Source organism: Salmo salar, chromosome ssa15 (genome assembly GCF_905237065.1).
Source record: "Salmo salar chromosome ssa15, Ssal_v3.1, whole genome shotgun sequence".
NCBI lineage: Eukaryota > Metazoa > Chordata > Actinopteri > Salmoniformes > Salmonidae > Salmo > Salmo salar.
The window spans coordinates 85,408,836-85,553,014 of NC_059456.1; the positions used below are offsets into that span (position 1 = coordinate 85,408,836).

Genomic DNA, 144,179 nt, shown 5'->3' on the forward strand with positions numbered 1-144,179 from the left:
GCCCATTCCTCCTGACAGAGCTGGTGTAACTGAGTCAGGTTTGTAGGCTTCCTAGCGCGCACACGCTTTTTCAGTTCTGCCCACAGATTTTCCATGGGATTGAGGTCAGGGCTTTGTGATGGCCACTCCAATACCTTGACTTTTTTTTGTACTTAAGCCATTTTGCCACAACTTTGGAAGCATGCTTGGGGTCATTGTCCATTTGGAAGACCCATTTGCGACCAAGCGTTAACTTTCTGACTGATGTCTTGAGATGTTGCTTTAATATATCCACATAATTGTCCTTCCTCATGGTGCCATCTATTTTGTGACGTGCACCAGTCCCTCCTGCAGCAAAGCACCCCCACAACATGATGCTGCCACCCCCGTGCTTCACGGTTGGGATGGTGTTCTTCGGCTTGCAAGCCTCCCCCTTTTTCATCCAAACATAATGACATTATGGCCAAACAGTTCTATTTTTGTTTCATCAGACCAGAGAACATTTCACCAAAAAGTACGATCTTTGTCCCCATGTGCAGTTGCAAACCGTAGTCTGGATTTTTTATGGCGGTTTTGGAGCAGTGGCTTCTTCCTTACTGAGCGGTCTTTCAGGTTATGTCGATATAGGACTTGTTTTACAATGGATATAGATACTTTTGTACGAGTTTCCTCCAGCATCTTCACAAGGTCCTTTGCTGTTCTGGGATTGATTTGCACTTTTCGCACCAAAGTAAATTCATCTCTAGGAGACAGAACGCATCTACTTCCTGAGCGGTATGAAGGCTGAGTGGTCCCATGGTGTTTATACTTGCATACTACTGTTTAGACAGATGAACTTGGTACCTTCAGGCATTTGGAAATTGCTCCCAAGGATGAACCAGAGGTCTACAATTTCTTTATCTTTTTAGGTATTGGCTGATTTTCGATTTTCCCATGATGTCAAGCAAAGATGCATTGAGTTTGAAGGTAGGCCTTGAAATACATCCACAGGTACACCTCCAATTGACTCAAATGTCAATTAGCCTATCAGCTGCTTCTAAAGCCATGACATTTTCTGGAATTTTCCAAGCTGTTTAAAAGGCACAGTCAACTTAGTGTATGTAAACCTCTGACCCATTGGAATTATAAGTGAAATAATCTGTCTGTAAACAATTTTTGGAAAAATTGTGTGTCATGCACAAAGTAGATGTCCTAACCGACTTGCCAAAACTATAGTTTGTTAACAAGAAATGTGTGGAGTGGTTGAAAAACTAGTTTTAATGACGCCAACCTAAGTGTATGTAAACTTCCGACTTTACATTACCAGTCAAAAGTTGACACCTCATTCCAGGGTTTCTTTATTTTCTGCATTGTAGAATAATAGTAAAGACATCAAAACTATGAAATAACATATGGAATCATGTAATTACCAAAAATGTATTAAATAAAAATATATTTTGAGATTCTTCAAAGTAGCCACCCTTTGCCTTGACGACAGCAGCTAGATGTGGTTGGAATAAACAGTGGTTTCTGTTTTCTTACTACAAATGTGGCTATATCCTTATTACAGTTTAAGCTACAAAAAATTCTAACCCCATCACTGAAAGATAAGACTGAGGAACACGTTCTTGTCTTCTGTTTCTCTCTACAGTGTCCACAAGGACTCACTAGAACAGAGTGGACAAGAACAGGCACTAAATCAGACAAGGGGAAAATTAATTTTAATATATAAAAAAGTATATATTCTATAGCTAGAATCGTCTATATCCATATGGAAACAGTGTGGCAAAGGCAGAAAAGACAGAATAAGGTGTACACTATGCTAAGGTAAGTTTCAGATGCTAAAGTAAAGCTTGCAGGTGGGCACAATGTTCACGTAACCTCTTGGGAGAGTAAATGGGAACACCGAAAGCTATCTGTCCACCGATGGGCAGATCTCGATGCTACTGTTGGTGACCCGAATTCCATACCAGCCGGCCCAGTACAGAGTGTCCTTTCCTCCATGAATGAATCGGATGTACCGCACACCTGGTCCATAATTCTTGAACACATGAGTCATCTGAAACATGGAAGAGGATCATTGAAGAGACCACATTTTCATGTTCAATTGTAATTAGTATGCTTTGTTTAATTGGGAACAATCTGTTTTGTATATACAGTTGAAGTCAGAAGTTTACATACACCTTAGCCAAATACATTTAAACTCCGTTTTTCACAATTCCTGACATTTAATCCTAGTAGAAATTCCCTGCCTTAGGTCAATTAGGGATCACCACTTTATTTTAAGAATGTGAAATGTCAGAATAATAGTAGAGAGAATGATTTATTTCAGCTTTTATTTCTTTCATCATATTCCCAGTGGGTCAGAAGTTTACATACACTCAGTATTTGGTAGCACTGCCTTTAAATTGTTTAACTTGGGTCAAACGTTTTGGGTAGCCTTCCACAAGCTTCCCACAATAAGTTGGGTGAATTTTGGCCCAATCCTCCTGATAGAGCTGGTGTAACTGAGTCAGGTTTGTAGGCCTCCTTGCTCACACATGCTTTTTCAGTTCTGCCCACAAATCTTCTATGGGATTGAGGTCAGGGCTTTGTGATGACCACTCCAATACCTTGACATTGTTGTCCTTAAGCCATTTTGCCACAACTTTGGAAGTATGCTTGGGGTCATTGTCCATTTGGAAGACCCATTTGCGACCAAGCTTTAACATCCTGACTGATGACTTGAGATGTTGCTTCAATATATCCACATCATTTTCCATCCTCATGATGCCATCTATTTTGTGAAGTTCACCAGTCCCTCCTGCAGCGAAGCACCCAAACAACATGATGCTGCCACACCGTGCTTCACGGTTGGGATGTTGTTATTCGGCTTGCAAGCCTCCCCTTTTTCCCTCCAAACATAAAGATGGTCATTTTGGCCAAACAGTTCTATTTTTGTTTCATCAGACCTGAGGACAATTTTCTCCAAAAAGTACAATCTTTGTCCCCATGTGCACTTGCAAACCGTAGTCTGTCTTTATGGCGGTTTTGGAGCAGTGGCTCCTTCCTTGCTGAGCGGCCTTTCAGTTTATGTCGATATAGGACTTGTTTTACTGTGAATATAGATACTTTTGTACCCGTTTCCTCCAGCATCTTCACAAGGTCCTTTGCTGTTATTCTGGGATTGATTTGCACTTTTCGCACCAATGTACATTCATCTCTAGGAGACAGAACGTGTCTCTTTCCTGAGCGGTACATGACGGCTGCGTGGTCCCATGGTGTTTATACCTGCATACTATTGTTTGTACAGATGAACGTGGTACCTTCAGGTGTTTGGAAATTGCTCCAAGGATGAACCAGACTTGTGGAGGTCTCCATTTTTTTTTCTGATGTCTTGGCTGATTTCTTTTGATTTTCCCATGATGTCAAGCAAAGAGGCACTGAGTTTGAAGGTAGGCCTTGAAATACATCCACAGGTACACCTCCAATTGACTCAAATGATGTCAATAGCCTATCAGACATTTTCTGGAATTTTCCAAGCTGTTTAAAACGCACAGTCAACTTAGTGTATGTAAACTTCTGACCCACTGGAATTGTGATACAGTGAATTATAAGTGAAATAATCTGTCTGTAAATAATTGTTGGAAAAATGACTTGTCATGCACAAAGTAGATGTCCTAACAGACTAGCCAAAACTATAGTTTGTTAACAAGACATTTGTGGAGTGGTTGAAAAATTAGTTTTAATGACTCCAACCTAAGTGTATGTAAACTTCCGACTTCAACTGTACATTGCCAGTCAGTGTACAGTGCTTTTTGGAAAGTATTCAGACCCCTTGACTTTTTCCACATTTTGTTATGTTACAGCCTTATTCTAAAATGGATGAAATAGTATTTTTCCCTTCATCAATCACCACACAATACCCCAAAATGACAAAGCAAAAAACGTTTTTTTTTTTTTTTTAGAAATGTTTAGAAATGTATTTATTAAAAAAAACTTAAATATCACTTAAGTATTCTGACTCTTTACTCAGTACTGTGTTAAAACTCCTTTGGCAGCAATTACAGCCTCGAGTGTTCTTGAGTATGACGCTACAAGCATGGCACACCAGTATTTGGGGAGTTTCTCCCATTCTTCTCTGCAGATCCTCTCAAGCTCTGTCAGGTTGGATGGGGAGAGTTGCAGCACAACTATTTTCAAGTCTCTCCAGAGATGTTAGATCGGGTTAAGTCCGAGCTCTGGCTGGGCCACTCAAGGACATTCAGACTTGTCCCGAAACCACTCCTGCGTTGTCTTGGCTGTGTGATTAGCTTCGTTGTCCTGTTGGAAGCTAAACCTTCGCCCCAGTCTGAGGTCCTGAGCGCTCTGGAGCAGGTTTTCATCAAGGATCTCTCTGTACTTTGCTTCGTTCATCTTTCCCTCAATCCTGACTAGTCTCCCAGTCCCTGCTGCTGAAAAATATCCCCACAGCATGCTGCTGCCACCACCTTGCGTGACCGTAGGGATGGTGACAGGTCTCCTCTTGGCATTCAGGCCAATTCTTGGTTTCATCAGACAGGTGCCTTTTGGCAAACTCCAAGCAGGCTGTCATGTGCCTTTGACTGAGGACTCGCTTCCGTCTGGCCACTCTACTATAATGGCCTTATTGGTGGAGTGCTGCGGAGATGGGAGAACCTTCCAGAAGGACAACCATCTCTACAGAGGATCTCTGGAGCTCTGTTAGAGTGACCATTGGGTTCTTGGTCTCCTCCCTGACCAAGGCCCTTCTCCCCCGATTGCTCAGTTTGGCCGGGCGGCCAGCTCTAGGAAAAGTCTTGGTGGTTCCAAACTTCTTCCATTTAAGTATGATTGAGGCAACTGTGTTCTTGGGGACCTTCAATGCTCTAGACATTTTTTTAGTACCTTTCCCCAGATCTGTGCCTCGACACAAACCTGTCGTCTCGGAGCTCTACGGACAATTCCTTCAACCTCATGGCTTGGTTTTGCTCTGACATGCAGTCAACTGTGGGACCTTATATAGACAGGTGCTTGCATATCCAAATCATGTCCAATCAATTGAATTTACCACAGGTGGACTCCAATAAAGTTGAAGAAACATCAAGGATGATCAATGGAAACATGATCCATCTGTGCTCAATTTCGAATCTCATAGCAAAGGGTCTGAATACTTATATAAACAAGGTATTTGTTTATTTTTTATAAAATGTGCCAAAAAAATTCAAAAAACCTGTTTTCGCTTTGTCATAATGGGGTATTGTTTGTAGATTGCTAAGGAAAATGTTTTGTTTAATCCATTTTATATCAAGGCTGTAACGTAACAGGAAGTACCCATCCTAAGGACTATTCAAGACTGGTCTGACCAATTGGAATCCACGCTTCAAGATTGTTTTGATCACGTGGACTGGGATATGTTCCAGGCAGCCTCCGAGAATAATATTGACGAATACACTGAGAAGGTGACTGAGTTTATCAGGAAGAGTATAGGAGATGTTGTACCCATTGACTTACCCTAACCAGAAACCGTGAATAGATGGCAGCATTCGCACAAAACTGAAAGCACGAACCACCTCATTTAACCACAAGGTTACTGGGAATATGGCAGAATACAAACAGTCGTCATTCCCTCCGCAAGGCAATCAAACAGGCAAAACGTCAATATAGAGACAAAGTGGAGTCGCAATTCAATGGCTCAGATAAGAGACGTACGTGGCAGGGTCTACAGACAATCACAGACTACAAAAGGAAAGCCAATCACGTTGCGGACACCAACGTCTTGCTTCCTGACAAGATAAACCTGTTCCTTGCCCGCTTTGAGGATAACACAGTGTCACTGACCCGGTCCGCTACCAAGGACTGTGGGCTCTCCTTCTCCGTGGCAGACGTGAGTAAGACATTTAAACGTCTTAACCCTCGCACGGCTGCCGGCTCAGACGGCATCCCTAGCCGCGTCCTCAGAGCTTGCGCAGACCAGCTGGCTGGTGTGTTTACAGACATATTAAATCTCTCCGTATCCCAGTCTGCCGTCTCCATATGCTTCAAGATGGCCACCATTGTTCCTGTACCCAAGAATGCAAAGGTAACTGAAGTAAATGACTAAATGGCCCCATAGCACTCACTTCTGTCATTATGAAATGCTTTGAGAGACTAGTCAAGGACCATATGACCTTCACCTTACCAGTCACCCTAGACCCACTTCAATTTGCTTACCGCCCTAATAGGTCCACAGACGATGCAATCGCCATCACACTGCACAATCCCATCTGGACAAGAGGAATACCTATGTTTGAATGCTGTTCATTGACTAAAGCTCAGCATTCAACACCATTGTACCCTCCACACTCATCATTAAGCTCGAGGCACTGGGTGTGAACCCTGCCCTGTGCAACTGGGTCCAAGAAAACATGACGGGCCACCCCCAGTTGGTGAAAGTAAGAAACAACACCTCCACTTCGCTGATCCTCAACACTGGGAACCCACAAGGGTGCGTGCTCAGCCCCCTTCTGTACTCTGTTCACCCATGACTGCGTAGCCAAGCACGCCTCCAACTCAATCAACAAATTTGCAGACAACAACAGTAATAGGCTTGATTACCAACAACGGCGAGACAGCCTACAGGGAGGAGGTGAGGACTTTGGGAGTGTGGAGCCAGGAAAATAATCTCTCACTCAACGTCAACAAAACAAAGGAGATGATCGTGGACTTCAGGAAACAGCAGAGGGAGCACCCCCCTATCCACAGACGGGACAGCAGTGGAGAAGAAGGAAAGCTTCAAGTTCCTCGGCGTACATATCACTGACAAACTGAAATGGTCCATCCACACAGTGTGGTGAAGAAGGCGCAACAGCACCTCTTCAACCTCAGGAGGCTGAAGAAATTTGGCTTGTCACCTAAAACCCTCAAACTTTTACAGATGCACAATTGAGAGCATCCTGTTGGGCTGTATCACCGCCTGGTATGGCACAACGTATCACCGGGGGCAAACTACCTGCCCTCCAGGACACATACAGCACCCGATGTCACAGGAAGGCCAAAAAGATCATCAAGGACAACAACCACCCGAGCCACTGCCTGTTCACCCCACTATCATCCAGAAGGCGAGGTCAGTACAGGTGCATCAAAGCTGGGGCCGAGAGACTGAAAAACAGCTTCTATCTCAATGCCATCAGACTGTTAAATAGCCATCACTAGCACAGAGAGGCTGCTGCCTATATACACAGACTTGAAACCATTGGCCATGTTAATAAATGGAATACTAGTCACTTTAATAATGTTTACATATCTTGCACTCATCTCATATGTATATACTGTATTCTATACTATTCTACTGCATCTTATTCTATGCGGTTCTGACATTGCTCGTCCATAGATTTATATATTCTTAATTCCCTTCCTTAGATTTGTGTGTATTAGGTATAGGTTGTGAAATTGTTAGATATTACTTAGATATTGCTGCACTGTCGGAACTTGACGCACAAGATTGAGCTACACCCGCAATAACATCTGCTAAACACCTGTATGTGACCAATACAATTTTATTTGATAACAAAATGTGGAAAAAGTCAAGAGGTCTGAATACCTTCCGAAGGCACTGTATATACAGTACCAGTCAAAAGTTGGGACACACCTACTCATTCAAGGGTTTTTCTTATTTTTTTTTACCATTTTCTACATCGTAGAATAATAGTAAAGACATCAAAACTATGAAATAACACATATGGAATCACGTAGTAACCCCAAAAAATCTATATTTTATATTCTTCAAAGTAGCCACCTTTTGCCTTGATGGCAGCTTTGCAGACTCTTGGCATTCTCTCAACCAACATCACCTGGAATGCTTTTCCAACAGTCTTGAAGGAGTTCCCACACATGCTGAGCACTTGTTGGCTGCTTTTCCTTCACCTCTGCAGTCCAACTCATCCCAAACCATCTCAATAGGTTGAGGTCAGGTGATTGTGGAGGCCAGGTCATCTGATGCAGCACTCCATCACTCTCTCTCTTGGTCAAATAGCCCTTACACAGCTTGGAGGTGTGTTGGGTCAGTGTCCTGTTGAAAAACAAATGATAGTCCCACTAAGTGCAAACCAGATTAGATGGCGAAATGCTGCATAATTCTGTGGTAGCCATGCTGGTGAAGCGTGCCTTGAATTCTAAATAAATCACATACCGTGTCACCAGCAAAGCACCCCCACACCACCTCCTCCATGCTTCACGGTGGGAACTACACATGCAGAGATCATCCGTTCAACTACTCTGCATCTCACAAAGACAAGGCGGTTGGAACCAAAAATCTCAAATTTGGACTCATCAGACCAAAGGACAGATTTCAACCGGTCTAATGTCCATTGCTTGTGTTTCCTGGCCCAAGCAAGTCTCTTCTTCTTATTGGTGTCCTTTAGTAGTGGTTTCTTTGCAGCAACTTGACCATGAAGGACTGAACTCTGTAAAGCATTTATTTGGGCTGCAATCTGAGGTGCAGTTATCTCTACCGAACTTATCTTCTGCAGCAGCGGTAACTCTGGGTCTTCCCTTCCTGTCCGGGTCCTCATGACAGCCAGTTTCATCATAGCGCTTGATGGTTTTTGCGACTGCACTTGAAGAAACTTTCAAAGTTCTTGAAATGTTTCCCATGTCTTAAAGTAATGACGGACTGTCGTTTCTCTTTGCTTATTTGAGCTGTTCTTGGCATAATATGGACTTGGTCTTTTACCAAATAGGGCTATCAACTGATTGGCTCAAACGCATTAAGGAAAGAAATTCCACAAAATTAACTTTTGACAAAGCACACCTGTTAATTGAAACACATTCCAGGTGACTACCTCATGAAGCTGGTTGAGAGAATGCCAAGAGTGTGCAAAGCTGTCATCAAGGCAAAGGGGTCGCTACTGTGAAGAATCTCAAATATAAAAAGTAATGATTCCATATGTGTTATTTCAGAGTTTTGATGTCTTTGATGTATTAAATAGTAAAAATAAAAGAAAAACCCTGGAATGGGTAAGTGTCCAAACTTTTGACTGATACTAATATATAGTTCTTTCTTGGGTTTACAACCTCACATGCACGCCTTTTTACCCTGTTTCTATCTGCACTGTTCGGCTTTTAATATTTTTGTGTGTGCAAAAAAACCCCCAAAAAACATCTTGCAATGCAATCACTAAAAATGTCTAATGCACACAAAATCTTAGTAAAACAAGACAAGGAGAAACCACATTGTTGATTGTGTACTCAGCTATTTACAGACACATGTATATGGAGAATTATCTTAAAGTCTGACAGTTTTACCTGATTCCATTTATGATCATCCCAGTTCTGAAAGATGACAGTTCCTGGACTAAACTTCTTAATTGGCTGCTTCTTATGATTTAGCAACTCAACACAGATCTTATATTTAGCGCCACATTCCCTCCGTGGAGCATACCTGATATGGACACACAAACATACAAGTTGTACAGTAGTCTATTCCTCTGACAAGTATAGAGTAGCAGACACTGAATGACAAAATCCTAATATTCCTCTCACCAGTCGGATATGATGATGTCGGGTTGAAAGTCATCCATGAAAGAAGGCCTGTAACCCTCTTTCTCCAAGTCAATCAGCTGAGACTTCCTGCAGGTCCTGAGATGAACCAAAGACAAGAGGACACACACAGCAAACACATTTACAATTGTTGATAGTAAGCAGCCATCTAAGTGTCCATATAGGCTAGACCAGGGATGGGCAACTGGTGGCCCACAGGCCGCAAGTAGGCCCGCAGGTCAATTTCCAAAGACCAAAAAATATATATAAATCAGTCGGGATCTCGATGTACTCCCAAGTGGTGCAGCGGTCTAAGGCACTGCATCTCAGTGCTAGAGGCGTCATTACAGATCCTGGTGTGTTGTGTGTTAATAACATTCAGACAACGTTACCCAGCAGGCTATGCAGGGGGGGGGGGGGGCAGGTTGTTGAAGAATGCCTTGCATAGCTAAACAAGGAGTTTTCTAGCTGAAGTATATGTTCATTAAAAGTACTTAAACCTATGACCCGGTTTATCATTATACAAGGAACAAACATAACATGGTGTCAGATTGGTAGTCGCTATGAAGACACAGAGAAAAGGAGTAACGCTGCAAATTTCCACAACGAAAATTGAACATTTTACCACAAGTCAAGTGACGTGAGTAGTCGAAGATGCTAGCTTGCAAGAGCAACTAGCCGCAGCAGTGAGAGCGAGATTGACAGCAGAGAGAGCGAGAGTGACAGCAGAGAGAGCGAGAGTGACAGCAGAGAGAGCGAGAGTGACAGCAGAGAGAGCGAGAGTGACAGCAGAGAGAGCGAGGCTGCATTGGAATCTGTTGACGAGCAAGTTGATGAGCAACATACTGAAGTAAGAGAAATGGACACTGTTCCTGTTCTCCGTCATGGATAGGCTTAGTCCTCCTACTCTTATGCAGTTAACAGGCAATCTAGCTGACGATTGGAAACGTTTCAAGCAGAGATTCAATATCTACCTAGCAGCCAGTGGAGCAGGGGGAGATGACAAATTGAAAGCTTCCATTTTTCTGCATGTTATTGGAAAGGATGTATTGGACATTTACAACAGCTTTTCGGCAAGACAAGGCAAACATGACATTGACTGTGCTAATGGCTGAATTTGATGAGTACTTTGTATCAAGCCAGAACGTCACGTTTGAGATATACGTTTTTCTCTCATGAACAGAAACAGGGAGTCAGTTTTGACCAGTATTTGGCTGAACTGAACACACTGAGAAAAACGTGTCAATTTGAAAATCTGAAAGACTCACTAGTGAAAGACAGGATAGTCTGTGGCAAACTTGATAATGGACTCAAGGAGAGATTGCTGCGTGAGCAAGATTTAACTTTGGATAAAGCAGTGAATGTGTCTAGCAGCTGAAACCACCAGAGCACAAGCTAAAGAGCTGTGCAGGGATGAGACGTCAGTGTATGCAATAAAAAGAGAGGAGCACCACACACAACGCCTTACAAAACAAAAACAAGCAAAAGAAAAAAACACTACATGTGGAAAATGTGAATTTATCCACAAGCCCCAAAAAATTGCCCTGCATTTGGCAAATCATGTAACAACTGTGGAAAAAAACGATAATTTCTCAAAATGCTGCAAAGCTGAGGCTACAAACAAAAAGGTTCACACAGTCAAGGAGGAGATTGAAGAATTATTTGTTGATTCTGTGGAAATATGCAATGCAGTAAAAGCTGAATAGATTGTGCCATTAACTGTGAATGAAACTATAATACCATTCAAGCTTGATACTGGAGCACAGGTAAACCTGTTGTCGCTGGATGACTACAAAACACTGAAGGTGAAGAGCAAAATACACCCGGTGAAAATTAAGGTTACTGGTTATACTGGGGAGAACGTACCAGTCAAAGGAAGCTGCATAGTAACTCTACAGCACGAAGGAAAACAGTTCAGAGCACAGCTGCTGATTGTGGAAAAGAGTGTACAGCCTATTCTAGGAATCAATGCATGTGAAAAGCTCCATTTGTTGAAAAGAGTATGGCGTGACATCACAGACTGAAAATGACCAAGAATCACTACTGGCTGAGTATGAGGATGTGTTTGAGGGTCTTGGATGTTTACCAGGAAAACACAAAATATGTACTGATGACAAAATTACTCCAGTTGTGCATGCATGCAGAAAAGTTCCATTTGCACTGAGGAAAAAGCTCAAGGAGGAACTCGGAGGCATGGAAAAGATGGTCATCAAAAATGGATGAACCTACAGACTGGGTAAGCTCACTGGTTATTGTGGTGAAAAAGAACGGCAATCTCAGGATATGTCTAGACCCGAGAGACCTCAACAAAGCAATCAAGAGAGCATTTCAAGTTGCCAACCAGAGAAGAGATAATGTCGCAGTTTGCTGGAGCAAAGTGGTTCAGTAAGCTTGATGCCTCATCAGGATTCTGGCAAATGAAGCTAGACGATGCAAGCTCAAGGGCAGGTACAGATTTCTTCGTCTACCATATGGGATTCTCTCAGTGCCAGAGGTCTACCACAAGACAATCCACATGATCTCGAGCACATTCCAGGAGTGGAGACCATGACGGATGACATCATCGTCTGGGGGTCCACAAAAGAAGAACACGACGAGAGAGTGAGACAAGTGCTGGACCTGACACAGAAAGTCAACCTAAAACTAAACAAGGAAAAATGCGAGTTTGGTGTGAAAACATTTACCTTTGTGGGAGACGTACTTTCAGAGGATGGAGTCAAACCAGACCCAAGGAAAACACCAGCCATCAACAACATGGAGCGCCCGAAGATCAAGGACGACGTGAGATGCTTCATGGGCATGATCACCTACCTTGCAAAGTAAATTTACCCAGCAGGCTATGCAGGGGGGGGGGCAGGTGGTTGAAGAATGCCTTGCATAGCTAAACAAGGAGTTTTCTAGCTGAAGTATATGTTCATTAAAAGTACTTAAACCTATGACCCGGTTTATCATTATACAGGTGACAAACATAACACCTGGGCTGTATCACAACTGGCCGTGATTGGGAGTCCCATAGGGCGGCGCACAATTGGCCCAGCGTCGTCCGGGTTAGGGTTTGGCCATCAATGTAAATAAGAATTTGTTCTTAACTGACTTGCCTAGTTAAATAAAGGTTAAATAAAATTTAAATAGTAGAATACACAAGGTGCAATCTCAAAATTAGGTTGTGCATCAGCAGTTTCTCTCTTATGTCAGTCACTGACAGTCACTCGATTAGCCTACGTCAGCAAAATCTTTTAAGGTTGGTAAATTAATCCAGCGGCCAGCTATCTAAACTTGTCTTAATCATGGTCGTATTACCGACCTGGGCCCCCATTGATTTTGTTCGTCACCATCATTCATATTAAATACCGCAAACATTTCTCTCCACCCTATGGCACAAGTTGTAGAATTGCAGGAAATACGCTGTAGAACTGCATTTTTCTCTCCACCCCATTGCAAAATGCCTTCTTGATTTAAAACCACTACAATTTCTCTATGCCCCATGCCAAAATGTGTAGAATTGCAGGAAATTAAATCTAAAACTTTTTCTCTCCACTGTCAAGAGGAGGGCCGCTAATATGTTTTGCTCGCAAGCTGGGGGTCTGGAGGCCCACGAGCCACTGTGGACTCCCATGATGAGTTCAGATTTTTTTGTGGCTCCCACCCCCATCAAAGTTGCCCATCCCTGGGCTAGACAGCAAGGTCATTGTCAATTGCACTGTATCCATCTTGCATTATAGGTATTATTACCATTCAAATGTATTTGAAGAGCTGGAAAATAAATAAACACCAATGTGGATGTGAAACAAAGTGGGACCAAGTGATATTCTCTCACTGAAAAACTAATACGTTATAGTAGTATACTCACGAGTAAGAAGTCGCAAAGTATTTTTGGACCGTGTTGTCAGGATGCGGCACTTCTGCCACTGGCTCTATTTTCCATTTATCCCCTCCATTCTCCATAATTTCCCAGCCCTTGAATTTATCTGGAGAAAAATAGTAAGGGAAGGATTTGAAATGTGGGTTCTGGGGTTAACAACAGGACCCACCATACACCAACAGAGAATTTAGACATTGTGGTTTCGACTCTTACCATCTGCTCTGGGGTTCTTGAGAAGATTACGTCTCTTCTTACACAAGAAGTAAAACAAACGCCAGTCTTTAGGCAATTTAGTGGCATCACATGTCTGGTATCCTTCTCTTCGGCACCTCTCTCTCCAAAGAGAATCACTGTCCACCACTTCTTTCCACTCACGACACACAAGTCGACAGACACACACCACCTGCAGTGGAGGGACATTTAGGAGCATCTCCTCCAGGACATCAAGAGGGAGCACAGGTAGCATGTCTGTGAACTGAACAAGAGAATGGATGTTTTCATTAACATGGGAGACATTATGTACTATGGACTATGGACTAATTAAACAAAATTATAGCTCTTTGGCAATACAGATCAGTGTTGTATTTACTTACGACCAAATTAAGCGTTCAATGAAAATAACTCTCCCTAGAATAAAAGATGGGGGAGGTTTGATAATTCTGTGAGGTTGCTTTGCTGCCTCTGGTACTGGAGGCCTTGAATGTGCACAAGGCATCATGAAATCAGAAGATTACCAGCTGTTTGAGTCCAATGTTCAACACAGTCCAAAACTGGGTCTCCATTAAAGGTTGTAGATCTTCCAGCAGGAGAACGACCCCAAACACATATCAAAAAGCAACCAGGAATGGTTAACAAGAGATGCTGGACTGTTCTGGAGTGGCCAGCGACGAGTCCAGATCTGAATCACATCCAAAACCTATAGCGAGAGCTGAAAAAAAGCAGTTGGTGTAGGGCACCCCTCAAACATTGAAGAATTAGAGCAGTTTGCTGCTGAAAAATTGGCAAAATTGTCAGTAGCGGGTGCAGCAAGCTCATTGATGACTACAACAAACGTTTGTTTTACTCTTTCAATGAGCTTATAATATAAACTCCAAAGTGAAAGGTACTGTTTATTAATAATAATCAGACAATCTCTTGTTCGTATCCTGATAAGAGCTTGGCAGCACTAAATTGTTATAGGTTAGGATGTCTCTGGGCCTCCTCTGCCAGGCTGAACCCCTGTCCTCTTTGGGGTCTCCCTGAAGACAGGTTGGCACTTCTTCACAGTGAAGTTTCTATCAGTCTGACCCTGTTCCTCACTATTATCGGATACTAGCTGTGTGCTGCTCTGTCTGCTCTCGTCATCCATAAGTGGCCTGTTGATGAATACTGGATAAGAATCCTCATCTGAGCTCTCAGACTCAGCGCTCTCAGCATTTCCCTTCTCCACAGACCTCTACGTTGGGGCGGTTCCCTTCTCCACAGACCTCTACGCTGGGGCGGTTCCCTTCTCCACAGACCTCTACGCTGGGGCGGTTCCCTTCTCCACAGACTACTCGGTGCTTGAAGTGGTTCCTCAAATGGTAGAGAATTATCTGACAAGAGCATATTGAATCGCAAAACCCAGACCCTGTCTGTACCCTCTCGGGTTTGACCTCCTAGACAGGGCGGTCACCTTTCCTAGTTACTACCATGTGTATTTGGTCCTCCCAGTGTGATCTTAGCTTTCCCAGTGTGATCTTAGCTTTCCCGGTGCCCAACGTTCTGACATGTTCCTCACCAGTACATGATCCCCTGAGAACAGAACCAAACAAATTTTCTTTCGATCGTAGTAGGCTTTTAACTTTGCTGTTGATTTCTCCATGTTTCTTATGGCGATATCATAGTCTTCCGCCATCAATTGCTGCAACTTCTTAGCATGATTTCTCCTGTTCCTTTATCTGTAACCCAAAGAAAAGGTCAAAAAGGTAGCAGTGGAGCCCTTCCAAATAGCAGGAAATGTGGTGAGAATCCAGTAGGTTCACTTGTGGTACAATTATATGCATGAATGACCTTGTTTAGATAATCACCCCAGTTGACCTTTTTCTCGTCATCTAGTATGTGCAACATTGACAATAGTGTAGAGGTTCTGGAAGGCTCTGAAGAACTGATTTTCAAACTCTCTTCCCTGATCGTGATGGTTAATGAAAAAGCCAAAAACTTTAGGACAAAGTCCTCGAAAAGCTTTTTTGCTGCAGTTTTCCCTGACTTATTTCTGGTGGGGCAGGCTTGTGCATATTTTGTAAAGTTATCTAAAATAACTAAAATGTACTCGTAGCACCCTCTGCTCTTCTCCAAATGCACAGTCAATTGAAATCATCTGGAAAGGAGCTGTAGCCCGTACATGTTGCATTGAGGCCCTACTTATTACACTGGGTTTATTTTGTTTGATACACACTTTAGTGATAAATTGTTCAATGCCATGTTGCATGCGTGGCCAATAAAAGCTTCTCGTGTTAAGTTCAACACTCTTTCTGTTCCTAGATGGGCCATTTCAGTGCGTACTTGTCATTTAGTGTTCTGTACTGACTTGGTACCACAACTTGTGTCCTTTTTGATGTTTCCCTTTGTAATAATCCCTCTGGTGAGACATGGAGCCTGTTACACTCTTGCAGTAACTAACTTAGCATGACTTTTGTTGACATTGTTGGTTTTGGCTTAGTCCTTTGCCTTTTCAGTTCCAAGATACTCCATACAGCTGCATCCTTTAATTGAGCCTGCGTGAGATCGTGTGGAGACAGTCGGTCTGTAACTGTTCCCACCCACCTAAACAGCTCCTCTTGCACTGATGGCCTTAGTGTGACTGTGGATATCCAAGTTACACAGTCATTCTGTTGTGTCTGAACATTATTGAGTGTTGCTTTAACCATCTCAGGTGAGTGTTTCTCGGTGCATTCTTCCATGTAATGTTCAGCATGCAAAGAAGAACGTAACAGAAAGTCTGCGTCAGTGTTTACATTTTCAGGACGATACTTCAGTGTGAGATTAAAGTCAGATAGCGCCTCCACCCAGCAATGACCGGTGGCATTCAGTCTCGCTGTAGTTAGTACATATGTCAAAGGGTTATCATCACTGTATACTGTCACAGATGGAGCGTAAAAGAGGTCATCTCGGAACTGCTTAGTCACTGCCCATTTGAGGGACAAGAATTCCAGTTTCCCCGGGTGAAGGTGATAGTTTCTCTCTGCTTGTGTCAGGGTGCGGGAGCCATATGCAATGACTCTCAGTTGTGGGTTTTAGCTTGCTTGAGCCTACTAACTGAGGAGTGTTAATTCACCTGTTTCCATACATGTTTCATTTTAAAACATGCATCTTACAAAGGAGTCGTTTAATCTAACTGCTTAACTATTTATCTGTACATGGAAATTGTTTTTTTTAAAACTCATTTTTCTTCTAATCTATACAGGAAAATGCCACGGGCACTATCTGATGTGTGGACACATTTCACGGCAGCTAATGTAGAAGGAAAAGCTGTGTACATTTGCAAATACTGTGCCAAATCATATGTGAAGAATTCAATAAAGATGCAGAATCATCTGGCCAAGTGCATAAAGGTCCCTCAGTGCTCACAAAAAGCAACCTCTGACAAAAGTCTCTCTACTTCTATTCGAGTTGAAAATGATGAATCAGACACCTTATTGATAGCAACAGCTCAGGGTCCTCCTGGAATCATACGTTTTTTTTTTACTCAATGGAGGAACGTAGTCGGAGAAATGCTGATGAATGTCTTGCTTGAGCTGTGTATGCAACTGGTTCACCTCTGATGCTCACAGGCAATGTGTATTGGAAGAGATTTCTGAATGTTCTTCGCCCAGCATACACCCATTGAACCAGACATGCTTTATCTACTAATTTGCTGGATGCAGAGTTCAACAGAGTTCAAGTGAAGGTCAAGCAAATCATAGAGAAAGCAGACTATTGCAATCATCTCTGATGGGTGGTTGAATGTTCGTGGGCAAGGAATAATTAAGTACATAATCTCCACCCCTCAACCAGTATTCTACAAGAGCACAGACAGAAGGGACAACAGACACACCAGTCACTACATTGCAGATGTGCTGAAGGCAGTCATCAATGACCTTGGACCACAGAAGGTATTTGCACTGGTGACAGAAAATGCTGTGAACATGAAGCCTGCTTGGTCTAAAGTGGAGGAGTCCTACCCTCACATAACACCCATTGTCTGTTCTGCTCATGAATTGAATCTGCTCCTCAAGGACATTGTGGCACTGAAAACAATGGATACACTACAAGAGAGCCAAGGAAATGGTTAGGTATGTGAAGGGTCATCAAGTTATAGCAGTGATCTACCTCACCAAGCAAAGTGAGGGGAATAAGAGCACCACATTGAAGCTACCCGGAAAAACACGGAGTGGTGTCATCATGTTTGACAGTCTCCTGGAGGGGAAGGAGTCTCTCCAAGAAATGGCCATATCACAGTCTGCTGATATGAACAGCCCCATCAAGAGGATCCTCCTGGATGATGTATTTTGGGAGAGAGTGGTAAGCAGCCTGAAACTCCTGAAACCTATAGCAGTAGCCATTGCACAGATTGAGGGAGACAATGCCATCCTGTCTGATGTTCAGACTGCTTGCAGATACAGTGGGGTGAAAAAGTACTTGATCCCCTGCTGATTTTCTACGTTTGCCCACTTACAAAGAAATGATCAGTCTATAATTTTAATAGTTGGTTTATATGAACAGTGAGAGACAGAATAACAAAAAAATCCAGAAAAACGCATGTCAAAAATGTTATAAAATGATTTCCATTTTAATGAGGGAAATAAGTATTTGACCCCTCTGCAAAACATGACTTAGTACTTGGTGGCAAAACCCTTGTTGGCAATCAGAGGTCAGACGTTTCTTGTAGTTGGCCACCAGGTTTGCACACATCTCAAGAGGGATTTTGTCCCACTCCTCTTTGCAGATCTTCTCCAAGTCATTAAGGTTTTGAGGCTGACGTTTGGCAACTCGAATCTTCAGCTCCCTCCACAGATTTTCTATGGGATTAAGGTCTGGAGACTGGCTAGGCCACTCCAGGACCATAATGTGCTTCTTCTTGAGCTACTCCTTTATTGCCTTGGCCGTGTGTTTTGGGTCATTGTCATGCTGGAATACTCATCCACGACCCATTTTCAACGCCCTGGCTGAGGGCTGTCCTATGAGTGTCATCTGATGAAGATCATCAAAGGTTAGTGCTGCATTTAGCTGTGGTTATTTCTGGCTGGGTACTCTCCTGACATAATCTAAAGTTTTGCTTTTGCTGTAAAGCCTTTTTGAAATCGGACAACGTGGTTAGATAAAGGAGAGTCTTATCTTTCAAATGGTGTAAAATAGTCATATGTTTGAGAAATTGAAATTATAGCATTTTTAAAGGTTTTTCGTATTTCGCGCCAGGCGCTACCATTGGATATTGGTGAGGCGTTCCGCTAGTAACCAGATTAAATCGGGTACGTTTTTTATCCGGACGTGAAAATACTGCCCCCATCCCTAACCTGTTTGGGATAGGGGGCAGTATTTTCACAGCCGGATAAAAAACGTACCCAATTTAATCTGGTTATTACTCCTGCCCAGAAACTAGAATATGCATATAATTAGTAGATTTGGATATAAAACACCCTAAAGTTTCTAAAACTGTTTGAATGGTGTCTGAGTATAACAGAACTCATATGGCAGGCCAAAACCTGAGAAGATTCTATATGGGAAGTGCCCTGTCTGACCATTTCTTGGCCTTCTGTCGCCTCTTTATCGAAAATACAGGATCTCTGCTGTAACGTGACATTTTCTAAGGCTTTCATTGGCTCTCAGAAGGCGCCAGAACGTGGAATGATAACTCTGCAGTCTCTGGGCGAAAAACAGTAGGGGTTTTGGAGAGTGGTACTTCTGAGAACAATGGCACTGGCGCGCGCGTGCATGTGACGACTCCATTTTCTTCTTTCAGTGTTTGAACGGATACAACGTCTCCCGGTTGGAATATTATTGCTATTTTACGAGAAAAATCGCATAAAAATTGATTTTAAACAGCGTTTGACATGCTTCGAAGTACGGTAATGGAATATTTTGACATTTTTTGTCACGAAACGTGCCGGCGCGTCACCCTTCGGATAGTGATTTGAACGCACAAACAAAACGGAGCTATTTGGATATAACTATGGATTATTTGGAACCAAAACAACATTGGGTGTTGAAGTAGAAGTCCTGGGAGTGCATTCTGACGAAGAACAGCAAAGGTAATCCAATTTTTCTTATAGTAAATCTGAGTTTGGTGAGTGCCAAACTTGGTGGGTGTCAAAATAGCTAGCCGTGATGGCCAGGCTATATACTCAGAATATTGCAAAATGTGCTTTCACCGAAAAGCTATTTTAAAATCGGACACCGCGATTGCATAAAAGAGTTCTGTATCTATAATTCTTAAAATAATTATGTTTTTTGTCAACGTTTATCGTGAGTAATTTAGTAAATTCACCGGAAGTTTTCGGTGGGTATGCTAGTTCTGAACAAAACATGCTAATGTAAAAAGCTGTTTTTTGATATAAATATGAACTTGATTGAACAAAACATGCATGTATTGTATAACATAATGTCCTAGGAGTGTCATCTGATGAAGATCAAAAGGTTAGTGCTGCATTTAGCTGTGGTTTTGGTTTTTGTGACATATATGCTAGCTTGAAAAATGGGTGTGTGATTATTTCTGGCTGGGTACTCTCCTGACATAATCTAATGTTTTGCTTTCGTTGTAAAGCCTTTTTGAAATCGGACAATGTGGTTAGATAAAGGAGAGTCTTGTCTTTAAAATGGTGTAAAATAGTCATATGTTTGAAAAATTGAAGTTTTTGCATTTTTGAGGTATTTGTAATTCGCGCCACTCTATACCATTGGATATTGGTGAGGCGTTCCGCTAGCGGAACATCTGTCCCTAACAGGTTAACATGCAAATCAATTTATAACATTTTTGACATGCGTTTTTCTGGATATTTTTGTTGTTATTCTGTCTCTCACTGTTCAAATAAACCTACCATTAAAATTATAGACTGATCCTTTCTTTATCAGTGGGCAAACGTACAAAATCAGCAGGGGATCAAATAGTTTTTTCCCCCACTGTAGATGTAAGAGCAGAAATCCGTACAGCCATGCCCACTTCACTGTTGCTCCAAGCAGAGGAAACTGCAGTTCTGAAATACATCAAAAAGCGTAACGACTCTGCCTGAAGCCCATACACGCCGCAGCGCAGATGTTGGACCCCAAGTATGCTGGCAAGAGCATCCTGTCTGATGCAGAGATCAACAAGGCCTATGGTGTCATCACTACCGTGTCTCGCCACTTTGGCCTGGATGAGGGAAAGGTTCTTGGCAGTCTGGCAAAGTACACTTCCAAGTGGAAGGATTTATTCATTTGCAATTATGTGTAGTTATGATAAGATAAAATGTGTATGTTTCGGTCTCCATATGATATGGTAAATATATCCAATGCAAAAAACATCTACATTTAAATGGTATTAATATTAATGTGCATATATTCCCACTGAAAGTTTCCACCTCTGAATATTCCACAAAATGTGCAACCCTAGTATTGCTCATGATTTCTGCCAGTGGTGTAATTTGTGTGTGTGGCAAATTCAATCTTCTCCATTCCTCACTTATGATGTATACCTGAGCCCGTGTCTCATAGTGCTTGTCTTCTCCATTCCTCACTTATGATGGTTACCTGAGCCCGTGTCTCATAGTGCTCGTCTTCTCCATTCCTCACTTATGATGGATACCTGAGCCCGTGTCTCATAGTGCTCGTCTTCTCCATTCCTCACTTATGATGGTTACCTGAGCCCGTGTCTCATAGTGCTTGTCTTCTCCATTCCTCACTTATGATGGTTACCTGAGCCCGTGTCTCATAGTGCTTGTCTTCTCCATTCCTCACTTATGATGGTTACCTGAGCCCGTGTCTCATAGTGCTTGCGTATTTACACCCTGCAAATAACACCACACTTGACATTGTTTTCCAATGAGCTGTGCTACATTACAATGTTCTGGGGTAGCTGGAGTAGTTGGTCCCCACTCTCTCTGTGTCATGGGACAAGGTGAGTTGTGGTCTTTCATTTTGCGAGCAGTCTAAAATGTAGGTTGGTGCTGATTCTAATGATCCTGTTGGAACAATAGGCAGCTTTATGAACACAACTTAAACTCTGAGGTTCTCTCTCCCTTTACACTGCAGTCGCTGCAACACTGGATGGATCTAGACGTATCTAAGGTCACACACCGTTCCATGATTGTGACCCTCAGGCGTTTCCCGATGGCTGTGCGTTGCCCCCGATCCTACATCCTACTGCCCAATGGCTATCACTGCCACATTTGTAGCAATGCTGGCAAGTCTGATGACCAGTCTGTTGACCAGTCTCATAACAACTTTTGAATTTTCTTCTCTCTCTGTTGGTTGTACTTGGTTTTCTGTTGGAGCAATTCCTAACTGTCACCCTGGCCTTGCACTGACTGTACGAATGATGCTACATGTCAGTTCTTTGATCGCGTGCATCAATTTTACTCATGAGGGGGATTGTATTTATTTTGTTTTCGGAATGTGGTCTGTGGGGGCTCTGCCTATCCCCATTATCCTCACTCTGTACTGCGTTCACTCATGTGGGTATGAATTCACGTCAAATTCCGGCCTTTTTTATGTTTTCGCTTTCATTGCCCTGAGCAATTTGCATTTTCTCAAGCAACAGTTCATCACTGGTGTTAATATTCTGGAGATGCACTCTCATCTCTGTCCTGACGTTATTGTTTGTTAATCCAGAAACAATGGTCTGCAGGCATTGGCTCTTGACTAACTCACCCATATTTCATTCCTGATTGGGCACGATCTGAGGCTGATAACACTGTCTCAGGTCAAAGACTAGGAAGTCCAAGGCAGACTCTCCCGGCTCTTTTTGTTGCCTTAGTGAACTTGTGATACAGTTCAGTGGCGTCCTTCTCTGCATAATGTGTCCTCAAGATTTGCCTTAGTGTGTAGAATGTCATGTCTGTTTTTCCCTCCAGATAACACCTCAGCCCTGGGCTCACAGCTCTGATTACTGCTTCTATGATTTCTAATTCAGTGTATCCTTTTCTCAGTACATTTTCAATCTGATGTTCTAGGCTTCTGAAGCTGAGCTTACCTTTCTGATTCTGATCTATCTGTCCATGGATTTTAAAAGTCTTTATGACTGGGGATATTAACTCCACTCTCTCTCTCTGTGTGGTGTGTGCCTTTCAGTAGCTGGGCTCACCTTTCTGCTGGACTGAGGAGCCCCTACCTCCTCTTTTCGTCCTGCCGCAGCTCCTGTCTCTCCGCTGGGTTCGCTGTCCAATTGCGTCGTTGGCGCCGACTGGCTAGGACTTGTAGGCAGACGTTTTGCAGCATCCTCCAAGTCCGTTATTACTTTTATTTCGTCTTTCAGTTGTAACAGACAAAACATTCCCTCGTCCTCTGATTCCATTAAATCCTCCTTCTCACAGAAATCTTGAATCAGTTTGCGCCGCAATGCGCGACGGCTCTTTCCTTTCACTTCAGAGTCATCTACACCTCCTATTCCACAACGTACACACAGGTGCCGTAAATTGTCCTCAGTTAAAGTCCATAAACTCTGTTCGATTTCATCCAACAACGTTTCCCTTTCTAGATTCATATTTTCCTACTCACGTGGAAACAACGACAATGCAGGCAATGGCAAGATAGCTAGAAATCCGTTCCGTGGTTAGCCCGCTAACGTTAGCTAGTTAGTTACTCTCAAACGTCTCTCACTCGTTGTCCGTTCAAGGAATATGGGCCGGTGCTCAAATGTAAATAACTCCCAGCTGTGCCTCCAAATGTGTTACCCTTTCTATGAGCTTGTACTATGAACTCCAACGCGAAAGGTACTATTTACTTGCATTTTAATCACGTCAGCACGACTTAACATAAGTTTACAGCGTTTATGTTAGTTTTCCTTCCTTGCCCCTGTCCTTCTTCGATGAGGTTTAACGGCGGTTGGCATCCAATAAATGTTGCATTACCGCCACCTACTAGACTGGAGTATAACTCCCTTATGCTTTGATGAAATAAATACAAATACCCTACCATTTACAATACACTCACACAAAAAACTACATAAAAACACACACCACCCTACTACACTATTTAAATCTATTTAGTCCTACTTCAGGCCAACAGCATGAAAGGTTGGGACACCACCCCTTCACACACCCTGTACATTTTCTGATGTCAACCCAGCTAGCACAGTGGATCTGGGCCAATTCCATCTGAGTCTGGGCACTCGAGAGTCAGACTCGGCCGACGTCATGTGGCCCGAGTCTGGGCCGCCTTAGGCAGTATTACTTATGGCTAGGATGCGGGGATTGAGCTCGGGCCGATTCCGGTGTGAGTTATCTGGCCCAAATGTATTACTTTGGGCTCGGGACAATTCCGGTGAGAGTTATCTGGCCCAAATGTATTACTTTGGGCTCGGGACAATTCTGGTGAGAGTTATCTGGCCCAAATGTATTACTTGGGTCTCAGGCCGATTGGGGCTACTCTCTGGCAGATGATTACACGGGCTGCTTTATATAACATTTCATTATTTATTTATTGTTCCATATTTTCTCATTGTTTCTGTGATCAAAAAATACAATTAACATTTAAATTAAATTCCAGCTTAAGTAGTATTTTAGTATTTTATACTTTGTGCAAGGCAATTGATAAGCATTAAAAACTTTGTGGATGGAGCCTCCCGAGTGGTGCAGCGGTCTAAGACACTGCATCGCAGTGAAAACTGCCGAGTTAGGGGAGGGTTTGGCCGGCCGGGATGTCCTTATCTCATCGCACTGTAGCGACTCCTGTGGCGGGCCAGGCGCATGCACGCTAACAGGGTCCCCAGGTGTACAGTCCGACATATTTTTTTAGGGGGTGGATGGGTATAATTTGTATGCATAAAATGTATAATAGTAATATTTAAAATGACTAAATCAGGTAATTTTGTATACATTTATTTACATTTGCATCGGGCCGCTTCTGGGGGGATTCTGGTAAGATGCCGGCAAAGTCGGCTGAATTCCGGTAGACGGAAACGGCCCGATGTACTTGGGCCGATTCTGGGCAGTCATTCATTTTGATTCCAGGCCGAGTCCGACACTGAGCCGATTCAATCAGTTCTGGGCCGATTCTTCATTGCTAGCTGGGAAGTCTCGCACACCCAAATACCTCTCTGCAGATGCCACCACAACTTACATTTTCTGTGACTTACGTTCCATCCCTGCAGTACAGTTAATAACCATTGCTATAAATGCTAAAAATCCAATCTTACTGAAACATATATCACTTGTTGGTTTATCCCTCTGTACTGGTACAGATCTACTCCTCACACCACTCCTCTCAGGATCCCTCCCCCTTGACCCATCTTCCTCTACTTTCTTCACTGCCTCAGCATATGACAACTTCTGCACATCTCTAACCGTGGAAACCTCAACCTGCCTCTCTCGCACCGGACATTTCTGATCCCCAGCCCATGGGCACCCCTACAATTAACACATACCAATTTTGTCCCCAATGCTACACATTTCTTTGCTTCATGCCCTTCTGCACACTTCTCACACATAGGAACCTTCACACTTCTGCCACATTCCCATAAGCTTGACACCTGTAACAACGTAATGTACAGGATAACTTATATATCCTAACATCTCTTTATCAGGCAAAGACACAACATCAAAACTCAAAAGAACAGACAACGACACTTCTGTTTCACCACTCACGCCACCCTTCCTGCGCGCACCAAACGACGAGCATCACAAACACCAGGAATCTTCCCCTTTACTTGGTAAACTTTCACATTTACCGCTACCCCAGTAATCACTCCTTTCAATGGCATCCTTTTCTTGGGAGCAAAACAATTCACATCTCTTACCCCATTCGTTTAACACAGAGCGCCTGCTCCCTCTGACCAGCAGAAACAATGATCACAAGACCACTTCTGATTACCCTCACTGATTCCACAGCACCCAACTCTGTTTTCACCCACCCTGAAATTACAAATAGATCAGCCAAAAGGCTAGGGTCCACTTTTTCCAAAAACTTCACTCCTACTGTCACAGACTCATCTTTATCCTGACCCTCGGTGCAAGCCTCGGGCTCTGAGAACTTCACCACACCTACCACCTCCGATCATTCACTTCCATTTATCCTCCTGTCTCCAGCTCACTCTGCTTACACTTTCTACCATTCTTCTTTAACAAACCATCTCACCCTCTGCAGCGCCCCAACCCAACACATCCGACTCAGCTTTAGAATCTTAGTGAAACATTCATGGGTGTGTTAGGCCAAGGCCAGAGTGACAACCCACAGGACGGCAGACCCCCAGGGCCAGGACTGAGCAGCCCAGCAGCTAGGGATTGCCTAAACAGGTATCTCTCCTGACATGGGCATGTTTTCAATACAGACTCCTTTAGTCGTACTGTATTCTATTTAAGGCATCCAGGCCTTATGAAAGTTGCCCAGTTTACCCTTAATCTTGTAATAAATCAAATCTAGTGATACATAACTTGACATTGTGGGAGGATAACCAACCCTTGGTTACACAGTTTCTTCAGATAACAGTCTCCAGTATCAAGATTTCCAAGCAAACAAAAACAGGAAGAAGGGAGAATCTGTAGACATGCTAAGGTAAAATAAGATACTCTTTGCCAGAATTCAGCCAGCCTTCACAAGACTATAACGTGCATAACGAGGATCTCGTCATGTTCTCTCTAGGCATTCAAATTGCCATCGATAAAATGTAATTGTGTTTGTTTTCTGTAGCTTATGCCTGCCCATACCATAACCCCACCACCACCATGGGGCACTCTGTTCACAATGTTGACATCAGCAAATCGCTCACCAACACAACGCAGTACAGATCTGCCCGGTACTGTTGAAACCAGGATTCATCCGTGAAGAGCACACTTCTCCAGTGTGCCAGTGGCCATCGAAAGTGAGCATTTGCCCACTGAAGTTGGTTACGACGCCAAACTGCAGTCAGGTCAAGACCCTGGTGAGAACGACGAACATGCAGATGAGCTTCCCTGAGGCGGTCTCTGACAGCTTGTGCAGAAATTCTTCAGTTGTGCAAACCCAATTTTATCAGCTGTCCGGGTGGCTTGTGTCAGATCCCATAGGTGAAGAAGCTGGATGTGGAGGTCCTGGGCTGGCGTGGTTACATGTGGTCTGCAGTTGTGAAGCCGGTGGGACGTACTGCCAAATTCTCAAACTTTGGAGGCAGCTTATGGTAGAGAATTAACATTCAATTCTCTGGCAACAGCTGTGGTGGACATTCCTACAGTCAGGATGGCAACTGCACACTCCCTCAAAAGTTCAGACATCTGTTGCATTGTTGTGTGACAAAACTGCACATTTTAGAGTGGCCTTTTATTGTTCCCAGCACAAGATGCACCTGCGTAATGATCATGCTGGTGAATCAGCTTCTTGATATGCCATACCTGTTAGGTGGATGATTATCTTGGCAAAGCAGAAATGCTCACTAACAGGGATGTAACAAATTTGTGGACAAAATATGGAACATTTCTGGTTTATTTTATTTCAGCTCACGAAACATTGGACCAACACTTTACATGTTGTGTTTTCATACTGTAGGTGATTAAAACAACTTGTATTGTATTTGAAAGTACAACTGCAAACTGTTTCCATTACTGCATTCAGTTAACAGATAATAATACAAATCTATGTAGTAATATTGTTGTAACAATCACCACCTTCCAGAGACACCTGAAACTCCACCTCTTTAAGGAATACCTGGGATAGGATTAAGTAATCCTTCTAACCCCCCCCCAAAAAAATATATATATAGATGTACTATTGTAAAGTGGTTGTTCCACTGGATATCATAAGGTGAATGCACCAATTTGTAAGTCGCTCTGGCTAAGAGCGTCTGCTAAATGACATAAATGTAATGTAAATGTAACAAAGCAACGTGCTGACTATGAACTGATACTTGGATAATGAAATACATTTTGTCTCCTCTCACAATAACTAATCAATTTCTTTGATCTAGAATCAAGCTAATAAATCAACTTGCTTTTAGGGCCCATAGGGTCAAGAGTTACATTAAAAGTCTGGGGTGTTCAGAGTTTAGAAATACAGCCATCCCTAAAATGTAATTTTAATGATGCAGTGCAAGACTATCAAGACAATTCCACACAGGTCTTCAATTCATTTTTATTCTCCATCATTTTGTTACATCCAAAAATGGAAGAAATTAGATTACAAATGGACACATTGTTCCAGGCCTAAATTACCCTGTGGGCAAAACTGGTTGAAATGACATCATCACAACCATCACATCCTTATAACCAGATTTGCTTGGAGGTAACCTGCCTTTTAGAACAGGGTTTAGGGAAGGGACGTCCCAAGTATCACAGATATTGTGGCGGAAGAATCAGAATTAGCTTGGTAACATAGATAAGATGTCTTATCTGCATAATGTCACACCTTGATCTGTTTCCCCTGACTTTGTGATTGTCTCCACCCCCCTCTAGGTGTCACCGATCTTCCCCTGTGTATTTGTACCTGTGTTCTCTGTTTGTCTGTTGCCAATTCGTTTTGTTTCGTCAAGCCTACCAGCGTTTTTCCCTCTGTTCCTGTTTTCTAGTTTTCCCGGTGTAGACCTTTTCTGCCTGCCCTGACCCTGCCTGCCGTCCTGTACCTTTGCCCCACCTATCTGGATTATGACCCCTGCCTGCCCTTGACCTGTCTTTTGCTTACCCCTGTTGGATTAATAAACTGTTGTTACTTCGACGTTGTCTGCATCTGAGTCTTACCTGAAACCCGCTACATAATATGCTTATATGATTGAACTGTTGAACTCTTGTTATTAGAATGTATCCCTTCGGACTCTGGTGTTGGCAGTTGCACTTCCTCCTTCATATGGGCCTCAGTCACCTGGGGCCCAGAGAGGGGAGAAGTCAGGCTTGTCTATCACATGTCCCTGTTGCTATGCAAAATATCAGAACGAAAAGAGGACAGGAGGGAACCTTGTCTTCACATGTAGATGTGTATCTTTACCTATTACAAACCATGTGAAGGGATGGCGTGATTAATGGGGAACCAATTACTTGTCCCCACAATGTCTGTGCGCAGTCACTCCCTCCTTCGGCTTTGGGGGAAATAAGGTCTGAGACAAGATGTGTGGGGTAGTGTCTGGAACCATTGTAAGTCATCTCTGATGTTGCACCTATCCTGGGATAGTGTAGGACCTAGAGGCTCACTCCCCTCAGTGAGCTGGTCTAGGCGTGTGGTCAAGGACATTAGTTTTTCTTGAGATAGGGGTATCTGGAGTTGACAATTGATTTCAGAGTCTTGTCTTAGGCACCAAACTCTACAATAAGAACAGTCTTCATGGCAAATGCTATCTGCCTGGGGGATTCCTCTTTCTCATATATCAAGTCTAACCTTGTGACCCATTCCACACATCTGCTGTTTGTCATGTAGACTAAGGGGGTGTATCCTTTGTGTCGGGGCTCTCAACGAATCATCTAAGAGTGGTTCGTCGACTAGCCATCGTTATCGCACAGCACTCAATCATGCCCTCACCCGTCTGAGCGGTCGGCTGTGAATGCCCTCACCCGCTATATAAACTCAGCAAAAAAAGAAATGTCCCTTTTTCAGGACCCTGTCTTTCAAAGATAATTGGTAAAAATCCGAACAACTTCACAGATCTTCATTGTAAAGGGTTTAAACACTGTTTCCCATGCTTGTTCAATGAACAATAAACAATTAATGAACATGCACCTGTGTAACGGTCGTTAAGACACTAACAGCTTACAGACGGTAGGCAATTAAGGTCACAGTTATGAAAACTTAGGACACTAAAGAGGCCTTTCTACTGACCCTGGAAAACACCAAAAGAAAGAGCAGGGTTCCTGCTCATCTGCGTGAACTTGCCTTAGGCATGCTGCAAGGTGGCATGAGGACTGCTGATGTGGCCAGGGCAATAAATTGCAATGTCCGTACTGTGAGATGCCTAAGACAGCGCTACAGGGAGACAGGACAGACAGCTGATTGTCCTCGCAGTGGCAGACCACATGTAACAACACCTGCACAGGATGGGTACATCCGAACACACACCTGCAGGACACGTACAGAATGGCAACAACAACTGCCCGAGTTACACCAGGAACGCACAATCCCTCCATCAGTGCTCAGACTGTCCGCAATAGGCTGAGAGAGGCTGGACTGAGGGCTTGTAGGCCTGTTGTAAGGCAGGTCCTCACAAGACATCACCGGCACCAACGTTGCCTATGGGCACAAACCCACCATCGCTGGACCAGACAGGACTGGCAAAAAGTGCTCTTCACTGACGAGTCACGGTTTTGTCTCACCAGGGGAGATGGTTGGATTCGCGTTTATCGTCGAAGGAATGAGCGTTACACCGAGGTCTGTAGTCTGGAGTGGGATCGATTTGGAGGGAGGGTCCGTCATGGTCTGGGGCGGTGTGTCACAGCATCATCGGACTGAGCTTGTTGCATTACAAGCAATCTCAAAGCTGTGCGTTACAGGGAAGACATACTCCCCCCTCATGTGGTACACTTCCTGCAGGCTCATCCTGACATGACCCTCCAGCATGAAAATGCCACCAGCCATACTGCTCGTTCTGTGCGTGATTTCCTGCAAGACAGGAATGTCAGTGCTCTGCCATGGCCAGAGAAGAGCCCGGATCTCAATCCCATTGAGTACGTCTGGGACCTGTTGGATCGGAGGGTGAGGGCTAGGGCCATTCCCCCCAGAAATGTCCGGGAACTTGCAAGTGCCTTGGTGGAAGAGTAGGGAAACATCTCCCAGCAAGAACTGGCAAATCTGGTACAGTCCATGAGGAGGAGATGCACTGCAGTACTTAATGCAGCTGGTGGCCACACCAGATACTGACTGTTACTTTTGATTTTGACCCCCCCCCCCTTTGTTCAGAGACACATTATTCCATATCTGTTAGTCACATGTCTGTGGAACTTATTCAGTTTATGTCTCAGTTGTTGAATCTTGTGTAAATATGTGTATGAACATAACATTAAGTTTGCTGAAAATAAACGCAGTTGACAGTGAGAGGACGTTTCTTTTTTTTTGCTGAGTTTACTTATAACTTATTGGTTTGGTTCTGTCCTCTATAGTGCTGTCCGGTTAGAAGATGATGTTGAGGCACATCACTGTACTCTTGATATTCACCACACGCATGCACTCACGCACGCATGCACACACACCCGTTTCCATTTGAAGATGTTTATATGATTTAGTAATCTGTATGACTTGGAATTTTATAGTTGTGGTTCTATAAAGACAAAGATAAGCACACATGAAAACAATTAGTTCATGGGTATAACTATGCAATATACATATGTACATGCAGGGGCACCCTCTCTCTTCAGCCTTGTGTGAGAATCTGCAAGACTGAGAATGTGCAACCAATGCAATAACACTTTTGTCAGTATGGAATAATACTACATATGACACAATAGGCAAAGCAGTATTGGAAACACTAACATTAAAGAAGAGTAACAGCCATAAAGTAGGACAAATGTCTGAAAGTTAAAGTAACAGTAAGTAATTAGTGGTAATTATTATTACACAGCATGTAAAACCCCCCAATAAACCCCCCTGCAACTTACATTTCGTTGTACGCACAACATTCAGACATTCGTGTTACTGTCAAAAACAGAAAGTCCTCAGAAACATGTTTCTTCTCCCTCTTTGGACAAGATAACACTCTGACCTGAGTGGGTGGGTGCAGTGTCCAGATGCACATTTCCAAGTGCTCTGATGGTTGGGAATGGCAGGGCTATGTAATTGAGTTTGATGCTCCATAAGTTTGTGCTATTATTGAATAAAAATTAGAGACTGGGTTGCTTAGGTAGGCAGAGGAGCCAAATTAATGAGACTTAAGGGAAATTGAAGGGACTGTGAGGGGAAGTTAGGTAGAGGAGAGGAGCAGGACAGCCTTTTTTACAATTCGTTTAAAATGGCCCACGACATGGTTTGTGAAATGATCTAAAATGCGCACAAATTCCATTATTAAGAAAAAAAAAAAAAGGTATCTCAGGTCATACGGGTCATATTTTTTATCATTTAGGCTAGACACAAGCTGCTCTCTTTGCTTTGAAGCTGCTCCATTTCCCCTCTCTGGCACTCTGAGGCTGCGTGACAGCAAACTTGCAAAGTCTACTCAAGCTGGCCTGTATGCTTGGTTATAACAGGTGATACATTGTATACATTGTATAATTGTATCAACTTTGCTCGCTCTGTGCGCTGTTCCAATGTAACACATTTACAAATCTAACAGAACCCATATCAGGGTCAGCATCCCCGCTCGTTATTACAGCTAAATTATATTTTTAAAAACTGATGGAGGAATAGGTGCTGTCGTGGAAATTTACAAGTCATGCTATCCTGTGTTTTACTGCTTAAAGAATAATCTCTCGTTATTCTAGTGTTTTTCTAACTTGATACAAATTTGTCTGTGTGACTTAGTTCTAAGACTGGGCATACAGCTAAAGAGACGTTTGGGTGCGACCGTAGCATGTGACATCCTGTGGGTTTACTATCTACAACAAGTCACATGTATGGAAACCTGCAGAAAGGAGCACATTATAGTGTTTGCTGTTGTGAATGCAGTTACACGGTTGAGCCCTCGGGCTATCAACCTCGTGCCACCTTAAATCTGCACAGACAACTAATTGCCTTTTACACACACCATCTGCTGAATGCCACATATACAAAAAGTATGTATTGTTCTATAAAATCAGAGACCCGACTATGCTTGTTAAGCTTTTGAAGGGTTAAAGTTGATTTTGGGGGTCTTCCATTGATTGTTGTTATTAATTTGCTTACGTGTCATTGTACTTATGCTCACTGTATAGCTGAATATTGAGACCTCTGTGTCGAGCTCACTGCCAAAACCCGCAGCCCCGCGTCTGAGAAAAGGTGAGAAAAGGGACTGTGGGTGATAGTGAGACAGAGAGACACCGTCTGTTTTGCTCTGAAACAAGGGCAGATTTGCATACCGCTGAGACAGGTTCTCAGAAACCTTGTGTTAGAAATAAGTTTTGACATAGATCACACCATAAGGTGTGATCTCGGGTATATAAGATCCTGTCTTTCTTTTGTTCGGGGCAGAACTCAGGAGATACCTTTTTTTTTTTGTTAATAATGGAATTTGTGCGCATTTTGTATGTCTGACGTTTGATCTTTGACTTCTGTCTACAGCTGTATTTTTATTAAAATTGTTATGATTTATAAGTGCACATTTTGAGTATTCCTTATTTGTTAAGTAAATAACAGAGCCCAGAAAAGTGGAACCAACACTTTCAATTCTGAACCATTCTTGGTGATGATTGATTGCTTCATTTTTGCAAATCTTCTAAAAGTGTTGTTTTCTTTGATTATAATTTCTACGACAATGCACAGGAAGAGCGGACGGCGCATACAAGAGACTAGTGGCTGTTGCTTAAATTCAATTGAATTTATTAAAAGACTTTATAAACATTTATAACCAGTGTCAGCAGGTTCTTTAGATTGGTAGGGCTGAAAAATTAGGTAGTATCATATGAAACGGTACTACGGTATTCTAAAACGTTGGTATCATAAGTATCATGAGGTTTTGGTACCCTAATTTAACCGTGGTAACGGTTTCCATGCAAAAAAGGAGAACAAAAAAAACAAGCCGTTTCAGTTATTATATATAGATTATTAAACCAAGCCATTTTCACATAACCTAATTTTCCACTTTCACTCAGAAAACCATTGGCCACAAGGTACACGGACCTTCTGTCAATTGGTCAAAGTATCCAGAAGTAGACTTCTGTTGATTTTGTGAGTGTCTTCTGCCCAGAGGGAGAGGGCACTACACCTTACGATCCTCAGGATGAGAACTGTGTCCGGCTTTGCTCTCCAAAGCAGAGCGCTGCTGAAGGGAGTGATAATTGGGGCATATTCAATCTGCTGATTCTGTTGCAAAATGTTTCTTAAATGAAGCAAACAGAACAAAACAGGGGGGGACCTACCCACTCAGACTGGTCTCAAAGACTAGATGTAACATGGTTAACGTAAATCCGGGACACTCAAATGAGTATGATATGTTACATTTGGTATGGTTACATAAGACAGATTACTTAAAGGCATATTGTATAAATTGCAACTAGTAACATATACAACGAAATGGATGATGGACAACCACAAATTAACATATGCAGTACCAAAGGAAATGTAACAATTTATGTACAGAACAATACATAATGCTCACGTTGACCCACTACCAAAACATTTCTGCAACATTGAAGCTCCCCAACAACACAGTGGCCTCCATCATTCTTAAATGGAAGATGTTTGGAATCACCAAGACTCTTCCAAGAGCTGGTCGCAAGGCAAAACTGATCAATTGGGGGAGAAGGGCCATGGTCAGGGTGACCAAGAACCCGATGGTAACCCTGACAGAATTCCAGAGTTCCTCTGTGGAGATGGGAGAACCATCCAGAAGGACAACCATCTCTGCAGCACTCCACCAAATCAGGCCTTCATAGTAGAATGGACAGACGTAAAAAGGAACATGACAGCCCACTTGGAGTTTGCCAAAAGGGACCTAAAGACTCAGACCATGAGAAACAAGATTCTCTGGTCTGATGAAACCAAAATTGAACTCTTTGGCCTGAATGTCAAGTATCACATCTGGAGGAAACCTGGCACCATCCCTACAGAGAAGCATGATGGTGGCAGCATCATGCTGTGGGGCCGTTTTTCAGCGGCATGGACTGAGAGACTAGTCAGGATCGAGGCAAAGATGAACTGAGCAAAGTACAGAGAGATCCTCGATTAAAACCTACTCAAGAGCGCTCAGGACCTCAGATGGGGGGGGGGAAGAGGTTCACCTTCCAACATGACAACGACCCTAAGCACACAGACAAAACAACGCAGGAGTGGTTTCAGGACAAGTATCAATGTCCTTGAGTGGCCCAGCCAGAGCCCGGACTAGAACCTGATCGAACATCTCTGGAGAGACCTGAAAATAGCTGTGCAACCAATCCAAACTGACAGAGCTTGAGAGGATCTGCAGAAAAGAATAGGAGAAACTCCCCAAATACAGGTGTGCAAAACTTTCAGCATCATACCCAAGAAGACTCAAGGCTGTAATCGCTGTTAGGTGCTTCAACAAAGTACTGAGTGAAGGGTCTGAATACTGTGGCCACTGTGTTCTTGGGGACTTTCAATACTGCAGAATTTCTGACATGCACTGTCAACTGTGGGAGCTTATATAGACAGGTGTGCCTTTCCAAATCATGTCCAATCAATTGAATCTACCACAGGTGGACTCCAATCAAGTTGTAGAAACATCTCAAGGATGATCAATGGAAACAGGATGCACCTGAACTCAATTTCAAGTCTCATAGCAAAGGGTCTGAACACTTATGTAAATAAGGTATTGTTTTTTTTATACATTTGCAAAAATTTCTAAATACATGTTTTCAATTTGTCACTATGGAGTATTGTGTGTAGATTTAACTGGTTTCCTCATCATGTAATCAATTTTGGAATAAGGCAGTAACGTAACAAAATGTGGAAAAAGTTAAGGGGTCTGAATACTTTCCGAATGCACTTCAAGTATGGGGGCCTCAGTATATTGATGTAGTGCCTGTATTGTTAGCAATTAATACTTAACAAATCAGGTAAACATTTTTTTTTATTAAAAAAATAAAAAATGTTTAAGAGTAAAAAGTTGTTTAACAAGTCATAATCTTGCATGGACTCACTGTGTGCAAGTGTTTAACATGATTTTGAATGACCTCATCTCTGTACCGCACACATACAGATAATTGTAAGGTCCCTCAGTTGAGCAGTGAATTTCAAAACACAGATTTAACCACAGACCAGGGAGGTTTTCCAATGCATTGCAAAGAAGGGCACATATTAGTAGATTAACATTGAATATCCCTTTGAGCATGAAGTTATTAATTACACTTGTGTATCAATACACCCAGTCACTACAAAAAAGATACAGGCGTCCTTCCTAACTCAGTTGCCGGAGAGAAAGGAAACCTCTCAGGGATTTTACCATGAGGCCAATGGTGATTTTAAAACTGTTACAGTTTAATGGCTGTGATAGGAGAAAACTGAGGATGGATCAAAAACACTAGTTATTCCACAATAATAACCTAAATGAGTGTGAAAAGGAAACCGGCACAGAATAAAAATATTTCAAAACTTTCATCCTGTTCGCAGTAAGGCACTAAACTAAAACTGGAAAGAAAAAAAGAAAAACGTGGCAAAGAAATTAACGCTTTTGTATTCGGGACAGAAGTTATGTTTGGGGCAAATCCAACAACACATCACAGAGTACCACTCTTCTAATTTTCAAGCATGATGGTGGCAGCATGATGTTATGGGTATGCTGGTCATCAGCAAAGACTAGAGGTTTTTTATTTTTATTTAAAGAAACAGAAGATATCTAACCACAGGCAAAATCCTAAGGGAAAACTTGGATCAGTCTGCTTTGCAACAGACAAATTCACCTTTCCAACAGGACAATAACCTAAAACACAAGGCCAAATATACACTGGAATTGCTTACCAAGACGTCATTGAACGTTCCTGAGTGGCCTAGTTAGTTTTGACTTAAATCCTTTTGAAAATCTATGGCAAGACTTGAAAATGGCTGTTTAGCAATGGTCAACAACCAACTTGACTTAGCTTAAATTTTAAAAAGAATGTGCAAATATTATACAATCCATGTATGCAAAGCTCTTAGAGACTTACCCAGAAAGACTCACTGCTGTAATCTCTGCCAAAGATGATTCTAACATTTGCCTCAGGGGTGTGAATACTTGTGTAAATGAGATCTGCATTTAATTTACAATAAATGAGCAACAATTATGGGGTAATGTGTATACATGTTTTAGAAAAATTTAATTAATACATTTTGAATTCTGGCTGTAACAAGAAAATGTGGAGTAAGTCAAGGGGTATGAATACTTTGAAGGCACTGTACATGACAACAATTACATTAAGATATAGGTGAGTACAAGCAAAAGCGTTCAACTACGTTTCTTAAAAGATGTTTTTGTCAAAATGGGTCAGACGTTTATGTACATAATACATTACATTCAAGTTCACACTTTCCTTTGGTCTGTCTTCCTCTGAATTGTACAGAGCAAAGCAGAAATACATTGAAGTATTCCAGGCATATAATGTGAATTTTTGCTTTGCTCTGTACAATTCAGAGATGGACACAAATGATAAAGGTAACAGACTTAATAGGGCGCTGGCCACCACTAGCTAGAACAGCTTCAATGTGCCTTAGCATACATATATTCTGTGTGATGAACTCCATTGTAGGGAGGCGTCACCATTCTTCCATGAGAAATTCCATAATTTGGTGTTTTGTTGGATGGTGGTGGAAAACGCTGTCTCAGGCACCGCTTCAGAATCTCCCATAAGTGTTCAATTGGGTTGAGATCTGGTGACTGAGACAGACCGACCACTATGCTCCTTTGAGACCCCTCTTTCAAAGTCACTGAGATCTCCTCTAGCAATAGTAACCAAAATAATGGGCAACTGGGCATTTTTATACATGACCCTAAGTACAATGGGATGTTAATTGCTTAATTAACTCAGGAACAACACCTGCGTGGAAGTACCTGTTTTCAATATACTTTGTATCCCTCATTTACTCAAGCATTTCCATTATTTTGGCAGTTACCTGTATTGTACAGCCAGAATCATTTATATCCACAGAGAAACATCAATGTGCCTATTGCCTAAGGCTGAAAAGACAGAAAGATGTACACTACGCTAAGAGAGGTTTCAAAGCGTGCAGGTCGGCAAAATATTCAAATATAACCTCTTAGGAGAGTAAATGGGAACACCGAAATCTCTGTCCACCGATGGGCAGATCTCGACGCTACTGTTGGTGACCCGAATTCCATACCAGCCGGCCCAGAACTGAGTGTCATTTCCTCCATGAATGAATCGGATGTAACGCACACCTGGTCCATAATTTTTGAACACATGAGTCATCTGAAACATTGAAAAGGTAATATGTTCAATTGTAATTAGTATGCTTTATTTAATTGGGAAATGTGTGTATGTATACATACCATACATACAAGTTTGGACACCTACTCATTCCAGGGTGAAGACCAACTATGAATTAACACATATGGCATCATATAGTAAACAAAAGTGTTAAACAAATCAACATTTATTTTGTGAGATTATTCAAAGTAGCTACCCGTTGCACACTCTTGGCATTCTCTCAACCAGCTTCATGAGGTAGTCACCTGGAATGCATTTCAATTAACAGTTGTGCCAAGTTAAGTTAATTACTGGAATTTCTTTCCTTAATGCGTTTGAGCCAATCAGTTGTGTTGTGACAAGGTAGGGGTGGCAGCGTAGCCTAGCGGTTAGAGCGTTGGACTAGTAACCGAAAGGTTGCAAGTTCAAATCCCCGAGCTGACAAGGTACAAATCTGTCGTTCTGCCCCTGAACAAGGCAGTTAACCCACTGTTCCTAGGCCGTTATTGAAAATAAGAATTTGTTCTTAACTGACTTGCCTAGTTAAATAAAGGTAAAAGAAAAATACAGAAGATAACCCTATTTGGTAAAAGACCAAGTCTATATTATAGCAAGAACAGCTCAAATTAGCTAAGAGAAACAGTCCTAAGACAGGGAGGTCTGTCAATGTGGAAAATTAAGAACTTTGACCGTTTCTTCAAATGCGGTCGCAAAAATCATCAAGCGCTATGAAACTAGCTCTCATGAGGACCGCCACAGGAAAGGAAGACTGCTGCTGCAGAGGATATATTCATTAGAGTTACCAGCCTCAGAAATTGCAGCCCAAATAAATGCTTCACCGAGTTCAAGTAACACACATCAACTGTTCAGAGGAGACTGCGTGAAACAGGCCTTCATGGTCAAATTGCTGCAAAGAAACTACTACTAAAGGACACTAATAACGAGACTTGCTTGGGCCAAGAAATACAATCAATGGACATTAGACCGGTGGAAATCTGCCCTTTGGTCTGATGAGTCCAAATTTGAGATTTTTGGTTCCAACCGCCTCGTCTTTGAGACGCAGAGTAGGTGAACGGATGATCGCAGCATTGGTAGTCCCCAATGTGAAGCATGGAGGAGGAAGTGTGATGGTGCTTTGCTAGTGACACTCAGTGATTTATTTAGAATTCAAGGCACACTGAACCAGCACGGCTACCACAGCAATCTACAGTGATGGCCATCCCATCTGGATTGCGCTTAGTGGGACTATCATTTGTTTTTCAAAAGGACAATGACCACAACACACCTTCAGGCTGTGTAAGGGCTGTTTGACCAAGGAGAGTGTGGAGTGCTGCATCAGATAACCTGGCTGCCACAAATCACCTGACCTCAACCCAAATGAGATGGTTTGGGATGAGTTGGACCGCAGAGTGAAGGAAAAGCAGCCAACAAGTGCTCAGCGTATGTGGGATCTCCTTCAAGACTGTTGGAATAGCATTCCAGGGGAAGCTGGTTGAGAGAATGCCAAGAGTGTACAAAGCTGTCAAGGCAAAGGGTGGCTACTTTGAAAAATCTAAAACATATTTTGATATGTTTAACACTTTTTTTGTTTAGTACATGATTCCATATGTGCCATTTCATAGTGTTGATGTCTTCACCATTATTCTACAATGTAGAAAACAGTAAAAATAAAGAAAAACCTGTGAAAAAGTGTGTATGCATGCGCAACGTTTTTACCTCGTTTTTATCTGCACTATTTAACTTTCAATTGTTTAGTGTGCACATTTTTTTTGTGCAATGCAGTCACTGAAAATGTCTAATGCACAAGACAAGGAGAAATCACATTGTTGATTGTGTACTCAGCTATTTACAGACCCATGTATATGGAGAATTATCTTAAAGTCTGAAGGTTTTACCTGATTCCATTTCTGATCATTCCACTGTTGAAAGACAACAGTATCTGGACTAAACTTCTTAATTGGCTTCTTCTTATGATTTAGCAACTCAACACAGATCTCATATTCAGATCCACAGTCCCAGCGTGGAGCATACCTGATATGGACACAAACATACAAGTTGTACAGTAGTCTATTCCTCTGACAAGTATAGAGTAGCAGACACTGAATGACAAAATCCTAATATTCCTCACCAGTCAGATATTATGATGTCGGGTTGAAAGTCATCCATGAAAGAAGGCCTGTAACCCTCTTTCTCCAAGTCAATCAGCTGAGACTTCCTGCAGGTCCTGAGATGAACCAAAGACAAGAGGACACACACAGCCAACACATTTACCATGGTTGATAGTAAGCAGCCTGAAAGCCATTTCAATTCAATGCATCATATCTAGGGGGCCATTTTTATAATTGTTTTATTTCACCTTTATTTAACCAGGTAGGCCAGTTGAGACAAAGTTGTCATTTACAACTGCAACCTGGCCAAGATAAAGCAAAGCAGTGTGACAGAGTTACATGGGATAAACAAACATAGTCAATAACACAATAGAAAAATATATGTACAGTTTGTGCAACTGTAGTAAGATTAGGGAGGTAAGGCAATAAATAGGCCATAGATGCAAAATAATTACAATTTAGCATTAACACTGGAGTGATAGATGTGCAAGTAGAGATAATGGGATGCAAAAGAGCAAAATACATAAATAAATAACAATATGGGGAGGAGGTAGTTGAGTGTGCCATTTACAGGTACAGTGATCGGTAAACTGCTCTGACAGCTGGTGCCTGAAGTTAGAGAGGGAGATAAGTCTCCAGCTTCAGTGATTTTTGCAATTCGTTCCAGTCATTGGCAGCAGAGAACTGGAAGTAAAGGCGGCCAAAGAAGGTATGGATTTTGGGGATGACCAGTGAAATAAACCTGCTGGAGAGTGTGCTACGGGTGGGTGTTGCTATGGTGACCAGTGAGCTGAGATGAGGCGGGGCTTTACCTAGGAAAGGCTTAGATGACCTGGAGCCAATGGGTTTAGCGACGAATATGTAGCGAGGGCCAGCCAACGAGAGCATACAGGTCGCAGTGGTGGGTAGTATATGGGGCTTTGGTGACAAAACGGATGGCACTGATAGACTGCATCCAATTTGCTGAGTAGAGTGTTGGAGGTGTCGCGTCTGGCATAATTAAAGTGAAGACTTATTTTATCAAATCAATTGTCTAATTATTATTACGTGATTAAACTAATCATGTAAATGTAATTAACTAGGAAGTCGGGGCACCAAGGAAAATCTTCAGATTACAAAGTTGTAATTTTCCTAATATAGTCTTCTAATTAATGAATTATTCTTTACCTCACGTTAGTTTCATTCCAAACGTCGTAAATTGTTGGTTATCTGCACGAACCCAGCCTTTACTATGAATCATCCATACACCAATTGTCTTAATCATTTATTTACTAACCAACTAAATAATCACAGAACTGCATAAACAAACAGATGTGGTTGCAAGGAAATGATAGGGGAGGTTCCCTAGTGGGTTAAGCCGATATGACGGCTTGGTAGACAAAGGGAAGTGGGTGTGGACTGAGAAGGGCGCGAAAGACAAGAGTCCCTACAAAGTTGCTAATTATATTAATTGAAATGCTAATCCTTTGCACATGAACACTCACTCATTCGGGAATAATTGCAATCAATGTCGTCGTGATCTCTGTTGGAATCGTCCGTCTTTCTGTTGGAAAGTTCATCCAAGCGTCTTTCGTGGTTAGAATGGATACTTCGGAGTACCATTCAGAAATGTTGTTCTAGAATAGCAGTTTCGGCGGTCTAGCTGCAGACTAGTAATTAGTATCTAAGATTTGCTCTTATTCTGTCGGGATCGATAGTCTGAGTTTAACCATTTCCACCCGTGTAGCCAATGCTCCACGTGGTTTGGTTAGGAATTCAACAACCTTAGGTTTTTGTGGTCTCTACTCAAACCTTCAGACCAAGTGTACCTCGATCACCGAGGGAGCGAAGAGGATCTCCTCAGGTGTGGGATTTATTCGTAACAGTAGAAAAGGGCTGTCCCATGAGCTAGATCATGTCGGTACTCATGGAGGCGGGACTTAAACTTTAAAGGGAATACAATTCTCTCACATTAACAGTTTAAAATCACATTACATGATTTCACAAATAGTTTCATCTTTACTCATTCATTTTATACAATAATTAGACTTTAATGTCATAACGGAGGCTCCTGTATAAACAGAGTTATGGTAATGTGGCTGTATTGTCTTTCATGAGGTCACAAACATGAAACAAAACAGACCGGTTCGTAGCTGGCTTCTCCACCGACCGTTTACACATTCTCCAAAACATGGATATTGTTCAGTTCAAGTTCTGTGGTGTAGAAGAAGTTCCTTTGCCCTCTCTATGTGTCTTTTTCTGCATGGCCAGGAGGAAAGTTTCCTCCAGGAATTTATGACCTGAGATAACAGAACCTGGGTGTTGTAGGGAGAGAGGGAGAAGCCACTCTATAACCAAAGAGGGCTACGTCATGACAGAGGCTATTTTGTAAATGACATCGCCGTAGTCAAGGATCGATAGGATAGTCAGTTTTATGAGGGTATGTTTGGCAGCATGAGTGAAGGAGGCTTTGTTGCAAAATAGGAAGCTGATTCTAGATTTAATTTTGGATTGGAGATGCTTAACATGAGTCGAAGGAGAGTTCACAGTCTAACCAGACACCTAGGTATTTGTAGTTGTCCGCATATTCTAAGTCAGAACCGTCCAGAGTAGTGATGCTAGTCGGGCGGGCAGCAGCAGGTTGAAGAGCATGCATTTAGTTTTACTAGCATTTAAAAGCAGTTGGAGGCCACAGAAGGAGTGTTGTATGGCATTGAAGCTCATTTGGAGGTTTGTTAACAGTGTCCAAAGGGCCAGATGTATACAGAATGGTGTTGTCTGCGTAGAGGTGAATCAGAAGAGTCACCAGCAGCAAGAGCGACATTGAGATACATAAAGACAGACATACCGAGAGAAAAGAGTCAGCCCGAGAATTGAACCCTGTGGCACCCCCATATACTGCCAGACAACAGGCCCTCTGATTTGACACACTGAGCTCTGAGAAGTAGTTGGTGAACCAGGCGAGGGAGTCATTTGAGAAAACAAGGCTATCGAGTCTGCCAATAAGAATGCGGTGATTGACAAAGTCGAAAGCCTTGGCCAGGTCGATGAAGACGGCTGCACAGTACTGTCTTTTATCGATGGTGGTTATGATATTGTTTAGGACCTTGAGCGTGACTGAGGTGCACCCATGACCAGCTCAGAAACCATATTGTATAGTGAAGGTACAGTGGGATTTGAAATGGTCGATGATCTGTTAACTTGGCTTTCGAATATTTTAGAAAGGCAGGGCAGGATGGATATAAGTCTAACAGTTTGGGTCTAGAGTGTCTCCCCCTTTGGAAAGCTGCCACAGTCATCCCCCTCTTCAGTCTTTGGGGATCTCAGACGATACGAAAGATATGTTGAACAGGCAAGTAATAGGGGTGGCAACAATTTCTGCGGATAACTTTAGAAAGAGAGGGTCCAGATTGTCTAGCCCAGCTGATTTATAAGGATCCAGATTTTGAATCTCTTTCAGAACATCAGCTGTATGGATTTGGGTGAAGGAGAAGCAGGGGGGACTTGGGCAAGTTTCTGCAGGAGGTGCAGAGCTGTTGGCTGGGTTAGGGGTAGTCAGGTGGTAAGCATGGCTAGCCGTAGAAAAATCCCTATTGAAATTATCGTAGATTTATCAGTGATGACAGTGTTCCCTTAGCCTCAGTACAGTGGGCAGCTGGGAGGAGGTGCTCTTATTCTCCATGGACTTTAAGTTTGTGCTACAGGATGCAAATTTGTTTGAAAAAGCTAGCCTTAGCTTTCCTAACTGACTGTGTATATTGGTTCCTGACTTCCCTGAAAAGTTGCATATCGCGGGGGCTATTCGATGCTAATGCAGTACGCCACAGGATGTTTTTGTGCTGGTCAAGGGCAGTCAAGTCTGGGGTGAAACAAGGGTTATATCTGTTCTTAGTTCTACATTTTTTGAATGGGGCATGCTTATTTAAGATGGTGAGGAAAGCACTTTTAAAGAGCAACCAGGCATCTTCTGACGGGATGAAGTCAATATCCTTCCAGGATACCCGGGCCAGGTCGATTAGAAAGGCCTGCTCGCTGAAGTGTTTTAGGGAGTATTTGACAGTGATGAGGGGTGGCCGTTTAACCGCGGTCCCATTACGGACACAGGCAATGTTCACTGAGATCCTGGTTGAAGACAGCAGAGGTGTATTTAGAGGGCAAGTTGGTCAAGAGGATATCTATGGAAAAGTTCTGGCCTGGTTTAGATCTTATCTGTCGGAAAGATATCAGTTCGTCTCTGTGAATGGTTTGTCCTCTGACAAATCAATTGTAAATTTCGGTGTTCCTCAAGGTTCCGTTTTAGGACCACTATTGTTTTCACTATATATTTTACCTCTTGGGGATGTCATTCGAAAACATCATGTTAAATTTCACTGCTATGCGGACGACACACAGCTGTACATTTCAATGAAACATGGTGAAGCCCCAAAATTGCCCTCGCTAGAAGCCTGTGTTTCAGACATAAAGAAGTGGATGGCTGCAAACTTTCTACTTTTAAACTCGGACAAAACAGAGATGCTTGTTCTAGGTCCCAAGAAACAAAGAGATCTTCTGTTGAATCTGACAATTAATCTGGATGGTTGTACAATCGTCTCAAATAAAACTGTGAAGGACCTCGGCGTTACTCTGGACCCTGATCTCTCTTTTGATGAACATATCAAGACTGTTTCAAGGACAGCTTTTTTCCATCTACGTAACATTGCAAAAATCAGAAACTTTCTGTCCAAAAATGACGCAGAAAAATTAATCCATGCTTTTGTTACTTCTAGGCTGGACTACTGCAATGCTCTACTTTCCGGCTACCCGGATAAAGCACTAAACAAACTTCAGTTAGTGCTAAATACGGCTGCTAGAATCCTGACTAGAACCAAAAAGTTTGATCATATTACTCCAGTGCTAGCCTCCCTACACTGGCTTCCTGTTAAGGCAAGGGCTGATTTCAAGGTTTTACTGCTAACCTACAAAGCATTACATGGGCTTGCTCCTACTTATCTTTCCGATTTGGTCCTGCCGTACATACCTACACGTACGCTACGGTCACAAGACGCAGGCCTCCTAATTGTCCCTAGAATTTCTAAGCAAACGGCTGGAGGTAGGGCTTTCTCCTATAGAGCTCCATTTTTATGGAATGGTCTGCCTACCAATGTGAGAGACGCAGACTCAGTCTCAACCTTTAAGTCTTTACTGAAGACGCATCTCTTCAGTAGGTCCTATGATTAAGTATAGTCTGGCCCAGGAGTGTGAAGGTGAACGGAAAGGCTGGAGCAACGAACCGCCCTTGCTGTCTCTGCCTTGCCGGTTCCCCTCTTTCCACTGGGATTCTCTGCCTCAAACCCTTTTACAGGGGCTGAGTCACTGGCTTACTGGTGTTCTTCCATGCCGTCCATGGGAGGGGTGCGTCACTTGAGTGGGTTGAGTCACTGACGTGGTCTTCCTGTCTGGGTTGGCGCCCCCCCTTGGGTTGTGCCGTGGCGGAGATCGTTGTGGGCTATACTCGGCCTCGTCTTAGGACGGTAAGTTGGTGGTTGGAGACATCCCTCTAGTGGTGTGGGGGCTGTGCTTTGGCAAAGTGGGTGGGGTTATATCCTGCCTGTTTGGCCCTGTCCGGGGTATCATCGGATGGGGCCACAGTGTCTTCTGATCCCTCCTGTCTCAGCCTCCAGTATTTATGCTGCAGTAGTTTATGTGTCGGGGGCTAGGGTCAGTCTGTTACATCTGGAGTATTTCTCTTGTCTTATCCGGTGTCCTGTGTGAATTTAAATATGCTCTCTCTAATTCTCTCTTTCTGTCTTTCTCTCGGAGGACCTGAGCCCTAGGACCATGCCTCAGGACTACCTGGTATGATGACTCCTTGCTGTCCCCAGTCCACCTGGCCGTGCTGCTGCTCCAGTCTCAACTGCTCTGCCTGCGGCTATGGAACCCTGACCTGTTCACCGGACGTGCTTGTTGCACCCTCGACAACTACTATGATTATTATTATTTGACCATGCTGGTCATTTATGAACATTTTAACATCTTGACCATGTTCTGTTATAATATCCACCCTGCACAGCCAGAAGAGGACTGGCCACCCCTCATAGCCTGGTTCCTCTCTAGGTTTCTTCCAAGGTTTTTGGCCTTTCTAGGGAGTTTTTCCTAGGGAGTTTTTCCTAGCCACCGTGCTTCTTTCACATGCATTGCTTGCTGTTTGGGGTTTTAGGCGGGGTTTCTGTACAGCACTTTGAGATATCAGCTGATGTACGAAGGGCTATATAAATACATTTGATTTGATCTATGAGGGTGCCCATGCTTACGGATTTAGGGTTGTACCTGGTAGGTTCCTTGATAATTTGTGTGAGATCGAGGGCATCTAGCTTAGATTGTAGGGTGGCCGGGGTGTTAAGCATATCCCAGTTTTGTCACCTAACAGTACGAACTCTGAAGATTGAATAGATGGGGGGGGGGGGGTAATCACAGTGTCCAGGGCACAACTGGGGGCTGAGGGGGGTCTATAACAAGCAGCAACGGTGAGAGACGCATTTCTGGAAAGGTGGATTTTTAGAAGTAGAAGCTCGAATTGTTTGGGCACGGACCTGGGTAGTATGACAGAACTCGGCAGGCTCTCTCTGCAGAAGATTGAAACTCCGCCAGTTGTGTAGTTGGGGATGGACATTTCTGAATTTTGTGGCCTTCCTAAGCCAGGATTCAGACACGGCCAAGACATCAGGGTTGGCGGAGTGTGCTAAAGCAATGAATAAAACAAACTTGGGGAGGAGGATTCTGATGTTAACATGCATGAAACCAAGGCTTTTACATTACAGAAGTCAACAAATGAGAGCGCCTGAGGAATAGGTGTGGTGCTGGGGGCTACAGGGCCTGGGTTAACCTCTACATCACCAGAGGAGGAGTAGGATAAGGGTACTGCTAAAGGCTATAAGAACTGGTCGTCTAGTGCGTTGGGAACAGAGAATAAAAGGAGCAGATTTCTGGGCATGGTAGAATAGAGTCAGGGCATAATGTACAGACAAGGGTATGGCAGGATGCGAGTACAGTGGAGGTAAACCTAGGCATTGAGTGACGATGAGCAGTTGTGTCTCTGGAGGCACCAGTTAAGCCAGGTGAGGTCTGTGTGGGGTGGGACAAAAGAGCTATCTAAGGCATGTTGGGTGGGGCTGAGGGGTCTACAGTGAAATAAAACTAGAACTAACCTAAACGGAAGTAGACAAGGCATATTGACATTAGGGAGAGGCATGTGTAGCCAAGTGATCATAGGGTCCAATGAGCAGCAATAGGTGAGTCAGGGAGCTGTTTGGTAGCCGCTACACGAGCTGGAGACACGGCGATTCAAAAAACTAGCGGGCCAGGGCTAGCAGATGATCTTTCGACAGCAAACCTCCTCAGACGATTATGATGGCAGACCAGTCGTGATGGATTGGCGGGGCTCCGTGTCAGCAATAAAGGGTCCAGGCCAATTGGCAAAAGAGGTATTGTAGCCCAAGAATTAGCTGGGAGACCTCTTCAGCTAGTCGGGAGATGGGCCTAGCTCGAGGCTAGCTCAAGGCTAACTGGTGTTTTCTTTGAGACAGAGGCGTTAGCCAGAAGTAGCCACTCAGGTTGGAGCTAGCTAGCTGCGATGATCTGGTGTAATGATCCAGAGCTTGCGGTAGGAATCCGGTGATGTGCTAGAGAAAAAGCAGTCCGATGTGCTCTGGGTTGATATCGCGCTGTGCAGACAGACAGGTATTAAGCGGGCTGAAGCTGGCTGGTGTCTGAGTTAAACGGTGAAGACAGCTAGCAGTGGCTAACTGACAACTAGCTAGTAGCTAGTTAGCTGGCTAGCTCCTGATGGAGGTTCCGGTTCTAAAGTATAAAAACAGCAGATCCGTACCACATTGGGTGAGGCAGGTTGCAGGAAAATATCTTCAGTCCGTAGATGGAAAGTGAGATTAAAATATATATGAAAAAAAAGACTATTTACACAGGACAAGACAAACACACGTCCAACTGCTACGCCATCTTGGTTTAGATCCTTAGAGCCATATACAGTGCCTTTAGAAAGTATTCACACCTCTTGACTTTTTCTACATTTTGTTGTTAGTTTAATCAATTTTAAATTCAGACTAAGATTGGTATATTGTGTGTAGGCCAGTGACACAATGTCAAAGTGAAATTATGTTTAGAAATGTTTACAAATTAAAGATGCATTATGTAACTTTTTGGGCAACACGACCAAATTCACAGAAATGTGGGTTATAGATGTCATTTTCATTGAAAGCAAGTCTAAGCTGCAGTAGATCTGTTCTATGTGCACATTTCTATGCTTTACATGCTTAAGTCTAATTTTTGCATCTTTTACTTTTGGTTTTGTACACCAGCTTCAAACAGCTGAAAATACAATATTCTAGGTTATGGAAAATATATTTTACAGCGGTTTAGATGATTCTCTACACCTGCTTGTTTTGTCAAACTGAAATTAGGCAAACTGTTCAAATGTTAGCAACCAGGAAATGGCAGAGTGATTCCTGTTTGGTGCATCTTAAATTAAAAATTAAAAGCTGAAATGTCTTCAGTCAATAAGTGTTAAGGCTTCAACATGCTTCAGTCAGCATGCTTCAGGGGGCTGGCACCTAGCTGAGCTTGTCTAGCCGCACAAGTGTGCGAGCATATTCCCTTAAGACGTTTGCTTGATAAAATGAGAAAATAGCGGCAATAGACCACCTTAGTGTCATTGGGCACAGGGACTAAGGTAACCTGCCAAAATGACTACCGACCCGTAGCACTCACGTCTGTAGCCATGAAGTGCTTTGAAAGGCTGGTCATGGCTCACATCAACACCATTATCCCAGAAACCCTAGACCCACTCCAATTTGCATATCACACCAACAGATCCACAGATGCAATCTCTATTGCACTCAACTTGGCCTTTCCCACCAAGACAAAAGGAACACCTATGTGAGAAAGACACGGTGCACTGGGTGGGTTTCACGGAAGAATACTGTACCAAGTTATCTAGCTGAATAAACTAAGTATGAGCCTATTCCTGGAAACATTGAACCACTGTAGTTTACAGCAATTATCATTTCTAAGTGGAAGTTGGAATAGTTATATTTGAGTGTTTCAGTGAATGGTTAGTGAGGGAGGACCTGCTCTCTCGCTTCCCCAGTTGTTTAGTTAATTTTCATTCCAATCTCCTTTGCATTAGCGTAGCCTCTCCTGTAGCCTGTCAACTATGTGTCTGTCTATCCCTGTTCTCTCCTCTCTGCACAGGCCACACAAACGCTTCACACCGCATGGCCGCTGCCACTCTAACCTGGTGGTCCCAGCACGCACGACCCACGTGGAGTTCCAGGTCTCCGGCAGCCTCTGGAACTGCTGGTCTGCGGCCAACAAGGCAGAGTTCATATCAGCCTATGCTATCCTCCAGTCCCTCGACTTCTTGGCGCTGACAGAAACATGGATTACCACAGAAAACACTGCTACTCCTACTGCTCTCTCCTTGTCTGACCATGTGTTCTCGCACAACCCGAGAGCATCTGATCAGCGGGGTGGCGGGACTAGAATCCTCATCTCTCCCAAGTGGACATTCTCTCTTTCTCCCCTGACCCATCTGTCTGTCTATCTCCTTTGAATTCCATGCTGTCACAATCAATAGCCCATTCAAGCTTAACATCCTTATCATTTATCGCCCACCAGGTTCCCTTGGAGAGTTCATCAATGAGCTTGACGCCTTGATAAGTTCCTTTCCTGAGGATGGCTCACCCCTCACAATTCTGGGTGACTTTAACCTCCCTACGTCTACCTTTGACTCATTTCTCTCTGCCACCTCCTTTCCACTCCTCTCCTCTTTTGGCCTCACCCTCTCACCGTCCCCCGCCTACTCATAAGGCAGGCAATACGCTTGACCTCATCTTTACTAGATGCTGTTCCTCTACCAATCTCACTGCAACTCCCTTCCAAGTCTCCGACCACTACCTTGTATCCTTTTCCTTCTCGCTCTCCTCCAACACTACTCACTCTGCCCCTACTCAGATGGTATTGCGCCGTCACAACCTCGCTCTCTCTCTCCCGCTACCCTCTCCTCTTCCATCCTATCATCTCTTCCCTCTGCTCAATCCTTCTCCAACCAATCTCCTGATTCTGCCTCCTCAACCCTCCTCTCCTCCCTTTCTGCATCCTTTGACTCTCTATGTCCCCTATCCTCCCGGCCGGCTCGGTCCTCCCCTCCTGCTCCGTGGCTTGACGACTCATTGCGAGCTCACAGAACAGGGCTCCGGGCAGCCGAGCGGAAATGGAGGAAAACTATCCTCCCTGTGGACCTGGCATCTTTTCACTCCCTCCTCTCCACATTTTCTTCCTCTGTTTCTGCTGCTAAAGCCACTTTCTACCACTCTAAATTCCAAGCATCTGCCTCTAACCCTAGGAAGCTCTTTACCACCTTCTCCTCCCTCCTGAATCCTCCCCCCCACTCTGCGGACGACTTTGTCAACCATTTTGAAAAGAAGGTTGAAGACATCCGATCCTTGTTTGTTAAGTCAAATGACACCGCTGGTCCTGCTCACATTGCCCTATGCTTTGACCTCTTTCTCCCCTCTCTCTCCAGATGAAATCTTGCGACTTGTGACGGCCGGCCGCCCAACAACCTGCCTGCTTGACCCTATCCCCTCTCTTCTCCAGACCATTTCCGGAGACCTTCTTCCCTACCTCACCTCGCTCATCAACTCATCCTTGACCGCTGGCTACGTCCCTTCTGTTTTCAAGAGAGCGAGAGTTGCACCCCTTCTCAAAAAAACTACACTCGATCCATCCAATGTCAACAACTACAGACCAGTATCCCTTCTTTCTTTCCTCTCCAAAACTCTTGAGCGTGCCGTCCTTGGCCAGCTCTCTTGCTATCTCTCTCAGAATGACCTTCTTGATCCAAATCAGTCAGGTTTCAAGACTGGTCATTCAACTGAGACTGCTCTTCTCTGACACGGAGGCTCTCCGCACTGCTAAAGCTAACTCTCTCTCTCTCCTCTGCTCTCATCCTTCTAGACCCATCTGCTGCCTTTGATACTGTGAACCATCAGATCCTCCTTTCCACCCTCTCCGAGTTGGGCATCTCCGGCGCGGCTCACTCTTGGATTGCGTCCTACCTGACAAGTCGCTCCTACCAGGTGGCATGGCGAGAATCCGTCTCCGCACAATGTGCTCTCACCACAGATGTCCCCCAGGGCTCAGTTCTAGGCCCTCTCCTATTCTCGCTATACACCAAGTCACTTGGCTCTGTCATGTCCTCACAGGGTCTCTCCTATCATTGCTACGCAGACGACACACAATTAATCTTCTCCTTTCCCCCTTCAGATAACCAGGTGGCGAATCGCATCTCTGCATGTCTGGCAGACATCAGTGTGGATGACGGATCACCACCTCAAGCTGAACCTCGGAAAGACGGAGCTGCTCTTCCTCCCGGGGAAGGACTGCCCGTTCCATGATCTCGCCATCACGGTTGACAACTCCATTGTGTCCTCCTCCCAGAGTGCTAAGAGTCTTGGCGTGACCCTGGACAACACCCTGTCGTTCTCTGCTAACATCAAGGCGGTGACCCGATCCTGTAGGTTCATGCTCTACAACATTCGCAGAGTACGACCCTGCCTCACACAGGAAGCGGCGCAGGTCCTAATCCAGGCACTTGTCATCTCCCGTCTGGATTACTGCAACTCGCTGTTGGCGGGGCTCCCTGCCTGTGCCATCAAACCCCTACAACTCATCTAGAACGCCGCAGCCCGTCTGGTGTTCAACCTTCCCAAGTTCTCTCACGTCACCTTCCCAAGTTCTCTCATGTCACCCCGCTCCTCCGCACACTCCACTGGCTTCCAGTTGAAGCTCGCATCTGCTACAAGACCATGGTGCTTGCCTACGGAGCTGTGAGGGGAACGGCACCTCCGTACCTTCAGGCTCTGATCAGTCCCTACACCCAAAGAAGGGCACTGCGTTCATCCACCTCTGGCCTGCTCGCCTCCCTACCTCTGCGGAAGCACAGTTCCCGCTCAGCCCAGTCAAAAAAAACTGTTCGCTGCTCTGGCACCCCAATGGTGGAACAAGCTCCCACACGACGCCAGGACAGCCGAGTCAATCACCACCTTCCGGAGACACCTGAAACCCCACCTCTTTAAGGAATACCTGGGATAGGACATCAAGTGATGACAACGGTGGTAGGGCTGATCACCGACAATGATGAGCCAGCCTATAGGGAGGTCATAGACATGGTCGTGTGGTGCCAAGACAACCTCCTCTCCCTCAACGTGATCAAGACAAGGGAGATGATTGTGGACTACAGGAAAAGGAGGACCGTGCACGCCCCCATTCTCATCGATGGGGCTGTAGTGGATCAGGTTGAGAGCTTCAAGTTCCTTGGTGTCCACATCACCAAGACAGTCGTGAAGAGGGCACTACAACGCCTATTGCCTCTCAGGAGACTGAAAAGACTTGGCATGGGTCCAAAGAAGGTTCTACAACATCCTGACTGGTTGCATCACTGCCTGCTATGGCAACTGCTTGGCCTCCGACCGCAAGGCACTACAGAGGAAGAGTGCATACTGCCCAGTACATCACTGGGGCCAAGCTTCCTGCCATCCAGGACCTCTATACCAGGCAGTGTCAGAGGAAGGCCCTAAAAATTGTAAAAAAAGACTCCAGCCACCCTAGTCATAGACTGTTCTCTCTGCTACCGCACGGCAAGCGGTACCAGAGCGCCAATTCGAGGTCCAAAAGGCTTCTTAACAGCTTCTATCCCCAAGACATAAGACTCCTAAACAGCTCAAAGGGCTACTCAGACCCCTCTTTTACACTGATGCTACTCTCGGTTTATAATCTATGCATAGTCACTTCAACTCTACCTACATGTACATATTACCTCAACTAACCAGTGCACATTGTACCGGTACCCCCTGTATATAGCCTCGCTTGTTTTTGTACTGCTGCTGTTTAATTATTTGTTGTTACTTTGATCATCTTTCTATATATGAAAAAAATAATTACAATTTTTATTTTTTAATTAACTTCAAAAAACATTGTCGGTTAAGGGCTTGTAAGTAAGCATTTCCCTGTAAGGTCTACACCCATTGTATTCGGCGCATGTGCCAAATAACAGATAGTTCTCAAAATGGAAACAGAACTGACGATGGATGAACATTCTAGAACTACTCCACAATACTAACCTAAATGACAGTGAAAAGAAGGATACCTGTACAGAATAAAATATTCCAAGACATGCATCATGTTTGCAATAAGGCACTAGTTTTTTTTTTTTATTTTTTTTTTTTTTTTAAATAAAAACTAATACAAAATCGGCATGAAAATCTACGGCAAGACATGAAAATGGCTGTCGTCTAGCAATGAACAACAACCAACTTGACAGAGCTTGACGACTTTAAATAATAAATGTACAATCCAGGTGTGCAAAGCTCTTAAGAGACTTACCCAGTGATGGGTTGGGTTCTGACTTCTAAGCGTGAAATATTTAATAGCTAGCGCTCTAACTCCCTGACCAGGTAACTCTGCAGTGAGGTCGCCAGTAAGACATAAGGGAGTATAAGCCAATGTGGACAATGGTTTCAACAGTGTGTTGTTATGCTCTGACACGTGTCTAAGATTGGTATTAAGAAAATTGAATGTAATAATTTGTCATACGGTGAATAGGTGGTCTGGATTTCCAGAATCAGAATTGGCTTAGTTTTTTTCCCCCTCTGCCCTCTTTAGAGTTATGGCAAAGGTGAACACAGATGGTGTCTTGATGCATGGAAGTGATAATTTGACCAAGATAGTGTGAACCTCAACCCTCCCTAACCAGCTGAAGAAAAAAAAAAAAGCGTTCAATACAACCGTGTCTTTTACCACTCCTACCTGTGACCTGAGTCGAAGCCATCAACCTGGGTATGAGCGGCAGGAGGGCGGCATGAGTCCTGAGACAGGGCATGTGGAGTGAGCATGGAGAGAGATCACGTTCAAACTTTTCTCATGCTGCTGGTGTACTGGTGGGAAAAGTGGACCAGACAGAATGGACTATACAGAATGGAAGTGCTCCTGCTCAATGTTTTTAGGTGTCGTGGAACATAAGAGTGATCATTGTTCCAGAGGGATTGGTGGAAATTGACTTGAATGTTTTTATGTGCAAATGTATTTGTTGCAGGAGACAGATTCCACGCAATAGCTATTCTCATGGCAGTCGATGTAGGGACAGTAAATGGAGGAGCAGTAATAGCAGCGAAGGATGCTATATTAACAGCTTGGAATTGGACTACGGCACAAATGAGGGATTGTGAAGTGTGCATCATGGGCAGTGTTAGTAGTAGTAGGGGTTACTTTTCTGAGGGCATTGATGATGAAACATATATACAGTGCTGAGTTACCTCAAGATGAGGCAAAGTTGATTAAGGCCATCGCACATCGGTGGCTATGGAGGAAGTAGCAGATGGGGAGCAAAGTGAAAATGACATGGCTTGGGAACACCTCTTGGAGCCTGTGGCCAGATGGTGGAAGACTGGGTGAAAGCATGATGTTTTTTAGGGCCTTCATTTTTGTGTAAACCAGCAGAAAAGTATCCAGAAGGCATAGAGGTGAAGAGTTTCACGTAACTTCCTTCCTAGCAATAAAGATGTAATGGGAGATTATATATACACACATACACTTGTGCTGGTGGAAACATGTCTTTGTTTGTTCAGTTTTGACCCTTTGGGTGAATAAACTTGGTTTGAGCTATAATAATCACCTGTGAGCTTTTACTCGGTTCATTTAGAACCTAACACCGGTTAGGATCACCACTATTTTAAGAATGTTAAATGTGAGAATAGTAGTAGACAGAATTATTTATTTTAACTTTTATTTCTTTCATCACATTCCCAGTGGGTCAGAAGTTTACATACACTCAATTAGTATTTGGTAGCATTGTCTTTAAATTGTTTGACTTGGGTCAAATGTTTCTGGTATCCTTCCACAAGCTTCCCACAATAAGTTTGGTGAATTTTGGCCCATTCCTCCTGACAGAGCTGGTGTAACAGTCAGGTTTGTAGGCCTCCATGCGCACACATGCTTTTTCAGTTTTGCCCACACATTTTCTATAGGATTGAGGTCAGGGCGTTGTGCTGGCCACTCCAATACCTTGACTTTGTTGTCCTTAAGCCATTTTGCCACAACTTTGGAAGTATGCTTGTGGTCATTGTCAATTTGGAAGACCCATTTACAACCAAGCTTTAACTTCCTGACTGATGTCTTGAGATGTTGCTTCAAAATATCCACGTAATTTCTTAATCATGAAGCCATCTATTTTGTGAAATGCACCAGTCCCTCCTGCAGCAAAGCACCCCCACAATAATGCTGCCACCCCCATGCTTCACGGTTGGGATGGTGTTCTTCGGCTTGCAAGCGTTCCCCTTTTACCTCCAAACATAACAATGGTCATTATGGCAAAACAGCTCTATTTTGTTTCATCAGACCAGAGGACATTTCTCCAAAAAGTACAATCTTTGTCCTCATGTGCAGTTGCAAACCGTAGTCTGGCTTTACGGCGGTTTTGCAGCAGTGGCTTCTCCCTTGCTGAGCGGCCTTTCAGTTTATGTCGATATAGGACTCGTTTTACTGTGGATATAGATACTTTTGTACCTGTTTCCTCCAGCATCTTCACAAGGTCCTTTGCTGTTGTTCTGGGATTGATTTGCACTTTTCGCACCAAAGTACGTTACTCTCTAGGAGACAGAATGCGTCTCTTTCCTGAGCGGTATGACGGCTTCGTGGTCCCATGGTGTTTATACTTGCGTACCATTGTTTGACCAGATGAACGTGGTACCTTCAGGCGTTATGAAATTGCTCCCAAGGTTGGATCAGACTTGTTTAGGTCTACAATTTTTTTCTGAAGTCTTGGCTGATTTCTTTTGATTTTCCCATGATGTCAAGCAAAAAGGCACTGAGTTTGAAGGTAGGCCTTGAAATGCATCCACAGGTACACCTTCAATTGACTGAAATTATGTCAATTAGCCTATCAGAAGCTTCTAAAGCCATGACATTTTCTGGAATTTTCCAAGCTGTATAAAAAAAAGGCAGTCAACTTAGTAAATGTAAACTTCTGACCCACTGGAATTGTGATACAGTGAATTATAAGTGAAATAATCTGTAAACAATTGTTGGAAAAGGGACTTGTGTCATGCACAAATTAAATGTCCTAACCGACTTGCAAAAACTACAGTTTGTTAACAAGAAATTTGTGGAGTAGTTGAAAAACTAGTTTTAACGACTCCAACCTAAGTACGTAACTAAGTAAGTAATTAAGTGAGTGTGTGAGCATACATATACACACACACACACACACACACACACGCTGGCGAAACCAAGCAGGATTCGACCGGGCAGGCCACCATCGTGACGCCACAAGGGAGCTGGGTGCTGTGCCAGAGTTGCCGTACCCCTCTTAGTATGACAAGACTTTCCGCTGTTCACAGCACTGTGGAGGAATGAGCTGGGAAGACGAGTACAAGGCGGCAACTGACGAGAGCGAGGAAGGACCTTTGCCTGCGCAGCCCGAAAGCAAGCAGTTGCCAACCACGTCTACAGACCCAGAGTTAGGGTCCGAGGGGGTGCCAGAACCAACCTCACTTCGAGGTCTACAATAGGGGTACCTAGTCCCGAGAATTCCATGTGGGTGACAAGTTGCTAGTTTTAATCCCCACCTAAGAAAGCAAGTTCGGCAACATGGCACGGGATCTAAGAGGTGACGGAGAAGCTGTGACCTGTAAGTTACCATGTACAGCAGCCAGGGAGACTGAAACCCCAACAGATTTACCACGTGAACCTATTGAAGAGGTGGCATGTGAGGACAGCCTTGGCCATGTTATGGTCAAAACCAGTGTCCCGAGCAATGAGGACCTTGGAACATCCCAGAAGCAAGCGCTCCAGAAGCGCATCGATCGGAATACCGCAGTGTTTTCCAAGAAGCCGGGCCGAACAACCCTCGAACACCACGTCCGCACCCGGAGAAACAGTATGAAAGAGGAAATGTTGGATCCCAAGGCCGAAGGAAGGCCTAGGAGCAGAAGGTGGAATCTATGTTGAGGATGGGAGTTGTCGAGGAGTCCCACAGCGTAGGGTGCAGCCCCATCGTATTGGTGCCCAAACCAGACGGTAGTCTGCGTTTCTGCAATGACTTCCAGGGGGTGAACGACATCAGTTTGTTCGACGCAAACCCCATGCTGAGGGTGGACGAGCGCATCGGCCGGTTGGGAATGGCCCAGTACATCAGCACCTCACCAAGGGATATTGGCAGGTACCCTTGGCAGCCTCCTCCCGGGAGAAGACTGCATTCGAAACTGAACGGCTTATTACCAATACCGGGTCCTCCCAGTTGGTCTCCATGGATCCCCGCCCACGTTCCAGCGCCTGATGGACCGAGTCCTCCGACCCCACCAACAGTACGCAGCAGCCTATTTGGATGACATCATCCACAGCCAAGGTTGGGAAGAGCACCTGACACGCCTCCAGGTGGTCAGGCAAGCCGGGTTGACAGCGAATCTCAAGAAATGCAAACTGGGGTTTGAAGAGGTGGAGTACCTGGTGTATTTGATGGGACGGAGGAACATCAAGCCCCAGAAGAGGAAGGCCTGCCTACCGAAAACAGTGAAGTGATCAGATGAGGCCAAAGGGGCGTTCAGGCGCCTAAACGAAGCCCTGTGCTCCCATCTGATTCTCGTTATGGACGATTTTCTGGTACCGATGCATGCCTGCAACACAGGACTAGGGGCCGTTCTGTCCCAGGTAGACGATGGGGAGGAACCCCCCCCCCCCACCATGCTCCCCTGGTCTGGATGGCCAGGGGAAAGGCCACGAACAATCGAGTCACCAGGTGGTTCTTGCAACTTCAACGCTTCTCTTTTTCTGTTGTGCACTGTCAGGGGAGAAGCATGGGAATGCAGATGCCCTATCGAGAAGGGAGTCTCCCCGGCAGGGCTAAGGGGGCGTACCGTGGACAAGCCACCAGGGGGAGACACGTCAAGGCCTGGTAACAGACAGCCTGCATCACGCAGCGATGGTTCCCTCTGCTGGATGTGCCAGGTCCTCCGGCCAGGACTAAATTGGGGATGATTGTTCACCAGCTGTACAGTGCCCATAACGCTGCCAGGAGGGCAGCACACAGGAGGGTTGGAGGTAGTGAGAGGTTACTACCAGATAGACTTAGAACCGAGGGGCTAGGTGTACTACCCCAGAGGAGATATCATTCCCTGGATTCCAGAAGGCAGTAACCCAGAAAAGGTCTCCAGGAGGAGACCTGTGTCTTTTCTTCAAATTAAATAAAAAACACCCTTGAAACTGAAGTACCACACTAGTGTCTGATCTGTGTAAACTATAAGTACCAGTCAAAAGTTTGGACACCTACTCATTCCAAGGTTTTTCTTCATTTTTACTATTTTCTATGTAAGACATCAAAACAATGAAATAACACGTACGGAAACACGTGTTAAACAAATCTAAATATATGTTATATTTGAGATTCTTCAAAGTAGCCACCCTTTGCCAAGTGTGCAAAGCTGTCATCAAGACATTCTCTCAACCAGATTCATGAGTTAGTCACCTGAAAACGCATTTCATTTAATGGATGTGCCTTGATAAAAGTTAATTTGTGTAATTTATTTCCTTCTTAACCTCTTGGGTAGGGGGCAGTATTTTGACGTCCGGATGAAAAGCGTGCCCAAAGTAAACTGCCTGTTAATCAGGCCCAGAAGCTAGGATATGCATATAACTGGTACATTTGGATAGAAAACAGTTTCAGAAACTTTAGTGTTAAAATTATGTCTGTGAGTATAACAGAACTGATATGGCAGATGAAACACCGAAGACAAACACCCCCCCCAAAAAAAGTTCAATTCAATTCAGCCTACCTCTATTTTCAATGGCAATCACTTTAATGATAATGATAAAGGCCAAGTCCTCCCGGATTGCAGTTCCTAGGGCTTCCACTAGATGTCAGTCTTTAGAAAGAGTTTCAGGCTGTTTTTTGGAAAAATTAGCCAGAAATTGTAGTTTTTCTAGGTGGCTCCCATTTTGGCTGTAGTGTTTCCAAGCGCGTGGAAGAGAGTGCGTTCTTTGGTATTTTTCCTCCGGTAAAGATAATAACGATTCGCCGTCTTAGATTTTAGCGTTTATTTACGTATTAGGGTACCTAAGGTTTGATTATAAACGTTGTTTGACTTGTTTGGGATTCATTTTGTATGCATTTTGATGGGTGGATTATTGACTGAAGCGCGCCAGCTGAACTGAGTTTTTATGGATATAAAGGACATTATCGAACAAAAGGACCATTTGTGATGTAACTGGGAAGATCAAAAGGTAAGGCATTTTTTACATCGCTATTTCTGACTTTTGTGTCGCACCTGCCTGGTTGAAATATGATTTATGTGTTTGTATGCGGGGCGCTGTCCTCAGATAATCGCATGGTTTGCTTTCGCCGAAAAGCCTTTTTGAAATCTGACACCGCAGCTGGATTAACAAGAAGTTAAGCTTTATTTTGATGCATTACACTTGTGATCTTATGAAAGTTAAATATTTATAATACTTTTGAATTTCGCGCTGTGCAATTTCACCGGATGTTGGCCATGTGGGACGCTACCAGTACAGAGCTTGCTCAGGAATGGCAGCAGGCAGGTGTGAGTGCATCTGCATGCACAGTGAGGCGAAGACTTTGAGGATGGCCTGGTGTCAAGAAGGGCAGCAAAGAAGCCACTTCTCTCCAGGAAAAACGTCAGGGACAGACTGATATTCTGCAAAAGGTACAGGGATTGGACTGCTGAGGACTGGGGTAAAGTCATTTTCTCTGATGAATCCCCTTTCCAATTGTTTGGGGCATCCGGACAAAAAGCTTGTCCAGAAAAGACAAGGTGAGCGCTACCATCAGTCCTGTGTCATGCCAACAGTAAAGCAGACCATTCATGTGTGGGGTTGCTTCTCAGCCAAGGGAGTGGGCTCACTCACAATGTTCACTAAGAACACAGCCATGAATAAAGAATGGCACCAACACATCCTCCGAGAGCAACTTCTCCCAACCATCCAGGAACAGTTTGGTGACGAACAATGCCTTTTCCAGCATGATGGAGCACCGTGCCATAAGGCAAACGTGATAACTAAGTGGCTCGGGGAAACAAAACATCAATATTTTGGGTCCATGGCCAGGAAACTCCCCAGACCTTAATCCCATTGAGAACTTGTGGTCAATCCTCAAGAGGTGGGTGGACAAACAAAAACCCACAAATTCTTACAAACTCCAAGCATTGATTATGCAAGAATGGGCTGCCATCAGTCAGGATGTGGCCCAGAAGTTAATTGACAGCATGCCAGTGCGGATTGCAGAGGCCTTGAAAAAGGGTCAACACTGCAAATATTGACTCTTTGCATCAACTTCATGTAATTGTAAATAAAAGGCTTTGACACTTATGAAATGCTCGTAATTATACTTCAGTATTCCATAGTAACATCTGACTATCTGAAGACACTGAAGCAGCAAACTTTGTGGAAATTAATTGTGTCATTCTCAAAACTTTTGGCCTTGACTGAATGTATATTCTTTATTTATGTAGATTGTTGACAAAAATGGACAATTAAATTCATTTTAAATCCAACCTTGTAACAAAATGTATAAAAATGTAAGGGGTGTAAATACTTTCTGAAGGCACTGCAAACTAGACAGTTCGTCAATGAAGGGCATTATCATCCAAATGTATTTGAAGAGCTGGAAAATAAATAAACACCAATGTGGATGTGAAACAAAGTGGGACCAAGTGATATTCTCTCACTGAAAAACTAATACGTTATAGTAGTATACTCACGAGTAAGAAGTCGCAAAGTATTTTTGGACCGTGTTGTCAGGATGCGGCACTTCTTCCACTGGCTCTATTTTCCATTTATCCCCTCCATTCTCCATAATTTGCCAGCCCTTGAATTTATCTGGAGGGGGGAAAAAAAAAAAAAAAAAAAATAATGGACGGATTTGAAATGTGGGTTCTGGGGTTAATAACAGGACCCCCCATACACCAACAGAGAATTTAGACATTGTGGTTTCGACTCTTACCATCTGCTCTGGGGTTCTTGAGAAGATTACGTCTCTTCTTACACAAGAAGTAAAACAAACGCCAGTCTTTAGGCAATTTAGTGGCATCACATGTCTGGTATCCTTCTCTTCGGCACCTCTCTCTCCAAAGAGAATCACTGTCCACCACTTCTTTCCACTCACGACACACAAGTCGACAGACACACACCACCTGCAGTGGAGGGACATTTAGGAGCATCTCCTCCAGGACATCAAGAGGGAGCACAGGTAGCATGTCTGTGAACTGAACAAGAACATCTGTTTTCATTAACATGGGAGACTTTACACAAATGATGTACAGCTTAGAACAGGATGTTAGCTCTATGTTAGGATGATGATGCTCTAGCAACAAGTTTTTAAATTTTTTATCTTAAGGGGTGGATCAGCTTTAATATTGCAGAAAGATTGTTGCTTCCATCAATGTAAATGTCTGCATCAATTCCAATCCCTCATATATTTTTTGAGAAATATATATCCACATACACGTACCTTTATTATTCCCCACAAACCCTACCACCCTATCCTCCAATTGGAGTAAACTAATAAACACCACTTTGGCTTCTACCTTCAGTTTATAAATATTATACACATTTTACAATAGTTATATTTTGTTTGTTTTTAGTCCTTCCTGTATTTCTAATATCCATCCAGTTTGATTTCGATTTGCAACTGTGCTATTTTACAAAATGTCTGAACCTATATACATTTTACAGACCCCGTATGTTTTACATTGGTTTTCTTGTTATTGGCCCCACCCTTCAGCTCCATTCAACCCCTCCCATCTCTTAACACCATCCATTTTGGATTTCTATTTGCCATATATTTTTCAACTGTGCTGTGATGCTTCACAAAAACGCTAAACCTTTCTATTCTCATAGCTTATACAGATCGTAAATTAAAGATTATTTTTGCTAAAATAATTATATTATTGATTGACTGACTTTTCAAAATCACCCAGTATTGCTATCTGCAGCGTTAGTTCGAGGCAAACGTTGCAATTCCTCAGCCATTCCTGGACCTGTGACCAAAAACGAGATACATATGGACAGTACCAAAATAAATTATCTAATGACTCTGCCTCACAGCAAAATTTGCAGAGCTGGGAAGATTGTATGTATACATGGGGGATACATACAATTGGTTATAAGAATTTTGTATAATAAAAAAATTACGTTTTCAATCCGCCGTTGTTTTGCGTGTCATTTCATAAACCACGTGCCATGGAATGGGTACATCGGGAAGAGGTTTAACTATTTTGCAATTTATATGGCACAGCTGTCAATTTTTTGGTCCTTAAATGAAATTACACACACACACACACACACACACACACACACACACACACACACACAGACAGCTCAAAAAAAATAAAGGGAACACTTAAACAACACAATGTAACTCCGAGTCAATCACACTTCTGTGAAATCAAACTGTCCACTTAGGAAGCAACACTGATTGACAATACATTTCACATGCTGTTGTGCAAATGGAATAGACAACAGGTGGAAATTAAAGGCAATTAGCAAGACACCCCCAATAAAGGAGTGACCACAGACCACTTCTCAGTTCCTATGCTTCCTGGCTGATGTTTTGGTCACTTTTGAATGCTGGCGGTGCTTTCACTCTAGTGGTAGCATGAGACGGAGTCTACAACCCACACAAGTGGCTCAGGTAGTGCAGCTCATCCAGGATGGCACATCAATGCGAGCTGTGGCAAGAAGGTTTGCTGTGTCTGTCAGCGTAGTGTCCAGAGCATGGAGGCGCTACCAGCAGACAGGCCAGTACATCAGGAGACATGGAGGAGGCCGTTGGAGGGCAACAACCCAGCAGCAGGACCGCTACCTCCGCCTTTGTGCAAGGAGGAGCAGGAGGAGCACTGCAAAATGACCTCCAGCAGGCCACAAATGTGCATGTGTCTGCTCAAACGGTCAGAAACAGACTCCATGAGGGTGGTATGAGGGCCCGACGTCCACAGGTGGGGGTTGTGCTTACAGCCCAACACCGTGCAGGACGTTTGGCATTTGCCAGAGAACACCAAGATTGACAAATTCGCCACTGGCGCCCTGTGCTCTTCACAGATGAAAGCAGGTTCACACTGAGCACGTGACAGACGTGACAGAGTCTGGAGACGCCGTGGAGAAAGTTCTGCTGCCTGCAACATCCTCCAGCATGACCGGTTTGGCGGTGGGTGAGTCATGGTGTGGGGTGGCATTTCTTTGGGGGGCCGCACAGCCCTCCATGTGCTCGCCTGACTGCCATTAGGTACCGAGATGAGATCCTCAGACCCCTTGTGAGACCATATGCTGGTGCGGTTGGCCCTGGGTTCCTCCTAATGCAAGACAATGCTAGACCTCATGTGGCTGGAGTGTGTCAGCAGTTCCTGCAAGAGGAAGGCATTGATGCTATGGACTGGCCCGCCCGTTCCCCAGACCTGAATCCAATTGAGCACATCATGTCTCGCTCCATCCACCAACGCCACGTTGCACCACAGACTGTCCAGGAGATGGCGGATGCTTTAGTCCAGGTCTGGGAGGAGATCCCTCAGGAGACCATCCGCCACCTCATCAGGAGCATGCCCAGGCGTTGTAGGGAGGTCATACAGGCACGTGGAGGCCACACACACTACTAAGTCTAATAAATTCTTCTTCTATTAAATTTCCAATATCCTCGCCCGTGTGGAAATTCTTTAAGAGTATTTATCTATATATGATCTGAATGCATTCTGTCCCCTATCAACACCAACTTTTGGTGCCAGAGAGAATGACAAAGTAATCAAGACGACTAGCTTGATTAAGCCTCGGCCAAGTATATCTCACTAGGTCAGGGTACTTAAGCATACTTCCAAAGTTGTGGCAAAATGGCTTAAGGACAACAAAGTCAAGGTTTTGGAGCTGCCATCACAAAGCCCTGACCTCAATCCTATAGAAATTTGTGGGCAGAAGTGAAAAAGCGTGTGCAAGCAAGGAGGCCTACAAACCTGACTCAGTTACACCAGCTCTATCAGGAGGAATGGGACAAAATTCACCCAACTTATTGTGGGAAGCTTGTGGATGGCTACCAGAAACCTTTGACCCTAGTCAAACAATTTAAAGGCAATGCTACCAAATACTAACTGAGTGCATGTAAACTTCTGACCCACTGGGAATGTGATGAAAGAAATAAAAGCTGAAATAAATCACTCTACTATCATTCTGACATTTCACATTCTTAAAATAAAGTGGTGATTCTAACTTACCTAAGACAGGGAATTTTTACTAAGATTAAATGTCAGGAATTGTGAAAAATTGAGTTTAAATGTATTTGGCTGAAGTGTATGTAAACTTCGACTTCAACTGTAGATAATTCAACTGTCCAGTAGGTGCTGCGGCCAAGCCTTATACATGAAAATAAAGATGTATATACAAATATTGTATTTTGTTATAGTAATTGTGATGGTTTTGAATATGTTGACTTATAAAAACAAATGTGAAACCTAACAAAAGCATTTATTTTGCAAAGGTTACATTATCAAGAAAATACTTTTATTATAATATTCATATATCACTCATATTTTGCCTCAAATATGTTATACCATATCTATGTAGGGAATTCACCACAATCATGTAGTGAATTATATTTTACATCAGGAATATAATAAGTCAACAGTAACACATCAGGGGTTGGAACCTGAACTATTTTCCATTCGTTTAGTTTTGAACAGAACCACAATTTTTTTTTATTCTACTCTTCCGACCAGCAAAACACATTTTGTAACCGGTTCGGGAATAAAAAAAATAAAAAAAGAAGTGTTTATATCGTGCTACAACTGGACGAATCATGACAAAAGAGTTGTTGACAGCCTTGGGCAGATGCTAATTGCAGACAAATCTTTTTTAATATTCCTTTCTGGTAGAGGAGCATCAGCATGGAACAGGTGTGTGGCACGCACATGATGGAACAGTGAGTCTGACGAGGAATGGTCTTAACATAGTGAGTTAGGTTATACATCATGGGCTGGATAGAAGCAGTCTACCGTCTTCAGAACTGGATAATAATTGCTTTTGGCGTAGGCATAGGCTAGACTTTCATTCTTGTTATTTTTTAAAGCAGCAACTTTAGGACAACACCTGCTTTAGGCTAGAATATATCAGAAATAAGCTACTGTTAATAACTAACTTTTATGATAGGCCTAGGAGGAGGATCGGTTATTGGCCATTTGGTTTTCAACCTCCCATTGATGATTGTCCTGGCCGCATGGATAATTTTTCTTTAAGCCCCCATGCAGTAGTTTTAATAAAAATGTTAAATCACCGTCTAATAAAATCACTTTCATGGAAATATATATTTTTTGCATTTATTTCCCGAGACTCTTTCTGCCATTGAAAAGCTCAGTCTGATCATGTGGGCCTGCTGATACAAATGAAAATATATTTACATACACAACCCTGATTGGGTCTTGACGATGCTATCCACCAAACTCAACTTTGGACATAGAAGCCAGTTCCACTGGGTTCTCATTGTTCCCCTCTAATTAGGGACTGATTTAGACCTGAGACACCAGGTGGGTGCAATCGATTATCAGGTAGACTGACCTCATAGGGTAAGAGTTGAATACCCCTGGTCTAGACTCTGGAGAGCCTACCCCCTTAAGGCATCTGCATACATAGGTTTGATTTGCTCATAGCAGGACTCAGCTAGGCGAAGCAACTGTCTGTTCTCTTACTACCATAAAAGTCCTTTGCTTGAAAAATAAAATAAAAGATACTGTTTGTCCCTCGAGTCACCATAGCAACATAGCCAGAAACACTTCCTCAAAAAATACATCTGTCATTAATTTAGCAGTTTTTGATGAGGTGGTCTTAGTTGCGCAATTTTACATCTAAGATGTTGGGTACAGTATTATTCAAGTAAAAAAAAAATGTGCATGAAAACTAGCCTTTCGTTGAATGACAAACATTTAAATGACAAACACATTTAATGTTCCTACTCCTACTAGGAGTAGTACTGTTGACCAATCACCAACAAAGGGGCGTAGACGTCGGCTACCAAACTTCGACTTGATTTAAGAAAAAAAATTGTGGGCGCGAACAGCTGATAAAAAACCCTGCCGAAGACCAAAAAGTCAATATAATATATGTACAAACTGTTAAGACTGGGAAGCACATGGTAAGCTTTACCCCTTCAAAAGTAGGAGGATAGTGGTGTAACGGTTCACCAAACCCAGTTTGGTACATATTGCGGTTTGGGGGTCACGGTTCGGTTACGGTATTGCGGAAAAATGGAATTCCAACAGTTACTGTAGTCAATTTTAGTTTAAATTGGCCAAATTAAAAAGCACCCTATTCAGAATGTTCCTGCCATTGTCTGTTGTGACAGGTAATGTTATGTTGGGCCTCAAGTAGAGGTCTAAAAAGTTTGACCCATTCTGAAAAATGGACCTGGGACGTTCCTACTTGGACAAATATGCAAATACATTTTTGAATATAGACACCTGGTCCGAATGGACCCGAGGACGACCAGTTCCATATAAATGCGGTCACATCCGAGTGAGGGAAGCAGCAGAAAAGTCCATTGGTAAGCCATTTTATTAACCAGAGCCGATACAGCGCGAGGGAGAGCAGGTGGAGGAGGAGCTTTACGGTGTAAGAACTGTGAGCAAGTGAAACGGTTGCAAGGAGGGAGAGGCAGAAACCGGCCAAGCCAATTTTTGCATTAGTAGACTAACTTCTAGCTTGTCATAGAAAGGTTATTTATCATCCAATATGATTACGTACTACCGGTCTTGACTGCATCAAACCGAGAGAAGCTAGCTGACTAAAATAGCTAGCTAAGTTAGCCAGCCAATTAGCTAGGCTAATTGAGTCTGCATGCACCTTCTTCCTACTCTACGGTTACAAATAACACCTCCATTCATATTATTAAATAGCAGCCTACCAGTTGGCTCTTCTTCGTTGTAGCATATACTTATCATTTAACTTTTAATTCCATCTTCCATTGATTAGATAATCTCCGTATTTGCTTTGCCGCACACGGAGTCTCTATGACTGTAGTGGCACTTTGATGACTTGTGGCTGGCCGACAACAAGCTACACGCGGCACAGAATGAGAATAGTGGTTGGTGCTGGGCGATATCAAGTTTGTTTTATCTGTATCGCGCTAACGGCCTGTATCGCAAGAATCAAGGTTCGGTTATGTTCTAACGTTTTACAAATGCAGCATCTCACTGTCTCTTCTCTGTCAGCCCAATGTCGAATAATGTCCCAATTGCGTGACAACACGTGCACAGACGTTATCCACCAATCACAACCCTAGACAGCCTTTCACAAATTGTAACCACGCTGGAGAAGTGTAGCGGTGGTAAGAGTTCCACCAAAATGGAAAGTGAGGAAGCCAGCTCAGCCTCTCGTGAGGATGAAATCATCAAAAAGTTCAGTAATATGGAAGTGGTTCGGGTTTAAGAGGTCTAATGTTCAGCAAACGAATGTCCTGTGCAAAATGTGTCAAGACAATTGCTACAAAAAGCAGCAGCACAACCAACCTCTTCCATCACCTGCGAAAAACACGCGGTGGAATGCGAGACTTCACAATTCCGATTCCAGTCACCCGATTACCAAAACGTCTGCTAAAAAGACAAACTACCATAGCTGCATCCTTTCCAAACGTAATCCCTTATGACAACAATAGTTTGAGGTGGAAGGAGAACAGATGCAGTGACCTATTACATAGCGAAGGACATGATCCCAATCTTTAAACAGCTGCTAGGTACAGTTGACCACAAATATCAGCTGCCAAGCCGCAAGTATTTCACGGAAGAAGCCTTGCTGCAATAATACACGGCTACCTGCGAAAGAGTCGCAGATAAGCTGGCTAATGTTTCTTATTTTTCCACCATGGTCGAGCAGAACGTCAGAGCCATACCTAAGTTTGACAGTCCACTACATAAATGAAGACTGGAAATTGCAAAATGTCTGCCTCCAGACGTCTTACTTCCCTGATGAACATACGGGTGAAGTAATAACCCCGGGTCTCAAAGACTCTCTGGCATCGTGGAAGATGAGCGAAGACCAACAGGTGTGCATGACAACTGAGAGCGGGAGGAACATGATAAAAGCATTGCGCTTGAACAACTGGACCCGCCTGCAGTGCTTTGGGCACAGGCTTCACCTCGCCAATCGGTAGGTGTGACATTGGATAATAAAAGTGCATTCCAAAACGTTTGGGCCAGTTGTAGGCTAATGTGTCATTCTGCCAATCTAATAGCAAATAACCACAGGCTGTTTTAACAATAACAAACAAACTAAAATACATTTACAATCAAAATTATTATATATATTTTTTAAATGACATTCAAACAGCTAGTGGTCAAACATTCCTAAACAATAGAATAGACATGTGGGTCTGAGGGGGGTAGTGTTGGTTTGACAGGTCAACTGAATGCTGTACTTGTCACATTATTGAAAATGCTGTCCTTAGAATCCTTTCTTCATTATTATTTTCAGAGAATGATGTGAAAGACCCACGAGTTGACCGTGCCATTGGGTTGTGCAAGGTGGTCAGCACCTTTTCCTTCAGCTGGAAGAGGAGAGACTTGTCTGTAGCACAGGCTGAGCTCAGTCTACCCACTCAGAGTCCCCAACCAGGTGGGGGTCAAGACAGAACGAATCCTGGAACAAGAAAAGGCCATAACCGCTGTCTGGGGAGAACTACATTAGCATCTCCTACCTCAAGCCTGTGCTAAACCTGTTCAAAAGCAGCCTCCTGCAGCCAGAGGAAGGTGAGGGCACGCTCACAAAGAAAATCAAGAGTGCCACACCACAGTATCTCAACGACAAGTACGAAGATCCTGCCACAGCTGAACTCCTTGATATGGCCTCACTGGTGGATCCCCGGTTCAGGACAACATGCATAGCAGGTGACAAGATTGTTTGATGCTCTCAAAGAGCTGTTTTGGAGCTGAAGTCTCTGCTAGCTGAGGAAAGCACGCCACCCTGGCACAACTGTGCACGAAGAAGAAAGTGAACCTGTGTCTAAGGGCAAGAAAACACTTGCAAGCTTCTTCAAGAAGACAGCGCTGTCTGGCCCACAGTCAGGAGGAGGACAACATCAAAACTGAGTTGTCAAGTTACTTGATGTCTCTTGACACAGACCCACTTGAGTGGTGGAGGCTCCATGAGGCCAACTTCCCAAGTCGGCATAAGCTTGCTAAAAAGCACCTGTGCATTCCTGCTACAAGTGCCCCTTCGGAGAGGGTCTTTAGCACAGGTGGGAACATTGTGACATGTCACAGGGCATGCCTCACGCCAGTGTCAGTAGACAGGCTTGTGTTCCTCACCAGAAACTTGTTTAGAACAAAGGAAGGTATGTTGTTTGACAGAATTTTAGATTTTGATTTATTACTGTGTAAATTCTTAGGGATAAATTCTCATTCTTAATTTTTTTTGCATACAATGATGACAGCCTGGCAAGCAGTGGCATTTATTTGTTTTACACAAATAGGCCTTGTATATTTTTTTATTTTAAAGAAAATTCTAGAATTATGTTTTGGCCTTGTTTTAGTTTGTTTAGAGAAAAACAGATCTATATTGTGAATCGTCCAAACCTCTGAAAAACAATTAAGATATTACTTTTAGGCCATATCGTCCAGCCCTAATAGTGGTGCACGGCTCACGACTCTAGGATCTTTGGAGTAGACTCCAACTCCTGTGGTTGGAGTCGACTCTTGTTTGACTCCCAAAACAAGCTGAAACTGATGCGCACACACACACACCACCTCATTATTATTGGGGTTCCCGAGTGGCGCAGTGGTCTAAGACACTGCATCTCAATGCAAAAGGCATCACTGCAGTACCTGAATCCAGGCTGCGTCACATCCGGCTGTGATTTGGGGTCCCGTTATGGGGTCTGAGACGCCGAAGCCTCCCACCATTAGCTCTGACAAATTGAAAACCCTAGTCATTGGCGACTCCATTACCCGCAGTATTAGACTTAAAACGAATCATCCAGCGATCATACACTGTTTACCAGGGGGCAGGGCTACCGACGTTAAGACTAATCTAAAGACGGTGCTGGCTAAAGCTAAAACTGGCGAGTGTAGAGAGTATAGAGATATCGTTATCCACGTCGGCACCAACGATGTTAGGATGAAACAATCAGAGGTCACCAAGCGCAACATAGAATGTAAATGTAAATGTAAACATAGCTTCAGCGTGTAAATCAGCTAGAAAGATGTGTCGGCATCGATTAATTGTCTCTGGCCCCCTCCCAGTTAGGGGGAGTGATGAGCTCCACAGCAGAGTCTCACAACTCAAATCGCTGGTTGAAAACAGTTTTCTGCCCCTCCCAAAAGATAGAATTTGTAGATAATTGGCCGTCTTTCTGGGACTCACCCACAAACAGGACCAAGCCTGGCCTGTTGAGGAGTGACAGACTCCATCCTAGCTGGAGGGCTGCTCTCATCTTATCTACGAACATAGACAGGGCTCCAACTCCACAATGAAATAGGGTGCAGGCCAGGCAGCAGGCACAGTCAGTGTAGTCAGCTCAGCTATCCCCATTGAGACCGTGTCTGTGCCTCGACCTAGGTTGGGCAAAATTAACTCAATCACTTTTTATAGCTACTGTTTACAGGCCTCCTGGGCCATATGCAGCGTTCCTCACCGAGTTCCCTGAATTCCTATCGGACCTTGTAGTCATCGCAGATAATATTCAAATTTTTGGTGACTTTAATATTCACATGGAAAAGTCCACAGACCCACTCCAAAAGGCTTTCGGAGCAATCATCGACTCAGTGGGTTTTGTCCAACATGTCTCTGGACCTACTCACTGCCACAGTCATCCTCTGGACCTAGTTTTGTCCCATGGAATAAATGTTGTGGATCTTAATGTTTTTCCTCTTAATCCTGGACTATCGGACCACCATTTTATTACGTTTGCAATCGCAACAAATAATCTGCTCAGACCCCAAACAAGGAGCATTAAAAGTCGTGCTATAAATTGTCAGACAACCCAAAGACGTCAGAGGACAAAAATCAGTTAACCACCTAACTGAGGAACTCAATTTAACCTTGCGCAATACCCTAGATGCAGTTGCACCCCTAAAAACATTTGTCATAAGAAACTAGCTCCCTGGTATACAGAATATACACGAGCTCTGAAGCAAGCTTCCAGAAAATTGGAACGGAATGGCGCCACACCAAACTGGAAGTCTTCCGACTAGCTTGGAAAGACAGTACCGTGCAGTATCGAAGAGCCCTCACTGCTGCTCGATCATCCTATTTTTCCAACTTAATTGAGGAAAATAAGAACAATCCGAAATGTATTTTTGATACTGTCGCAAAGCTAACTAAAAAGCAGCATTCCCCAAGAGAGGATGGCTTTCACTTCAGCAGTAATGAATTCATGAACTTCTTTGAGGAAAAGATCATGATCATTAGAAAGCAAATTACAGACTGCTCTTTAAATCTGCGTATTCCTCCAAAGCTCCGTTGTCCTGAGTCTGCACAACTCTGCCAGGACCAAGGGAGACACTAAAGTGTTTTAGTACTATATCTCTTGACACAATGATGAAAATAATCATGGCCTCCAAACCTTCAAGCTGCATACTGGAGCCTATTCCAACTAAACTACTGAAAGAGCTGCTTCCTGTGCTTGGCCCTCCTATGTTGAACATAATAAACGGCTCTCTATCCACCGGATGTGTACCAAACTCACTAAAAGTGGCAGTAATAAAGCCTCTCTTGAAAAAGCCAAATCTTGATCCAGAAATTATTTTAAAAAACTATCGGCCTATATCGAATCTTCCATTCCTCTCAAAAATTTTAGAAAAAGCTGTTGCGCAGCAACTCACTGCCTTCCTGAAGACAAACAATGTATACGAAACGCTTCAGTCTGGTTTTAGACCCCATCATAGCACTTGTGAAGGTGGTAAATGACCTTTTAATGACGTCAGACCGAGGCTCTGCATCTGTCCTCGTTCTCCTAGATCTTAGTGCTGCTTTTGATACCATCGATCACCACATTCTTTTGGAGAGATTGGAAACCCAAATTGGTCTACATGGACAAGTCCTGGCCTGGTTTAGATCTTATCTGTCGGAAAGATATCAGTTTGTCTCTGTGAATGGTTTGTCCTCTGACAAATCAACTGTAAATGTCGGTGTTCCTCAAGGTTCCGTTTTAGGACCACTATTGTTTTCACTTTATACTTTACCTCTTGGGGATGTCATTCGAAAACATAATGTTAAATTTCACTGCTACGCGGATGACACACAGCTGTACATTTCAATGAAACATGGTGAAGCCCCAAAATTGCCCTCGCTAGAAACCTGTGTCTCAGATATAAGGAAGTGGATGGCTGCAAACTTTCTACTTTTAAACTCGGACAAAACAGAGATGCTTGTTCTAGGTCCCAAGAAACAAAAGAGATCTTCTGTTGAATCTGACAATTAATCTGGATGGTTGTAGTCGTCTCAAATAAAACTGTGAAGGACCTCCGCGTTACTCTGGACCCTGATCTCTCTTTTGAAGAACATATCAAGACTGTTTCAAAGACAGCTTTTTTCCCCATCTACGTAAATTGCAAAAATCTGAAACTTTCTGTCCAAAAATGACGCAGAAAAATGTATCCATGCCTTTGTTACTTCTAGGTTGGACTACTGCAATGCTCTACTTTCCGGCTACCCGGATAAAGCACTAAATAAACTTCAGTTAGTGCTAAATACGGCTGCTAGAATCCTGACTAGAACCAAAAACATTGATCATATTACTCCAGTGCTAGCCTCCCTACACTGGCTTCCTGTTAAGGCAAGGGCTGATTTCAAGGTTTTACTGCTAACCTACAAAGCATTACATGGGCTTGCTCCTACCTATCTTTCCGATTTGGTCCTGCCGTACATACCTACACGTACGCTACGGTCACAAGACGCGGGCCTCCTAATTGTCCCTAGAATTTCTAAGCAAACAGCTGGAGGCAGGGCTTTCTCCTATAGAGCTCCATTTTTATGGAATAGTCTGCCTACCCATGTGAGAGACGCAGACTCAGTCTCAACCTTTAAGTCTTTACTGAAGACGCATCTCTTCAGTAGGTCCTATGATTAAGTGTAGTCTGGCCCAGGGGTGTGAAGGTGAACGGAAAGGCTGGAGCAACGAACCGCCCTTGCTGTCTCTGCCTGGCCGGTTCCCCTCTCTCCACTGGGATTCTCTGCCTCTACTCCTATTACAGGGGCTGAGTCACTGGCTTACTGGTTTTCTTCCATGCCGTCCCTGGGAGGGGTGCATCACTTGAGTGGGTTGAGTCACTGACATGGTCTTCCTGTCTGGGTTGGCGCCCCCCCTTGGGTTGTGCCATGGCGGAGATCTTTGTGGGCTATACTTGGCCTTGTCTCAGGATGGTAAGTTGGTGGTTGGAGATATCCCTCCAGTGGTGTGGGGGCTGTGCTTTGTCAAAGCGGGTGGGGTTATATCCTACCTGTTTGGCCCTGTCCGGGGTTTTCATCAGAAGGGGCCACAGTTTCTCCTGACCCCTCCTGTCTCAGCCTCCAGTATGGGGGGGGGGGCTATTGTCAGTGTCACATCTGGAGTATTTCTCTTGTCTTTTCCGGTGTGTATCTCTCTCACACTCTCACTCTCTCAAAGATCGGCTATGAAAAAGCCAACTGACACTTACTCTTGTGTTACTGACTTGTTGCACCCTCGACAACTACTATGACTATTATTATTTGACCATGCTGGTCATTTATGAACATTTGAACATCTTAGCCATGTGCTGTTATAATCTCCACCCGGCACAGCCAGAAGAGGACTGGCCACCCCTCATAGCCTGGTTCCTCTAGGTTTCTTCCTAGGTTTTGGCCTTTCTAGGGATGTTTTCCTAGCCACCGTGCTTCTACACCTGCATTGCTTGCTGTTTGGTGTTTTAGGCTGGGTTTCTGTACAGCACTTTGAGATATCAGCTGATGTAAGAAGGGCTATATAAATAAATTTGATTTTATAGGGCGGCGCACAATTGGCCCAGCATCGTCTGGGTTTGGCTGGGGTAGGCCGTCATTGTAAATAAGAATTTGTTCTTATTAACTGACTTGCCTAGTTAAATAAAAGGTTACATTTTTAAAATGTTTTAAAAATCTCAGTTCTACTAGGAAGACTACATTTGTCTTTGAAGGTTACTTCTAGAAGACTGACATCAGCATGATGCAGCCCATTTGCTTATCAACTTAGCCTATAAAAAGGCCTATTTTGTTTGACTATAGAAGGTGTGGTGTAGGAACTAGAATAATTCAGTGATATTTCTGCTGTGCACAGCCTTAGGGGATCCCATGGGATGATGCTGTGTTTTATTCCAGAGGACGATTTAATTTTTCTAATTGAATTGACTGAAGCCTGGAGGTTCTTAATCTAAATCGTGAAGATATATTAAAATCATGTCTAAACGATAATAGGCTACACTGATAACTCATGCTTGGCTGCCAAATGTATAAGTGTCCTCATAATATTTAAAAGTGCGGTCATAATCATTATTTTAGCAATCATGGTAGATGTTCTTCCTAATAACAATGCCCCCCATCCTGCTGATTTGAACTGCTGAACCGTATTTGCACTTGAGATGCGTTTATAGATGAGAAAGTGAACTTGCCATTTCCAAGAAGTTTAGCGGGGATGCCCTGCTCCGCGATCGATTGCCTAGGACAGGGCTCTCCAACCTTGTTCGTGGAGAGCTACCATCCTGAAGGTTCACACTCAAACCCTAATCTTGCGCAGTTGATTCAATAATTAGCTGGTTGATAAACTGAATCAGGTTAGTTCCAACTGGGGTTGGAGTGAAAACCTACAGGAAGTTAGCTCTCAAGGAACAGGATCGGAGAAACCCAACCTAGGACATCAATTGCCAGCCAGGGTTTCATTAAATACGCTATAGCCACAATACTTTTTATTGCACATTTAGGCCTAATTAAACTGATGCATTAGGCATTGTTTATACAGCACCAGTCAAAAGTTTGGACACCTACTCATTCAAGGGTTTATTTTTACTATTTTCTACATTGTAGAATATTGGAGACATCAAAACTATGAAATCACACATATGGAATCATGTAGTAACCAAAAAGTGTTAGAGATTCTTCAAAGTAGCCACCCTCTGCCTTGACAGCTTTGCACACGCTTGGCAATCTCTCAACCAGCTTCATGAGGTAGTCACCTGGAATGTATTTCAATTAACATGTGTGCCTTAATGCGTATGAGCCAATCAGTTGTGTTATGACCAAGTCCATATTATGGCAAGAACAGCTCAAATAAGCAAAGTGAAACAACAGTCCATTAGTTTAAGACATGGTCAGTCAATGCAGAACATTAAGAACTTTGAAAGTTTCTTCAAGTGCTGTCGCAAAAACCATCAAGCGCTATGATGAAACTGGCTCTGATGACGACTGCCACAGGAAAGGAAGACCCAGAGTTACCTCTACTGCAGAGGATAGGTTCATGAGAGTTACCAGCCTCAGAAATTGCTGCCCAAATAAATGCATCACAGAGTTCAAATAACAGACATCAACTGTTCAGAGGAGACTGTGTGAATCAGGCCTTCATGGTCGATTACTGCAAAGAAACCACTACTAAAAGAACACCAATTAGAAGAGACTTGCTTGGGCCAAGAAACACGAGTAATGGACATAAGACCAGTGGAAATCTGTCCTTTGGTCTGATGAGTCCTAATGAGATTTGTGGTTCCAACCGCCGTGTCTTTGAGAGACGCAGGGTTGGTGAACGGATGATCTGGTTTCCACCGTGTAGCATGGAGGTGGTGTGGTGTGCTTTGCTGGTGACACCGATTTATTTAGAATTCAAGGCACACTTAACCAGCATGGCTACCACAGCTTTCTGCAGCCACACGATCTGGTTTGCGCTTAGTGGGACTATCATTTGTTTTTCAATGACCCAACACACCTCCAGCCTGTGTAAGGACTATTTGACCAAGGAGAGTGACGGAGTGCTGCATCAGATGACCTGGCCTCCACAATCACCTGACTACAACCCAATTGAGATGGTTTGGGATGAGTTGGACTGCAGAGTGAATGAAAAGCAGTCAAATGCTCAGCATATGTGGGAACTCCTTCAAGACTGTTGGAAAAGCATTCCCCATGAAGCAGGTTGAGAGAATGCCAAGAGTGTGCAAAGTTGTCAATGCAAAGGGTGGCTACTTTGAAGAATCTAAAATATATTTTGATTTGTTTAACACTTTTGGTTACTACATGATTCCATGTGTTATTCCATAGTTTTTGTCTTCACTATTATTCTACAATGTAGAAAATAGTAAAAATAAAGAAAAACCCTTGAATGAGTAGGTGTCCAAACTTTTGACTGGTACTCTATATACAATGCATTGAGTATTCAGACCCCTTGACTTTCACATTTTGTTACGTTACAGCCTTATTCTAAAATGTATTACATTGTTTCCCTCAATCTACACACAATGCCCCATAATGACAACGCAAAAACAGGTTTTATCACATTTACATAAGTATTAGAACCCTTTACTCAGTACTTTGTTGAAGTACCTTTGGCAGCGATTACAGCAACGATTCTTCTTAGAAATGACGCTACAAGTTTGGCACACCTGTATTTGGGGTCTATTTCCCCCATTTCTTCTCTTCAGATCCTCTCAAGCGCTATCAGGTTGGATGGGGAGCGTCGTTGCACAGCTATTTTCAGGTCTCTCTAGAGATGTTCGATCAGGTTCAAGCCCGGGCTCTGGCTGGGCCACTCAAGGATATTGATACTTGTCCTGAAGCCACTCCTGCATTGTCCTGGCTGTGTGCTCAGGGTCGTTGTCCTGCTGGAAGGTGAAACTTCACCCCGGTCTGAGGTCCTGAGTGCCCTCTCCTGTGTGGCTCAGTTGGTAGAGCATGGTGTTTGCAACGCCAGGGTTGTGGGTTCGATTCCCACGGGGGACCAGTACGGGGAAAAAAAAAAAAATGTATGAAATGTATGCATTCACTACTGTAAGTCGCTCTGGATAAGAGCGCCTGCTAAATGACTAAAATGGAAATGTCTCTGGAGTAGGTATTCATCAAGGATCTCTGTACTTTGCTCCGTTTGGGTTTCCCTCAATCCTGACTAGTCTCCCAGTCCCTGCCGGTGAAAAACAACCCCACAGCATAATGCTGCCACCACCATGCTTCACCGTAGGGATGATGCCAGCTTTCCTCCAGACGTGATGATTGAACTCTTTGGCGCGAGTGCCAATCTTGGTTTCATCAAACCAGAGAATCTTGTTTCTCATGGTCAGAGTCTTTAGGTACCTTTTTGGCAAACTCCAAGCGGCCTATCATGTGCCTTTTACTGAGGAGTGGGTTCCATCTGGCCACGCCACCATAAACTCCTGCTTGGTGGAGTGCTGCAGAGATGGTTGTCTTCCTGGAAGGTTCTCCCACCTCCACAGAGAAACTCTAAAGCTCTGTCCGAGTGACCATCGAGTTCTTGGTCACCTCCCAGACCAAGGCCCTTCTCCCCCGAGTCTTGGTGTTTCCAAACTTCTTCCATTTCAGAACGATGGAGGCCACTGTGTTCTTGGGGACCTTCAATGCTGCAGAAATTTTTTGGTACCCATCCCAAGATCTGTGCCTTGACACAATCCTGTCTCGGAGCACTACGGACAATTCCTTCAACCTCATAGCTTGGTTTTTGCTCTGACATGCATGGTCAACCGTGGGACCTTATATAGACAGGTGTGTGCCTTTCCAAATCATATCCAATCAATTGAATTTACCACAGGTGGACTCCAATCAAGTTGTAGAAACATCAAGGATGATCAATGGAAACAGGATGCACCAGAGCTCAATATCTAATCTCATAGCAAAGGGTCTGAACACTTACGTCAATAAGGTATTTCTGTTTTTGCTTTGTAATTATGGGGTAGTGTGTAGATTGATGAGGGAAAACATTTAATCCATTTTAGAATAAGACTAACGTAACAAAATGTGGAAAAAGCCAAGGGGTTTGAATACTTTCCGAATGCCCTGTAAACGTTATTATACTTGTGAATTTACGAGCCATTGCGAGACACACATTAGCAAGATACAGCCTATGCACACGGTTCCGACTGTTTGGCACACTTGTTCTTTCTCTTCGCTATGAAAAACACTTGTGTTTTTGGTCTTCGGTGTGTTGCCTGTAGAATAGCTCAGCCAGCTCATTGATAGCACCTACTTTAGTGAACTTGCACAAGACATTGCAAGCAAAGAAATTGAGAGGTATAGGCTATCGCAATGCTGTATGTCTTTTGATCACCGATGTACGGTTCTGACTGTCTGCCTGGTGGCCAACATGCCTATGCCCCTCGATCCCCTTTCTCTTCCTCCCTAGCTCGCTCTTTCTGTGCAGTAAAAGACGTGAGAGTTTTTATTCTAAGAAGTGGCCTACAGCAACTAGTTTCCTCCATTGCAAAAATACTGAATCTTAGCAGTCGACAGCAAATAGTCGAGGAATCCATTCTTTTAGAGTTGACTCCCCACCACTAGCGGAGAACATAGTATTAACTTTATCCACAACTCTGTCCAGCGCCGTTGCAATCAACTGTGAAGCCAAAATGTTACCAAACTGGAGATTTAAACGATGGAGGATCCTCCAATTCTGGTTTATCAATCCCACCACTCGCCCCACCATTCACAGAGTTCCAAGCAGTGCCTCACAAAAGTATTGTTTGAAATCTGCCAGTTAAGATTATAATTTGGATTACAACATGCGCATAGGCTGTAGTTGTTTTAACGGAATAGCCTACAATATTTTTTCAGCTCAGATTTACTCGAGGCAATGGCATACAACACAGCATAGGGATAGTCTATAGGCCTAGCCTACCAAGCCAACTTCCTCACATGGGCAACAATTAACCAGCTAAGTTAGCTAGTTAACGTGGGCCTACTAGGCTACATCTAGAACTTCAATCGTCTCAGGGCAGTGGCAAAACATTAATTTATGGTTAGATCAGACTCGCCGTCATAATCATTGGCCTGTACAGGGCATTAAGTCAAAACCACAAGTCGAAATCCCATCTCCATCCATGGCTTAGGAAAGGGACGATTTAGCAAGCTAGCTACTACAGGAAAATAACACAAGCAGACACGTTTTTCTGAAAAGAACATTTTGCTTAGGATGTGATTTGATTGGTGCGAAGCCAAATCCAAACTGGTCTCCCTTGGGGGCGTTTTGCTGCACCGGGACAAACCACAGTTGAGCTCAGCTCAATGCTGTTTGGCAAATAATTTTATTGTTTTATCAATGAGGCCAAATGCTTGCTGGCATCAATCAATCAATCAAATGCTATGGCGGCAACATGTCATACTCTTTTGGTCTGACAGTAACAGATACATTGGCTACACATACTGAGACACAGGGCCGCTGTTTCACTCAATCAGATTATTTCTCTGGCAAGTATCAGCCACTTGCAAATTGGCGGAAAATTATGAAAACACTAACAGACGAAAGATACTTTTAGAATTGCCATTTGTCAAATTTAAGGGAAAGTGGCATCCATGAATACATGACGCCGTCTCCTTCCCTTCATCAAATGGCGGGTGCACAGTGCACTGTTTGGATGCTGGAATTACACGTAACAAAAACATAAAACACAGTGATGGAAAAAGTACTCAATTGTCATAGGGAAAATTTATGGAGTAAAAAGTACATCATTTTCTTTAGGAATGTAGTGAAGTAAAAAAGTTGCAAAAAATATAAATAGTAAAGTACCGATAACCCAAAAAACTACTTAAGTACTTTAACATATTTTTATACCACCGTAAACACAACATGTAAAGTTGTGTTTTCATGTTCCATGAGCTGAAATAAAAGATCACACAAATTTGTTTCATCCCTGTTTGTGAGCATTTCTCCTTTGCCAAGATAATCCATCCACCTGACAGGTGTGGCATATCAAGAAGCTTATTAAACAAGAGTTGCATCTTGTGCTGGGGACAATAAAAGTTTTGCAAGAAAATGTCATGTTAATTTCTCTACCATAAGCTGCCTTCAATGTCGTTTAAGAGAATTTGGCACTAGGTCCAACCGGCCTCAACTGCAGACCACGTGTAACAGTGCCAGCCCAGGACCTTCTACACCTGGCGCCCACCCATAGCTGCGCCCCTGCCCAGTCATGTGAAATCCATAGATCAGGGCCTAATGAATTTATTTAAAATGAACTGAGATCTTATATGAACTTTAACTCAGTAAAATCGTTGAAATTGTGTCATGTTGCGTTTATATTTTTGTTCAGTATATTCTGGAGTGGACAACATGCGCAGGTAGCCTACTTTAAGTGATTCGTTTTACAATCAGATGAAAACATGACTGGTTGTGTTCATGCCACATTAAACAAGGTAATCCATGTTTTTACTATTAGGGCGATCAAAAAGCGTAGTGCACGTGCAATGTGGTTTGTGACTACAATAATTTCCCATTGTAGCAAATTCCATTGAATAAATCCCATTAACGATTTTTCAGAAATCTTGTTACTGATTTGGTAACAGAATTTAGTTTAAATAACCTAATAATTAAACTAAATTGATACCAGTAAAACAGTAAAACAGTCTAATTGACAGGTCTACCTTAATTGTTACTTGTGAACTTTTATTACCTTATCTCCTGAGAGACATTAGAAAATATCTTAACGACCTGGGTGGGGTTTTTGGTAACGGAATTACAGGCACAGAGCAATTTATCTTAAATTTACTTAAGACTGGAGAAGAAAAAAACATCTACTAAATATAAGTGTTGATATTAGTTAGCAGGTGTCGTTACTTAAAAGTACAACACAATGTTTAATACATTTTTTAGACTTTCTGGTAATGTTTTCTAAGACACCTTTTCAATCTGTTTGACAAAGAACATATGACTTTGGACATACTTACGTTTTCCTGGACCAAACTCGAGTCCGAATGGCTGTGTCATTGGCAATTTCTTGCTCCCCTTTTCATCACGAAGAAGTGTAGTCTACATACAAATGCAAGGGCTCCTGTGTTGTTATAGGCTCGTCAAACTAAATACAGAAGTGAAACGTCAGAACGCTAGTTAGCTAGCTCGTATACAACTTATGTTTCACACTACCATGAACGAAACAGGACACAACTTTGAGCTTGCCTATATATAGTCATTCTGGCTCAAACTCCCCCAACAACATGACATCACCTGTGCTTCCCGACATAACGGCTTCGTTTCAAACATACGCCCTTAGGGGGAATCCGCGCGGACATATTTGTTGTCAGTCCAAATGTCACCCAAGTAAGGGAAGTTTGCAACATAAGCCCCTCAGCACTCGTTTTTAATGTTGGTTGTTGAGTCATTCTATCTCCCCCCCCCAACTAGCTAAATTGCCATACATATTTAATGATTTTCGACCTGTCCCCAAATTAATATAATTGGTTCAGAGTTTGTTTTGATATTTTAACCTGTGTGTCATGATCACGTTTGGTGTGGGGGGTCAAAATACATTTATGCACGATGGTGCAGCCGGTTTTGGTTCCGTGTTACGGGGGAATCCCCGGGGACATATTTGTCGTCGGTCCAAATGAATAGACAAGCAAGGGAAGTTTGCGACGTAAGTCCCTCAGCACTCGTTTTTAATGGAGTTTGCGAGTGTACAATTATGTTCACTTCGGGGCCTGAAACGCCCCATAATTCAATTCGCGATGATTGTGCATCCGCTAAGAAAAGTCCGCCAAAACTTAAAACCTCAACATACAAGTGTAAGTAAAAACGAATGTACATAAGTTAGAAATTGTGCTACTAATGCACAAACACGTCTCGTAAAAGTAATTATGTTTTTGTTTGGTTAGCTTTTGGAAATTGTACAAATAAAGCATTTTACCTCAGAAGTAGCTAGGCAGGCTAACGTTAATTAGCTAATTAATTTGCTAGTTATCATACAGTAGATGTATATTAAAAATGATATAGTTAATATAAGTAGACATGCAAACATAATTGACTGTAGAGCATAAAGCACCCACAAGCTACCAGTGGCTGAAAACAACACATTAGTCGCGGGACGAACGTGTGACTAATATCTGGGCAAGGGTGGTCCATTTAAAATGAATTCCTTCCTCCCTCTTTTTCATTTTTTTAACAAACATCAACAAACAAAAGAGGAATAGTCACATGCAAACAAGCATAATGTTGGAAGTTTACATACACTTAGGTTGGGCAGCGGAGTCAATCACCACATTCCGGAGACACCTGAAACTCCACCTCTTTAAGAAATACCTGGGATAGGATTAAGTAATCCTTCTAACCCCCCCCCCCCCAAAAAAAAATATAGATGTACTATTGTAAAGTGGTTGTTCCACTGGATATCATAAGGTGAATGCACCAATTTGTAAGTCGCTCTGGATAAGAGCGTCTGCTAAATGACGTAAATATTGGAGTCATTAAAACTCGTTTTTCAACAGCTCCACAAATTTCTTGTAAACAAACTATAGTTTTGGCAAGTCGGTTAGGACATCTACTTTGTACATGACACAAGTAATTTTTCCAACAATTCTTTACAGATTATTTCACTTATAATTCACTGTAACACAATTCCAGTGGGTCAGAAGTTTACATAAACTAAGTTGACTGTGCCTTTAAACAGCTTGGAAAACTTCTGGAAATGATGTCATGGCTTCAGAAGCTTCTGATAGGCTAATTGACATCATTTGAGTCAATTGGAGGTGTACCTGTGGGTGTATTTCAAGGCCTACCTTCAAACTCAGTGCCTCTTTGCTTGACATCATGGGGAAATCAGCCAAGACCTCCTAGACCTAGACCTACACAAGTCTGGTTCATCCTTGGGAGCAATTTCATAACGCCTGAAGGTACCACGTTCATCTGTACAAACAATAGTACGCAAGTATAAACAACATGGGACCACGCTGCCATCATACCGCTCAGGAAGGAGACACGTTCTGTCTCCTAGAGATGAACGTACTTTGGTGCGAAAAGTGCAAATCAATCCCAGAATAACAGCAAAGGACCTTGTGAAGATGCTGGAGGAAACAGGCGCAAAAGTATCTACACTGCTCAAAAAAATAAAGGGAACACTTAAACAACACAATGTAACTCCAAGTCAATCACACTTCTGTGAAATCAAACTGTCCACTTAGGAAGCAACACTGATTGACAATAAATTTCACATGCTGTTGTGCAAATGGAATAGACAACAGGTGGAAATTATAGGCAATTAGCAAGACACCCCCAATAAAGGAGTAGTTCTGCAGGTGGTGACCACAGATCACTTCTCAGTTCCTATGCTTCCTGGCTGATGTTTTGGTCACTTTTAAATGCTGGCGGTGCTTTCACTCTAGTGGTAGCATGAGACGGAGTCTACAACCCACACAAGTGGCTCAGGTAGTGCAGCTCATCCAGGATGGAACATCAATGCGAGCTGTGGCAAGAAGGTTTGCTGTGTCTGTCAGCGTAGTGTCCAGAGCATGGAGGCGCTACCAGGAGACAGGCCAGTACATCAGGAGACGTGGAGGAGGCCGTAGGAGGGCAACAACCCAGCAGCAGGACCGCTACCTCCGCCTTTGTGCAAGGAGGAGCAGGAGGAGCACTGCCAGAGCCCTGCAAAATGACCTCCAGCAGGCCACAAATGTGCATGTGTCTGCTCAAACGGTCAGAAACAGACTCCATGAGGGTGGTATGAGGGCCCGACGTTCACAGGTGGGGGTTGTGCTTACAGCCCAACACCATGCAGGACGTTTGGCATTTGCCAGAGAACACCAAGATTGGCAAATTTGCCACTGGCGCCCTGTGCTCTTCACAGATGAAAGCAGGTTCACACTGAGCCCGTTCCCCAGACCTGAATCCAATTGAGCACATCTGGGACATCATGTCTCGCTCCATCCACCAACGCCACGTTGCACCACAGACTGTCCAGGAGATGGCGGATGCTTTAGTCCAGGTCTGGGAGGAGATCCCTCAGGAGACAGAAAAAAATGCACAGAAAAAAATGTATGAAATTGTATGAAATGTATGCATTCACTACTGTAAGTCGCTCTGGATAAGAGCGTCTGCTAAATGACTAAAATGTAAAATGTAAAAAATGAGACCATCCGCCACCTCATCAGGAGCATGCCCAGGCGTTGTAGGGAGGTCATACAGGCACGTGGAGGCCACACACACTACTGAGCCTCATTTTGACTTGTTTTAAGGACATTACATCAAAGTTGGATCAGCCTGTAGTGTGGTTTTCCTCTTTAATTTTGAGTGTGACTCCAAATCCAGACCTCCATGGGTTGATAAAATTGGATTTCCATTGATTATATTTGTGTGATTTTGTTGTCAGCACATTCAACTATGTAAAGAAAAAAGTATTTAATAAGATTATTTAATTCATTCAGATCTGGGATGTGTTATTTTAGTGTTCCCTTTATTTTTTTGAGCAGTGTATATCCATAGTAAAATGAGTCCTATATCGAAATAACCTGAAAGGCTGCTCAGCAAGGAAGAAGCCACTGCTCCAAAACTGCCATAAAAAAGCCAGACTACAGTTTGCAACTGCACATGGGGACAAAGATTGTACTTTTTGGAGAAATGTCCTCTGGTTTGATGAAACAAAAATAGAACTGTTTGGCCATAATGACCATCGTTATGTTTGGAGGAAAAAAGGGGAGGCTTGCAAGCCGGAGAACACATTTACATTTTAGTCATTTAGCAGACGCTCTTATCCAGAGCGACTTACAGTAGTGAATGCATACATTTCATTTCATGCATTTTTTTTTTTGTACTTGCCCCCCGTGGGAATCGAACCCACAACCCTGGCGTTGCACACACCATGCTGGCGTTGCACACACCATGCTGGCGTTGCAAACACCATGCTCTACCAACTGAGCCACAGGGAACACCATCACATCCCAACACCATCCCATCCCAACATCCCACCATCCCATCCCAACACCATCAGGTGCTTTGCTGCAGGAGGGACTGGTGCACTTCACAAAATAGATGGCATTATGAGAACGGAAAATTACGTGGATATATTGAAGCAATATCTCAAGTCATCAGTCAGGAAGTTAAAGCTTGGTTGCAAATGGGTCTTCCAAATGGACAATGACCCCAAGCATACTTCCAAAGTTGTGTCAAAATGGCACAAGGACAACAAAGTCAAGGTATTGGAGTGGTCATCACAAAGCCCTGACCTCAATCCTATAGAAAATGTGTGGGCAGAACTGAAAAAGCGTGTGCGAGCAAGGAGGCCTACAAACCTGACTCAGTTACACCAGCTCTGTCAGAAGGAATGTGTCACGACTTCCGCCGAAGTCGGCTCCCCTCCTTGTTCGGGCGGCGGTCGACATCACCGGCCTTCTAGCCATCGCCGCTCCATTTTTTATTGTTCCATTTGTTTTGTCTTGTTCCCCGCACACCTGGTTTACATTCCCTAATCACACTGCATATATATTCCTCTGTTCTCCCCATGTCTGTGTGGAATTGTTTTGTTTTTTGTATCGTGCCAGTCTGGTTTTTCACCCTGGGCATTGCTATTTGGGGAATTATTGGTGAACCTTATTGTTATATGATTAACGGTATTTTGCACTTGTCACTTTTGCCGATTGGCTTGAGTTGTAGCTGTTTGCGCCCGTCTGTTTGTTGCTCTTGGCTAATAAAGTCGCCTGATCACCTATTCTCTGCTCTCCTGCACTTGACTCGAATGACCAGCAGCGAAAACCCTGACAGAATGGGACAAAATTCCCCCAACGAAATGTGGGAAGCTTGTGGAAGGCTACCCAAAACCTTTGACCCAAGTTAAACAATTTAAAGGCAATGCTTCTGAATGTGATGAAATAAATAAAAGCTGAAATAAATCATTCTCTACTATTATTCTGACATTTCACATTCTTAAAATAAAGTGGCGATCCTAACTGACCTAACACAGGGATTGTTTTACCAGGATTAAATGTCAGGAATTGTGAAAAACTGAGTTTAAATGTATTTGGCTAAGGTGTATGTAAACTTCCGACTTCAACTGTACATAAACTATTTACATTGCTAGGAATCTTAAACAAATGAAATTCATTAATAATACAAGTTTTAATTGCCTTTTTGTTTTCCATTTTAGTTAAAGTAGTGCCATATTGTTTAAATTCATTTTAAAGTTAAAAAAGTTAGGTTTTGAATAAGACCATTTGCATTTGTGAATATGAAATTTACCTAATATTATTATTTTTAAACCGTATATCTTTGTTGTTCCATAGAAAGTATCTGTGAGGGGAAAAATAGTTTATAAGCTAATATCCAAGCTAAAATTGCCTGCTCATGGAATTTGGCCAATTTTACTGGGATTTTATCAACATCAAAATTGTTCTGGTTCTTAATATACTTCAGAATCCAATTTATTGTAAAAGTATTATTTAGAGTATTGAAATCTAAAACCTCAAGACCTCCTTGTTCTTGGGTATTAGTGAGAATATATTTCCGTAGATAGTGAAACTTGTTCATCCAAATAAAATTACAAAGAATCTTATCTAAGTCCTTTACAATTTTAGTGGATAATTCAAGTGATAATAAGACATAACCAATCTGGATAACCCTTCAGCTTTGGACTATAAAACCCGACCGTATAACGAAATATCTCTCAGCAACCAGAGGTTCTATTTCTTAGTTTCTTTCTCAATAATGGGGTTAAAGTTTAATTCACTCCTTTGTTTTTCATCGTTGCATATAACAATTCCAAGATAAGTAACCTTATCTTTAATTGGAATACCATATACTTCCTGTAAAACACAATCCTTGAGTGGAAATAAGACTGACTTATTGATATCAATTTTCAAACCCGAAACTAAGGAAAAGTCTTGAATACAGGAAACTGCTTTAGAAACCTCATTCCTGTCTCTCAAAAATATGGTATCATCAGCCAGTTGACATAGTTTAAATTATTTGCCAAGTGCTGAAACACCTTAAATTCCCTTTCTTGATATGAAGAGCCATAATTGGGCAGCCCTGCCTAATGCCACGCCCAATATTAAATGTTTGGGATGTCCCGTGAGCTAATTTTACAGAGTTGTACTATATAAAGTTTGGACTGCTTTAAAAAAAAAGTCACCAAACCACAAAAAACATATTGCTTTGAACATAATCTCATGTTCTACAGTATCAAAAGCTTTATAAAAACCAACAAACATAAGAAAACTATCATCAAGGATGAGGTCATTATAGTCAAACATATCTAAGATCAACCTGATGTTATTACTAATGTGTCGACATGCATAAAACCAGATTGTTCTTCATCAATTATATGATGCAAGCCTTGTTTCAACCTCTTAGCAAATACAGGGGCAAATAATTTCCCATCATTATTCAATAGGCTAATGGATTCCTTCCTTCCTCCCTCGCCCTGCAAGTGAAAACTCGTCAGACGTCCTGATACGTCAGAAGTGTCCACTTAATTTGAGGGCTGAGGGGAGAGGGTGTGTCTGTTTTGTGTTTGGAATGCTGCCATAAAGTCCAAAGGGGTAACCCAGAAACGTCACAGGGACTATAGATTCCGTTTAGAATGATCTTTCAAAAATTATTTTGGCCAAATTTCATATTCACAAATGTCAATTTACAAACAAAACACCACATTTTATTACCTTGCAAAAATAAATTGAACTATATTTTAAGACAAGTAAATACTCTACCAACAAAAAAGCAGTTAGAATTGTGTGTATGTCCCTTAAGGTCCTTGTGTAATGTGATATTATACCCCTAGCCCAAATGTCCTTTGTATATTCTTTATATATACACACTTGTGTTCCCCATGTACTTTTTGTATTGATTTGTTGTTACTAAAAATACAAAAATAAATAATTTTGCCACCAGCATTCTTCTTCTTCAATGAGGTTTAATGGGGATTGGCATCCAATAAATGTTGCATTACCGCCACCTACTAGACTGGAGTACAACTCCCTTATACTTTGCTTTAAAAAATAAACAAATACCCTACCATCCAACACTACCCTAAAAAAAAAAGTATATATATAAAAAAAAGTACACCATTCCTACTCCAATATTTAAATCTATTTAGTCCTACCTCAGGCCAACAACTGGAAAGGATGGGACACCACCACTTAACACACCCTGTAACTCTTCTGATGTCAAGTCTCGCACACCCAAATACCTCTCTGCAGATGTCACCACAAGCTCAATTTCCTGCAACTTACGTTCCATCCCTGCAGTACAGTTAAAAATCCAATCTTACTGAAAGATATCACCTGTTGGCCTATCCCTCTGTACTGGTACAGATCTAATACTCACACTGCTCCTCTCAGGATCCCTGCTCCTTGACCCATCTTCCTCTACTTTCTTCACTGCCTCAGCATTTGAGCATCTGCACTACTCTAACCTTGGAAACCTGAATTTGCCTCTCTCGCACGGGACATTTCTGATCCCCAGCCCCACGGGTACCCCTACAATTAACACATACCACTACTTTCCCCAATGCTACACATTCCTTTGTCTCATGCCCTTCTGCACACTTCTTACACCTAGGAACCTCCCTCCTACAAACTGCTGCCACATGCACTTAAGCTTGACAGCTGTAACAACGTAATGTATTCGGCACAAAAGCTTGCACAGGATAACTTATATATCCTAACATCACATTGTTGAGCAAAGACTCAACATCAAAACTCAAAAGAACAGACAATGACTCTTCTGTTTCACCACTCACGCCACCCTGTCTGCATCACACTAAATAACGAGCATCACAAACATCAGGAATCTTCCCCTTCAGTTGGTCAACTTTTACATTTACTGGTACCTCAGTAATCACTCCTTTCAATGGTGCCCTTTTCATGAGAGCAAAATAATTCAACTTTCTTGCCCCCATTAGTTTAAAGCGGAGCGTCTTCTCCCTCTGACCAGCAGAAACAATGATCACAAGACCACTTCTGGCTACCCTCACCGATTCCACAGTACCCAACTCTGTTTTCACCCACCCTGAAACTATAAATACATCAGCCAAAAGGCAAGGGTCCACTTTTTCCAATAACTTCACTCCTACTGTCACACAGACTCATCTTTATCCTGACAGTGCAAGCCTTGGGCTCCGAGACCTTCACCACACCTACCACCTTCGATACTTGGACCTCATTCACTTCCATTTCTCCTCCTGTCTTCAGCTCACTCTGCTTACTCATTCTTCTTTAACAAACCATCTCCCTTTTTCCCACAATTTTTAACTGACTCAAGCTCACCCTCTTTCTTCCTCTCTCTCTCTTAGACCTCCTCTGCCTCTCTTTTTCGCTCTATACCTCCTATTTATTCCAAGTATACGTCTCCTGATGATAATACTGCAATTCTTCTGACACACACTACCGTTCAAAAGTTTGGGGTCACTTCAAAAATGTCCTTGTTTTTGAAAGAAAAGCTACTTTTTTGTCCATTAAAATAACATCAAATTGATCAGAAATACAGTGTAGACATTGTTAATGTTGTAAATGACTTGTATCTGGAAATGGCTGCTTTTTAATTGAATATCTACATAGGCGTACTAAGGCCCATTATCAGCAACCATCACCGCTGTGTTCCAATGGGACGTTGTGTTAGCTAATCCAAGTTTATCATTTTAAAAGGCTAATTGATTATTAGAAAACCCTTTTGCAATTATGTTAGCACAGCTGAAAACTGTTGTTCTGATTAAAGAAGCCAGTTGAGTATTTTATTTTTACCTTTATTTAACTAGGCAAGTCAGTTAAGAACAAATTCTTATTTTCAATGACGGTCTAGGAACAGTGGGTTAACTGCCTTGTTCAGGGGCAGAACGACAGATTTGTACCATGTCAGCTCGGGGATTCGAACTTGCAACCTTTCAGTTACTAGCCCAACGCTCTAACCACTAGGCTACCCTGCCACCCATCTGGAGCATCAGCATTTGTGGGTTCGATTACAGGCTCAAAATAGCCAAAAACAAAGCACTTTCTTCTGAAACTCGTCAGTCTATTCTTGTTCTGAAAAATGATGGCTATTCCATGCGAGAAATTGCCAAGAAACTGAAGATCTCGTACAACGCTGTGTACTCCCTTCACAGAACAGCGCAAACTGTCTCTAACCAGAATAGATTGGGAGGTCCCGGTGCACAGCTGAGCTAGAGGACAAGTACATTAGTGTGTCTAGTTTGAGAAACAGATACCTCACAAGTCCTCAACTGGCAGCTTCATTAAATTGCACCCACAAAACACCAGTCTCAACGTCACCAGTGAAGAGGCGACTCCAGGATGCTGGCCTTCTATGCAGAATTGCAAAGAAAAAGCCATATCTCAGACTGGCCAATAAAAATAAAAGATTAAGATGGGCAAAAGAACACAGGCACTGGACAGAGGAACTCTGCCTAATGACTCTGTCTAGTTTGAGATGTTTGACCAGCAGGTGTCTACAAACTTTTGGTCATGTAGTGTATATGAAGCACCATGTTATAGCAGTTGGGTCTGGTCTGCTTAGTTCATTGACTCCAGAAAAAAATGAGGGAGTGGGATGTCTCACTTCTGGGTATCATGGGATAATCTTAATTGATTTCACTATACCATATCTCTGTAATTTCTACAGATTTCCTTTCAGCAAACCGTCTGTATGGCTGGACACAATGGCTGGACAACATATACTGAGATGACTTTTATCCAAAGAAACATGGTATTCTGCTCGCTTCATTTCAGTCTGGATTGTTTCAGCAGCTTGTGCAACCGGAAAAACCTGCTGTGGTTTTACTCAACTTTTATGTGAGACTGTCTTGTGCAGCATCAAATTCTGTATGATTTGAGGCTGAGCCATCTTTGCATGATCACATTGGATCTAAATATTTAATCAAAATTACTATATTGATCAGATAACTGATTTTCTTGTGCCTTTTTATTTAGCAGTTTACCATCTTCGATAAGAGTTACACCCTCTACAACCCATGTGCAGCGAAGGCCTGCCTATTCAAATCCTTGGATGTCAACAAATAGCTCATCAGAAGGTTACAAATGAAGAGCCAGCTGATCAACAAGAGGAGGCTTGAATTGAAGGCAGCACGGGCTGAGTTGTCGAGTCTACGCTGCTGGTGGAATCTGGCCAGTGCTGATGCTAAGAATCTATACGGCCCAAGAGCAGAGCTGTGAATATCAGCTGACACATTGACATTGGTTTTATTGGAAAGCTATTTTGCATTTGTTGATCCTCTTCTGAAAACATTGTTGAAGATAGATAAAAAAGTTATCTTCAAATCTCATCTTGGCCAATGAGTGTAAAATATTTAATATGGAAAGCTTTGCAGACCTATCCATCTTGCTGCCGTTCGCAAAATCATTATTTTGATATGGTACACTATTCCAAGAGTTTACAGGGACCTTTCTGGACTAACTTTTCATCCCTGAATTAACATTTATCAAGGATTCCAAGACACAAAAATAAAGTTTTAAAACATTTCATTGAGATGTCAATAAGTTTGGCACATGCAGGCATTTAAAACCTGGCCTGATTTTTTTTCAAAGAGATACACATACACATACTACTAGTCAATTGTTTGGACACACCTACTCATTCAAGGCTTTTTCTTTACTTTACCATTTTCTACATTGTAGAATAATAGTGAAGACATTAAAACTATGAAATAACATATGGAATCATGTAGTAAACAAAAAAGCGTTAAAACAAATCTAAATATATTTTAGATTCTTCCAAGTAGCCACCCTTTGCTTTGATGACAGCTTTGCACACTCTTGGCATTCTCTCAATCAGCTTAACCTGGAATGCTTTTCCAGCAGTCTTGAAGGAGTTCCCACATATGCTGAGCACTTGTTGGCTGCTTTTCCTTCACTCTGCGGTCCAACTCATCCCAAACCATCTCAATTAGGTTGAGGTCAGGTGGTTGTGGAGGCCAGGTCATCTGATGCAGTACTCCATCACTCTCCTTCTTGGTCAAATAGCCCTTACACAGCCTGAACGTGTGTTGGGTCACTGTCCTGATGAAAAACAATGACCAGATGGGATGGTGTATTGCTGCAGAATGCTGTGGTAGCCATGCTGGTTAAGTGTGCCTTGAATTCTAAATAAATCACAGACAGTGTCACCAGCAAAGCACCATCACACCTCCTCCATGCTTCATGGTGGGAACCACACATGCGGAGATCTTCCGTTCACCTACACTCCGTCTCACAAAGACAAGTCGGTTGGAACCAGAAATCTATAATTTGGACTCATTAGACCAAAAGACAGATTTCCACCGGTCTAATGTCCATTGCTCGTGTTTCTTGGCCCAAGAAAGTATCTTATTATTGGTGTCCTTTAGTAATGGTTTCTTTGCAGTAATCGACCATGAAGGCCTGATTCACACAGTCTCCTCTGAACTTGATGTCTGTTATTTGAACTCTGTGAAGCATTTATTTGGGCTGCAATTTCTGAGGCTGGTAACTCTAATGAACTTATCCTCTGCAGCAGAGGTAACAACTGGGTCTTCCTTTCCTGTGGCGGTCCTCACGAGAGCCAGTTCCATCATAGCGCTTGATAGTTTTTGCAACTGCATTTGAAGAAAAATTCTTACTTTTCCAGATTGACTGACCTGCATGTCTTAAAGTAATCAGGTACTGTCAATTCTGTTTGCTTATTTGAGCTGTTCTTGCCATAATATGGACTAGGTCTTTTACCAAATAGGGCTATCTTCTGTATACCAACCCTACCTTGTCACAACACAACTGATTGGCTCAAACGTATTAGGAAAGAAATTCCACAAATTGACTTTTAATAAGGCACACCTGTTAATGAAAATGCATTCCAGCTGACTACCTCATGAAGCTGGTTGAGAGAATGCCAAGAGTGTGCAAAGCAGTGGTATTCCATAGTTCTCATGTCTAAACTATTATTATACAATGTAGAAAATAGTAAAAATAAAGAAATCCTGGAATGAGTACGTGTGTCCAAACTTGACTGGTACTGTACAGTTGTGGCCAAAAGTTTTGAGAATGACACAGATATTAATTTCCACAAAGTTTGCTGCTTCAGTGTCTTTAGATATTTTTGTCAGATGTTACTATGGAATACTGAAGTATAATTAGAAGCATTTCATAAGTGTCAAAGGCTTTTATTGACAATTACATGAAGTTGATGCAAAGAGTCAATATTTGCAGTAAGACCTCTGCAATCCACCCCGGCATGCTGTAAATTAACTTCTGGGCCACATCCTGACTGATGGCAGCCCATTCTTGCATAATCAATGCTTGGAGTTTGTCAGAATTTGTGGGTTTTTGTTTGTCCACCCACCTCTTGAGGATTGACCACAAGTTCTCAATGGGATTAAGGTCTGGGGAGTTTCCTGGCCATGGACCCAAAATATAGATGTTTTATTCCCCGAGCCACTTAGTTATCACTTTTGCCTTATGGCAAGGTGCTCCATCATGCTGGAAAAAGCATTGTTCGTCACCAAACTGTTCCTGGATGGTTGGGAGAAGTTGCTCTCGGAGGATGTGTTGGTACCATTCTTTATTCATGGCTGTGTTCTTAGTGAAAATTGTGAGTGAGCCCACTCCCTTGGCTGAGAAGCAACCCCACACATGAATGGTCTCAGGATGCTTTACTGTTGGCATGATACAGGACTGATGGTAGCGCTCACCTTGTCTTCTCCGAACAAGCTTTTTTTCCGGATGCCCCAAACAATCGGAAAGGGGATTCATCAGAGAAAATGACTTTACCTCAGTAGTCCAATCCCTGTACCTTTTGCAGAATATCAGTCTGTCCCTGATGTTTTTCCTTGAGAGAAGTGGCTTTTTTTGCTGCTCTTCTTGACACCAGGCCATCCTCCAAAAGTCTTCACCTCACTGTGCGTGCAGATGCACTCACACCTGCCTGCTGCCATTCCTGAGCAAGCTCTGTACTGGTGGTGCCCCGATCCCGCTGCTGAATCAAGTTAAGGAGACGGTCCTGGCGCTTGCTGGACTTTCTTGGGCGCCCTGAAGCCTTCTTCACAACAATTGAACCACTCTCCTTGAAGTTCTTGATGATCTGATAAATGGTTGATTTAGGTTCAATCTTACTGGCAGCAATATCCTTGCCTGTGAAGCCCTTTTTGGGCAAAGCAATGATGACGGCATGTGTTTCCTTGCAGGTAACCATGGTTGACAGAGGAAGAACAATGATTCCAAGCACTACCCTCCTTTTGAAGCTTCCAGTCTGTTATTTGAACTCAATCAGCATGACAGAGTGATCTCCAGCCTTGTCCTTGTGAACACTCACACCTGTGTTAACAAGAGAATCACTGGTCCTTTTGTGGCAGGGCTGAAATGCAGTGGAAATGCTTTTGGGGGATTCAGTTAATTTTCATGGCAAAGAGGGACTTTGCAATTCATCTGATCACTCTTCATAACATTCTGGAGTATATGCAAATTGACATCATATAAACTGAGGCAGCAGACTTTGAAAATTAATATTTGTCATTCTCAAAACTTTTGGCCACGACTGTATATACAGTTGAAGTCAGAAGTTCACATACACCTTAGCCAAATACATTTAAACTCAGTTTTTCATCATTCCTGACATTTAATCCTAGTACAAATTCCCTGTCGTAGGTCAGTTAGGATCATTTTATTTTAAGAATGCGAAATGTCAGAAAATAGTGATTTATTTCAGCTTTTATTTCTTTCATCACATGCCCAGTGGGTCAGACGTTTTCATACACTCAGTATTTGGTAGCACTGCCTTTAAATTGTTTAACTTGGGTCAAACGTTTTGGGTAGCCTTCCACAAGCTTCCCACAATAAGTTGGGTGAATTTTTGGCCCAATACTCCTGACAGAGCTGGTGTAACCGAGTCAGGTTTGTAGGCCTCCTTGCTCACACATGCTTTTTCAGTTCTGCCCACAAACTTTCTATGGGATTGCGGGCAGGGCTTTGTGAATACCACTCCAATACCTTGACATTGTTGTCCTTAAGCCATTTTGCCACAACTTTGGAAGTATGCTTGGGGTCATTGTCCATTTGGAAGACCCATTTGTGACCAAGCATTAACTTCCAAAGTTGTGTCAAAATGGCACAAGGACAACAAAGTCATAGTATTGGAGTGGTCATCATAAAGCCCTGACCTCAATCCTATAGAAAATGTGGGCAGAACTGAAAGCGTGTGCGAGCAAGGAGGCCTACAAAACCTGACTCAGTTACAATTCAATACCTGTCAGAAGGAATGTGTCAATGATCACCAAGTCGGCCCTCCTTGTTCGGGCGGCGTCGACATCACCGCCTTCTTCAGCCATCGCGCCTCCATTTTTTATTGTTCCATTTGTTTTGTCTTTGTTCCCGCACACCTGGTTTACATTCCTAAATCACACCGCGCATATATTCCCTCTGCCCTCCCCATGTCTGTGTGGAATTGTTTTGTTTTTTGCGTATCGTACAGTCTGGTTTTTCACAACATTGCTATTTGGGGAATTATTGGTGAACCTTATTGTTATATGATTAACGGTATTTTGCACTTGGTTACTTTTGCCGACTGGTTTGAGTTGTAGCTGTTTGCGCCTCGGTCTGTTTGTTGCTCTTGGCTAATAAAGTCGCCCTGATCACCTATTCTCTGCTCTCCTGCACTTTGACTCCGAATGACCAGCAGCGAAAACCCTGGACAGAATGGGACAAAATTCCCAACGAAATGTGGGAAGCTTGTGGAAGGCCACCCAAAACCTTTGACCCAAGTTAAACAATTTAAAGGCAATGCTTCTGAATGTGATGAAATAAATAAAAGCTGAAATAAATCATTCTCTACTATTATTCTGACATTTCACATTCTTAAAATAAAGTGGCGATCCTAATCTGACCTTAACACAGGGATTGTTTTTACCAGGATTAAAATGTCAGGAATTGTGAAAACTAGTTAAATGTATTTGCAATGTATACAAACTTCCGACTTCAACCTTCGTACATAACCTATTTACATTGCTAGGAATCTTAAACAAATGAAATTCATTAATAATACAAGTTTTAATTGCCTTTTTGTTTTCCATTTTAGTTAAAGTAGTGCCATATTCGTTTAAATTCATTTTAAAGTTAAAAGGTTAGGTTTTTGAATAAGACCATTTGCATTTGTGGAATAAGGAAATTCTACCTAATATTATTATTTTTAAACCGTATATCTTTGTTGTTCCATAGAAAGTATCTGTGAGGGGAAAAATAGTTTATAAGCTAATATCCAAGCTAAAATTGTCTGCTCATGGAATTTGGCCAATTTTACTGGGATTTTATCAACATCAAAATTGTTCTTGGTTCTTAATATACTTCAGAATCCAATTTATTGTAAAAGTATTATTTAGAGTATTGAAATTCCAAAACCTCAAGACCTCCTTGTTCTTGGGTATTAGTGAGAATATATTTCCGTAGATAGTGAAACTTGTTCATCCAAATAAAATTACAAAGAATCTTATCTAAGTCCTTTACAATTTTAGTGGATAACTCAAGTGACAACAAGACACAACCAATCTGGATAACCCTTCAGCTTTGGACCTATAAAACCCGACCGCATAAACGAAATATCTCTCAGCAACCAGAGGTTCTATTTCTTAGTTTCTTTTCTCAATAATGGGGTTAAAGTTTAATTCACTCTTTGTCATCGCATATAACAATTTCCAAGATAAGTAACCTTATCTTTAATTGGAATACCATATACTTCCTGTAAAACACAACCCCCGAGTGGAAATAAGACTGACTTATTGATATCAATTTTCAAACCCGAAACTAAGGAAAAGTCTTGAATACAGGAACTGCTTTAGAAACCTCATTCCTGTCTTCTCAAAAAATAAATATGGTATCTCAGCCAGTTGGGATATAGTTTAAATTATTTGCCAAGTGCTGAAACACCTTAAATTTCTTTCTTGATATGAAGAGCCATAATTGGGCAGCTTCCTGCCTAATGCCACGCCCAATATTAAATGTTTGGGATGTCCCGTGAGCTAATTTTACAGAGTTGTACTATATAAAGTTTGACCGCTTTAAAAAAAAAGTCACCAAACCACAAAAAACATATTGCTTTGAAACATAATCTCATGTTCCCACAGTATCAAAAGCTTTATAAAAACCAACAAACATAAGAAAACTATCATCAAGGATGAGGTCATTATAGTCAAACAATATCTAAGATCAACTTGATGTATTTAATGTGTCGACACGCATAAAACCAGATTGTTCTTCATTCAATTATAAGGATGCAAGTGTTTCCAACCCTCTTAGCAAAACAGAGGGCAAATAATTTCCATCATTATTCAATAGGCTAATGGATTCCTTCTTCCTCCCTCGCCCTGCAAGTGAAAACTCCGTCGTAGACGTCCTGATACGTCAGAAGTGTCCACTTAATTTGGAGGGCTGAGGGGGAGAGGGTGTGTCTGTTTTGTGTTTGGAATGCTGCCATAAAGTCCAAAGGCGTAACTCCAGAAACGCCACAGGGACTATAGATTCCGCTTAGAATGATCTTTCTCAAAAATTATTTTGGCCAAATTTCATATTCACAAATTTGTCAATTTACAAACAAAACGTTCTCACATTTTATTACCTTGCAAAATAAATTGGAACTATATTTTTAAGACAAGTAAATACTCTTACCAACAAAAAAAAAAAAAGCAGTTAGAATTGTGTGTATGTCCCTTAAGGTCCTTGTGTAATGTGATATTATACCCTAGCCCAAATGTCCTTTGTATATTCTTTTATATATAACACTTGTGTACCTCATGTACTTTTTGTATTGATTTGTTGTTACTTAAAAATACAAAAAATAAATAATTTTGCCACCAGCACTTCTTCTTCTTCACTGAGGTTTAATGGGGATTGGCATCCAACAATGTTGCATTGCCGCCACCTACTAGACTGGAGCCACAACTCCCTTATACTTTGCTTTAAAAAAATAAACAAATACCCTACCATCCAACACTACCCCAAAAGAAAAAAGTTATATATAAAAACAATACACCATTCCTACTCCAATATTTAAATCTATTTTAGTCCTACCTCAGGCCAACAACTGAAAGGATGGGACACCACCACTTAACACACCCCCAGTAACTCCTCCTGATGTCAAAGTCTCTCACACCCAAATACTCTCTCTGCAGATGTCACCACAAGCTCAATTTCCTGCAACTTACGCTCCATCCCTGCAGTACAGTTAAAAATCCAATCTTACTGAAAAGATATCACCTTGTTGGCCTATCCCTCTGTACTGGTACAGATCTAAACTCACACTGCTCCTCTCAGGATCCCTGCTCCTTGACCCATCTTCCTTTCACTTTCTTCACCGCCCCAGCATTTGAGCATCTGCACCACTCTAACCTTGGAAACCTGAATTTGCCTCTCTCGCATCGTGGACATTTCTGATCCCCAGCCCCACGGGTACCCCCCACAATTAACACACATACCACTTACTTTCCCTAATGCTACACATTCCTTTGTCTCATGCCCTTCTGCACACTTCTTACACCTAGGAACCCTCCCTCCTACAAACTGCTGCCACATGCACTTAAGCTTGACAGCTGTAACAACGTAATGTATTCGCACAAAAGCTTGCACAGGATAACTTATATATCCTAACATCACATTTGTTGGAGCAAAGACTCAACATCGAAACTCAAAAGAACAGACAATGACTCTTCTGCTGTTTCACCACTCACGCCAAACCCGTCCGCATCACACCAAACAACGAAAGCATCACAAACATCAGGAATCTTCCCTTCAGTTGGTCAACTTTACATTTACTGGTACCCTCAGTAATCACTCCTTTTCAATGGTGCCCTTTTCATGAGAGCAAAATAATTCAAACTTTCTTGCCCCCATTAGTTTAAAGCGAAGCGCCTTCTCCCTCTGACCAGCAGAAACACTGATCACAAAGACCACTTCTGGCTCACCCTCACCGATTCCACAGCAACCAACCCTCGTTTTCACCCCAACCCTGAAACTATAAATACATCAGCCAAAAGCAAGCAAGGGTCCACTTTTCCAATAACTTCCACTCCTACTGTCACACAGACTCATCTTATCCTGACAGTGCAAGCCTTGGGCTCCGAGACCTTCACCACACCTACCACCTCGATACTTGGACCTCATTCCACTTCCATTTCTCCTCCTGTCTTCAGCCCCACTCTGCTTACTCATTCTTCTTTTAACAAACCATCTCCCTTTTTTCCCACAATTTTTAACTGACTCAAGCTCCACCCCTCTTTCTTCCTCTCTCTCTCTTAGACCTCCTCTGCCCTCTTTTTCGCTCTATACCTCCTATTTGATTCCAAGTACACGTGCTCCGACGATAATATTGCAATTCTGTCTGACACACACTACCGTTCAAAAGTTTGGGGTCACTTCAAAAATGTCCTTGTTTTGGAAAGAAAAGCTACTTTTTTGCCCATTAAAAATAACACCAAATTGATCAGGAAATACAGTGTAGACATTGTTAATGTTGTAAAATGACTTGTATCTGGAAATGGCATGCTTTTTTTAATTGAATATCTACAGAGGCTGTATTTGCTGCCCAATATCAGCAACCATCACCGCTGTAGTTCTAAATGGGACGCTGTGTTAGCTAATACCAAGTTTATCATTTTAAAAGGGCTAATTGATTATTAGAAAACCCTTTGGTAATTATGTTAGCACAGCTGAAAACTGTTGTTCTGACTAAAGAAGCCAGTTGAGTATTTTATTTTACCTTTATTTAACTAGGTAAGTTCAGTTAAGAACAAATTTTATTTTCAATGACGGTCTAGGAACAGTGGGTTAACTGCCTTGTTCAGGGGCAGAAACGACAGACTTGTACCATGTCAGCCCGGGTATCCGAACTTGCAACCTTTCAGTTACTAGCCCAACGCTCTAAACCACCAGGGCTACCCTGCCACCCATCTGGAGCATCAGCATTTGTGGGTTCGACTAGCAGGCTCAAAAATAGCCAAAAACAAAGCACTTTCTTCTGAAACTCGTCAGTCTATTCTGTTCTGAAAAATGATGGCTATTCCATGCGAGAAATTGCCAAGAAACTGAAGATCCCACAACGCCGAGTACTCCCTTGACAGAACAGCCAAACTGTTTAACTAGAAATAGATTGGGAGGTCCCGGTGCACAGCTGAGCTAGAGGACAAGTACATTAGTGTGTCTAGTTTGAGAAACAGATACCTCACAAGTCCTCAACTGGCAGCTTCATTAAATTGCACCCACAAAACACCAGCCCCAACGTCACCAGCGAAGAGGCGATCTCCAGGATGCTGGCCTTCTTATGCAGAATTGCAAAGAAAAAGCCATATCTCAGACTGGCCAATAAAAATAAAAAGATTAAGATGGGCAAAGAACACAGGCACTGGACAGAGGAACCCTGTCTAATCGACTCTTGTCTAGTTTGAGATGTTTGACCAGCAGTGTCTACAAACTTTTGGTCATGTAGTAAGGGTATGAAGCACCATGTTATAGCAGCTGGGGTCTGGTCTGCTTAGTTCATTGACTCCGGAAAAAATGAGGGAGTGGGATGTCTCACTTCTTGGTATCATGGGATAATCTTAATTGATTTCACTATACCATATCTCTGTAATTTCTACAGATTTCTTTCAGCAAACCGTTGTATGGCTGGACACAATGGCTGGACAACATATACTGAGATGACTTTTATCCAAAGAAACATGGTATTCTGCTCGCCTCATTTCAGTTGGATTGTTTCAGCAGCTTAAAGCAAACCGGAAAAACCTGCTGTGGTTTACCTCAAACTTTTATGCGAGACTGTCTTGTGCAGCATCAAACTCTGTATGATTTGAGGCTGAGCCATCTTTCCAAGTGATCACATTGGATCTAAATATTTAATCAAAATTACTATATTGATCAGATAACTGATTTTCTTGTGCCTTTTTATTTAGCAGTTTTACCATCTTCGATAAGAGTTACACCCTCTACAACCCATGTGCAGCGAAGGCCTGCCTATTCAAATCCTTGGATGTCAACAAATAGCTCATCAGAAGGTTACAAATGAAGAGCCAGCTGATCAACAAGAGGAGGCTTGAATTGAAGGCACACGGGCTGAGTTGTCGAAGTTCACGCTGCTGGTGGAATCTGGCCAAGTGCTGATGCTAAGAATCTATACGCCCAAGAGCAGAGCTGCGAATATCAGCTGACACATTGATATTGGTTTTTTGCGACAAGCTATTTTGTGTCATTTGTTGATCCTCTTCTGAAAACATTGTTGAAGATAGATAATAATTTATCTTCAAATCTCATCTTGGCCAATGAGCGTAAAATATTTTAATATGGAAAGCTTTGCAGACCTATCCATCTTGCTTTGCCGTTCGCAAAATCATTGTTTTGATATGGTACACTATTCCAAGAGTTTAAGGGATTTCTGGACTAATCTTTTCATCCCTGAATTAACATTTATCAAGGATTCCAAGACACAAAAATAAAGTTTTAAAACATTTCATTGAGATGTCAATAAGTTTGGCACATGCAGGTATTTAAAAACCTGGCCTGATTTTTTTTTCAAAGAGATACATATACACATACTACTAGTAATTGTTTGGACACACCTACTCATTCAAGGCTTTTTCTTTACTTTACCATTTTCTTAGCATTGTAGAGCCAATAATAGTGAAGACATTAAAACTATGAAACAACATATGGAATCATGTAGTAAACAAAAAAGCGTTAAAACAAATCTAAATATATTTTAGATTTTTCCAAGTAGCCACCCTTTGCTTTGACGACAGCTTTGCACACTCTTGGCATTCTCTCAATCAGCTTAACCTGGAATGCTTTTCCAGCAGTCTTGAAGGAGTTCCCACATATGCTGGCACAATTGTTGGCTGCTTTTCTCTTCACTCATGCGAGTCCAACTCATCCCAAAACCATCTCAATTAGGTTGGAGGTCAGGGTGGTTGTGGGAGGCCAGGTGTCATCTGATGCAGTACTCCATCACTCTCCTTCTTCCGGTCAAACACCCTTGACAACAGCCCGAATCGTGTGTTGGGTCACTGTCCTGATGAAAGACAATGACCAGATGGGATGGTGTATTGCTGCAGAATGCTGTGGTAGCCATGCTGGTTAAGTGTGCCTTGAATTCTAAACGGGCAAATCACAGACAGTGTCACCAGCAAAGCACCATCACACCTCCTCCTCCATGCTTCATGGTGGGAACCACACATGCGAGATCTTCCGCTCACCTACACTCTGGCCTCACAAAGACAAGTCGTTGGAACCAGAAATCTATAATTTGGACCTTATTGTGACTAAAAGATGATTTCCAACGTCTAATGTCCATTGCTCAGGTTTCTGGGCCCAAGAAAGTATCTTATTATTGGTGTCCTTTAGTAATGGTTTCTTGCAGTAATTCCATCATGAAGGCCTGATTCACACAGTCTCCTCTGAACTTGATGTCTGTTATTTGAACTCTGTGAAGCATTTATTTGGGCTGCAATTTCTGAGGCTGAATTTAATAACTTATCCTCTGCAGCAGAGGTAACAACTGTCTTCCTTTCCTGTGGCGGTCCCTCACGAGAGCCAGTTCCATCATAGCGCTTTGATAGTTTTTGCAACTGCATTTGAAGAAAATTCTTACTTTTCCAGATTGACTTGACCTGCATGTCTTGTAAAGTAATCAGGTACTGTCAATTCTGTTTGTCTTATTTGAGCTGTTCTTGCCATAATATGGATCTTTAGGTCTTTTACCAAATAGGCCTATCTTCTGTATACCAACCCTACCTTGTCACAACACAACTGATTGGCTCAAAACGAAAAAGCAGAAAGAAATCGCCAAAAATTGACTTTTAACAAGGCACACCTGGCACGAAAATGCATTCCAGCTGACTACCCCATGAAGCTGGTTGAGAGAATGCCAATGAGTGTGCAAAGCAGTGGTATTCCATAGTTCTCATGTTCAAACTATTATTATACAATGGTGTTAGCAAAAAAAAAATAAAGAAAAATCCTGAATGAGTGCTTGTGTCCAAACTTCTCTGACTGGTACTGTAAGCAGTTGTGGGCTAAAAGTTTTGAGAGAATGACATGTAGATATTAATTTCACAAAGTTTGCTGCTTCAGTGTCTTTAGATATTTTTGTCAGATGTTACTATGGAATACTGAAGTATAATTAGAAGCATTTCATAAGTGTCAAAGGCTTTATTGACAATTACATGAAGTTGATGCAAAGAGTCAACATTTGCAGTAAGACCTCTGCAATCCACCCCGGCATGCTGTAAATTAACTTCTGGGCCACATCCTGACTGATGGCAGCCCATTCTTTTGCATAATCAATGCTTGAGTTTGTCAGAATTTGTGGGTTTTTGTTTGTCCACCCACCTCTTGAGATTGACCACAAGTTCTCAATGATTAAGGTCTGGGGAGTTTCCTGGCCATGGACCCAAAATATAGATGTTTTATTCCCCGAGCCACTTAGTTATCACTTTTGCCTTATGGCAAGGTGCTCCATCATGCTGGAAAAAGCAGCTGTTTCGCCACTAAACTGTTCCTGGATGGTTGGGTTGCTCTCGGAGGATGTGTTGGTACCATTCTTTATTCACATGTGTTCTTGGTACCAGAGTGAGCCCACTCCCTTGGCTGAGAAGCAACCCCACACATGAATGGTCTCAGGATGCTTTACTGTTGGCATGATACAGGATCTACTGATGGTAGCTACCAATTTTGTCTTCTCCGATGCTTTTTCCGATGCCCCAAACAATCGAAAAGGGGATTCATCAGAGAAAATGACTTCTTACCCCAGTAGTCCAATCCCTGTACCTTTGCAGAATATCAGTCTGTCCCTGATGTTTTTCCTTGAGAGAAGTGGCTTTTTTGCTGCTCTTCTGACACCAGGCCATCCTCCAAAAGTCTTCACTCACTGTGCGTGCAGATGCACTCACACCTGCTCGTTGCCATTCCTGAGCAAGCTCTGTACTGGTGGTGCCCATCCGGCTGCTGAATCAAGTTAAGGAGACGGTCCCGCGCTTGCTGACTTTCTTTCTGGGCGCCCTGAAGCCTTCTTCACAACAATTGAACCACTCTCCTTGAAGTTCTTGATGATCTGACAAATGGTTGATTTAGGTTCAATCTTACTGGCAGCAAGATCCTTGCCTGTGAAGTGTATGAAATTGTATGAAATGTATGCATTCACTACTGTAAGTCGCTCTGGATAAGAGCGTCTGCTAAATGACTAAAATGTAAAATGTAAAAAATGAGACCATCCGCCACCTCATCAGGAGCATGCCCAGGCGTTGTAGGGAGGTCATACAGGCACGTGGAGGCCACACACACTACTGAGCCTCATTTTGACTTGTTTTAAGGACATTACATCAAAGTTGGATCAGCCTGTAGTGTGGTTTTCCTCTTTAATTTTGAGTGTGACTCCAAATCCAGACCTCCATGGGTTGATAAAATTGGATTTCCATTGATTATATTTGTGTGATTTTGTTGTCAGCACATTCAACTATGTAAAGAAAAAGTATTTAATAAGATTATTTAATTCATTCAGATCTGGGATGTGTTATTTTAGTGTTCCCTTTATTTTTTTGAGCAGTGTATATCCATAGTAAAATGAGTCCTATATCGAAATAACCTGAAAGGCTGCTCAGCAAGGAAGAAGCCACTGCTCCAAAACTGCCATAAAAGCCAGACTACAGTTTGCAACTGCACATGGGGACAAAGATTGTACTTTTTGGAGAAATGTCCTCTGGTTTGATGAAACAAAAATAGAACTGTTTGGCCATAATGACCATCGTTATGTTTGGAGGAAAAAGGGGAGGCTTGCAAGCCGGAGAACACATTCAATTTTAGTTTAGTATTTAGCAGACCTTATCCAGACTACACACCATCCCATCCCAACATCCCACCATCCATCCCAACACCATCAGGTGCTTTGCTGCAGGAGGGACTGGTGCACTTCACAAAATAGATGGCATTATGAGAACGGAAAATTACGTGGATATATTGAAGCAATATCTCAAGTCATCAGTCAGGAAGTTAAAGCTTGGTTGCAAATGGGTCTTCCAAATGGACAATGACCCCAAGCATACTTCCAAAGTTGTGTCAAAATGGCACAAGGACAACAAAGTCAAGGTATTGGAGTGGTCATCACAAAGCCCTGACCTCAATCCTATAGAAAATGTGTGGGCAGAACTGAAAAAGCGTGTCGCGAGCAAGGAGGCCTACAAACCTGACTCAGTTACACCAGCTCTGTCAGAAGGAATGTGTCACGACTTCCGCCGAAGTCGGCTCCCCTCCTTGTTCGGGCGGCGGTCGACATCACCGGCCTTCTAGCCATCGCCGCTCCATTTTTTATTGTTCCATTTGTTTTGTCTTGTTCCCCGCACACCTGGTTTACATTCCCTAATCACACTGCATATATATTCCTCTGTTCTCCCCATGTCTGTGTGGAATTGTTTTGTTTTTTGTATCGTGCCAGTCTGGTTTTTCACCCTGGGCATTGCTATTTGGGGAATTATTGGTGAACCTTATTGTTATATGATTAACGGTATTTTGCACTTGTCACTTTTGCCGATTGGCTTGAGTTGTAGCTGTTTGCGCCCGTCTGTTTGTTGCTCTTGGCTAATAAAGTCGCCTGATCACCTATTCTCTGCTCTCCTGCACTTGACTCGAATGACCAGCAGCGAAAACCCTGACAGAATGGGACAAAAAATTCCCCCAACGAAATGTGTGGGAAGCTTGTGGAAGGCTACCCAAAACCTTTGACCCAAGTTAAACAATTTAAAGGCAATGCTTCTGAATGTGATGAAATAAATAAAAGCTGAAATAAATCATTCTCTACTATTATTCTGACATTTCACATTCTTAAAATAAAGTGGCGATCCTAACTGACCTAACACAGGGATTGTTTTACCAGGATTAAATGTCAGGAATTGTGAAAAACTGAGTTTAAATGTATTTGGCTAAGGTGTATGTAAACTTCCGACTTCAACTGTACATAAACTATTTACATTGCTAGGAATCTTAAACAAATGAAATTCATTAATAATACAAGTTTTAATTGCCTTTTTGTTTTCCATTTTAGTTAAAGTAGTGCCATATTGTTTAAATTCATTTTAAAGTTAAAAAAGTTAGGTTTTGAATAAGACCATTTGCATTTGTGAATATGAAATTTACCTAATATTATTATTTTTAAACCGTATATCTTTGTTGTTCCATAGAAAGTATCTGTGAGGGGAAAAATAGTTTATAAGCTAATATCCAAGCTAAAATTGCCTGCTCATGGAATTTGGCCAATTTTACTGGGATTTTATCAACATCAAAATTGTTCTGGTTCTTAATATACTTCAGAATCCAATTTATTGTAAAAGTATTATTTAGAGTATTGAAATCTAAAACCTCAAGACCTCCTTGTTCTTGGGTATTAGTGAGAATATATTTCCGTAGATAGTGAAACTTGTTCATCCAAATAAAATTACAAAGAATCTTATCTAAGTCCTTTACAATTTTAGTGGATAATTCAAGTGATAATAAGACATAACCAATCTGGATAACCCTTCAGCTTTGGACTATAAAACCCGACCGTATAACGAAATATCTCTCAGCAACCAGAGGTTCTATTTCTTAGTTTCTTTCTCAATAATGGGGTTAAAGTTTAATTCACTCCTTTGTTTTTCATCGTTGCATATAACAATTCCAAGATAAGTAACCTTATCTTTAATTGGAATACCATATACTTCCTGTAAAACACAATCCTTGAGTGGAAATAAGACTGACTTATTGATATCAATTTTCAAACCCGAAACTAAGGAAAAGTCTTGAATACAGGAAACTGCTTTAGAAACCTCATTCCTGTCTCTCAAAAATATGGTATCATCAGCCAGTTGACATAGTTTAAATTATTTGCCAAGTGCTGAAACACCTTAAATTCCCTTTCTTGATATGAAGAGCCATAATTGGGCAGCCCCTGCCTAATGCCACGCCCAATATTAAATGTTTGGGATGTCCCGTGAGCTAATTTTACAGAGTTGTACTATATAAAGTTTGGACTGCTTTAAAAAAAAAGTCACCAAACCACAAAAAACATATTGCTTTGAACATAATCTCATGTTCTACAGTATCAAAAGCTTTATAAAAACCAACAAACATAAGAAAACTATCATCAAGGATGAGGTCATTATAGTCAAACATATCTAAGATCAACCTGATGTTATTACTAATGTGTCGACATGCATAAAACCAGATTGTTCTTCATCAATTATATGATGCAAGCCTTGTTTCAACCTCTTAGCAAATACAGGGGCAAATAATTTCCCATCATTATTCAATAGGCTAATGGATTCCTTCCTTCCTCCCTCGCCCTGCAAGTGAAAACTCGTCAGACGTCCTGATACGTCAGAAGTGTCCACTTAATTTGAGGGCTGAGGGGAGAGGGTGTGTCTGTTTTGTGTTTGGAATGCTGCCATAAAGTCCAAAGGGGTAACCCAGAAACGTCACAGGGACTATAGATTCCGTTTAGAATGATCTTTCAAAAATTATTTTGGCCAAATTTCATATTCACAAATGTCAATTTACAAACAAAACACCACATTTTATTACCTTGCAAAAATAAATTGAACTATATTTTAAGACAAGTAAATACTCTACCAACAAAAAAGCAGTTAGAATTGTGTGTATGTCCCTTAAGGTCCTTGTGTAATGTGATATTATACCCCCTAGCCCAAATGTCCTTTGTATATTCTTTATATATACACACTTGTGTTCCCCATGTACTTTTTGTATTGATTTGTTGTTACTAAAAATACAAAAAATAAATAATTTTGCCACCAGCATTCTTCTTCTTCAATGAGGTTTAATGGGGATTGGCATCCAATAAATGTTGCATTACCGCCACCTACTAGACTGGAGTACAACTCCCTTATACTTTGCTTTAAAAAATAAACAAATACCCTACCATCCAACACTACCCTAAAAAAAAAAGTATATATATAAAAAAAAGTACACCATTCCTACTCCAATATTTAAATCTATTTAGTCCTACCTCAGGCCAACAACTGGAAAGGATGGGACACCACCACTTAACACACCCTGTAACTCTTCTGATGTCAAGTCTCGCACACCCAAATACCTCTCTGCAGATGTCACCACAAGCTCAATTTCCTGCAACTTACGTTCCATCCCTGCAGTACAGTTAAAAATCCAATCTTACTGAAAGATATCACCTGTTGGCCTATCCCTCTGTACTGGTACAGATCTAATACTCACACTGCTCCTCTCAGGATCCCTGCTCCTTGACCCATCTTCCTCTACTTTCTTCACTGCCTCAGCATTTGAGCATCTGCACTACTCTAACCTTGGAAACCTGAATTTGCCTCTCTCGCACGGGACATTTCTGATCCCCAGCCCCACGGGTACCCCTACAATTAACACATACCACTACTTTCCCCAATGCTACACATTCCTTTGTCTCATGCCCTTCTGCACACTTCTTACACCTAGGAACCTCCCTCCTACAAACTGCTGCCACATGCACTTAAGCTTGACAGCTGTAACAACGTAATGTATTCGGCACAAAAGCTTGCACAGGATAACTTATATATCCTAACATCACATTGTTGAGCAAAGACTCAACATCAAAACTCAAAAGAACAGACAATGACTCTTCTGTTTCACCACTCACGCCACCCTGTCTGCATCACACTAAATAACGAGCATCACAAACATCAGGAATCTTCCCCTTCAGTTGGTCAACTTTTACATTTACTGGTACCTCAGTAATCACTCCTTTCAATGGTGCCCTTTTCATGAGAGCAAAATAATTCAACTTTCTTGCCCCCATTAGTTTAAAGCGGAGCGTCTTCTCCCTCTGACCAGCAGAAACAATGATCACAAGACCACTTCTGGCTACCCTCACCGATTCCACAGTACCCAACTCTGTTTTCACCCACCCTGAAACTATAAATACATCAGCCAAAAGGCAAGGGTCCACTTTTTCCAATAACTTCACTCCTACTGTCACACAGACTCATCTTTATCCTGACAGTGCAAGCCTTGGGCTCCGAGACCTTCACCACACCTACCACCTTCGATACTTGGACCTCATTCACTTCCATTTCTCCTCCTGTCTTCAGCTCACTCTGCTTACTCATTCTTCTTTAACAAACCATCTCCCTTTTTCCCACAATTTTTAACTGACTCAAGCTCACCCTCTTTCTTCCTCTCTCTCTCTTAGACCTCCTCTGCCTCTCTTTTTCGCTCTATACCTCCTATTTATTCCAAGTATACGTCTCCTGATGATAATACTGCAATTCTTCTGACACACACTACCGTTCAAAAGTTTGGGGTCACTTCAAAAATGTCCTTGTTTTTGAAAGAAAAGCTACTTTTTTGTCCATTAAAATAACATCAAATTGATCAGAAATACAGTGTAGACATTGTTAATGTTGTAAATGACTTGTATCTGGAAATGGCTGCTTTTTAATTGAATATCTACATAGGCGTACTAAGGCCCATTATCAGCAACCATCACCGCTGTGTTCCAATGGGACGTTGTGTTAGCTAATCCAAGTTTATCATTTTAAAAGGCTAATTGATTATTAGAAAACCCTTTTGCAATTATGTTAGCACAGCTGAAAACTGTTGTTCTGATTAAAGAAGCCAGTTGAGTATTTTATTTTTACCTTTATTTAACTAGGCAAGTCAGTTAAGAACAAATTCTTATTTTCAATGACGGTCTAGGAACAGTGGGTTAACTGCCTTGTTCAGGGGCAGAACGACAGATTTGTACCATGTCAGCTCGGGGATTCGAACTTGCAACCTTTCAGTTACTAGCCCAACGCTCTAACCACTAGGCTACCCTGCCACCCATCTGGAGCATCAGCATTTGTGGGTTCGATTACAGGCTCAAAATAGCCAAAAACAAAGCACTTTCTTCTGAAACTCGTCAGTCTATTCTTGTTCTGAAAAATGATGGCTATTCCATGCGAGAAATTGCCAAGAAACTGAAGATCTCGTACAACGCTGTGTACTCCCTTCACAGAACAGCGCAAACTGTCTCTAACCAGAATAGATTGGGAGGTCCCGGTGCACAGCTGAGCTAGAGGACAAGTACATTAGTGTGTCTAGTTTGAGAAACAGATACCTCACAAGTCCTCAACTGGCAGCTTCATTAAATTGCACCCACAAAACACCAGTCTCAACGTCACCAGTGAAGAGGCGACTCCAGGATGCTGGCCTTCTATGCAGAATTGCAAAGAAAAAGCCATATCTCAGACTGGCCAATAAAAATAAAAGATTAAGATGGGCAAAAGAACACAGGCACTGGACAGAGGAACTCTGCCTAATGACTCTGTCTAGTTTGAGATGTTTGACCAGCAGGTGTCTACAAACTTTTGGTCATGTAGTGTATATGAAGCACCATGTTATAGCAGTTGGGTCTGGTCTGCTTAGTTCATTGACTCCAGAAAAAAATGAGGGAGTGGGATGTCTCACTTCTGGGTATCATGGGATAATCTTAATTGATTTCACTATACCATATCTCTGTAATTTCTACAGATTTCCTTTCAGCAAACCGCCTGTATGGCTGGACACAATGGCTGGACAACATATACTGAGATGACTTTTATCCAAAGAAACATGGTATTCTGCTCGCTTCATTTCAGTCTGGATTGTTTCAGCAGCTTGTGCAACCGGAAAAACCTGCTGTGGTTTTACTCAACTTTTATGTGAGACTGTCTTGTGCAGCATCAAATTCTGTATGATTTGAGGCTGAGCCATCTTTCCATGATCACATTGGATCTAAATATTTAATCAAAATTACTATATTGATCAGATAACTGATTTTCTTGTGCCTTTTTATTTAGCAGTTTACCATCTTCGATAAGAGTTACACCCTCTACAACCCATGTGCAGCGAAGGCCTGCCTATTCAAATCCTTGGATGTCAACAAATAGCTCATCAGAAGGTTACAAATGAAGAGCCAGCTGATCAACAAGAGGAGGCTTGAATTGAAGGCAGCACGGGCTGAGTTGTCGAGTCTACGCTGCTGGTGGAATCTGGCCAGTGCTGATGCTAAGAATCTATACGGCCCAAGAGCAGAGCTGTGAATATCAGCTGACACATTGACATTGGTTTTATTGGAAAGCTATTTTGCATTTGTTGATCCTCTTCTGAAAACATTGTTGAAGATAACTTTTTTATCTATCTTCAAATCTCATCTTGGCCAATGAGTGTAAAATATTTAATATGGAAAGCTTTGCAGACCTATCCATCTTGCTGCCGTTCGCAAAATCATTATTTTGATATGGTACACTATTCCAAGAGTTTACAGGGACCTTTCTGGACTAACTTTTCATCCCTGAATTAACATTTATCAAGGATTCCAAGACACAAAAATAAAGTTTTAAAACATTTCATTGAGATGTCAATAAGTTTGGCACATGCAGGCATTTAAAACCTGGCCTGATTTTTTTTTCAAAGAGATACACATACACATACTACTAGTCAATTGTTTGGACACACCTACTCATTCAAGGCTTTTTCTTTACTTTACCATTTTCTACATTGTAGAATAATAGTGAAGACATTAAAACTATGAAATAACATATGGAATCATGTAGTAAACAAAAAAGCGTTAAAACAAATCTAAATATATTTTAGATTCTTCCAAGTAGCCACCCTTTGCTTTGATGACAGCTTTGCACACTCTTGGCATTCTCTCAATCAGCTTAACCTGGAATGCTTTTCCAGCAGTCTTGAAGGAGTTCCCACATATGCTGAGCACTTGTTGGCTGCTTTTCCTTCACTCTGCGGTCCAACTCATCCCAAACCATCTCAATTAGGTTGAGGTCAGGTGGTTGTGGAGGCCAGGTCATCTGATGCAGTACTCCATCACTCTCCTTCTTGGTCAAATAGCCCTTACACAGCCTGAACGTGTGTTGGGTCACTGTCCTGATGAAAACAATGACCAGATGGGATGGTGTATTGCTGCAGAATGCTGTGGTAGCCATGCTGGTTAAGTGTGCCTTGAATTCTAAATAAATCACAGACAGTGTCACCAGCAAAGCACCATCACACCTCCTCCATGCTTCATGGTGGGAACCACACATGCGGAGATCTTCCGTTCACCTACACTCCGTCTCACAAAGACAAGTCGGTTGGAACCAGAAATCTATAATTTGGACTCATTAGACCAAAAGACAGATTTCCACCGGTCTAATGTCCATTGCTCGTGTTTCTTGGCCCAAGAAAGTATCTTATTATTGGTGTCCTTTAGTAATGGTTTCTTTGCAGTAATCGACCATGAAGGCCTGATTCACACAGTCTCCTCTGAACTTGATGTCTGTTATTTGAACTCTGTGAAGCATTTATTTGGGCTGCAATTTCTGAGGCTGGTAACTCTAATGAACTTATCCTCTGCAGCAGAGGTAACAACTGGGTCTTCCTTTCCTGTGGCGGTCCTCACGAGAGCCAGTTCCATCATAGCGCTTGATAGTTTTTGCAACTGCATTTGAAGAAAAATTCTTACTTTTCCAGATTGACTGACCTGCATGTCTTAAAGTAATCAGGTACTGTCAATTCTGTTTGCTTATTTGAGCTGTTCTTGCCATAATATGGACTAGGTCTTTTACCAAATAGGGCTATCTTCTGTATACCAACCCTACCTTGTCACAACACAACTGATTGGCTCAAACGTATTAGGAAAGAAATTCCACAAATTGACTTTTAATAAGGCACACCTGTTAATGAAAATGCATTCCAGCTGACTACCTCATGAAGCTGGTTGAGAGAATGCCAAGAGTGTGCAAAGCAGTGGTATTCCATAGTTCTCATGTCTAAACTATTATTATACAATGTAGAAAATAGTAAAAATAAAGAAATCCTGGAATGAGTACGTGTGTCCAAACTTGACTGGTACTGTACAGTTGTGGCCAAAAGTTTTGAGAATGACACAGATATTAATTTCCACAAAGTTTGCTGCTTCAGTGTCTTTAGATATTTTTGTCAGATGTTACTATGGAATACTGAAGTATAATTAGAAGCATTTCATAAGTGTCAAAGGCTTTTATTGACAATTACATGAAGTTGATGCAAAGAGTCAATATTTGCAGTAAGACCTCTGCAATCCACCCCGGCATGCTGTAAATTAACTTCTGGGCCACATCCTGACTGATGGCAGCCCATTCTTGCATAATCAATGCTTGGAGTTTGTCAGAATTTGTGGGTTTTTGTTTGTCCACCCACCTCTTGAGGATTGACCACAAGTTCTCAATGGGATTAAGGTCTGGGGAGTTTCCTGGCCATGGACCCAAAATATAGATGTTTTATTCCCCGAGCCACTTAGTTATCACTTTTGCCTTATGGCAAGGTGCTCCATCATGCTGGAAAAAGCATTGTTCGTCACCAAACTGTTCCTGGATGGTTGGGAGAAGTTGCTCTCGGAGGATGTGTTGGTACCATTCTTTATTCATGGCTGTGTTCTTAGTGAAAATTGTGAGTGAGCCCACTCCCTTGGCTGAGAAGCAACCCCACACATGAATGGTCTCAGGATGCTTTACTGTTGGCATGATACAGGACTGATGGTAGCGCTCACCTTGTCTTCTCCGAACAAGCTTTTTTTCCGGATGCCCCAAACAATCGGAAAGGGGATTCATCAGAGAAAATGACTTTACCTCAGTAGTCCAATCCCTGTACCTTTTGCAGAATATCAGTCTGTCCCTGATGTTTTTCCTTGAGAGAAGTGGCTTTTTTTGCTGCTCTTCTTGACACCAGGCCATCCTCCAAAAGTCTTCACCTCACTGTGCGTGCAGATGCACTCACACCTGCCTGCTGCCATTCCTGAGCAAGCTCTGTACTGGTGGTGCCCCGATCCCGCTGCTGAATCAAGTTAAGGAGACGGTCCTGGCGCTTGCTGGACTTTCTTGGGCGCCCTGAAGCCTTCTTCACAACAATTGAACCACTCTCCTTGAAGTTCTTGATGATCTGATAAATGGTTGATTTAGGTTCAATCTTACTGGCAGCAATATCCTTGCCTGTGAAGCCCTTTTTGGGCAAAGCAATGATGACGGCATGTGTTTCCTTGCAGGTAACCATGGTTGACAGAGGAAGAACAATGATTCCAAGCACTACCCTCCTTTTGAAGCTTCCAGTCTGTTATTTGAACTCAATCAGCATGACAGAGTGATCTCCAGCCTTGTCCTTGTGAACACTCACACCTGTGTTAACAAGAGAATCACTGGTCCTTTTGTGGCAGGGCTGAAATGCAGTGGAAATGCTTTTGGGGGATTCAGTTAATTTTCATGGCAAAGAGGGACTTTGCAATTCATCTGATCACTCTTCATAACATTCTGGAGTATATGCAAATTGACATCATATAAACTGAGGCAGCAGACTTTGAAAATTAATATTTGTCATTCTCAAAACTTTTGGCCACGACTGTATATACAGTTGAAGTCAGAAGTTCACATACACCTTAGCCAAATACATTTAAACTCCGTTTTTCATCATTCCTGACATTTAATCCTAGTACAAATTCCCTGTCGTAGGTCAGTTAGGATCATTTTATTTTAAGAATGCGAAATGTCAGAAAATAGTGATTTATTTCAGCTTTTATTTCTTTCATCACATGCCCAGTGGGTCAGACGTTTTCATACACTCAGTATTTGGTAGCACTGCCTTTAAATTGTTTAACTTGGGTCAAACGTTTTGGGTAGCCTTCCACAAGCTTCCCACAATAAGTTGGGTGAATTTTGGCCCAATACTCCTGACAGAGCTGGTGTAACCGAGTCAGGTTTGTAGGCCTCCTTGCTCACACATGCTTTTTCAGTTCTGCCCACAAACTTTCTATGGGATTGCGGGCAGGGCTTTGTGAATACCACTCCAATACCTTGACATTGTTGTCCTTAAGCCATTTTGCCACAACTTTGGAAGTATGCTTGGGGTCATTGTCCATTTGGAAGACCCATTTGTGACCAAGCATTAACTTCCTGACTGAAGTCTTGAGATGTTGCTACAATATAGCCACATAATTTTCCGGTCTCATGAAGCCATCTATTTTGTGAAGTGCACCAGTCCCTCCTGATGCAAAGCATCCCCATAACATGATGCTGCAACCCCTAGTGCTTCACGGTTGGGATGGTGTTCTTTCGGCTAGCCTCCCCATTTTTCCTCCAAACATAACGATGGTCATTATGGCCAAACAGTTCTATTTTTGTTTCATCAGACCAGAGGACATTTCTCCAAAAAGTACTGTCTTTGTCCCCATGTGCAGTTGCAAACCGAAGTCTGGCTTTTTTATGGTGGTTTTGGAGCAGTGGCTTCTTTGCTGAGCGTCCTTTCAAGTTATGTCGATATAGGACTTGTTTTACTGTCGATATAAATACTTTTGTACCCATTTCCTCCAGCATCTTCACAAGGTCCTTTGCTGTTCTCGGATTGATTTGCACTTTTCGCACCAAAGTACGTTCGTCTCTAGGATACAGAAAGTGTCTCCTTCCTGAGCGGTATGATGGCTGCGTGGCCCCATGGTGTTTACATTTGCATACTATTGTTTGTACAGATGAACATGGTACCTTCAGGCGTTTGGAAATTGCTCCCAAGGATGAACCAGACTTGTGGTCTACAATTTTTTTCTGAGGTCTTGGCTGATTTCTTTTGATTTTCCCATGATGTCAAGCAAAGCAGCATTGCGTTTGAAGGTAGGCCTTGAAATACATCCACAGGTACACCTCCAATTGATTCAAATGTCAATTAGCCTATCAGAAGCTTCTAAAGTCATGACGTCATTTTCTAGAATTTTCCAAACTGTTTAAAGGCACAGTCAACTTAGTGCATGTAAACTTGAGTTATAAGTAAAATAATCTCTCTGCAAACAGTTGTCGGAAAAATTACTTGTCACGCACAAAGTAGATGTCCTAAACGATTTTTTCCAAAACTATAGTTTGTTAACAAGAAATTTGTGGAATAGTTGAAAAACAAGTTTTATTGACTCCATCCTAAGTGTATGTAAACCTCCGACTTCAACTGTATAAATGGCATTTCATGAACACATACACTACCGGTGAAAAGTTTTAGAACACATACTCATTCAAGGGTTTTTCTTTACTTTTACTCTTTTCTACATTGTAGAATAATAGTGAAGACAAACTATGAAATAACACATATGGAATCATATAGTAACCAACCTGTCATATAGTCATCAAGGCAAAGGATGGCTATTTGAATAATAACAAATACATTTTGATTTGTTTAACACTGTTGGTTACTGTGTTATTTCATCGTTTTGAGGGCTTCACTATTATTCTCCAATGTAGAAAATAGTAAAAATAAAGAAAAAAACAATGAATAGGTGTTCTGAAACTTTTGACCGGTAGTGTACTTTTTCTAATATATTCCCATCTTTCAAGTTACCCTAAAACTTGGGACTACAGTGAATTAGATCTAAAATGTCAACAATAAACCACTCAAGTTACATAACTGAATATAGGCCTACACCTGGTCTGTTATTTTCTGTACTTCTAAGTACAGTATGTCATGTTATCAGAGTGTGATTTTATACTGCATGAGAAGGGAGATAGTCAGCCTTGTACTATTCACTAACCGGTCAGGTACTGGACACCCAGATGTCATAGGCTTATCAATTGATCTCCTGACAGTGCAAACCATACAGAAGGTGGGTCACACTTCCAATCATCTTTGGGTTTATCTTTTGACAAATATTTGATCATTCTGTACAAATGTGCAGGCCAATAATCTTTATACTCTGGTATCATTATTTACATTTCAGAAAGCCCATTAGTTTGTTTAATAAAAAATAAAGTTAAAAAATAAACTAAATTGTGACAAAATATTGTTTCGAGCGCAATTTCCCAAATGAGTTATTGCAGCTTGAAAAATATTGACTTTAATAATATGGCATATACAGAGATGCATTCATACCTTCAAGAGGGTCACATAGTCACTGCACTGATACTACAGTGCCTGAGTCAGACATTACAAGCCATACCTGAAAGGGGAGTACTTTAAAGATGCATAGACTGAGGAATAGGCTGAGGAAAGCGAGATTATGACCATCCCATTTTTAGAGTGAATTTAGACTTGACTGAATTTCATTCAAAAGGGCAACCCCTGCTGAGTACATTTCTGACATGTCTCATCGGCATAATTAGATGGACAACATGAACATGGATATGCATGACTTTTTAGGGCACAATGAGTAACTCCGTGTCTCTACAATACGAGTCTGTCCATCCATTGTCAAAGTTTAACATTGTGTCATGCCCCATTTGGTCCAGGAAAGAGGCTCCTATGTGTCAGCATCAATCCTGTGAGCTACATGAAGTAAAAAAAAGAAATAACAAAACCAAGAACAAATCTATGAAACACATTCAATTGAAAATCTTGAATACAAATACACTGTATTTTAAGAAATGTAACTGATGTAGTTTAGCAGACACATTGATAAGGCTACCTACATTGTTTTGGTATCCTGAGTGCTTCCCCATCAGGGGAGAGAACTTGATGCATCACTCCCCGGAACTGATACAGGACTTTCAGGCTCTTCTCCTCTCCCACACAGGGGTCATAGAACCCAGGTAATCCAGTCTGGGAAAACACCACAATAACATCAGTCATCATCAGACCTGTCAACACTACTTTCTACGCCTAAGGCGGTTTATAGTTTCAAGGTGAGTTTCTGTAATCACACAATTGCAGTAGCATTAGCAGTACCATGATCAGTATCATACTCTGAAAAATGTTAATCGACAAATTACTCAACTGACATTTTGCATTCAGTCATGCAAAAAAAAGGAAAAAAAAGAGTGAATTTCTGTATTCAGACAATCAGGGCAACTGAGCTATGATAGAGTTAGTCTAGTAACTTTAGCTGTATACCTTTGTAGCCTCGGTGAGGATGAGCTTAGAGTCCTTCACCAGGCATTGCAGTGGAACAGACACATCAATGACCTTTGCCCGCTCATGCCTCCGACTGTTGTCGGTCACAAACTTGCCATACCAAGCGTTGAGGATGATGAGACCTGATCCAGGATATAACATCCTGTCAGCATGTTGAGTCAATCAACTAGTTTTAGATAAGTTTTATATATTTTCTAATGTTTTCTTATACTGATCATTCTGGTGCTGACAGAAGCCCATTTACTTACCCATTCTAGATTCCTCAGTTTCAATGATCCTGCGCACAGACTCCTGCATTAGCAAAACCTTCAGAAGAGAAGAGAGATGTCAGATCAAGTTGCTAAAATTCACACAAAAAAGGAGACCAATAGAGCATCTAGTCCTAGTGTTTTAATCATGTGTAAGAAATGTATTTGCTTGACACCAATATACATTATGTACATCTATGAGGAGAAATTGTTTCTGTATGTCTATAAGGAGACATCGTGCACTCACAGCAGATTCTGCCTCCTGCTTTTTCCTAGCAATGTCCGAGGCTGAACTCTCCCGGTGCTTCTCCAGGTCCCTATACAGTGGAGAGGAATAATGGAATAATTAGGAGAGCGTCACAAGATTTCATTGCACACAATTTGTTTACTACTACCTCTATTAGTAAAGCCAAGCTAGGAAGCTGTAAGGCCATCACACACTATCCATTATGTGTTTTAGGTAGGTTGACAGAAAGTAGTACGTACGCATTTTGAGCAATTGAAATACTGTCAGAGTGACACAGATTAACATTAACTGTAGATAAGTGGGCAGTCTTACTGTTCCTGCTGGGCACGCACGTAGGGCCTTATGATGAGTCTCTGGATAGCGAGGTAGAAGATGAGTGGTCCAACCGTAGCGTAGAACACTGCACTGGGTAGGAGCTGGTCAGTCAGATGGATGGGGAAGAAATATGTCTGGCTGGCACGGTTCAGCCTGCACAAATACAATGTATCAACAATAACCATGTTTCCATCCAAACATTTTTAAGAGAGTTAAATACCTGGATTAAAAAAAGTATCATTTTCAGTAAACTCTCTAAATGTCGCCAGAGCCAAATACGCTAGATAGGTGTGGATATTTTTGGGGTTGGTGAAATAGATCATGCAGTGGAAATGTTTTCTTGCGCATTTGGTGATAGAAAAAACAATGTCGCAGTAAACTTGACGCAGTCACCGTTAGCAATGTTGTGGGGTCCCCCCACTACAACTTGGAAAAGAATGTAGAGTTTTAGGCTACATACGAAATAAGTAATAATGAACATCACAGGGCGCTGAAAGTGCACGGTGATGAGCTTAATGCTCCTTTCCAATAAATATTGGGGGTCTTTTTGTATGCTGGTGACATGATGATCGCTGCTTGGCTGCCAATTGGCAAATGATCTTGCCGTTATCCATAATCTCATGATGTACCCTCTTCACTGGATCTGCGAACTGTTGGCTAGAGTGCAAGTACCAAGACCAGAGCAGACATATTTGCTATTTATTGCAGACATTTTGTGCCAAAACCATCGACAGAGTTGGGATGGAATGGAAACACAGCCTTTTATTAGCAAATGTATTCAAAATAAAAAACTGAAATACAACATTTACCTAAGTATTCAGACCCTTTACTCAGTACTTTGTTGAAGCACCTTTGGCAGTGATTACAGCCGCGACAGGCTTGGCACACCTGTATTTGGGGAGTTTCTCCCATTCTTCTCTGCAGATCCTCTCAAACTCTGTCAGGTTGCACAGCTATTTTCAGGTCTCTCTAGAGATGTTTGATCAGGTTCAAGTTTGGACTCTGGCTGGGCCACTCAAGGACATTCAGAGACTTGTCTCGAAGTCACTCCTGCATTATCTTAGCTGTGTGCTTAGAGTCATTGTCCTGTTGAAAGATGAACCTTTACCCCAGTCTGAGGTCCTGAGCGCTCTGGAGCAGGTTTTCATCAAGGATCTCTCTGTACTTTGCTCCGATCATCTTTCCCTCAATCCTGACAAGTCTCCCAGTACCTGAAAAACATACCCACAGTATGATGCTGCCGCCACCATGCTTCACTGTAGGGATTGTATTGGCCAGGTGATGAGCGTGCCTGGTTTCCTCCAGATGTGATACTTGGCATTAAGGCAAGAGTACAACCTTGGGTTCATCAGACCATAGAATCTTGTTTCTCATGGTCTGAGAGTCTTTTAGGTGCGTTTTGGCAAACTCCAAGTGGGCTGTCATGTGTCTTTTACTGAGGAGTGGCTTCCGTCTGGCCACTACCATAAAAGGCCTAAAGGCTCTCACATTTCCACAGAGGAACTCTGGAGCTCTGTCAGAGTGACCATTGGGTTCATGGTCACCTCCCTGACCAAGGCCCTTCTCACACGATTGCTCAGCTTGGCTGGGCCGCCAGCTCTAGGAAGAGTCCACTAGAATGGCGCCGGAGGGGATGGCTGGCTTTTTACAGGCTCCTAACCAATGTGCTGTTCTTTAATGAGTCTGATGCGAAGGATATACTGCTTTCTTGGGAACGGCCCAAATACCCGTCATTTGCGTTAAGACAGCGAAAAAGCGGGCGGAGGTCAGGGTGCCTTCTGAGAATTCGTAGGTGAGTGAGTAAACCTCCACTACCATCCGTTCTATTGGCCAACGTGCAATCATTGGAAAACAAAATGGATGACATACGATCAAGACTATCCTACCAACGGCACATTAAAATTATAATATCTTATGTTTCACTGAGTCGTGGCTGAACGACGACAATGGTGGGATTTTCCATGCATCGGCAGGACAGACAAGCTATGTCTGGTAAGATAAGGGGCGGGGCTGTGTGTCTATTTGTCATAACAGCTGGTGCGCGATGTCTAATATTAAAAGGTCTCGAGGTATTGCTCGCCTGAGGTAGAGTACCTTATGATAAACTGTAGACACTATATTATTCGCAGCTGTCTATTTACCACAAAAAAAAACGATGCTGGCACTAAGACCGCACTATAGAAGGCCATAAGCAAACAAGAAAACTGCCCATCCAGAAGCAGTGCCCCTAGTGGCCGGGGACTTTAATGCAGGCAAACTTAAATCAGTTTTACAAATCTGCATACAAAGCTCACACTCCCTTTGGCAAATCTGACCATAATTATATCCTTCTGATTTATGGTTACAAGCAAAACCTAAAGCAGGAAGTACCAGTGACTCACTCAATGCTGAAGTGGTCAGATGACGTGGATGCTACGCTACAGGACAGTCTTGCTTGCCCATACTGGAATATGTTCCCGGGATTCAGCCAACGGCATTGAGGAGTATACCAACCACCTCAGTCATCGGCTTCATCAATAAGTGCATCGACAACGTCGTCCCCACAGTGATCGAACGTACATATCCCAACCAGAAGTCATGGATTACAGGTAACATCCGCATCAAGCTATAGGCTAGAGCTGCCTCTTTCAATCCGAACACTAGGCCCTGAGACAAACCATCAAACACGCAAAGCGTCAATACAGGATTAAGATTGAATCCTACTACACCGGCTCTGACGTTCGTTGGATGCACTAGGGCCTGAAAACTATTACGGACTACAAAGGGAAAATCAGCCACAAGCTGCCCAGTGACGCGAGCCTACCAGACATGCTAAATGCCTTTTATGCTCGCTTCGAGGCAAGCAACATTGAAGCATGCATTAGAGCACCAGCTGTTCTAGACAACTGTGTGATAACACTCTCGGTAGCTGATGTGAGCAAGACCTTTAAACAGGTCAACATTAACAAGGCCGCGGGGCCAGACGGATTATCAGGAAGTTAACTCAAAACATGTGCGGACCAACTGGCAAGTGTCTTCACTGACATTTTCAACCTCTGCCTGATCGAGTCTGTAATACCTACATGTTTCAAGCAGACCACCATAGTCCCGGTGCCCAAGGAAGCGAAGGTAACTTGCCTAAATGATTACCACCCCGCAGCACTCATGTCAGTAGCCATGAAGTGCTTTGAAAGGCTGGTCATGGCTCACATCAACAGCATCATCCCGGATACCCTAGACCCACTCCAATTCACATAGATCACACATCCAATTCCAACAGATGATGGCACTCAACACTGCCCTTTCCCACTTGGACAAAAGGAACACCTGTGTGAGAATGCTGTTCATTGACAACAGCTCAGCGTTCAACATCATAGTGCCCACAAAGCTCATCACAAAGCTAAGGACCCTAGTACTAAACACCTCCCTCTGCAACTAGATCCAGGTGGTAAGGGTAGGCAACAACATGTCTGCCACGCTGATCCTCAACACTGGGGCCCCCTCCTGTACTCCCTGTTCACCCACGACTGCGTGGCCAAACACAACTAACACCATCATTAAGTTTGCTGATGACAACAGTGGTAGGCCTGGTTACCGACAATGATGAGACAGCCTATAGGGAGGTCAGAGACCTGGCAGTGTGGTGCCAGGAGAACAACCTCTCCCTCAATGTGCGCAAGACAAAGGAGCTGATCGTGGACTACAGGAAATGGCGGGCCGAACAGGCCCCCATTAACATCGACTGGGCTGTAGTGGAGCGGGTCGAGAGATTCAAGTTCCTTCGTGTCCACATCACCAACGAACTATCATGGTCCAAACACACCAGGACAGTCAAAGAGGGCATGACAACACCTTTTCCCCCTCAAGAGACTGAAAAGATTTGTCATGGGTCCCCAGATCCTCAAAAAGTTCTACAGCTGCAGCATCAAGAGCATCCTGACTGGTTGGCTTGTCACCTAAAACCCTCAAACTTTTACAGATGCACAACTGAGAGCATCCTGTCAGGCTGCATCACCGCCTGGTACGGCAACTGCACCGCCCACAACTGCAGAGCTCTCCAGAGGGTGGTGCGGTCTGCACAATGCATCACTGGGGGAAAAGGACACCTACAGCACCCAATGTCACAGGAAGGCTAAAAAGATCAAAGGACAACAACCACCCGAGCCACTAACTGTTCACCCCAAGGTCAGTACAGGTGCATTAAAACTGGGACTGAGAGACAGAAGCTGTTTTTAAATGTCAAGGCTATCAGACTGTTAAATAGCCATCACTAGCAGAGACGCTGCTGCCTACATACAGACTTGAAATAATTGGCCACTTTAATAAATGGAACACTAGTCACTTTAATGTTTACATATCTTGCATTACTCATCTCATATGTGTATACTGTATTTTATACTATTCTACTGTATCTTAGTCTGACATTACTCGTCCATATATTTATATATTCTTAATTCCTTTACTTAGATTTCTGTGTATTAAGTTGTGAAATTGTTATATATTGGTGCACTGTCGGGAACTAGAAGCACGAGCATTTCGCTTCACCCGCAATAACATCTGCTAAACGTGTATGTGACCAATACAATTTGATCTCTTTCTTTCCGAATGCACTGTATATCATGTTTTTGTTCATATTGAACTATTTATCAATGATTAAACATACCGCAAGTCCTTTCGTTTAGAAATTGTTTTAAAGTTAGTCAACGATATGACGTAGATGCACAAAGTAAGCAGCATAGTAGGTCAATTTACGCAACAACTAAGAGAGTTGGAGTAAGAGGCAAAACTTCGGCTGTTTTGTTCCCGTGGTAACCACATTGTAAGAGCGTAAAGTGAACCCATGCACATGCGCAGTGTGTGCGCGAGAGCGAAGTCTTGCATCTCGCTCGTCGCAATATCTGCAGTGCTGCCCCTGCAACGTCATTTAGCGGACTCTACCTTTAAGTACTTAGGGTGAGCAAGCAAATACTTCGCCTCCCTCCCATTTGAGTACTGTCGTAGAACTGCAAACAGCAGTAACTACACATTTGGCAGCCCTGCCCTTTACATTTATATTTTTTGTCATTTAGCAGACGCTCTTATCCAGAGCGACTTACAGTAGTGAATGCATACATTTCATTTCATGCATTTTATTTTTTGTACTGGCCCCCCGTGGGAATCGAACCCACAACCCTGGCGTTGCACACACCATGCTCTACCAACTGAGCCACAGGGAAGACGCTTCAGTTCATCTTTCAATCACCCACGTGGCTATATGCTCCTAAACACCAATGAGAACTTGCAGAACCAAGTTCTATTTTAGTGACCTGCCCACACAGACGCAAGGGAGCAGTGTGGGTGGAATGATTGAATAACATGTGTACATTTATTTTGCAACGCTCGCGCACACGACGCGTCCGGTCTGGTCAGCATGTAAGAGCTTTGCACACCTGGATTGTACAATATTAGCACATTAAAATTCTTCAAGCTCTGTCAAGTTGGTTGTTGATAATTGCTAGACAGTCATTTAAGTCTTGTCAGATTTTCAAGCCAAAACTGTAACTAGGCCACTCAGGAACATTCAATGTCGTCTTGGTAAGCAACTCCAGTGTATAGTTGGCCTTGTGTTTTAGGTTACTCTCCTCCTGAAAGGTAAATTGTGTCTCCAAGTGTCTGTTGGAAAGCAGACTGAACCAGGTTTTCCTCTAGGATTTTGCCTTTGCTTAGCTCTATTCCATTTATGTTTATCCCCAAATGATTCCCTAGTCCTTGCCGATGACAATCATACCCATAACACAATGCAGCCACCACTATGCTTAAAAATATGGTACTCAGTGATGTGTTATGTTGGATTTGCCCGAAATGTAACGCTTTGTATTCAGGACATAAAGTTACATTTCTTTGCCACGTTTTGCAGTTTTACTTTAGTGCCTTTTTGCAAACAGGATGTATGTTTTGGAAGATTTTTATTCTGTACAGGCTTCCTTTTCACTCATTTAGGTTAGTATTGTGGATTAACTATACTGAACAAAAATATAAAACGCAATGTAAAGTGTTGGTCCCAGACGTTTTCCATATGCACAAAAACCTTGTGCACAAATTTGTTTACATCCCTGTAAGTGAGCATTTGTCCTTTGCTAAGATAATCCATCCATCTGACAGGTGTTGCATATCAAGAAGATGATTAAACAGCATGATTATTAGACAGGAATCGGGATTCGTCGAACCAGGCAATGTTTTTCCACTCCTCAATTGTCCAGTGTTGGTGATCGCGTTCCCACTGGAGCCACTTCTTCTTGTTTTTAGCTGATAGGAGTGGAACCCGGTATGGTCATCCGCTGCAAAAGCACATTTGCCTGTTTGTGGCCCGCCAGTTAGCTTGCACGATTCTTGCCTTTCTCCTTCGACCTCTCATCAACGAGCTGTTTTCGCACACAGGACTGTTGCTGACAGAATGCTTTTTGATTGTCGCACCATTCTCGGTAAACCCTAGACCATGGGGTATTCAACTCTTACCCTACGAGGTCCAAAGCTTGCTGGTTCTGTTCTACCCGATTATTAATTGTACACACCTGGTGTCCGAGGTCTAATTCAGTCCGTGATTAGAGGGGAACAATGAAAAACCGCCGTGGAACTGGCTTCGAGGTCCAGAGTTGAGTTTGAGGGCCCTAGACACCCATGAATCCGACAGAGAGAAACAATATTTTCTGACTGGACATTTTGTGCTCTGTATGGCCTACATTCCTCTCTTGCGTTCTGTATATAACGTTTACTCAAATAGACTATAGCAAATAGGATAGGCAAAGTAGTCGGAATATCACTTGTGTGCTGCCTGACTCCGTTCTTTACTGCACAGCGCCAGTCAAGTTCAAATATGCTAAACCAACATCTGTCACATCAAGATGTCGTTACCATCTATGGTGGCTGTCAATCATTGTTGTTACTAAGTGAAGCTACTGCACCCTGGCTTTGTTCAACTGTGTTTTGACTGCAGTTACTATGGTTTGCCATCAGGCTCAGAGTTCAGAAAACTTTAAAGCCATTTTTCTCAGTTTTACTGTTTGCATAGTTACTGCTCTTTGCCTTTTGTGGCGGATCAATCAGAATTAGTTGGGTAACATAGATAATTAAGATGTCTTATCTGTATAATATGCTTATGTGATATACTTGTTTTTAGAATGTATCCCTTTGGACTCTGGTGTTGGCAGTTGTACTTCTTCCCTTAGCTGGGGCTCAGTCACCTGGGGCCCAGAGAGGGGAGAGGTCAGGCTTGTCTTTTACATGTCCCTGGTGCTATGCAGAATATCAGAAAGGGAAGAGGACAGGATGGAACATTGTCTTTATATGTGAATGTGTCTTTACCTATTCTTAAACCATGTGAAGGGATGGTGTGATTAATGGGGAACCAATTACTTGTCTGTGCACAAGTCACTCCCTCCTTTGACATTGGGAGGAGGTGTATGGCAGTGTATGGAACCATTGCATGTCCTCTCTGATGTTGCACTTATCCTGGGATAGTGTATGACCTAGAGGCTCACTCCCCTCAGTGAGCTTGTCCAGGAGAGGGGTCAAGAAGGGGTTTTACTTGAGATGGGAGTATCTAGAGTTGACAATTGAGTTATGCCATTGGATGAGTTGGTGTTTTTGTGCTATGAAGTACCAGGAATGAGATTAGAACCTCGTCTTAGGGACCAAACTGAACGATAATTTATAGCAAATGCTATCTGGCTACGGGATACTCCTTTCTCATAAAGTCTTCCTTTGTGAACTGTTCCTAATATCTGTGGTTTGTCATGTCGAGTAGGGGGGTGGATCTTTGCTATACAAGATCTCAGTAGCCATTGTGTTGTCACTCTCAACGGTTCATTAGAAATAGGGAATCGTTAAGTCATTGCTATTGCAAAGCTCTTATTATTAAAGATGTAGTTTAAGTATAACTCTGACTGGTGTGTGAGGTTTGTCTCTCCTCATTTGGTAATACAGAAATTAACCACCACACTTTGCAGAGTAGAAGTGACAGGTTTTGGGGATATAGAGATATCTATTATTTATTATCTAGATATCTATTATCTAAGTATTTAATATATTAATAATAATAAGTAAAAAATATTATTTTACAACTATATGTCACTAAGTTTTGTCATTGGTGTTACCACCTTGAAAATCACAAATTAAAAAGATAAGGACCTTGAGCATTCACTCCAGTGACAACCTTATCAGGGGAGGGGAATATTTGAAAGAAAATGATTAGCTAATCACACTATTTTAGCATGTAATACATTTTAGGATTCCATTGATAATTTGGTGTGTCTAAATGCAAAGTGTCATTGGTGTTACTCAATATAAATGAAAGGAAATTACATGATTAATGATATCACTTCAGTAAATTATTTTCAAAGGGTTAATGACCTTAGCTTTGAGCACCTGTGACCTCCATTTTAGAAATCCTTAATTACCTAACATGTGTCTCTGGTGTTACTACTCCTACTGGTGGCACAATGATATGATAATGGGAAAAATATTTAACGTCTTTAATCTAACATATTAGCTGATTTAGAAGGGCAAGATATACCAAATACATTTAACTAAAACAATATTTTCCAATATGCCATGCCACCACAATTCAACAACCACCCAGATGCCTTGTGCTAACAACTACTGTACTGAGATAGTTTGGTTAAAAGGAAAATGTACTAGTAAAAGGCATAAGCTGACAGAAAATGTTGTATAGAGGTGCTGTTTAAGGGCGAGTAAACTATAAAAATAAAAAGTTGCACACTAATTATGCTCCCAAACATTTAATTAGTATAGCAACCAACTTTTCGGCACACCTAGAAGAAAACTGAGCCATACTTACTTTATCTTGAGGGAGACTCCCTGAGGTACTCCTACACTGACGGTCGCCCCCAGGACACTGTGCCGACTGATCTTCCTCTCTGCACCGTACTCCACTACTGTCCCAAAAAAGCCAGATCTACAAGACAATGACAGACAGTCAGCAAGTCTTCCCATGTTGTCAGTGGCCTGACCTGATGATTTATAATAAAGGTTTCAGTTCTAAGATTCAATGGCCTTCATTTACCAAAATGAACAAAGGCTAAAATCTTATCATGAAGTGGACATACTTGATTGAGCCCTTGACCTTGGTCTGTTCATCGTCCTGGAACTTGTACTGGTAGCTCATCATCATGAAGGAGTGAGGGATCCCAAGCTGCAGAGGGCCAACAAATACAGTTAGGAGAGGAAATAGAGAATACATCCGCAACAGACAGTCCCTTCTTATACTACAATTGCTGTATATAATTATCTGTGCTGACCTGCATGGCGAATGTGAAGTGGCTGGTCTTGGTGTCCCTGACGATGCTGGTGTTCATGGAGGACTGGGTGCCCCAGCGCCATTGCAGGTAACCCATGGTGTTCTTGTCCAGGTGCCGAGCCAGCACCGTGGTGCAACCAGGCCGCACGCCCCGGGATGAGAACTGGAGTCCACACTGAGCAGTCACAAAGCTGGAGAGAAACAATGGTCATTCTACAGTATATGTCTTCAGCCTGGAGAAAAACAACTTTCACTCTACCGTATGTCTTTTCTGATTCAACTATAGCCCAAACAAAATTGGATGCAGCTTTACAGATTTCAAATGTCCTGGAATCTTGACTTACCAGCGAGCAGTGAGGTTGCGGAATATCTTCATTCCTAAGAGGGGCCCGTGTGAGTCTCCTGCCCCAAACTCTACCTGGGTAGGTACACAAATATATAACCTCTCACATTGGACTACTCAATGTAAAATAAAACACAAATGTGATAATTGTTTGTTTTATGTAGTGTGTGAGCATGTGAAAGCACTAGCTTGCAGTGTGTGTGAGTGATATGTAGGTAGAAATTGTAAATGATTAAGTGGTTTCTGACCTCCCCCCATCCCTTAGCAGAGGTGACTCTCCGTAGTGCCAGGTTAATGTTTCCTCCTCCGTTTCCGTTGTGGGTTGACAGGGAGCCAGAGAGAACAGCTGTGTCTGTGGTGGTGAGGGGGGCCTGCAGTAGGTAACAAATAACAATACTCCTGATTATCCAATGTGATGGTCCATCAGCCATACTTTTACCCACTGTGACTTTGCCCCATTTTCAAACCCATTTCAAGCTTTTCTATTACCTCTATGGATTGTGATATGTGCATCTTGTTGATCTCAACATGTGGGAAGCCCCCTCCGGGCAAATCCTTGTAATCCTCCTCATAGCGATCAAAGAGGTCTGTGGCATCTACACCCACACTGATCATCCCCTGAATGAGACACAGTCATATCAATAATTGATCATGTAATAGCAGGGTTTCAGTCATATAGTTACAAATAAATTAGCAACACACACAAACCTTGGGATTGGTCCTCTGCTGTAGCCGTCTCTCCTCCCTCTCTCTCTGCAGACGCTCAAACTCCTCTCGGATCTCTACTGGAGTTCTTTTTCTCTCCACCACCTGGAATCAGTATACCATTTGAGCCATTGCTGCCTGATGATCAGCGACACTCATTACCTTGACAATAAAAATATATAGTACTTTTCCTGCCACAGTAGCCTATGTATGTTATAAATACAAGCCAATGAGAAACTACTGGACTAACCTCCCATCCTTCAACATCCAGCCCTCTCTTGCCATAGATGTCATAGATGGCTCGTAACTGTGGGTCACTTAGGACTACAGCGAGAAACATGCAACTGATCAGTTTCAATGAAAGGTACACATGCATACAATCCTGCATACAATCCTGAGCAGAGACAATAATAGGCAAGTTGAGCTAAATGTTCAGCTGAAACAGAGCAAAATCATGATGGTAAATTACATGAAGTCCCAGTCTAGGATTCATCTTACCTTCATAAGCTTGATGCACTAGGTTAAAGAGCTGTTCTGCCTGCCTCTTTAATTCTGGGTCTCTGTGCTTGTCTGGGTGGTAGAGCATGCACAGTCGCCTGTATGATCCCTTCAGCTCCTCCTGTGTCGCCTAATGGACAAACAGAAGAAAAAGTGAGAATTTCAACTTACTTGTAAGAAAGTACTAGTTAGTTAATATGATTCCACTTACAGTTATGCAAAGTCACTAAGTTCAGTGCAGTGTTGCCTTGGCTTCCTTGACATTGCAAGTAGACATATACATCTTTACAAACAGGTTTAAAAGTGACAACACCTAAAATTAGATAATGTAATTGAGGCCTGACTATGACGGGTGGCAAGCCAAGCAGTCTTTGCTTGGCAGAAACAAACTTGCATATATTTGAAAGCTTGCCATTTTCTCGTCTACTCAGAACCAAACCTCTGGTGAGCAGTGGCTTCTTAACAGTTACTGGATTTGGTTCTAGTGGAGAGAGTTGGGATGTTTGGCTTCTGGTGCCAGTGGCAGGCAGAACCAGGGCGCATCCTCTTAAATTCTATAAATATTGCCGCCTAACATAGGTTAGGCGTTAGGCTAGCCACATTTTACAGAACAGTCCGAAATCAATGATAAGCGAGGGTCAACTGACTTAGCTAGCAAGCTTAGCTGGATAGCAAAAAGGGAAGCCGCTCAATTTGTTCCAGAAAACTTCTACAAATTAATCAAACCGACTACGAAAACACTTGTCAAAACATCCACACAAACACATCCAACAGGATCCAAACATGCACTACCTCTCTTCTGACATTAAGTAAAGAATAGTAATCGTTGTTGTCGATTTCATCGTCTTCCAAGGCCGGCGCCATGTTTACAACCTTTCATTCCCACTTCCGCTATGTCTCTGTGCAACACTACCGCTGTTGTTGCCACCTTGTGGACTGGATGTCTTTATCAAGCGCGCCTATAAACATTTTTGACAGCGTCCAAAACCAGCGCACCAGAAATATTACAAATAACTTTTAATCGCGCAAATTAGGCTATATAAATCAATTTAATCCATAATGTGCCTCAAACGGGTGTTTTAGAACATGTCATATAGTTCAATAATAATATAGTGCCTAGTCCTAAGGGAAGATGTTCAGTAAAACGTCGCAACAAAAAATACATTTATTGCTATTTTTGTAGGTTATTTGGCAACTGTTAATAAATAATTGGGTAGGCTTAATGGGCGCAATGCATCTCTCTTAGCTTGCTTTACAGGTCAGATTTGTGAAAACTCACACTTTGAGTCTGTCTGTCCTTGTTACAATGTTACACAGTTGTTAAATTACTCATCCATTACGTGATTCCGTGGGATAATACACTTGATTACAGCTAAATTAAATAATTGGGTAAAGAAAAATATATACCATATTTAGTGCATTGTGCACATTATGCTTTTTCATTCCTTTTTATATATTTTTTCGGAATAAAGATTTAATGCCTGTCTTGTACTTCTGAATAGTGACTGAAGGACTTTTTCTCAGTGGTATTTGCTCCGTTTGCGATACTGCTGTGCAAGCGTGTAGATAGGGCGCTGCTCTGAGGCATCATCCTCCTTCTTGCTGAATGGAGCTGTCTTTTCAGCACCTCTCCGTCTGGGCCACATAGTACATGTACATGTCTATCAATTAGCCTATATAAAACACTTATACATGTATCTATATGTTTTTATTGTGTTGCATAAGCTAAATGGGACTTTATGCCATTACTGTATTTAGCTAAATCTTAGAAATATACATTTAAATCTGACTTGCTCAATTCCAAATATTGTTTCAACATAACAGTTCACCACATCAGATTTTGTTTCGAGTAGACTAAACATTAATTGTTAGTCCATTCCAAAACCGATTGACAGATATCCTTTCGAGGTGTAGTTAAATAATACCTTTTGGCCAATGACGTGTTCTGGTAATTGCATTGGATGGTTATTTTTCTTGATGTCACTAGCCATTCCAGAGTTTCATTGTCAGTCATTGCCTCACAACCAATGGTAAGTTTGCATTGGCTGGACTCGCTGCTGCTCCTCGAGTCCCTCCTCGTGCTGTCCTCGCCGCGTGCACGCGCGTGGTACCCACGGTCGTGAGGAGGAGGAGGATGTTGCGCGCGAAGGGGAAATGGCTGCCGAAAACAAGCCGGAAGGTAAGAGCGATATAATGGGATTAATTTACCAGTATGACAACTATGTGATATACAAGATTATAAAGTCAGACAATGGTGACATACATGATGAGAGTCGTGGAGTTTTTAAATGAATCGCACTCTTATATTTCTTCCGAAATATATTTCTTCCGAAATACTAGGCAGCTAAACGTGGATACAACATTACCTAGCCAGCTAATATCTGCTAGCTTTCTACCCAGATATACCCGTCTACACATGATAAAAACAACGAGACAAAATAGCCAGCGTGATCAAAGAACCGAATTGAAGAATCCTATTTTATTCCAGATTCAGTTCAGTGAAGCAGCAAGCTAAGTAGTTTACAACCAAGCTAAGTTAATGACAACATGTCATTGCCATCGACCAACTTCTCTTCCATTTATCCAGCTTTGAAAATGTTGTTTTTATTTCATAAATGCAAGCAAGCTATTACATAGGCTATTTGACATTGCACAGCTCTAAGTTAACATCCTATGTGTCAAACGTTGGATTGTAGTTTAGTTTCTTTCAAATGAATTTCAGCCATCCAGTGACCATGTCTGGTTACAAAAATGCTTGCTTGCAAGTCCTGGACAATTTTTTTATTTACTCGACCAGTCCACCCGTTCGTTGGTGAGGCTCCTGTACTACTCTAATTTCAAGTGGGATTTTGACTGGTGTCGATATTACAGAGACCATCATATTATATTATTGTTCAGTTAAAAGTGGTATTTTATAATAATTTCTATGTTTGATATAGAAATCAAATATATTTTAAAGCTAGGATGTTGTGTCATAAACAGCTTTGGAATTGAATGCCACCAGATGTGTTTTTTTTAATGAACAGTAAGATTCTAAAGAGCATTTTTCTTATCTCTTAGCCAGAAAGTGTAGTTTATCTTTCTTTTTAAGGCATGATCTTAAAATGAATTTTTGATGTTCTAGTCTATTGAATATTTAAAGCTCATTTGGGTTGAAATGTGCTTCTGGTCAGGATCCATATATTGATTTGAATATGTCATTTGAGTTAGAGGGTAATACTCCTGAGTATTTGGTTACAAGTCGGAATTATAGAGTCGAAACTACAGAGGACAAGTACATCGCACAGTGTCGCTTTAAAGATCAGCACCTTTGCATGAGACAGGAATGCATGCGCTACAATTAACACTGCTCATGGCTGGTTTTTGAAGGGAGAGTATGACTACACTATATTAACCCGTATTAACTATATATCTTTTTTCAAGCAATGTTTGTGATTAGTAGCCTAATTGTACTCTTTGAAGAGTTTCATTCCATTACACGAAATATCCATTTTTAGAAATGTTGGTAAATTAGTATTTATTGTTTAAAGAAGTTATGAAAGAGATTGTGTTTTTTCACCATCTAATAATGGCACAGGGCTGTTCAATGACAGACATGTATTTGGTTTAAATATATCACTTGATTGTTTCATTTCAGAGAGACAAATAATCATGTTTTACTGCAAAACGCTATATATCTCCCTTTACTCTCAGAGAAATTACTAGTAGTGATACGTTTTGTGACATGTCAAATGTGACAAGTAACTACATCTTTAATTAAGAACTGTACAAATTATACATTTGTGACATCAATATATACGGTACGTTCGAAAAGTATTCAGACCCTTTGACTTTTTCCACATTTTGTTATGTTACAGCCTTATTCTAAAATGTATTAAATAAAACAATTTCCTCAGAAATCTACACACAACACCCCATAATGACAAAGCAAAAACATGTTGTTAGAAATGTTTGCAAATGTATTAAAAATAAAAATACCGAAATACCTTATATACATAAGTATTCAGACCCTTTGCTTTGAGACTCAAAGTTGAGCTCTGTTGCATCATGTTTCCATTGATCATCTTTGAGATGTTTCTACAACTTGATTGCAGTCCACCTGTGGTAAATTCAATTGATTGGACATGATTTGGAAAAGCACACACCTGTCTATATAAGGTCCCACAGTTGACAGTGCATGTCAGATGGTCACTCTGACAGAGCTCAGAGTTCCTCTGTGGAGATGAGAGAACCTTCCAGAAGGACAACCATCTCTGCAGCACTCCACCAATCAGGCCTTTATGGTAGAATGGCCAGATGGTAAACGGCACATGATGGAGTTTTGCCAAAAGGCACCTAAAGACTCTCAGAACCATGAGAAACAAGATTCTCTGGTCTGATGAAACCAAGATTGAACTCTTTGGCCTGAATGCCAAGCGTCACGTCTGGAGGAAACCTGGCACCATCCCTACGATGAAGCATGGTGGTGGCAGCATCATGATGTGGGGATATTTTTCAGCGAAAGGGACTGGGAGACTACTCAGGATCGAGAGAAAGATGAACGTAGCAAAGTACGGAGAGATCCTTGATGAAAACCTGCTCCAGAGAGCTCAGGACCTCAGACTGGGACGAAGGTTGACCTTCCAACAGGACAACGACCCTAAGTACACAGCCAAGACAATGCAGGGACAAGTCTCTGAATGTCATTGAGTGGCCCAGCCAGAGCCCGGACTTGAACCCGATTGAACATCTCTGGAGAGACCTGAAAATAGCTGTACAGCAAAGCTCCCCATCCATCCTGACAGAGCTTGAGAGGATCTGCAGAGAAGAATTGGAGAAACTCCCCAAATACAGGTGTGCCAAGCTTGTAGAGTCATACCCAAGAAGACTCGAGGCTGTAATCTCTGCCAGAGGTGCTTCAACAAAGTACTGAGTAAATGGTCTGAATTCTTATGTAAATGTACTATTTAAATTTTTTTATAAATTCGCAAACATTTATAAAAACCTGTTTTTGCTTTGTCATTATGGGGTATTGTGTGTAGATTGACGAGGAAAAAACCCAATTTAATACATTTTAGAATAAGGCTGTAACGTAACAAAATGTGGAAAAAGTCAAGGGGTCTGAATACTTTCTGAAGGCACTGTGTATATATATAACACAAATGTTTAAAAAAAATGAATCAATATTGTAATATGAGATTTTTGGACATTTTAATCATTTAGCAGATGCCATTATCCAGAGCAACTTACAGTTAGTACAACCACAAATCACAGCCAAATATACAGGATAAGAACATTCCATTCCAGCTAAACAATGGATATATAGCATTTTGCAACAAAACCCGTTTTAATATACATCTAACAAAAATTTGATACAGTAATCTTTTACACACAAATGAAGGTACCCATAAGCAATCATTTTTGATGAAAAAACATAAATGTGAAAAATATGTGGATATAGCATTTTGGAATGAAACTCTTCATTTGTAGGCTGCTGTATCACTAATAACATGTGAAAATACAATCTAATGGACAGCCTATTTAGTCATATACAATTTAGACTTACAGTACACGCATTTGAACTTCCGAATTTGCACAGTTTTCATTAATATTAGTTCTTGTTCTGCGTCGATTTCTTACCATGCGATCAAGCTTGCTTGCGTTTAGTCTATGCTCTTCATATTGTTTACAAATACATGGAGTTGTATTGTTCATGTGTAACCAGTGGGTGGCGACAAAGAGCGATCTCATATTTTCAAATGGTTGTCAATCACTGGAATACATAGATAGAGTGCCTAGAACAGACGTACAATAATTCGACGTCCCATATTGACACACCACTGCAGAGGTAACTGTTGACGTCAAGAACATAAGGGGAAGGTTTTAAGTCAGACTGGTCTTTGTAGCATCAGATGCAAAGCAAAGAGTTGACGTCCTCTACTTCCTATTTGTGTGTGTATGTGTGTCACAGCTTGAGCCTCCTCCAAAGTAAAATAAAATATTTGAAACGCATTTATGATCTAGGTTATACAATAAACATAACACTGGTGGTGAGTGTTTTCCTAGACTAGTGACCACAGTAACAAAGATCAGAGAGCTGAGCCTGTGATCTGATAGTGTCAACTTCTAAACAAAGCTCCACAGGGGGGTGGTATGGAGCTGTGGAAAGGATGACCATGCCAGGACATAGTTTACGTTGATAGTTTAGTAGTAGGTCTAATGTATATGGCGGAATTAAAAAGGGAGAACACACTTTCTCCGTAATAGTAAGGACTTACTACTTCACAGTGGCATTTAGACCTAATGCATTACATCCACACACACAAGATGAATGGAACGTACAGACGGCTACCTCCGTTCATTTCTTTACCACTCCATCACCAGGAGCTTTTACTGAAACCCTGACTTGAAACTCCCATTGCTGAGCAGGTTGAGGTATTTTCAGTGTTCCTGTGAGGTTGGTCAGTGGAGGAGGAGAGAGAGAGAGTGCTTCATACCTCTACATAAACACAATGTCCTCAGGCAATCTGGATCCTGGGAGCTTTTACATAGAATAGTCCGGCACTCTTTATTTCTCCAGCCGACATTCATTTAATATCAGTTATCCAATGATGTTAGTCGGAAAGGGAGAATATGGAATATAGTAGATCAGGCTAGGCCAAGATAGGCTACTTCAAAAAAAGATCCTATTATTACAGCAGTGCTGCTACTGGACTACACTCTCCTCTCGAGCCATAGGTAGTACAAGCCAGCCTCTCCCTTAACCTTTTGTCCTTGAAGCAGCTGGACTGTGGGGGGGATGGGGCTATAGGCTATAGTTGTGGTGTTTGGCAGGTCTCCTGAAGGCACACATCCTGTGCTATTCCCAGTGGGACATGAGCCAGTCTCTCTCAGTGGTCTTCTGTGTAGTAACACCATGACTTAGGATCCTTCTTACCCATCTAACTGAATTGCAAGACCCTGGAGAATAGAGCTTTCCCTAACTCTCCCCAAACAACAGGGGTCTTAGACTGCTTGTGTCTTTTGAATTAAGATCATTTCAGTCAAGCGACAAGTCTTACCTCCTCATATTAGTCTTTAGAGTAAACTTGTGACACGTTTGAATCTTTCAGGACTTGACAGTGATGGCCATGTAGACGTAATGGGTGAGAACCGGACAGAGGCAAGGCCAGATACATTTCTCCTCCTATACATGCAAAACTTAGGCTAGCCTCCTTGATCTGTAGACAGAATGCCATTTCTCTATTTCTCTCCTCTGTAGCCTATATCTCTAAAATAGTTATTAGTGCAATTTAACGTGGTTATAACATGTTCACACTGAAAGGTATCTTCCTCAAGAAAGAGAACATAACCTTGTATGTCAAAACCTGAATGCAGTCAATACATGTGAAACAGTACTATAGCCCTGTGAGTAAAAGACGAGAGAATACCCATTAAAAACATCAATGCTTTACAAAACAAATGTAGTGTAGGCCTATTTATAATTGATGTCTGAGTTAGAAAGTTCACAGGCTGCAACAATAGAATAAAGCATCAGGAAATCCCACAGTCATTAACTTCAGTCAGTGCTGGCTGTAACCTAGTGTTTACATCGTCAAACAAGTGACCTTCTCCTCCTGATTTCAGACAGACCAGTGTGGAATCAGCCTAGAATCAGGCTGGAGATTTTCCCTTTTCCTGCCTCTTAATTGAATTAGTGAGGCGTGGATGGATGGTAGTCTGCTCCTTCCATGCTACAGACTCTGGCTGACTCTGTCTGCTGAGACCTGGTATCATTCCTGTCTGTCTCTAACAAGCCTTTACAAGCTGCCTCACAAGGCCCTCTCTGATTGATCACATTGATTCATCCAGTTTACTACTGATATGATCTGGACCAATATCGACCTGAATCAAACCCAGCCTACAATGAGCCTGATTGCTGGCCTCTTCACTTGTTATTCATTAGGGAGCATTCCCAGAATATAAAACATTTAACTGTTTGTTCTCACCAAGAGATGCATCGTTCAGCAACATAGAAAAACTAATCCTAAATAGAATAGATAAACAAGCATGTATACCTAAGCCTACGAGCAAGCTGAATGTCTGGCACTGCAGAAGAACCAATCAATTAGGCTGGATCTTCTGATACGCAGCTTTTGTTCTCAGCTGCTAATTTAGATCTCAGGTTTATTCTACATATTTGCCTTTTAAACCATGATACATTGATTTCTTTTTTGTTTGGTGTTTTAAGTAAGATGTCTGTATTGTATGCTAGGCTGTGGCCTGTCAGAACAGTTTGAAAAGAGGATCTCTAAGATCAATAAGATGTAAAATAAAGTATGCCAGAATCCGTGACAGTAGAAGTGTCAGCCTTGAACTCTCAACAGAACAGTGAACTAGGCATACTCATGGAACAGTTACTGAGAATCTGTATACTTTCCCGACTTATAATGTTTTTTTGTTCTAACTGTCTGAAAGTTTCAACTGTGCACCATATATCAATACAATCCCTTCACTTGTCAGTAGAGGTGCCTCATAATGGAAGTATTATGGGGTGTATAAACTTTCTTATTGGAGCTAAGGTTCACCAGTTGCTCTTTGTCAATAGCTTGAATAGGCTATAGGCATATCTGTGGATGACTATTTTGCGTTACACTTCAGCAGTGATGCCCTAGAACCTGTCCGTTTTGCGTTTTTTTGTTGTTGGGGGGGGGGTAAAAATATGTCATGTAACTGTTGATTCACCAGCCAAGGGTCTAGGTTAAGCCAAGGGTCTAGGTTAAGCCAAGGGTCTAGGTTAAGCCAAGGTCAGGGTTAGGAATAGCAATAGAACTCAGCTAGCCAGCCTCTTGTTTCTTTACCACCTCTGTCTGTTGAACAGCTCATGCCTCATTCCTTTATCGTGAGATTTGTTTCTAATGTGTTGTTTGCACTTAACCATCCTTACTGTCCAGCATCTGTCTGTCAATGTGTTTGCATGAGGGGAAACAGGGCTGTACTGGGCTATTGTAAGCAGCTGGGAGAATGCCCTACTTCTTTTCCTCCATTTTCTCTACTCTCTTTTTGCCTCCTGAAGGACTGAAGAAAATTCGTAATCCGGATCGAATGTACAGATCAGCTGTGTGTTATGCCGGCCATGCTCCTCCTAAGAGTATCAGTGATGACACAGAGATGAACAGTAAGAGAGTGTTATTAATACTGCATCCCCCCGTGGCACTGTGCTCTGCTCCGAGAGCCCACTATAGCTTGTCAATCTATTATTCATTCATTGAGTCATTTATTTACCTCTTGATTTTCACCCCCCCCCCCTTCCTCTTCTCTCCACTTCCTCCTTTCCTCCTCTGGGTGTTCCTCCTGGACCAGAGAGGAGCTCGCTGCTCTGTTGATGGAAGTGTCTGCTGTCAACAGTAGAAGTGTTGTCGTTAACTAAGAGTGATTGATTCAGGTTGAGATCAGGAGCAGGAGAGAGAAGGAAGTCTGCTAGGACACCTACTGTATGTTTCTGAGTGTAAAACTCTCCTATCCATTCATCTGAATGAGGATTCCTCCATTCATCTGAGTGACGAATGCACTGGGATAAGATTAGGCCTGAGAATGAGAACTGCACAGGGAGAAGGCTGCTGTGCTGGAAGTGCTTTTATTGTAAGTTGTATCATTTCTGTTTTAACGTTTAGCCTAATCAAGAGGAGGCTTCTTTGAATTCACAACATTCCATTACTGAAAAGATTGCCATGCACGCTTTAGCGCCATACAGCAGTTGGTGTCTCTGTGAAAGTGACTACTTTCTTCATGCTTAATGAACACTGCAGCTTCCTCTACAGTTCCTCCACTGCCAAAGGCTCTGTTGATCTAGGTAATTAAGTGTGTTCATGTTTGGAGTAATGTTTTGAAAAGAGAGTCTTCATCTTTACGCTGATGTCCTTAATATTGCTTTAGCTGCTTTAAAGCTCAGTGTTTTGACTCAACACACATTGAGATGTAGATTTAAAGGAAGCAGAAGAGTTGGTTTGTGTTGTAGTCTGGGATTCTTAATGATTGGGATTCGGGTCATTGTTGATTGACTAACACGTCACCCCTCTTGTGTAGCCTAGCGGTTAAGAGTGTTGGGCCAGTAACTGAAAGGTTGCTGGTTTGACTCCCTGAGCTGTCTACGGGAAAAATCTGTTGATGTGCACTTGAGCAAGGCACTTAACCCTAATTGCTCCTGTGAGTCTCTCTGGATAAGAGTCTCTGCTAAATGACTCAAATGTAAAAACAATGTGTGACAGCTCTGACTAGTCGGTCTTCTTGTGAGTGTTTTCTCTATTCTAGCTCTCCCTTCATGCTGGTGCTTTTTATTATGGCATCCTATTCCCATGTCAGACGGCCTAGTTAATGTGCTCTCTCTGCCTGCCTGGCTGGCTGCCTGCCTGGCTGGAGGTTTCTGTACCACCAGGACACTGTAACGCTCCTTTAAGCAGCCCAAGCCCAGAGCCCAGGCCCAGAGCCCAGGCCCAGAGCCCAGGCCCAGAGCCCAGGGCCAGGCAGGTAAACCAGTGATCTGAGTAATTGGGGGAGTAGGTCTGATAAGGATAAAGGGCTGTAGCGTAGCTGCGTCCTTCACTGGCTGACTGTGTGTTGGTGTGCCGTGTGTACGCATCACAAGCCCTCACCTCTGCTCTCCTTGAGATGGGATGTTCATGGATGTGTGAGCGTGGTGAGGGTTGGAGCACACAAAGAGACCTTTTCCGTTTGTTGCAGGCAGTTAACCATCCGAGTGCACGTTTGTTGAACTTCCCATTGAATATTTTTTGCAGCTCTTTGACTTAGCCTTGTTTAGCCTCCTCACTTATGAATCTCTACATTAAGCAACACCGTAGTACTCAAGTCGTAGTAGAGTAAGTAGCCAGGTTGCTTATTTTTTACTCTAAGTAGACTAACACTGTTATATAAATAATATAGACTAATTACGATAATTGGTTGCCCAAAAAGCTCCCCCTCTTTTCCCCCCATCAAGAGTCACCAGACCGTAAGAAAGTTGCCCTTATTATTACTGCCAGGGAAACATGACGCTGCTACTTTCATTTGCTTTCTGTAGTAGTAAATCCCAGGCTCATGTTCCCCCCCTAGCAGTGGCCTAATCAAGCATTGTGTTGACTTTTCAGAAGTGTGGGGAATACTCTGCTTCTCTGATCATTAATATTTGAAAAGATTGTGCTAATCAAGTAGAGGTCCAGTGCAATCAAAGACTTGTTAAGCCAGATGCAAAAATCAGTGAGATCTTAAATCTTTTTTTAGTTTGGGTAGAGGTCTGGATATTGGCATCATATTATAAAGTTGAACTGAGTGAAGAAGAGGTCCATTTAGCAATAGCCTCCTATGTTTTTATAGGCTATTTCCTGTGAAATAGTTATGACCCATGCAACATGGCAGTCAAGATGACCTTTTTGATGCCAATCATATGCTGAGTGTCATGATTAGCTCATTCTGGATTTGGAACTCAAGTGCGTTATTTGTCATCAGAAATGGTTTGTTTAATGGCAACAACACATAACACAGGTTAACCCTCCCTCCCTCCCTCCTCCTCCCTCCCTCCCTCCCTCCCTCCCTCCCTCCCTCCCTCCCTCCCTCCCTCCCTCCCTCCCTCCCTCCCTCCCTCCCTCCTCTCATCATGTCTCACAACAGCTCACCCAGATTGATTTCTTTTGATTGACAGCATGTTAGTAACCGGCCACCGCATCTTGGCTGACAAATGCCTTCTTGCTCCGGTTTTGATTCAATCACAGTGTTTTTATTTCTATCCTAATAAGTGTTTTTAGTGTGGCGCCAGCCGCTGAGGAGGGGACAGTGTTTGTGGACGGACAGACAGTGGGCCTTTAGTACGCCTTGAGGATTAGGGGTGTTTTGCTCCACATGATTGAAGTTCTTGAGGGATGTGTCTCTGTCTGCGCAGAGATGGTAGTCAGGGTTAGAAAAGTATTGAGTCCACTTTGTCACGCTATTCACTGATGTGATCCCTCTGTCTGGTTCTGTAATTCATATGGATCGGTTAACAATGACCCTGTAAATATACCAGACACTCTAAGTGTATAGCCAACTATTCTGTTGGTTGTGTGTGTGATGTCTTTACTGTGTCATTTGTTTCAGATGCTTGAATGGGCCCTGATGTAGAGTCTACTGAGTGCAGAATAATGCATGGTAGAATTGCATGTTATAGAACAATTGTTGCATGGCTGTGTGCTTGATTTCCTTTCGTGCATAGCTGTTTAATGCCTTAAATCTTGTCATTTACTGTTGTTTAACATTTTCTTTGTTTCTCTGATTGGAGTTATTTTTCTGTTATATATATATATATATAGAGGACTGTGTATTCATGTTTGTGATAAAGTGTTGTTCACCTGTCACTCAAGACAGAGGCTTCCTAGACTAGGCCAACATTGCAAAGTGAATACTGGCCTGTTGTGGAGTGTTTTGCATTTCAGCCTAGTTCTTTAGAGATAAGGCCTAAAAGTGTTGAACCTATGTAGATCTTCATGAGTGCTTTACTACAGAGCCTAGACACTATGCAGAGCCAACAAAGGTACCGAAACACTAGCTCACTATTTCCTAACAATATGAGGAGCACTGGGCACAGATTAAAAGGAAAAACTGTCACTCACGGAACGCACTGAGACAGAGATGGAGGAGAGAGGGGTTTGCATTGAGGGCCAGGGTATTGATTAAAGATTTGTTTTTGTCAGCCTTTCCAGCCTTATGACCCACGCTCTGGTCTCCAGGGTGGAGCCGGAGCAAGCTAGCATGACAGATACCCTTCAATTCCCCTACTGTTCGCTGCTTCACAGGCAGGATCAGTGATAATCCAAAGATCAGCACAGAGAAATATATTTTTGGGGTCCGTTTGTCTGAGGGTGTTGTAACTGATGAACAGACATGCTTTACCCTCTCCAGTCCCTACTACCAAGGAGTAGAAACAGCCTACAGTGTTGGTCAGTGGTACTCCTCAAAAACAGGCCCTGTAGCAGGCAGTAAACTTTGTTTTATAGGCCTCTTCCTAGTGATGGGGAGAAAATAGATACAGTTGCATATTGCAATATTATTTTGGGCCCATATTGTATTGATATTGTACTTGTAAGGCCGAAAAATTCTCTATATTTTTGCCATTGAACAGCGTTGGCTAGTGCTAGTCAGCTGTACCTGCGCCAAAACTCCTTTTTTATTTCTTGTTCTCCATCTTCTTTTTAAATAGTGAGCCAACATATTTTCAGCATATTTATTTCCCTGATGCTTTCTCATGGATCTCTCTAGTCTCTCTGCAGCTGACATATAGTGGTCCCGTGTGGCTCAGTTGGTAGAGTATGGTGTTTGCAACGCCAGGGTTGTGGGTTTGATTCCCACAGGGGACCAGTACAGGGGAAAAAATGTATGAAATGTATGCATTCACTACTGTAAGTCACTCTGGATAAGAGTGTCTGCTAAATGACTAAAATGTAAAAAAATGTAAATGTAGTGAGCAATATGTTTGGAACATCAAATTGCAACAAAATCGCAGTATCGAATTGCAATACATATAAAGTTGTGAGAATTGTGATAATATTGTATCGTGAGGTCCCTGGCAATTCCCAGCCCTACCTCTTCCTGGCCTAAGCAGCTGATGAGATGGGTGGTAGGCCCTAGGTACGTTTTCTCTTGGACAACTCCTTATAGAGACTTTCTCCCTTCCTTCATCAACACCAGGGCAGTAATTCACTGCCCCCCAGCCCAGCCATGCCTTGCTCAGCCCAACTCAGCACCTTCTGATTAACAAGCTCTTGTTTCAGCATGTGTTGCACTTTAGTGTTGTACAACCAATTGTTTGTTGTTCTTTCTTCAGCCAGAAGGGATAGGTAATAATAATCACACCGGCATAACATCTGACGAACATTGATCTGATTTGCAAAACAGGACCATTGTTTCTCATAATGATGCAGTTATGAAAGGTGGTGAAATCAAAAATGTTCCATATTTTTACCTGATGGGTGTCTATTGAGGGCTACCCTATTTATGTAATCTTGCACACAATTAACTCAGTAGGCTTATTTGTTGGTACATGAGTATTCCTTAATCTGAGAGTATTAGCGACTAAAATCCTCAGTCATTAAAGACTGGCAGGTATGTTGAAAGATAAGCGCCTTACTCATCATTTTGGCTTAGAAAGTCATCTGAGGGTCATCTTAGATCTTAGACACTTAGTTATATTTTCAATTGTTGTTCCAACTTGTGAGTTCTGTTTGTTGTAAACTCTGCATTCTGATAGATCTTACATCATAGCCTTGAAAATGTGTTGCCCATGTTGGCTATGAGGGACTTGATTAGGCCTATAGAAGTGATTAGGCCTATAGAAGTGATTAGGACTATAGAAGTGATTAGGCCATTAGAAGTGATTAGGCCTATAAAAGTGATTAGGCCTATAGAAGTGATTAGGCCTATATAAGTGATTAGGCCTATAGAAGTGATTAGGCCTATAAAAGTGATTAGGCCTATAGAAGTGATTAGGCCTATAGAAGTGATTAGGCCTATACAAGTGATTAGGCCTATAAAAGTGATTAGGCCTATAGAAGTGATTAGGCCTATAGAAGTGATTAGGCCTATAAAAGTGATTAGGCCTATAGAAGTGATTAGGCCTATAGAAGTGATTAGGCCTATAGAAGTGATTAGGCCTATAAAAGTGATTAGGCCTATAGAAGTGATTAGGCCTATAGAAGTGATTATGCCTATAAAAGTGATTAGGCCTATAGAAGTGATTAGGCCTATAGAAGTGATTAGGCCTATAGAAGTGATTAGGCCTATAAAAGTGATTAGGCCTATGGAAGTGATTAGGCCTATAGAAGTGATTAGGCCTATAGAAGTGATTAGGCCTATAAAAGTGATTAGGCCTATAGAAGTGATTAGGCCTATAGAAGTGATTAGGCCTATAGAAGTGATTAGGCCTATAGAAGTGATTAGGCCTATAAAAGTGATTAGGCCTATAGAAGTGAATAGGCCTATAGAAGTGATTAGGCCTATAGAAGTGATTAGGCCTATAGAAGTGATTAGGCCTATAGAAGTGATTATGCCTATAGAAGTGATTAGGCCTATAGAAGTGATTAGGCCTATAGAAGTGATTAGGCCTATAGAAGTGATTAGGCCTATAAAAGTGATTAGGCCTATAGAAGTGATTATGCCTATAGAAGTGATTAGGCCTATAAAAGTGATTAGGCCTATAGAAGTGATTAGGCCTATAGAAGTGATTAGGCCTATAGAAGTGATTAGGCCTATAGAAGTGATTAGGCCTATAGAAGTGATTAGG

The 144,179-nt window shown here is 42.3% G+C and overlaps 4 protein-coding genes across 14 annotated transcripts in view; 1 reads left to right on the forward strand and 3 right to left on the reverse strand.

Annotated features, from left to right (window-relative positions):
* Window positions 1–1,657: 1,657 nt before the first annotated feature.
* Window positions 1,658–23,336, reverse strand: LOC106572398 (F-box only protein 44). The gene is made up of 6 exons (XM_014146520.2): window positions 22,590–23,336; window positions 13,529–13,790; window positions 13,304–13,421; window positions 9,457–9,552; window positions 9,220–9,355; window positions 1,658–2,017 (listed from the first exon to the last, which is right to left on the reverse strand). The coding sequence occupies exons 1-6, from the start codon at window positions 22,986–22,988 to the stop codon at window positions 1,871–1,873; spliced, it is 1,158 nt and encodes a 385-aa protein (XP_014001995.2). The 5' UTR covers window positions 22,989–23,336; the 3' UTR covers window positions 1,658–1,870.
* A 12,903-nt stretch (window positions 23,337–36,239) lies between these two features.
* Window positions 36,240–81,701, reverse strand: LOC106572395 (F-box only protein 6). 5 transcript variants are annotated; one of them, XM_014146515.2, is made up of 7 exons: window positions 81,683–81,701; window positions 80,406–80,533; window positions 60,523–60,784; window positions 60,281–60,398; window positions 39,503–39,598; window positions 39,270–39,405; window positions 36,240–37,377 (listed from the first exon to the last, which is right to left on the reverse strand). In XM_014146515.2, exons 3-7 carry the CDS (start codon window positions 60,773–60,775, stop codon window positions 37,165–37,167), a joined length of 816 nt encoding a protein of 271 aa, XP_014001990.1. In that variant the 5' UTR covers window positions 60,776–60,784; window positions 80,406–80,533; window positions 81,683–81,701; the 3' UTR covers window positions 36,240–37,164. The 5 variants fall into 5 exon arrangements, with proteins under 5 accessions (XP_014001990.1, XP_014001991.1, XP_014001993.1 ...); XM_014146516.2 differs by lacking the exon at window positions 81,683–81,701 and adding an exon at window positions 80,683–80,701; XM_014146518.2 differs by lacking the exon at window positions 81,683–81,701 and having other exon boundaries at window positions 80,402–80,657.
* A 34,502-nt stretch (window positions 81,702–116,203) lies between these two features.
* Window positions 116,204–129,781, reverse strand: dcj11 (DnaJ homolog subfamily C member 11). Of its 2 annotated transcripts, none has more exons than XM_045695169.1 (16): window positions 129,129–129,424; window positions 128,918–129,047; window positions 128,670–128,743; window positions 128,423–128,524; window positions 128,204–128,332; window positions 127,963–128,085; window positions 127,716–127,789; window positions 127,373–127,562; window positions 127,181–127,266; window positions 126,913–127,029; window positions 118,095–118,250; window positions 117,783–117,852; window positions 117,536–117,593; window positions 117,267–117,409; window positions 116,846–116,975; window positions 116,204–116,702 (listed from the first exon to the last, which is right to left on the reverse strand). In XM_045695169.1, the coding sequence occupies exons 2-16, from the start codon at window positions 129,003–129,005 to the stop codon at window positions 116,677–116,679; spliced, it is 1,566 nt and encodes a 521-aa protein (XP_045551125.1). In that variant the 5' UTR covers window positions 129,006–129,047; window positions 129,129–129,424; the 3' UTR covers window positions 116,204–116,676.
* Window positions 129,782–130,995: 1,214 nt separating this feature from the next.
* Window positions 130,996–144,179, forward strand: part of LOC106572392 (calmodulin-binding transcription activator 1) — a 600,679-nt gene continuing 587,495 nt past the window's right edge. For 3 of the 6 annotated variants that reach the window (XM_014146505.2, XM_014146506.2, XM_014146510.2), the window contains exons 1-2: window positions 130,998–131,096; window positions 137,952–138,053. In XM_014146505.2, the coding sequence (XP_014001980.2) occupies window positions 131,072–131,096; window positions 137,952–138,053 (127 nt within the window). In that variant the 5' untranslated portion in view covers window positions 130,998–131,071. Of the gene's footprint in view, window positions 131,097–137,951; window positions 138,054–144,179 lie in introns of all 6 variants that reach the window. The other 3 variants (XM_045696195.1, XM_014146507.2, XM_014146509.2) reach the window with 3 other exon arrangements.

Coding starts and splice junctions, on each gene's coding strand:
- LOC106572395 (XM_014146515.2), bottom strand. CDS start 60,775: ATGCTACCTGTGCTCCCTCTTGATGTCCTGGAGGAGATGCTCCTAAAT. Junction 39,599..60,280: donor TACTTTGCGACTTCTTACTC/GTGAGTATACTA, acceptor GGTTCATCTCAG/GACCTGCAGGAAGTCTCAGC. Junction 39,406..39,502: donor GACATCATAATATCTGACTG/GTGAGGAATATT, acceptor TGTCCATATCAG/GTATGCTCCACGCTGGGACT.
- LOC106572398 (XM_014146520.2), bottom strand. CDS start 22,988: ATGAATCTAGAAAGGGAAACGTTGTTGGATGAAATCGAACAGAGTTTA. Junction 9,553..13,303: donor TACTTTGCGACTTCTTACTC/GTGAGTATACTA, acceptor GGTTCATCTCAG/GACCTGCAGGAAGTCTCAGC. Junction 9,356..9,456: donor GACATCATCATATCCGACTG/GTGAGAGGAATA, acceptor TGTCCATATCAG/GTATGCTCCACGGAGGGAAT.
- dcj11 (XM_045695169.1), bottom strand. CDS start 129,005: ATGCTCTACCACCCAGACAAGCACAGAGACCCAGAATTAAAGAGGCAG. Junction 128,525..128,669: donor TGGATGTTGAAGGATGGGAG/GTTAGTCCAGTA, acceptor TACTGATTCCAG/GTGGTGGAGAGAAAAAGAAC. Junction 127,790..127,962: donor CTGCTAAGGGATGGGGGGAG/GTCAGAAACCAC, acceptor GTACCTACCCAG/GTAGAGTTTGGGGCAGGAGA.